We start from the raw sequence: 117813 nt of genomic DNA, 5'->3' as shown, positions 1-117813 counted from the left end.
TTGTACTTTTTTTCTGTCACATAACCAGGACTGCAGATGACATCTGCAAACAATTTTTTGATGTTAGTCTTCCATTTGCTGTAATCTTTTAGTTGCTGTACACAATTGTGTATGTTTACCATCCTTTTGCAGTTAGACAATAATTTTTTTTAAAATTTATGGATCGCTAGAATTTCCATGTTGGTTTGCTTTTTCTGTTAAATGGGAATAATGCTAGTTTAACATATGTCAACTTTCATTGTACTGTGTGGTGCTTTGGCATTTGCTTTGCAAACTTCTGATTTCTATGCTGCCTAAAAATGGGGAAAACAAACAGAAGAGTTTTAGCTATTGTCCTATTGTAGTTTTGGGTATGTGCAGCACTGAATCTACATTGAAAATCTTTAGTATTTTTCATGTTGCCGCATGAAATCTCGGCTGATTGTTTCTAGACTTAGTTATCACCATGGAAAATGCTTTGGGGGTCTAATCTCAGAACTTTAAAAAAAATATGCTCCACTGCTTCATATCTTTTGGTGTTACTGTGTGTGAGAACAAGTGTGGGCATGTTTAGTCCCACATCGGCTGGATAATGACGACCCAGTTAGGTCAGGTCTAAGCAACTCGATTAATGAATCATGAGGCACAGACTAGATTAGGGCTAAGGCCAATTTATAGGGTTCATTAATACTGAGTTTCATGGGCACTTAATAGGACTGGGGTGATCAGTCTGGCAGGCTGCCTGGGCACCAGGGTAGATTAAGGCTCTTTATAGGTGTCAACTTGGATTTGTGGGCCAGGTCGACAGGATCCTATACTAGGATCCATAGGTCTCCTAGAGAGAGAAAGAGGGAGAAGAGAGAAGGAAGGAAACGAGAGAGAAAGAGAACTTTTCTTCTTTTTTAGCAAACAGAGGAACTTTGACTAGTGGCTAACCATGGTGGTCCGATGAGGTGCGGTGGCGGTTGGCCGTCCAAAATCAAACCAAAAGCAGGGCTGGACATAGATGATTTCTTGCCTCAATGTATTCAAATCCTAGCCGCTCGCTTGCGGCTGGGGTCTTGTTCCAACCATGGACCAATATTGGGAAGTGACCGGGGGCTTTGGCGATGAACGCCGACGATAGGCATGGCCGAAAAAAGAAAAAAAAGAGGCAAAATAGGGATCCTTATTCAGTTGATTTCTGGCTGATTTTTTGATCGGCGGCCGTGATTTCGGGTCGCGGGAAGAAGAAGAGTGAAAGGAGAAGAAGATCAGAGCGTTACCTCAGCTCAGGTGGTGTTTGGTGGTCCCGATTTCTGGCAAGCATAATGACGAGCAGCCACGAACTTAATAGAAAAAAAGGAGAAAGAAGGAGAGGGAAAGAGGAGGATTATTTGGAATGGATAGGTATGGAGGGAGAGAGCTCTCCCTTTATAGAGAAGCCCTAGGGTCCCGACGGCTCTAGAACTCTGACTCCTAGCCGAAATCACCAAAGGAGAAGAAGACTTCCTCTGTGAGTTTTCCATTCTTGTCACACGTGTAACATGTGCTTGGCTACTCCAGAGGTCAAACCACAGGTCGGGCCGATCGTGTGGATTGGGCCTAGATCGGGCCTTCACAGTATTAGAGCTGATCCAGCCTATAGTTTATGTGGATTAAATGACACTATTGCACATGCCCATTTAGAATGACTATAAGTTGATCATGATATTTCTGATTGGATTTGTGATGTGCAAGACTCCATCGTGTATTACATTGATTTTATATATTGCCCCGATCACCTTGAAATACATAGTGTGCTGGTCGAACAGGGCTTTTTGTTTGTTCTTCTTCTTATTATTTTTTGGCACCCTAATCTCCTTTTCCAGGGCCCTTCCAATAAACCTGGTCTGTTTTAACTCCTTTCAAATTAAAAAAAGGAAAAAATTGTGGAGACAATTTAGTGATAGCGTTCATTCAGGAGGCCTACCCAACTGGATCAGATACCATGGTGGCTTCCTATTGCCACCAACAATTTTGACTCCGGGGTGAATCAAAAATGACTTCCACAAGTGAAAATTGAAAACTCTTTATATATTGATATTCTTAATCAAATTACGACTTTTTCCATGATCTTTCACTTATCAAATTGTCCTTGGGGTTAATTCTCCATTCTTGATACTAGCTGCAATTGCCACCCGCCAAATATTCTTGGGTCTTATCTTATTCCTTGAGTTGACAAAAGTCTAAATAACAAAATAAACCAAACGACTCCTTTAACTTGCTTTATTAGATTGAGCATCGATGACAGAACCTTCCCACTTTCCTAATATCCTTCGAAAACTAAGATCAGTGAAGAGCCACGTATGCTGCAAAGTGAAGCAAAAATAAATCTCCATAAACGCTTGCTCATCTATTGGGACATTGGTAGTGCAAATGAGTTAGATGCTATCATCCCCCAGTGTTTGATGCATCACCCAATCCAGATCTATTTTGGGTCATTGGGTGCCACCCCTGCTCCTGGACATTTGGGCCATCGTTAGTGGCGATGTTGCTTTCTAGGCCGAGCATGCTTACAGAGAAGTTAATGAGGCCGCGGATTGGACGGCCTCGTATATAGCCGATCACTTAGAAGGCCTTGTGAAAAGGAAGTTGCCTAGGGCACTCTGAGACTTGCTATTTTTTAACTTTTTTTTGGATATATCCATACTAAAGGTAAGTGTTGCACATCAACTCAACAAGGCAATTGTTGTGGGTGTGGTGCCGAATTTAGTCCCATACCGATTAGGCAGCAGAAAAGTCTGTGCCTTATAAGGAGGGAAAACCTCTTTTCTCACCAGGCGCTTTTTGTGGGGCAAAACCGTGCGGGTATCCCTCCGTCAGCGCTGGACGCGCGGGCAGGAAAAAATTCCCCCAGTAGCGCTGGACACGCGGGCCGGAGTCCCAGAGCGGACAATACCTCATGGGGGACGCGTGCCGTTATCTGCCGTCAGTTTGTGGGGACTATGCTGTTGTCGGGTCGGAAGGCCTGCAACAGTAATAATAGCAAATTGGAGAAAGTTAGGCATAAAAGATGCAGCAGGGGGCATGCATGTGATAATTGTGATATAAGGCATGCCCATGCCAATATGTGGACCACAAACTGATTTTTTCTATGGCATGATTTAGTCTATAGATTCGTCGGAACGAGCTACCAGTCCATGGGGACCTATGAACTTTCAGTGCTTGATTGTTTATTTAGCAAACCTCTCCCACACCTAAAGGCAGCTATAATTCTAAAATACAGCAAGAATTTGGTGTCCTCGAGTTAATTAGTCAACTATCTACGTATTGAGAAGCTAAATTGCAGAGAATTCAAGCTCAATTGTGACTTTCTAACAATCACACATTTCTTAAGCGGTCAAAAGGAAGTATAACACGAAATTCCTTTTGCTCGGTCTCGAGCCACGAAAATGAACAATGAAACCTACTGCTGCTGACTCTTTCAAAAACCACAAGAAATTAGTCCTCAAGCATGGTTCATGCAGTCTCAGCCACCCATAGATTCATATAACATAAGGCATTCAGATTGGAAAATTCCATCAACATTGCCAGTTCTCTTCTATCTATAACGATTTAAGCAATTGATGACACTTGGCATATAGACTTTGACGTGGTATTCAGATATTCTGACTTTTTTTTTTGATACAAAATATTATGACTTTTCTTCAGTCGTCTTTCATCTAATGGGATTGAATTACCATGAAAGAGCCAATGGGCTGAAGGGGCTTCCAGGTTGATATCCAGCTCTGTGCATGCAGGGAATTCTGTCGGAACTTGTCCTCAAGCCCCAATTTTATGAACAAGTCTTCTCTACATGAAACCCCCTCGGATATTTCTCCACCTTGAATATCTAAATTTGAATCTAATTTATTTAGTAAACAAGTTTAGATAGGTTGATATGTTTATAATCTGAATCTATTTTATCAAATCCAAACTTAGGATTAATAAATTACCATCATTAAAGAAGAAAAAAAAATACAAGAGTGCACCTCATGGCCAATGATCGCCACGTGGACTACATGGGAGAATCGCAGCTGGCTTGGGAGCGGTCCAGATAAGTCTCATACTTTCAGCGCACCAAACATCACACCCTCTCTGACACCTGGGCCCACATCTTGCATTTAATACACCAATAATGGCGTTGGGTGTCGTGAAAAGTAAGTACGTTAACGAGGAAACTTCCTCGCTGGTCACCAAGATCGGGGTCCTCTCGGAGTCACGGGGGGATTCGATTGCTAACCGCCATCTTCTTCTCCGCCCGAAACGGTACGCTTCTCCTCCTCCCCGACGTAATTGGTACTCCCTCTCCCCCGTTAATCTCTCCGCATAATGTTTCAGTGGGAATCTAGCGTTATTCCATCTCTTTCTTGCTTGATTTGTTCATTTTTATCATTTTCTACTGTTGCTTTTGGTGGAGATCTTATCAATGTAGGAAGCTTTCAATGATTTTCGTTGGATTATAATATTTAATGGGGTTGGTTTAGTGATTTGGTCGTGTGGGTCTTTGGAAAGTTCGATTTTTTGAGAGTATTTTAATTATTCTGTTGGGAAAAGAAAAATTAGGTTTGGCTTTTGTACAAGTATATGTTCTGACTAATCTTCTGATCCGCTTTTCCACAATCTAAATTTGTTTGAGCTTCAAGAATTCTGAGTTGGATGTTTATACCTTCAGTTATTGTTGGTGAGGATTTTGGGTGTTTTCATGCTTGCTTTTCTTGAAATAAAGGAATTTGAATTTTGGTTTGTTATCGCCTAGAATTTGGGTTTGCATCTTCATATATTTCTGCCGGAAATTGAGGTTGATTCATGTTTGGTTTTGGTCTTCAGCAGAGGGTTTATTTGGTGGTTGAGGGCTGTTTTCTTCGGAGAGCTGTGTGTTAAGAAGTTTGCTATAGATTGGAAGTGTGATTATGGGAGGAAAATGGTCGAAATCTAGGAGCCCCCATCGTTATTCACATAATTATGGGACTCCGCCTTCACGAAGCACTTCGAGGTACTCTCCTTACCCAGGGAATAATCTACAGCCTAGAACAGTAGAGAGGGTGCAGAGAAAGTATACAAAAATAGGTGATGATTACCACTCGCTTGACCAGGTATTCCAACCCCCCTACTCTTCATCATATTTTAAATATCTCTTTTTGATGCGTTTATTGTACTTCTATTCTATGAATTTTCAAATTCCAATGGGAAAGAATGATTTAGCTATTATGTGCTCTTCTGTGTCAGAAAGTATAAAACACCATGCTTAAATATGCGGTGTTGAGAAGTTTTTGAAGCTGAAAATGCTGAAAAAATGACTGCTAGATATCAAGTTAACGTAATCAAGGTCTAGGCTTACTCTAGGTTACTCGCAGGATTGGTTAGAAAAATTAATTCTGTCCCTTGTTAATATGAAAGGAATTTTTAGGTTTTCAAGCAGGGAGGTGGCTTTAGTTTCTTGCTGAAGTTCATAGTTGTAGCAAGACTAGAGAAGGCTTGATATGAAGTAATCTATGGCACAGGAATCAATGATGAAATATGATCCATAAAATTAACTGCAAATAGATGGTATGAGGCGTTCCTTCTTTACATCATTAAAGCTAACTAAACTGTCCTGTACAAGGTTGATAGGTAACACCCATGATGGAGCAGGACACGGGATGCAAATTGTTGATGTTTGACAAAATGGGGTTTTGCATGGGATAGGACATACTACCTCCAATGGGGATGTTTCATTTTTAAACAACCAAAATCTTTTTTGATCAAGTAAATGTGCATATATTAAGATCATGATACTGAGGAAGAGTCTGAAAAGGAAAGAAGGAAAAATAAAAGAAGTCTCAGCCACCCAGAAGAACTATATCAAAGATCATACAAGGCTTATTCAGTCTCAACTTTAATATTACAAATAAATTTTCTTATACTGAATGTCAATGGGAAGCATATAATGATGCTTTTTCTCAGGTAGTTTCATTTAATGACTTTCACTTCTGTATTAAAATCATCTGCTTTACTGTATGTTAATGGCGGGGATGTAATGTTACTTATTTAAGGTGGTCTTACTTATCATCTCACTTCTATGTCTCAAATAATCTGTGTTAACTACATTCATTCATCAATCTCCACTAAACATTAGCTATCTATCAATATAAACTGTCATACTTTATTGACCTTATATTGTTTTTAAACCTAGGTAACAGAAGCTCTTTCACAAGCTGGTCTTGAATCTTCAAATCTGATTGTGGGAATTGATTTTACAAAGAGCAACGAATGGACAGGTTTTATTTCATAAACTTGTGATCTACTGCCTTTAAATTTTTTGTTATCAGCTTGTGGTTCTGCACCATGTAATTATTAACAGGCACAGAAAATCAACTTATGAAATGCTTTTACTTCTTTGTGGGCCAAATCTGGGAGATCTCATAAGCGGAAAAGCTCATTATTTTTAATGTAACATCTTGATGCTTAATGCTTAGCTGATATGGAATTTATGCAAAACAGGTGCTGTGATGCTGTGATGGGGGGTGTGTGTGTGTGTGTGTTGTGGGGGGGGGGGGGGGGGGGGGGGATGATGTTTTTCCTTCATGTTTTATTATGTTACAGTTACAATTTTTTTATAACAAGTTTTTGAAGCAACCAACAGATTTTTATATTAGGTCTAGGATCCTACTTTATCTGTGGCATTAGCTGATTTTTTCCACTAGTTAAATATCTATATAATGCTTGTTTGAACTAGTACCTGAATGGACTATTCCTGTTGCATGCTCTAGATTTTTGGATAATATATGGGAGAGAATGTAAAACAGAAAGAGAATTATAAGTAATGCTGATTACTTCCACCTCAGTATTTCTGCTAGGTATTCATATCTTAGAAAAGGTTGTGTAAAGTTTAGCCTTAGAAACTTTTAAAATCCTCATTCATGAATCCTACACTGTTACCAGGCAGAGTTTCTTTCAACCGCCGATGTTTGCATGACATTGGGCATACTCCAAACCCATATGAGCAGGCATTATCAATTATTGGAAGAACTCTATCTGCTTTTGATGAGGATAATCTTATTCCTTGCTTTGGATTCGGAGATGGTTAGTGTCGCTCTAGCTTGTAGAAAAAGGTCTACTTAATTTTGCTACAAATTTCAAGGCTACCTTTATAAAACTGTCTGGGGATTCTTGTTATTGTTTCTATATTGCAGCATCCACACATGATCAGGAGGTATTCAGTTTTTATCCAGAGAACCGACCATGTAATGGCTTTGAGGAAGCACTACAAAGATATAAAGAATTAGTTCCACATCTTCGATTAGCTGGTCTGTACGATGCTCTTACTTACATGCTATATTTTTGTCAACCTCATATAGATCATTGTGAAGTTCCTATTTGGTCATGACTCTGGACCTTCTTGACAGGACCAACATCCTTTGCACCAATAATTGAAACAGCCATCGGCATTGTAGATAATAGTGGTGGCCAATATCATGTTCTTCTTATAATAGCAGATGGACAGGTCAGCTATTCAAGATGCTTCTCTTTTCAATTTTTCGTTGTTATTTTCCCTATTCGTAGATTTTTATATTATGCAATAAAAGAGCACTAATTTGTCTGTTTTCTTTTTCCACATCTCAGTTTATAGTATTTTGTCCTGCTTCCAACATGTCTATTTTCTTGGGGATCTAATACTCCTCATACTAATTTGACCTTAGGTAACACGCAGTGTTGACACAATTCACGGCCAGCTGAGTTCACAAGAGCGAGATACTATGAATGCCATAGTCAAAGCTAGGTGATTGACAACATTTGAGATAGTAAAGCCTTTTTATTTGCTTTTTAATCATATATTTACTGTTAGTTATTCTGACTTGCACCTCTTATGTTGGTACTTGGTAGTGATTACCCGCTGTCAATAGTTCTAGTTGGAGTTGGTGATGGACCATGGGACATGATGAGAGAATTTGATGATAATATACCTTCACGAGCATTTGATAATTTCCAGGTTACAAACTGAACATACATAAGTATGATACTACATATGCATATGAAGAGTGGTCATTTTGTGATTTGGTTTTATGCAGTTTGTGAACTTTACAGAGATCATGTCTAGAAATATTTCCAACAGCAGAAAGGAGACAGAGTTCGCGCTTGCAGCATTGATGGAAATCCCATCACAATATAAAGCAACAATAGACCTTCAACTTTTGGGGTATTAGGATGATGTTTCTGATTCATGATTTTGATTAAACAATGTTTCTGCTGTTCAAGTTATTTCCTTTTTGTTCCCCAGTAAACGAAGAGGAACACCGGAAATGACTTCTCTCCCTCCACCAATTAAAAGTCATGGTTCAGCATATTCAAATCCAAAATACTCGCACTCAAGCAGCTCGGAGCAAGGTGCTGGAGTTCATAAAAGGGCGCCAGCCATTCCATCGGAGAGTTCTCTAGAAGAGAAACAAGTAAATAAATTGATTTACATTTTGGTCCATATGCTGAGTGCTGACCTGTTATTTTATAAGGCTTGTGATGAGCAGATCACTTCAAAACTTCTGAGTTTGCTGTATTGGGTATGGATTTTCATGTGGTTGTAGTTATTGCTATATCTGAGGGAACCGTGTCTTCGGTGTAAAGCATATTGATAATGTCAATGTTAATATAAAGTTTTAATTCACGGATGCCAAAAATATTTCTTTTTCTGTTAACAGATTTGTCCCATTTGCTTGTGGCAAGCTAAGAATCTCGCATTTGGGTGTGGGCATCAGGTATGCAGTAGATTTCCTTCTTTTTTCTTCCAACGATACTTAATCTGCACTGATAATATTTTTTTTATTGCAGACTTGCCATAAGTGTGGAGAAAGCTTGCAGGTCTGCCCAATTTGCCAGAGCCAGATAGCAACTAGAATCAGACTTTACTGATGCTTTGAGACTATCATTCACATTAATGTCCAGAATGATGACTCCATAACAGGTTGTGTTTCATGAAAGTCGGCACACATCTGGGACACAAGTAAAGGTTGAGTACATCATCATCGTCGAACAGTATTCAGTAGTTGCTTTGGTGCAATACTCGTTTGCATACAGCAGTTGGTTCTCAATAGCGGGCAGTTGCAATATAAGCAATGCACCATTGGTGCAAGTTAAAACATGTTTCATTTTGCTGGATTATGCATGTTCCTTTCTCCTGGATTATGTAAATAAATATGTTTTTCCCAAATAAAAGCAATATCAATTTTCCTTTTTTTTTTTGAGGTAAAAGGAGGGTAAAAACCATGTTTTTCCTAGTTTAATTCCTCTTATCAGTTTTTGTTTCCTTCTTCGTATTATATCTATGTTGGACACAAGCACTATTCACTTTTGTCTGGCTTTGTGGATTGGTAACATGGACTTTATTATTTGAGATGTTCATCAAGCATGATATTACTATAAAATAGTTAAAAATAGGGCATCTTTGGAATCTCTCAGATAAATACATATGTATGTACATACTTACTATATATCCATAAATAACTATTTTATCTATTGTGTCCTTTTAACATTGTTAATATGTGCATATGGACCCCTTGATCGGTTGTCACTGTACAAACCCAAGCAGGGAAACAAATTTCTCGAGGCATTCTTTTCACACAAGCTCTTCCCCTTCATGCAGTTACTTCAAGCGTATTGATTCCATTTCATTGCTTCTTTCATGGATAGAATGGTCTCATTTGGATACAATTGCTTGATAGAGAATATCAATCAATGGCGCACAGGTTCTTGGAAAATCTTATAAACTCCGGGTCGTGGGTTGGATTGGCACCAACAGGCTATATATGTCGATATTGATCTTTTTAGGATTCTCTATAAAAATACAGTGGAGACAGGCATAGATGCAAAAATATTTAAGTAATAATATGAAATGTTCCTTTCTACCGGGCTTGTGTCATAGATTCTTGTTTCTTTGTTTTCTTCTTGCCATGGAATCGTGATCTCTCTCTCTCTCTCTCTCGGGCGAGGCTATATCGGAGGCTTAACTCCACCTACCCGCTACACCTCGAGATGGATCTGGACAATCGTAAAGAAGATAAGCTTCTGTCGTGATACTTCTTGCCATAGAATCGTGATCTCTCTCTGGATTTGGACAATCGTAAAGAAGATAAAGCTTTTGTCGAGGCACGTGGATTCGTTGCGAGGGTCGACGTTTTTTTTTTGTTGAATGTATTATTCTCCTGTATAGCACCGAAACCCGCAGCTTTCCACCTTGATAAGGCGGTGCTCTTACCGATTGAACTACAGTGAGTTGATTGACCAAGGCCTTCCCTTACGACGATGAAATTTTATCTTCTACTTTAATGAAAAGCCTAGTCTCTCGACACTAACTAATTTTTTAGTGTAAGTACTGTACGATGAATGCCCCATCCCATTCCTTTTTTCTTATTCTATAACCTTACCAATTAATGGCTTAAGCTGCCGGTTAGCTATGTGATTTTCGAAGAAATCAATATATAGATAATTAATTTTGGGGCATGGCCAAATATATAGTAGGAATTATATGTTAGCATGGTCTCAATGGAGAGCAGGTTTTTTATAATAAAACATTCTTATGGCCTACTTTGATGGGTCTTATAAGCTAGCACTGCCACCATCCGTGCGCTAATGAAAGAGTTCGGGCTGAAGTTGAGAAGTAAGGGAGCCTCCAACGCTTCCCGGCGTCCCCCGCAGAGTCCTGGAAACTCTGTCCAGAATTTGCCTTCCCCGGCTGATCCGGTTTCTCAGATTCAGCCGGAACAGTTCAACGCCCTGGTGCAGCAAGTCCAGGCCTTGGCCGCCGCCGTCCAAGGTCTTTGGCGTGAGGAAGCCTTACCTACGCTCCCCCCACAGGCCCAGATCCCGCCGGAGCTTCCTCCGAACGGCCCGATTCTCCAAGGCCAGAACCTTCATGGCTCTTCTAGGGCTAACAACGAAGAGCGAGTGTCCCCCCAGAGAGAGCTGCCGGGGGGAAGTCTAAACAGAAGACCCCAGCTCTCTGAAGCCGAGTCGGCCCCGGACCGCCGTGAGCCGGAGCAAACTACGGTGACAATTCTCCGGGTTGGGGAGCTCGATAGAAAAGTCGAGAACCTGGAGCGCCAGATTGAAGCGCTCTACAGCAGGAGTGCAAGACACGAGGGGGATTTTGAATTTACCACCAAGTCCCCCTTCTCCCGCCAAATCGAGGACGAGCCGGTCCCTCCGAGGTTCAAGATGCCTCAAGTGGAGCCCTACAGCGAAACTACCGACCCCCTCGACCATTTGGAAAGCTACCGAGCTCTTATGACACTGCAAGGGTCCTCGGAGGCCGTGCTCTGCAAGGCCTTCCCAGCGACCCTCCGAGGGACAGCTCGGCTTTGGTTTTCCGGACTAAAGCCGAGCACGGTATCCTCTTTCGAGCAGCTCGGCAGGCAGTTCACCACCAATTTTGCTGCCAGCCGGCGCCAGCCCCCGCGAAAGGAAGCGCCTGATCGAATTCTTCCGGGCCAACATTGATGTCTTCGCCTGGTCGCCCGCCGACATACCAGGAATCGACCCTGAGGTCATAGTCCACCGACTCCAGGTGAAACCGACCTGCAGGCCTGTAAAACAGAAGAAACGGGGCTCTGCCCCGGAATGGCAACAAGCAGCAGCCAAGGAAGTGGATAAGCTCCTTAAGGCCGGCTTCATCCGGGAGGTCTCCTACCCAGATTGGCTTGCCAATGTGGTCCTCGTAAAGAAGGCCAATGGAAAATGGTGCATGTGCGTGGACTACACCGACCTGAACAAGGCCTGCCCGAAGGATAGTTTCCCCATCCCCATCATCGACCAGCTCGTCGATTCCACCTCGAAACATCAACTGCTGACCTTCATGGACGCCTTCTCAGGATACAATCAGATCCGAATGGCGTCAGAAGATGAGGAGAAGACGGCCTTCATCACCGACAAGGGCACCTATTGTTACAAGGTAATGCCATTCGGGCTGAAGAATGCTGGAGCCACATACCAGAGGCTGGTCAGCCAAATCTTTGAAGATCAGATCGGCCGAAATATGGAAGTCTACGTGGATGACATGCTGGTGAAAAGTCAAGCGGCGGAACACCATGTAGCTGACCTCAATGAAACATTCTCCAAGCTCAGGAAATACCAAATGAAGCTCAACCCTGCGAAGTGCGCGTTCGGAGTCACCTCAGGCAAATTCCTAGGTTTCATAGTAACCCAGCGTGGAGTTGAGGCCAACCCCGAGAAAATCCGAGCGCTGTAAGAGATGATGCCTCCAAGGACAGTTAAGGAAGTGCAGCGGCTCACTGGGCGAGTCGCAGCCTTGGAGAGGTTTGCCTCCAGGTCGGCCGAGCGCTGCCTTCCATTCTTCAAGATCCTAAAGCGGCCAAAGAACTTTCTGTAGTCGGAGGAATGCCAGCAGGCCTTTGAAGAGCTCAGGTGCCTCCTGGCTTCCCCCCCGCTACTCACTAAGCCTCGGCAGGGCAAGGTTCTTTACTTGTATCTGGCCGTCTCCCCGGTCGCAGTGAGCTCAGTCTTGGTCCGGAAAGAGGACAAGCTCCAGAAGCCAATTTACTATACCAGCCGGATCCTCAGGAATCCTGAGACCCGATATTCTAAGCTTGAGAAGACAATTTTTGCCCTGATCATTTCAGCTCGGAGACTCCGACCCTATTTTCAAGCACATACCATAGCCATACTGTCCGACCAGCTTATGAAGCAAATATCGGTCGCGGCTAGAGGAAGGGACCGAGTCGCGGTCATGAAGTTGAGAAGTAAGGGAGCCTCCAACGCTTCCCGGCGTCCCCCGCAGAGTCCTGGAAACTCTGTCCAGAATTTGCCTTCCCCGGCTGATCCGGTTCCTCAGATTCAACCGTAATTGATAAGAGAAGTTTTATCTTCTCTCTTTTCCTCAAAAAAAGAAAAAAGAAAAAAAAATCTTCTCAATGTTTAGCCAACAAGAATTTATTATTTACCTTGAGATTGCCCAATGATATAGCATAAATCTATGGAGGTGATTCATCCAAAAATGTATATGTAAGTTAGCATTGCTGTTTTTCTGTTCATTTTCAAAATCACTCCATGCTTTGACATCAGTCTAAAGCCAAGTGGTCCCTAAGATAAACTTCATTGATGCTTTGAAAATAATAGGCACACTAAAGCCCCAAATGATTCCACGATTATAGGGATGCGTTTGATAAGACTTTATTCGAAGAGCTAATGAAAGTTGATGTCACATCTCGAACAAACTATAGGTTGAAGAGGGCATCTTCATTGACAATTCCTGAAAATTTCCTGTCAAATAGTAGTTGATTATTAATAATTGGCGGTCGCATGATGAACAATGAACAATTAATTTATTTTAGATACAAATATTTCTAGATGATGTAAATATTTCATCTTTTCCAGAGATACACAAGCCGCACTGCTGTTCTCAATCTAATTCTTGATCAGATATTTTGGCCACAGTTTGCAATTTTTGATTTGGAACCACCAACCCATCCAAACACATTCGTCAAGGTCAACCCGATTATAAATGCAGTATAATCAGTGGTTAAGAGAGCAACACAAAAACATTAAAAAGATGAGCGGAGGAAATGGTTTGCCTATATTTATCATGTTTTTCTTCTCCACACTAACTTATCCTCGTTGATTTCTTATTTTCTTTGGATATCATGTCCACTTATCGTAATTTTTTGTCATATTTTTATTTTTATTTTAAGTTATAAATTGAAAGTTAAGCACAAAAGAAATATATATATATATATATATATATATATATGCAGATTGGGTACTGGGTCTCTGGTTTTCCCTGAGAAGCTAATAATTTAATGGGAACCCCCTGTACCTGGATAACTTAATGTACATATTGATGGCTCCATCCCCCATGCCAAGGCTGGCACAAGATTTATCATCAGAGGATCATCAGGGGAGGATCACATATAATTATATATACACCTGCAACCGACAACTGTTCCAATGGTGGAGCTCATGGCTGCTTTGAATGGAATACAGTATGCCGCATTCACTCTCAAAGCCGCCAGATTAGTGCTACGGGGAGATTCAGACACTGTCATACCTGGGATCAAGAAAGCTTCCTCCATTGCTCATCCCCAGCTCAGATACTTGGGACATCATCTCCTCTCTTGAAGCTTTCATAGCCCGTCGACTTCCAGCTAGTCTGGGTGCTTCGAAGATCCACCATGCCTATTGGACATCTCATTTTCCTACACATGTAGTAGTGTACTAAGCAAAGGGGGATTTAGAGGTGTATCACATCCTAGATGGTAGTGGGGTCCTACTCCACTGCCTACAAACAAACAAAAAAGAAGAAGAAGAAGAAGAAGAAGAAAAGAAGAATCGGCTATATTGCTGCACAATCTTCATTTTGAATTCGAAGCTGTCTTGATCATTGTTACCTTTCTGAAAGATTGTATGTGCTGTTGATAACAAAAACAGAATCTTTCAGCTGCATCTCCTTTAACATGACCTCTAAAATTATACACCAAGAAGAATGCTTCTGCATACAAGAACAAATTACAGATGACATCCTAAAAGCTAGTAATTGGACAGAGGAATAGTAATTAAAGTTTGTGATGGTCCAAATATGGTTTTTGGGGGTGGAATCTGTGGCGTCAACCTATAGGGTTTATTGTTTTTCTAATTTCTTCTCTAGCCGAATGTGAGAGATTGCCATTTGATTTACCGGAAGCAGAGGAGGAATTAGTAGCAGGTTATCAAACCGAATATTCAGGTATCAAATTTGGTTTATTTTATATTGCTTCTTACCTAAATCTATTACTTTCTTCATTATTTGTAACAGTTCTTTACTTGGGTGGGTGGAATTTTTCTATTCCGTACATATCTATTCCTGAACTTTTCGGAATAAATAAAATGGAGTATCAAAAGGATAGCTTACAAAGTGTGCGAATCAGTCACTGTATTAAGGCAAGAAAGCTTCTACAAGAAACTCGAGACTGTTCATCTTCGTTTTCACATCCTATGAAGAAGAAGTTTCAGAGGGACAAGGTAACACACTTCAGGAACTAACTATTCAATTAATGTGCCAGGAAATCCAAAATTCAGTCTTTTATCCAGAAAATCATGATCTAAATCCACCAAAGATTTTCCATAAACAGTGCAAGAGCATTAAAAGTTGCTACTTCCAACAGAATAGCAGCTACCATTCAAATTGCAGGAAAGGCTCATTGCTAATAGCTATGTAAATGGCTCCTCCTCTTGCCCAATTGAGTAAAGGATCTTCTGGTGAGTAGCTATGTTATGTTCCTGGCGTATTCTTTAAATCAAGTAAATCACTGACAAATGAACAAAAATACCATCCATTTTCTGCCCTAGAATTTTTTAAATCCTAATTAGTGTTATTCTTAGGGTGCTGACTCAAACCCCGGCGAGTTGGACTTTGCCAACTGAACAGGTTAGCATTCTCAATCCTAATGCTAATCGCATTTGGTATGTTTATGAAAAACAATGCAATAATATATTTATCCCACTGTGTGTTTCACAGCAGTCATCTTAGTAACAGAGACGTACTTTTAGAATCCAGCAGTCGCCCGTTACTTGTTGATACCTGTATCATAGTCCATAGCTCCATTGATGCATTAGGCAATTCAGTTGAAAATATTCAAGTTGGTTTTAACTACATTCATGCTCGCTTTCTTCACCATTAGAGCTACAATGATTTGATTTCAGACCAGGGCCAAGTAAAAGACGTGATACATTCATTATAAAATCACAGGCAGCGGTGAAAAGGGACAATATCTGCCTGCAATAGACAGAACAAGCCATGATCTGCAACATAAACTCTCATGCTAAGTCCACAAGCCTCATTTTATTCCCATCCTCACTAAGCAGCCCACAAAAATTTTTACCAGGTGGAATTAGCTATAAGATACTCTACAGTAGCTTAAGATTTTGCCCTATCTACGTAAACTGCTAGTAAAATAAGTCAGACTGAGAACAAACAGAATGCATTTTTAGCAAGGACAATCCAAAAACTTAACGAACTCGTCAGGCTCCAGTCAAATATGGATACTATATTTTCTCAAACCTACTGAGATAAAAGGGCTTAAGAAAGCTCTCACATGTTTTACAGGCACCTTGGTTCTAGCATTTCTGAAAATCTGGCTGATTTGTCACTGATCTGACCCATGCCCATTTATGATCCTTTGTATCCACAACGTTTTGAGCCACTGCCACCTCCTCCATCGGAATGTAGGCATAATTGCCATTTATGGGACCCGATACAAACCCAGTGTAGCCAACCATGACTCCATGAATTGCAGAATGTGCCAATAAGGTACAATATAAGTTGTCAGTGGCATTTGCTGGAACTGCTCGTATCATGTATGTAGGATCAATATATTTCACCGTGAACAGTTCTCCAGGATGCTCCTGTTCCCACCACTTCTTCAGCTCAGACTTCAACCAAGGTCCCACATCCAAAAACACAGGATTGCCAGACTCATCCTTCTCTTCTTTCTGTTTATCAGTTCTTGGTATCATATCTTGCCCAGCTCCCTCAGCTACCACGATCACAGCATGCCCATTCCGTTTTAGCGTCTGATCGAGGAATTCGAATAGCCCACCTTTACCCTCCAAGTAGAAATCATTCTCAGGAATCAAACAGCAATCCACAACACGGCTGCTTAATGTTGCATAGAGCGCAATGTGCCCTGTGCTCCTGCCCATGAGTTTGACAAGACCAATGCCATTCACAGCACTCTCAGCCTCCACATGAGCAGCATTGATTGCTTCCTGTGCCATCTCCACTGCAGTTTGGAACCCGAATGACCTGTCTATGATGCCAATATCATTGTCAACTGTTTTGGGGATCCCAGTTATGGATATATTTAGTTTGCGGCGTTGGATCTCCCTAAAGATTTTTACAGCACCCCTCATGGTTCCATCACCACCAATGACATATAGCTGCAAATTTGAAGAATTTATATTATGTCTCTGAGATGAAGCTGAAAAATTCGGGAAACTTTAACAATTAGCACCTTGATTCAACAATTTTCCCCTTCATACTTGTTGAGAAATTATGGATATATGCACTAAAAAGCTCAAAATTAATTAAGAATACAATCCTCAAATTCTTAGTTATGTTTATATTGTGCCAGTTCAAAAATGAGATATGCAAATTTAAAGACGAAGAAAGGGAAAACATACATATCAGCAAAGTGTAATTGAAGAGTATGTTTGTGGACACCTGCAATACACATCAGTAAATGGGTAATTTCAAGTTTGAGAGTAAGATAGTCATATTTTATGTTCATGTGATAAATCTAAATGTCCAGAGTCTAGCTAGAGTTGTTAACCATGTTCCTGCTATTGCTGTTGCTGCATGTGAGCAGCACACGCATTTTTGTTTAATTATTCAAATACATTGTTTATCAACAGAAACCAACTTAAAAATCTACCAGAGCTCTGCTGCAGCTCTTTTCAGTTCTCAAGTCATATTTCTGCAGCAATCAAATCATTCAAAGTAACTGGAAATATAATTAATCTTTTGCAGAAAAGCTAACTGGAAATATATCTAGCAGAAATTGGAATTTACTGATGCTTACTATCTAAGGAGGGTGATTCACGCAAATGCAAACACATCAACTGGTCTTCATGCTGTCCTGCTTATGCACCGGCATCAGATCATTAATGAGAACCCTATAGGCCTTAGATGTGGATAAGTACGATAGCCAGATATGATCCTCCTAGAGACTCTGAAGGCATATTTTTTTCTTCCCATCCATTTTTTGTCATTCCAAAGAAGAGCAATGGTTCATCTAAAATAGCATATTTGCTGACAATTATCAAATTGGTAAATTAATTGGGTTTTTGGAGGTAGAAGACTTATACACATCAAGAACAACTATACCAGGAGGAGGGCAAATTATAGCACGAAGGGTTGAGATCATGATAAGAAATGTCACCAAAGTTTGCAAAATTTTTGACTTGCAACAAAGTCTAAAAATTAAATGCTGAGAGGACATAGCTCATAGAGCGCTAGAACCTTAAAGTCACTCAAAAGCGTAGAGTTGTAAGGTTTGGATTGCTGAAAAAAGATTATGCTTGAGAAACATATTTGCAAGTACCATCCATGTTGATTTGCTATACAAATTATAGAAAATCTGAAGTCCAAAGAAAATGAGACACCTAAACTCATATTCTACTTTTTGAAGCTGCAGTAATCTTTTAATCAGAAGGGAAAGCAAACACGAGACAGAATATAGGAATCCAATCCTCAAATTAATAAGAAATCATAAAGCACCGATGCCGAAATAGAATGAATGGCTAGAAGACATGTCCAATTCGTTTTCAAAATTATTGTTATTATTACGGCTGGAAAACCTAACGCCAAAGGAAGCAAAAGATAATAGACACGAGGAAAGCCACCAAGTGCAAATCTTTTAGCAAATTACTTCTTCAAAGTAGCATTATAATTCCTTGGTCTTCATCAGCAATTGCACACTGGTCCCAAAACCTAGTATGAGAATAGATTCTCCTAGCTCCAAAGCAATATCCAGTTAAAAAAAAGAGGATTCTCTCAATGAGCACTGTTGCTGGAAATTGGACCCGGGGGCCGCCGCGAAGCCGGGGAAGGAGGGGCTCCGCCGCAGGGACGGTGGACGACTGTGCGCTGGCTGCTGGCGTCCTCCTGAGGAGTGGAGCTCCGCCGCAGGAGCGGTGGTCGACGGTGCGCCGGCGGGTGGCGTCCTCCTGGGGGGCGCAAGTCCTGCAAGAAAGACCGGTGGCCGGGCTCCCCGGCGCCGGCCCTCCGATGCTTAAGTCAGAGGGGGCAGATATGTGGAGAGAGCAGAGAAGAGAGTATGTGAAGAAGACAGAGTGAATATGTGGATAAGGTGAAGAGGATATATGTCATCAATTGTGTCTGTGCTGTTTATTTCTTTCCCACCCGGTCTAGGAGGGTTTTCTCCCGGGGTTCCAAGTGGGTGTCTGTCTCCTTAGGGTGTGTCTCTCTTTCGGGTCCTCCTCCCCTTTCTCCTAGGTTCCCTTTTATAGAAGGGGATTATGTTACCTGAGAGGTGATAGGGGAATTTGTCCTCTTTTGTCATAATTGGGCACGATTTGGCCCATTAATGGCGTAGTGGAGAATAAGGCCGGATCAAACCGGAGTCAGGGAGTTGTCGCGGTCGATCGGACCCGTTGGAGTGGTTGAACCGTCAGCCGTAGTGGGCCTGGGGTTCGTGGATGGTAAGTGCATTTATTACTGAATGAACCGGCGGTCAGGGAGAGCCATACGCTTTGATGGTTCAGTGATCCGGAGATCGTCTTGAGCCGTGTTCATTAAATGACTGAGTGCATCGGAGACTTGAGGGGGTCTCGTGCATTAATGACAGGTCGTGCCGAATACCTGCGAAGATCTTATGCCTTGATGGCTTGGAGATAGCGGCAGGTTGAACATTTGGTTAAGGCATCGGCTCGGCAGGGGTGCCGATCCGAGCTGGTCGCCCAATGGGGCGCCCTGTGGCGGGGTTGCTTTGAGTACTCCTGGTCGGCGCCCTTTGAGCGAGCACCTTCTAGCCGAGCGCCTCTATTTGGCGCTGTCTCTGGTCAGCGCTTTCTAGTTGAGCGCTTCTCTGGTCAGCGTCCTCTGGTCGGCTCTTTCTAGCCGAGCAGCTTTACTTTGGTTATTTTGGTTGGGCGCCTCTTCTTGGCGCTCTCTCTGGTCGGCGCTCCTTAGTCGAGCGCCTTCCTGGTCGGCACTTTCTAGCCGAGCGTCCTTTGGTCGGTGCCCTTTGGCCGAGCGCCTTTCCGGTCGGCGCTCTTTAGTCGAGCGCCTCCGTGGCGGTATGACTTGGGGTTTTTCCCCCAACAAGCACATTTCTAAACTAGCACAACTTGAAAGGAACTACACTTCTCTCTACATTACCCTAACCAATTAATGATTATGTTAGTCAATTATGAATAACTTGTGTTAGTCATATCATGAATAACTTATGTTAGTCATATTATGAATAACTTTGCTCTGATCAAACCTTTTTTTGGGGTAAAAGCTCTTATTAAACCTTTCAAGAATATAAAATCCTGCTCTTCTTTTAATCAATAAAATGGGCATGAATTAAATAATAATCCCATACAATATCCTAAATCTGAATCTCTTAAAATCTAAAAATCAATATTAGTTGCAATCCTCCTAAAAAATAAAAATAACCTGAGAAACATAAATAAATGAGGGAAAGAAAGAAAATCGAAGAAATCAGCAATCAAGAAGAAGTCACCTGGTTAAACCCACGCTGTTCGATCGCATCCACGATCTTCTCAAGATCAAAGCCACCTCTGGAGGTCGCGATGACCGTCCCGCCCCTCTTGTGCCAGCTGTCCACCATCTTGGGATCCAGCTTCATCGGTTCCATCGAGTAGAAGCCGCGGTAGCCGGACGGCACGCCGAAGATCTGGCGCACCCCGTAGAGATCCCAGAGCCCCACCACCAGCTCCCGCATCACGGTGTTGAGCCCCGGGCAGAGCCCGCCGCATGTGACGATCGCCGCCCGGACGGCGGCTGGGTCGAAGTGGATGGTCGGCCGGGGCCCGGCGCGGTGGTAGGCGAGGAAGCGGCCTCCATCGCCGGCGGCGGCGGAGGAGAGATCGAAGACGATGTGGCGGAGGATGAGATCGGAGGGGGAGAGGTAGAATCCGGGGAAGGGGTGGTAGAAGGAGCTGCGGTCAATGGGGTTGGTGAGGGTGGCGAGGTTTGCGACGTAGTCGGAGAGGTGGGGGAGCTTCTGGATGGTTATCGGGGGAAGGGAGAAGGCGGTGGTGGAGATGGGGTTATCGTCACCGGTGGTGGCGACGAGACCGGAGTTCGAGTCCGGAGGCACAGCGGAGTCCATGGGTACAGTCGCAGCGGAGGAGAGATGGAAGGGCGGCAGGTGGAAAGACGGCGAGAGAGGAGAGATTTCAAGAGAGGGAGAGGACGTCCACGTGGCAGAATTTCAGCTGTCCAAGTTGAGGTACAAAGCTGCGTACGCGCCACGTAGCCTAAAGTTAGAGCGCTCGGGGGCAATGCACCAGCACTTACCGACAATCCGACATAGTTAGATTTTTTTGAAAAAATCAACCTTTCAGTAGGCAGCCCAGGCGTCCATTAAATTCGAAAGTAAGATGTTTCACATTCTAAATACTGCTGGTGGGAGTGCTACTAGTCCACTAGCAATCGAAGTGGTGCTGGGATGACGGCGTATTGGCATGTGAGTCACCACGGGTAGAGAGGGTAAGCGAAAATTTGCGACCTGAATCAAACATGCTCCAGCGGAGAGAGGGTCCAGTGGAGGTTGTTACGTGTGTGAGGTTTTCCACACCTCCTTTTTTTTTTTTCTTTTTTTACCAAAAAAAATGTTATGACTATTGTTATTTGTATAATTTAAATTAACAAATATTAAGTAGCAATTATTATAATATGCTGAAACAAAATAATGAGTTACAAATAAAAAATAAAAACATGTTTTTCAACAATTATTTAATTTTCAATGATTATTTATTTCATAAGAATTAATATTTTCGTATGGTACAATTTTTTTTTCCAAAAGTTAAAGAAATGTTATTTATTAAATAAAATGTGCAAATGTCAAATAATAAATATCTGCCTTAGCAAAAAATAAATAAATAAATAAATATCCACAATGCGGTGTTGTTTTTATGTATAATAGTTGTTATCATTTTTCATTGTTTTTATGATAACAGCGGGGGGCCCAAATTCTTATGACAGACATTAGTTTCAGCTATGTTGTTGATCCAGGGAAAGTTGCTAAAAACACCGTTAGTTTTAACCATGTGTGGCACTTTTTCCTTGTGAATTTGCATGCCGAAATTTGAGCAGGCGTCGAGGTTCATGGTACTTCTTTGGGCTGGAAGTGGGCCGAGTTGGGTCACGCTTGTCCCTACTCAAATCTAGCCCGAATGTATTTTTGAGATTCGGGCTGCACTTAAGTCCAATTTTTTGTTTGGATAGTCCATGCCGACCCAAGCCTAGGCCCAAGCTAGCTCCAAATCTGATTGGGCTGCCCGAATTATGCATTTGGGCTAAAAATAGGTTCGACCGAACCTAATTAAAGTTTAATATTTTCTAATATTACTTCACAAGTAAATGATCCAGTTAAAAATTAGGCTATCCCTTATAACACAAGTAAATGACACATGATATATTATTTTCAGTTATATCTATTTTAATTTATCCATTATTTTCTCTAAATAACAACATATAAAAATAAATTAATTTGGGCTTGAATTTGAGCTCCATTTCAGGGCTTATTCGGGCTCGAGCTCAGGCCGGGCTAATGACACATCTGAGCCTGCTCCGAAAAATAAATGGGCCCTACATTCAAGCCCAAATCTAATCTGAACTCTTTCGGGCGTAGCCCGAAACCTGACCCAACTTGAGCATTCTCCATAGATTCAGGTGTATATAATGGCCTTATCATTTTTATTTCTATGCTATTTTGTTCATAAAACAAATATAAAGCTGATCAGCATTTTGAGGAACAAAAGAACTTGTAATCGAAGTTAGATTTTCGCTCAATTCAATATGATACTGTGGGTTGTGCCAATTTTGTTCTATTTAGTTTTGTTTCTCGGGGTCTTTGACCACCCGGTCCATCAAAAAAAAAAAAAAAAAAGCACATTAATGACCAACAAGATTTTCCGTCCAGTGGTTGGCACCCTTCCCATGAGGGTTTGCTTCTGAGAGAGGTCTATAATTTGGCTCCGATAATTGTTTAATTTAAATAATCTCTTTGTTCTAGCCTTGTGGGTTCACTAGAGTTGTTTTATCTTGATCATAACCTTATCAACTAGAAATCTAGTCAGATTGGTTAGGTATGTTAGGCAGGTATCTTATTTGGTTTAATTTTTCCATGAATTTATCTTTCCCACCTTCATTTAGGTGCTGTCCGGTTTCACAACCACCTTGTCTTAAGAAATAATCTATGATCTTGTTTGATCAGGGAGTTTCCCTAAAATAAGTTTACATAAAACTTAAAAGGAATAAGTTTTACGAAAATGTCGTCTGGTTGCCCTCCACAAATCTGTTATGAAAATTGAAAATAAGTTTTATGAAAAATAAATTCTCTATATTTTTTATAAAATATTATTATAATAATATATTAAAGAAAAAGGCAGGATTGAGAAATTGAGAGCTTGCCGATCATAAAAACCTAAACAACCAGTATAAAGAAATTTCATCTGAAAGCTGATTTCAAGTACTGAAAATTTTTTAGGTGGATACCAACCAAGTTTTCAGAAATTAGATAATTTAATTTTTCTTCTCCTTCAAACTTCTTTCGCTCTCTTAGAAGTGCTATGAGAGAAAATTCAAGGTCCAACACTCACTAAACATATATATATATGTGTGTGTGTGTGTGTGTCTATGTATTGTTGCTGGAATTTGGACCCGGGGGCGGCCGTCGGCTGAGGAGAAAGAGCTCCGGCGAACACTGGTGGGCGGCGATCCGTCGGCGAGCGGCGTCCTCCGTGGGGGGCCTGCAAAAAGCCGGTGGCCGGGGTTTTCAGCGCCGGCCCTCCGATGCTTAAGTCAGAGGAGGCTTAATTTTGGAGAAGGAGAGGGACTGTATTTCCAAGTCCGAAGCCTTTTTTCGGGAGGAACAAGCCCTCTTTTTTATAGGAAGAGTGGTAGGGTTACCTGTAATGTGACTGGACGAATTAATGGGTTACCGTCACGATTGGACGTGGGCGTGTGAAGTAATGAGTTGCCGTGGATGGCCCGTTCCCATCATGGGAGGAGATGGCGTGTAGCCAGAGCTTGCTTGTGGCGCGCAGTGCAGTACATTCTTGGGAATGGTGAGGCGTTGACAGTCGTAGCAGGGTATGATCCCTGATTGATATGTCATGGCGTGGCCGGCAAATAAAGCATGGTGCGGTGAGGCTGCTGCAGGGCATGGCCGCAGCATATAGACGACGAGGTCGGCCTTCTGAGGTCAGCTCGGCCTTCTGTGCTCGGCAGCCTTCTGAGCTCGGCCTGCATGATGAGCTCGGCTCGACCTTCTGAGCTCGGCCTGCATGATGAGCTCTGCTCGATCTTCTGAGCTCGGCAGCATGGATGATGAGCTCGACCCAGTCTTTTGAGCTCGGCTCGGCTTAGTCTTCTGAGCTCGGCTCGGCCTTCTGGGCTCGGCCTGCATGATGAGCTTAGGCTTGCTGTCAGATTTGGGTGCTTTAATTGTACTTGTGGGGTGGTTTATTTTTTCCCCCAACACTACCTCCCGACTTTCGAGTTCGAGCTGCTTTTTGGCTCGGGCGAAGGAAGTAGTCCAGTCGTCGATCATCTTGTAATATAGCCAAATATATATGGAGATGTGTGTGCCAAGTAGGGTGTACCTCTTATGCAGTTGGAGTCAAGTGCTTCAGGTCGACTCAGCAGCCTTCTTTGGCTTGTGGTCGACTCAGCTCTTGAGAACGTCAAGACGGCGCGGCAGATCTTCCGCGTCGCACTTCTCCCAGTTGACAAGGCAAAAATTCAGGCCATGAGCCTTTTTTTACTGTCGGAGTCGAGCGTCTCACGCCGAGGTCGGCAGCTTTGCTCCTCGACTAACTTTTGAGGACGCTCTTTTGTTCGGGGTCCGCTTTCTAGGGACGCCGGCACAATAGGAGAAATAGTTGCCATTGGAGATCTGTGTGGGCGTTGCTTTGTTGTTATCCACGAACATTTTGGAGGCGCTTTGTTGTCAATCACGAACATTTTGGGGGGCCGCGAAGGTGCTACCCCGTCATCCCGAGGTCGAGGGAGCTCGGGCTCACGGTCGACTCGTCGGGGAATCTCGACCTTAGTCGAGGAGGTGCTACGGGAGGCCGCGAAGGTACTACCCTGTTGTTGGTGTTGAGCGCCACGGAGGGCCGCGAAGGTACTACTCCGTCGTTCCGAAGTGTCGAGGGGTCTGGGCACGCACTGTCGACACTCGGGGCATCTCGACCTTAGTCGAGGAGGGGGCTAGGGGGGCCGCGAAGGTACTACCCCGTTGTTGGTGTTGAGCGCCACGGAGGGCCGCGAAGGTACTACCCCGTCTTCCCAAAGTGTCGAGGGGTCTGGGCACGCACTGTCGACACTCGGGGCATCTCGACCTTAGTCGAGGGAGCTCTACGGGGGGCCGCGAAGGTACTACCCCGTTATTGGTGTTGAGCGCCACGGAGGGCCGTGAAGATACTACCCCGTCTTCCCGAAGTATCGAGGGGTCTGGGCAAGCACTGTCGACACTCGGGGCATCTCGACCTTAGTCGAGGAGGCGCTACGGGAGGCCGCGAAGGTACTATCCCGTTGTTGGTATTGAGCGCAACGGAGGGCCGCGAAGGTACTACCCTATCTTTCCGAAGTGTCGAGGGGTCTGGGCACGCACTGTCGACACTCGGGGCATCTCGAACTTAGTCGGGGTATCATTGGAGATACATACAGGAGATGGACTTCGTTGGCGATCGTGCGCCCTTATTCGGAGCGGGGCGACGTTGGAGATAGGGATATCTGTAGGTCGTTTTTTGGATTCTCTGTCCTGAAAATAGATGAAATATTGAAATTATTTGAAGCCAAAGTGGCGTCCTGTACCTTTTGGAGATATTTTGATGACTCTCGAGCTTCGAAGTCCCTCAAGACTTGGCTCAGCACCGGCCTTCTTTGGCTCGATTTTCTGGGAGGTGTTCTGCGCTCGGGCTTCTGAGCTCGGCCTTCTGAGCTCAGCTTGCATGAGCTTGGCCTTCTGAGCTCGGCTTGCATGAGCTCGGCTCGGCCTTCTGAGCTCGGCAGCATGCGGAGCTCGGCCTTCTGTGCTCGGCTTGCATGATGAGCTCGGCCTGCATGATGAGCTCGGCTCGGCCTTCTGAGCTCGGCGGGGGCTTCGGTGATGGCAACGCTCTGAAGGAGAGCAACGTCGCGGGCGCCGTCCTGAGGACTTACGCCCGTGAGGAGGGAGTACATGCTGGTTTCTTGCTGTCGGAAGACAGAAGACTTGGAAGGATAATGGGATTTAATGGGGCTGTACCCTTTGCCACAGAGGCTCACAATCCCATTTTAAAGCTCCATAACTCTCCTTCTCCAGACCTCAGCTTTTATTACTCTTTTCCTCCAACTCGTTGACGTGAGACTTGGGCTACTACTTCTCATTGGTTGCCCCCACATACGTCGTTGCAGCGGGAGCCATGCCTGATTCGAGATGGCTCGGGAGAAAATTTCTTCCTCTGCTTAACATGAACCCGTGGAAGCGGCACAGGAGGGGCCTCCACTTGTTGCAGGCTTTGGGCTGCAATGGCTAGCGCTTGGACTTGCTGCACTAGCACGTCGAAGTGCTCGGGTTGGACTTGTGGAACTTGATCTACCGGAGATCTTGGTGGTAAATTCTGGACTGAGCGTTCGGGACTTGGAGCATGATGCCGAGAGGCGTTAAAGACTCCTCTACTCCTTAGTTTCATGACCGCAACTCGGGCCCTTCCTCTAGCGCCAACTGTTGCTGGAAATTGGACCCGGGGGCGACCATTTAGCTGAGAAGGAGGGGCTCCGGTGAACACTGGCGGGCGGCGATCCGTCGGCGAGCGGCGTCCTCCGTGGGGGGCCTGCAAAAAGCCGGTGGCCGGGGTTTCCGGTGCCGGCCCTCCGATGCTTAAGTCAGAGGGAGGCTTAATTTTGGAGAAGGAGAGGGACTGTATTTCCAAGTCCGAAGCCTTTTTTCGGAAGGAAGAAGCCCTCTTTTTTATAGGGAGAGTGGTAGGGTTACCTGTGATGTGACTGGGCGAATTAATGGGTTACCGTCACGATTGGACGTGGGCGTGTGAAGTAATGAGTTGCCGTGGATGGCCCGTTCCCATCATGGGAGGAGATGGCGCGTAGCCAGAGCTTGCTTGTGGCGCGCAGTGCAGTACATTCTTGGGAATGGTGAGGCGTTGACAATCGTAGCAGGGTATGGTCCCTGATTGATATGTCATAGCGTGGCCGGCAAGTAAAGCATGGTGCGGTGAGGCTGCTGCAGGGCATGGCCGCAGCATATAGACGACGAGGTCGGCCTTCTGTGCTCGGTAGCATAGATGAGCTGGGCAGCCTTCTGAGCTCGGCTTGCATGATGAGCTCGGCCTGTATGATGAGCTCTGCTCGATCTTCTGAGCTCGGCAGCATGGAAGATGAGCTCGACCCAATCTTCTGAGCTCGGCTCGGCCTGCATGATGAGCTCAGGCTTGCTGTCAGATTTGGGTGCTTTAATTGTACTTGTGGGGTGGTCTATTTTTTTCCCCAACATGTATGTATATATGTATACACAAATAGTTCAACACAATCCTGCTAGAATATATATGGACGGCAATCCCCAATGACGACATGATGAATAGTCTGGAGGGTCTGAGATGCATGATTGGTGTGGTGCACTATTATGTGGTCCATACAGTATGGAGTAGAAATTCTCCTTCTTTGAGGTTAATCCGGTGTTTAAAATAGGTTGAATCATTGACCTAAGAGGTGGCACGGTGTTTAAAATAAGTTGACTCATTGACCTAAGAGGTGTATTTGATCCATTTAACTGCGTTCCTCTCTCACTTTCCTAAATTCTCAATCTACTCTAGTGGACAACAAATGTTTTTACTTTCACCAAGAAGTACCGATGCATGGGCTTTATTTCACTTTCTCGATGCACCTCTCATTCCTTTCGGAATTTGGACCATCAAACATCCTTTTCCGGTGCTTTCTTTAAGAGTTGAGCCCACTCTTGCTACCTCTTTAACGTAAAGTAAGTTGTTTAAGAAATAATAAACGCCAGCCAATTGCGTAAAAATATCCGAGTTTTAAACTTTAATTAACAAGAACTTATTTAGTTCTCAAAAAAAAAGAAGCAAGAACGTAGCTAGGTCGCTTCTTGGTCATCATAATTTTTTATTTTTTATCATCAACATAACTCCCAGTGCAAAAAAAAATAAATTAAAACCAAAGACCTATAATAATAATAAGATTACAAATGACAATTGGAGGCTTTTTTTTTTTTTTTTTCAAAGGAGTGAAGAATATTTGAAGGCTGGATGCTGGTTCATATTTGAGAAAACCGTAGGGTTTCAAGGGAACGGCCTTCTCATCAATTATGGCTTATTTTGGTAAAGTAGAATTCCACTTTATAAAAAGGACAGTGGTGTCTCTTCTTCCTTTGGTTAAAAAGAGTTTGAATTCTTTCAAAAGCAAGATTGACCCCAAGTCAATGTTATCCATAAACGGGTCCCATTGCTCCTGTAGTCCTGGCTAAAATGGCCTCAAGTTTATCACCCCGTCCGGATAAGATTTTTTTATTAAAATTATAATTAATATTTTATAATATTTTTTTAAAAATAAATATTCAATTAAATATAAATCATTCTAAAATATAATTTTTTTATTAATTAAAAAATATTTTAGTGAGAAAAAAGATTTCAGCAAACTATAAAGGCCTCAATTCTCCTAGAAGGGCACATCACCGCGTCTAATTGGGTTGATTTGTTTAATAACCGAGAGGGCTGTTGGCTCTAAGTCCAAGCAGTAGTTGAACCATCAAGTGGAGCTAAATTATAAGGCTCGTACTCTATCACGTTCATAGTCAATTTGGTTATTTACAAGTCCATATGAACGCGTCTTGGCTTAGACTCGGCAGGACCAGGTTGAGTGGGTACAAGTGACTCGGAGTCTTATAAAAATCACATACAATTTTGGCAGTTCTTGGTCGCTCCCTTTTTTTTTGAGTTACAAAAATTTAGATTATTTCTCGATTTATGCATGTCATTTTTGCGTAAGGGCATGCTAATCTTTCCTATATCGTTCCAATTTTATTGATGTCTCCGAAGAGATGGTCGTTCCTTTATTCGCTAACATCGTCGATATAGGAGAATATTGGTAAACGATCACCGCATCACCTATGAAGAGTAATGACCATTTTTAAGTGAGATTAATTAGCAATCAATTCTGTTTTCTTCTACAAAAATATTTTTTTTTCTAAAATTCTCATTCACGTGTATTTATATTCATTCATGTTTGAGTCTTCAAGTCAAGTCAACCTAGGTACAAAAATAGCAGGCGAGCTTTTGATTTTGATTTTTTTTTTTTTTGGTAGAATTCATGGGCAAAGCTTTTGACTTGTTCTTATGCCGTGTATACCAATTGTTGGCCCTTGCGGATGAGTTGGTAGCTGAAATATTGTAGCTTTTTTTGAAAAAATGTCTTGGTTCATATCCCCATAAGATGCATCCACTTTAAAAATTAATTTTGGTTTGATTTACATGAATTAGTTTATCTTAGTCCCGGCGTGGCCCATGCTTTGGAGACCATGGTCTTGGGGCAACTACCTATATACGTATATGTGTGTATGTATGTATGTATGTATGTATGCATGTGTGTTTTTGATATATATTGCAAAGGAATCTGGATTAGTCACCAAAATTTTATTAAGAAGAGGTAAAATACATAGAATAGGGATAAGGACTGTAATAAGGAAAAGAAGATTTCAAAGAAGGTAAGAAGAATTTAAAGTAGTAGAAAAATATCGTCTCAGCTGTTTGGCCAAAGAGGAGAGAGATTGGCCGCCAAGGCGGTAGCTCAGTTGGAACGGAGCTCGGCTTCTAACCAAGTGGTTCCAGGTTCGAAACGCGCGGGCGTCGATTAAATGTGGGGACCGGATGCCCCTAGCCTGGACACGGGGTCTAGAAGTGCTACTGGTCGGCTGGTAGCCTTGGTGGTGCCAGGTGTGACGTACTCACACCTGGTTCTCGAGCCGGAGCCCAGAGGGGTAGCCGAGCCGGGGTCACGGGTGGGGAGGGTATGAGTAATATATGGCTGGGGCCTGGTGAGCTGGGCCTATACCAAACGGCCATTCTGCCCGAATCGAACATAGTCCTGGCGGGGGCGGGGCCCGGTTGGGGTTGCTACGCGGGGTGGGCTTGTCCCTCCCCCCTACCCCTTTTTTTCAGCAAAAAAAAAAAAAAAAAAAAAAAAAAAAAAAAAAAGAGGAGAGAGATTGATGGTCTAGACTCAGTTAAAATATCTGCTACAGCATCTCATGTTAAAATATTAAATATATTAGTCAGATTTTGCCTTGAGATTTTTTTTTAAAAGGTTCGAATTGTACCTTTTATTAAAGTGTGCTACTACATCACCATAACTTTAATAAAAGGTTCGAATTGTACCTTTTATGCAAAATAATGATTCACCTGTATCATGACAGCGACCATTAAATGATGCAATGATCACTTCATGCGAAGTGACGTGAAAAAAAAATTGATGTGCTTTAAGATGCAATTTAATAATTAGTATTCTAAAAAATATTTATCATTAAAAAAAAAAATATCTGCAACGATTTTTTCTGTGAACACAAAGGGTTTGGTATAATATGGGTTGAGTTTTGGGCATTTTCAGAAAAAAAATTATATCCTATACGGTCAACATTATATGGCCGTGTAGTCTGCACATGGCGCATGCGGTGGCCGGTGAAGGACATAATTTCTCAGTTTCAGAGAGCCGACAGACGCGTTCATTGTCGTATTGGCAGCAACGAAAGAAATATTGACGCCTGGCATTTTCCTTCAGTACAATTTCTCAATTGGACGGCTACCAAAGCTACCAAAGAGAAGACCTCTAAGGGCTTGAAGCTACCAAAGAGAAGACCTCTAAGGGCTTGTCCTTTCCTCCCCTTCCCCTTTCGCCACAGCAAAAAAAAAAAAAAAAAAAAAAAAAAAAAAAAAAAAAAAAAAAAAAAAAAAGAAAAAGAAAAAGAAGAAGAGAAGACCTCTAAAAAGTCTAGTCAAGCCTTTTTTTTTTTTTTTGTTGGCAAGTCAAGTAGTCTTTTTTTTTTTTTTTTTATGGTAAGTCAAGTTTAATTTTTCTAGTGTACACGTATTCTCCGAGGGCCATAAAAAATAAAATTTAAGATTTTTTGCGTTCAAACGGATCTGATAGTATCTTGCTGGAGTTACGTTGAAAGAAACTTACCGTTTAAAGAGTGGCATCACGTGCGGAGAAATTAGCCCCTCTTCATGATTCAGACATTATTTCTACACCATCCACCGATGACTTTCTTGGCTAGAAATAAATGTATTTTTGAAGTAAGAAATAAAGCGTTAGAATGATTCTTTTTAGAATATCCACTCATCCTCAAGAATTTGGAGGATCCATTGATAATAAGAATAAATTATGGCTCTTGACTCTTCCTTTGTAGATTCTGGTCCTCTTAGCTTATTTATTTTTCTTAGGAGCCACCATCTTTTGCTTCCTTAAAATCAACTTCGACAATAGCCTATATGAGAATAGTATTTTTGATGGAGCAAATTTTATAATCAGAAGTCCTAGTAATATTCTACTAGCTATAGGTGGAGTTCGAGTTTTTAATTCAACAATTCTAAATGGAGTTGTATGCAGCTTAGAAGGGACAGATATCGAAGACTTGCACATATTTTATATATAAGGGATTCTACTCATCTACTGTATTTATCAAATGGTTATTAACTTCACTTTCTCTAGAGGTTAATTCTCATTCTATTCTACAAGATTGTTTGTAAATGACAAGTAATTTGTTTTCTTTTAAGCTGTGTAGGAGATTCAATGACATCTTATGTAGCAAATCATATAGAAACTATTTTATGAAATTCTACGGCTATTTTACCGTCTAAATTTTTGAATATCTTATTTTGTGATTTCCATGGATGTATTTATAGTAAAATAATGTAATTTTCCCCTATTTATCAAAAAAAAAGAAACGAACTTATCATGCGGTGGGGGGACCTCAGCTGCAGTTGTTGCCATATTTGTTTCACGACGACTTGGTCCACAAACCGCGTGGTTCAAATTTGTAGGCAAGGAATTGCTGAAATTTTACGGATTACTGGAGTTGGTGGAAGATTTGAAGATTCTTGGAAGACCTTCCTTCTTGAATGCGCAATAACCATACTACCAAAAAAAAAAAAAAAGAAAAGCCCAACAAGCTCCTATTTAAAGAGACCTCCTCTCATCTCTCTCCCTCTATCAGAGTTAACTTCTCATCTGTTCAGCACCAAGACCGATCCTTCCATACCCTTCGGCAAAGGACTAGAAAAAACATGAAGGTACGTACGGCCAACTCGGCTTTTTCTTTATATATTTATTCTGATGCCACATGAAAACATACTGCTTGTCGAATGGCAGTACTATTTTCTTAGGGTATATGCACTTCTCTTTGTTTGCTATTGGATCAACTCAACACCATGCCACAGTTAATCGCTAAAATTGATTTTAGTTTCGTCAGCTGATAGCAACTCTTACATGGTGATATATACATGCATATATTTTGTGTTTGCAGAAGGAGATGGTGATCAACGTGCAGATGAACTGCGAGAAGTGCCGGAGCAAGGCCATGCAGTTGGCTGCATCAGCAGGTGGTAGATTACCAGATTCTTGAGGCTCATCTTTGCTGAATATATAATTAGAAATCAGATAAAAATATATATAATTATTACTATGATGTCACAAATATATGGACTCCCAAGATGCCGAGCTCCAACTGATACAATTTTTTTCTTTTTAATACGACAGGCGTTGATTCTGTTAAGGTAGATGGGGAGAAGAGCCAGTTGGTTGTTGTCGGAGAAGTCGATCCTGTTATCTTGACAGACAATTTGAGGAAGAAGATAGGCCATTCTGAAATAGTTAAAGTGGCGGACGTGAAGAAAGATGATGAAACGAAATCAGAAGAACCTAAGGTCGAGCCTAACTTTGCATGGTATGGTTACACGCGCGCCCCGCCCGTGGTAGCGTACGAGGATCCCAATAATTATTCGAACCCCAACGTTTGTTCCATCCTGTAAACTATGGATCATTGGGATCATCCCTTTGCTTGCTAGTTTTTATTATGAGGACTTCAAATATTTGTGTAGAATGTTGTGTTTGCTTGTTATTATGACCGACAATGGAGTAGGTTGGTGTTGCAATCACTCAACTACCCGTATAACCCTTTGCATAGGTACGGGGATGGACATCCGCTGCTAACCCTTTGCATAGGTACGGGGATGGACATCCGCTGCTCTATGATATTCGCGGGTTAGTAAGAAATTGTGACTTCTTTCAGCCCGCTCATGTGTGCCGGAAGGCAAACGAGACTGCGAACTAGATTGCCTCCTTTGCTGCTCAGTACTCAAAAGAGCTTCTTTGAAAGGGTTATGTATTTGCTCCTTCTCTTCACTAATTTTTTTTTCTCATGACTGTGCTGGCTGTACTAATGCAAGTCTGTGTAAACGGCCGTTTAAAAAAAAAAAATACATGCTACCTTCGAGTATTTTAAGGGATCGAATACGAGGAATGCCCGAGTAGGTGGAACAGTCACCAGCAGGACTTTGAACGGCGCATGCGCTTCGTATATCCATCCAAGAAAATGACTTTGTTGGACGACAGCGGCTGCAGACGGAGACTTGTCTGCGCTGGCGAGAGCTCGGCCGAGACAATGAGTTGACGAGAAGACCATCATATCAGTGACCAAATGGAGACTTGTATGTCCTCTAATTCCCACGATGTTCATGTACTCATGATGCTTGCATAAAAAATTATGCTAGTGGGCTAACTAAGTCAAACACTCCGTCTTGGTGCTTAGAGGACCACTAGTTGTTGTTAGATAAACCATTATTAATTTTTTGGAAAAAAGATGTGTATAATGAAATGCAAGAAATGCAAATTAGAAATTTTTATTGATAATGAATTTTGCAAACTAGGTCATTAAATAAAAAGATGATGAGCTACCAATCTCATACTTGGTTATGTCGGCTGAATCCTGCATGATGGGCTTGAACTAAAGCCTTAAATCTTTGCCTCGGTGGGTCAGTGCTCAAGTATTCTAAATATTGATCATTAGTTAAATTCAATGTAAAAAAAGGTTATGGTCTCGTATTATACTGCTCTGCTGTATGAGATGAGGATCTCTAGATGAATTTAAATATCACCATGAATCAGCCTTGGGGACCCAAAATTTATTTAAATGCTAAGGAAATGACATGATACCGCTCCTACTTCCAAACGTTGAAATCGGAGATTTTATTTGCCTGCTAATGAAATAAAAAATAGAAAGATAATAACATTAAGAACCTAAGTAATTCTCCAAATAGTTAGCATCTTTGTGTACACAATTAAGATGTCCCTACACAAAGTTAACATCTCTGTGCATACAATCCAGATGTCCCCCTCCTCATGCTACTATCCAGATTCTCCACATAATCGAAGCTAAAAGAATAATAGTCAATAGCATCTGATTACATTTTTTATCTATTGCATTGGCTTTATATTAGGTATCATGTTAAAGCAAAAAAAAGAAAACATAATGAAGAAGACACAAAAGAGGTTGAAGAAGACACAGAAGAGGAAGAGAAAAATTAAGTGAAAAAGGATACATTAATTGGTTTTTTTAGAGCTTTGAGTGCCATACATAACATATCGCTATTGATAGTCATTCATCACTTGATGACGGCCATCAAGCGTTGTATAGCATTCTGCGATGCATACAGTATAGCATCGAGGATTCTGGATCTTCTTTCTACCTTTGTATGGCAGAGAGAAAAGAAAGCACCGATAATTGGATGGCCCTCATCCACATGCACTCTATCCATTAAACAAAAGTTTTCCAAAATTTAGAAGTTCCACGCTACAAGAGCAAGCCATTTCCAAAGTCCTACGTTCTTCCCGCCGCCATGGATACCCTTATCCGTAGGGAAGCCCGTACGTAGTTTCATGCAAAGCTGGTTGGCTGGAACTAGTCAATGTTCCACCCAGAAGAAAATTAGGAGATCAATCCTTTCAGAGGTCATGAATGAGAACGAGACCATGCACTAAAGTCTTGCACTGGACGAAACACGTACGCTTGTAACCTTCCGCGCATCTCACTACCAGAAAACACGCGTATAGTGACGGAAAATTAGTGACGGACCGTTATCAGTTACTATTTGTGACGGATTAGTGACCGACAGAAATTTGGTCACCGTGGTGTAAACTTAGTGACCGTTTAGTGACAGACCGGTCACAGAATGCGCGGGTAGGATGGGCGCCAAACCTTAGTGACCATCATAGTGACGGGGTATCTGTCAGCAATATGATAACCAAAATTGCAACCAGACAGTGACAAATGCAGCCGTCACAAATATAGTAACCCTAGTATTTATAAATTTTTAGAAGATTATTTTTGGCAGTAACAGATTATTGACAAAAATTTCTGTCACCAAATTTAATTTTTAATTCCAAAAATATTAAAAATATTATTTTTGAGTAAACCTAAATTAAAAGAAAAAATAAAAGGAGGAATATCCAAAATGAAACTAAGTGTGCCCGCCGTTCCGTCCAAATTTCTTCGATAATCCAAATTCCAATCGCTCTCTATAAAACTCAAATTTCTTTTTCTCATTTTAAAATCTCATGGTGTCGGCCATGACCCATTTGCACCCCTATTGCAAGTTTCCTGCTTTATAGAATTTTTTTACCATACTTTATAGTTCAAAAATATTTTTGCCTTGCAAGTCCCATCCAATCAGCCTTATAAATAAAAAAAAAATTTGATATGAAATTTGGCTTGCAAACCGATTTAGCCCAAATCACGATTTAGCCCAAATCAGCCTATATACAATTTGGCTTGCAAACCGACTTAAATACCAAAACCCTAACCTTTCCCTTCCCTTCCCTTCCCGTCCCTCGCTGAGAGCAGCCGCCCCCCCCCCACTCCCTCGCCCCCCCTCCCTCGCTGAGAGCCGTCGCCGCCCTCCCTCGCTGAGAGCCGTCGCCGCACCCCCTCGCTGAGAGCCGCCGCCGCACCCCCCCTCCCTCGCTGAGAGCCGCCGCTGCCTCCCCTCCCTCGCTGAGAGCCGCCGCCGCCGGCCCCCCTCCCTCGCTGAGAGCCGTCGCCGCCCTCCCTCGCTGAGAGCCGCCGCCGCACCCCCTCGCTGAGAGCCGCCGCCGCACCCCCCCTCCCTCGCTGAGAGCCGCCGCTGCCTCCCCTCCCTCGCTGAGAGCCGCCGTCGCCGGCCCCCCTCCCTCGTTGAGAGCCGCCGCCGCCGCCGCCCCCGCCCCCCCTTTTCCCTCGCTGAGAGCCTGATAGCCGCCTCCTCTCGGTGTCGTCGCCTCTTCAACGACCGGCCGGTGGCTCTTCGCGTCCTTCTCCCCCGGACGGCAACCTCCGCGGCTCCGGTCACCGACTCACAGTCACCGGTAAGAGTTTTCTCCTCCTCCTCCTCCTCTTCAAGCTCGATCCCGGTAGATTTTGCCCAAGCCCGGAGAGAGAAAGAGAGAGAGAGAGAGAGGTGGTGGGGCAGCGAGACAGCTCGGAACAGTGGGAGAGTGGGGAGTGGGGACAGTGGTTTTGTTTTGGGTGGAGACGGGAGACAGAGAAAGAGAGGAGGGATTTTTTTTTTTTTTGCTAAAATAGACGAAAGAAAATTTGATATATCTGAGTAGCTGCTTTTATTATGATACTTGGACACATCACTTGGTTGGGTAAATCATGATACGGGCACTGTGTTGAATTTACTGTTGCTAAAATAGACAAAAATAATGTTGTACTTGAGGAGCTCCTTAATATTATGCATTTTTATTCTGACACATTTGTTAGTCCTACCAATGGTTTGCATATATTTAGACTGCTTCACTGATTATTGTTGTAATTTTGAGGGTTGATGGGTTGGGATTATGTAAAGTTCATGGATTTTAATTTTTTCGTCATGTTATTCATATGTGAGCTGTAAAATTAATTTTTTGTCTTGTAGGTATTTTGATGATTATATCCGGCAATCTTGTCCAAATATAAGCCAAATTGATTTGGAAAGACGACGCGAAATGGAGTTTCCGGCTTGGTTTAGATCATATGTGAGCTGTAAATTCATAAATATAATAATAAATTAGACTTTCACTTGATTTATTCTTACGATATTATTTTTATTATGCAGTTATGGCCAAGAAAAAAGGGAAAGCAATAGGTAATGGAAAAGCAGCTTTAATACTGGCTGCTACTCAAGTTCCTCCTCAACCTCCTAGGTTGCCTGAGCGTGTCGAGGAATGTCATGATGATGATGATTACATTCCTGATGGGGACATGATTGAAGAGTTGGATGCAAATGAAGAAATAAATGATGAAGAAATGAATGGTGCAGTGCAAAATCATGAGGATACAATGAATGAGGATCAGATGAATGATGAACTTGGAATTGATCCAAGACAGAGCAATGGCCCAGAACCAACCCTTAAAGCCCCTGTTGATGCAAATGGAAAAGTGATTGTCAGGTGCAAAAGAGGAATGTATGAAAATATCACTTTCTTATATCACTAATTTGAATTTATGTGTTTGTTGCATTTAAAGTATTTAATTTATTTTCTAATGAATATTTTTTAAATTGCAGGTTTCTTGATTATGAGGTCAGTCACAAAGCTGTTGCTATCATGCGCCAATTTTTTAATGGTCCGTGATTGTCATGGAGGGAGGTCCCTACACATGCTAAAGTTGGAATGTGGAACAAATTTGAGGTGATGTAATTAATTTATATTTCTTATCATTAACTTTTGCCCTTAACAAATAGTAAGTCTGATTACTTGCGATCTATATATTGTTAGGAGATACACACAATTCTTCCAGGACAATTGCATCATGTGCATGAAGTTTGGAACAAGCATTGTCAGCGACGATTGACAACCTCATTAGGGAAGGTCAGAAGCCAAAAGCTTCTGGAAGCAAAAGGAGATTTAAACAAAGCCCGTGATAAACCCCCTAATTGGATCTCTAGAGAAAATTGGAATAAGCTAATTGATATTTGGATCTCCCCAAAATGGAAGAAGAAATCAGAAGCCAACAAAAATAATAGAAACACCATGAAGAACGGTAGCATCTCTAAACACTGTGGAGGATCAATCACATTTGTCAATCATGACGAACGATTGGTACATATCTTTATTCAATTAGATTTCTATAATAATTTTTATATTATTGTTCAGTCATCTTAAATTAGCCCATTATATGTTAATGAATTTTTTCTTTTCTCTTTTGTAGAAATTAAAGTTAGGCAGGGAGCCAACAATAGTTGAATCTTTTAATCGGACGCATAAGACAAAGCAAGGCATGGGAGGATATGTAGATAAGAGAAGTGAAGCTGTCATGGTAAGTATAATTTTTTTATGATTCATAAATATTATTGAGCTTGCTCATGTTTATCTCTTGTTTGATCCACCATAATGTTTTTCTCTTCTTTTAAATCAACTGGCAGGCAAAGTATTCAGCTGAATACTCCAAAAAATATGGTGATGCCTCCACCTCAGATGCTCCTCCACGTGATTATGACTTGTGGTTTGAGGCAACTGGTGTCCCAACCATGGCCATGTCTATGGCTTTAGTCCCCTAGAGGATCTCACTGGAATTATTGGGCAATCATCATCTGCTTCCACCTCTACAAGTCAAGCTCCAGAGCTGTACACTCATGAAGACCTTCTACATATTCTTGAGCAGGAAAAGAAAAAATGGCAAGAGGAGGTTCTTCAAAAGATGAGAGAAGAGATTGGCTTTGGACCAAGGCATGCAGATCGGGGGAGTAATGGTGATTCTGGTTCTGCTGATCATGCTTCATTATAATTGTTTTTGCCTTAGATGATAGGTCTTTGCATTCCTAGGAGGAATGAAATCTCTGTTGATCTTTATGACATATTTTTAGACTTTGATTTTGATGGATTCAGGACATGTTGATGCCAATTTTGAATGACATTTAAAATAATTTTTGCGTAATGTTGAATGCCTTTGCTATTAATGATATTATTGTTATTATTATTATGTGCCAATCAATGTACCAAATGTACCAGGTTATTAGATTGTGATCGGTGACCAAATTTTGGTTACTAAATTGTTTACCAACTATTGTGACGAGCAGTCATAAACTTAGTGACAGGATTTTGGTCAATAAAAATTGATTTTGCTCAGCGCGTTTGTAACCAATTAGTGACCGTAAACTTATCACTAGGTCAGTGACGGGATTAATGACAAATGTAGTGACAAAATGTGTGACCATGTCTGTGACGACTAAATCTGTCACTAAAGGTCGTGACAGATTAGTGACCAAACTTGTGACCGCATTCTGTGACAAAATCAGTGACCAAGTTGCCTTCGTCACTAACTCCGCAACTGGATAGTGACGGGAAATACATAATTTCTTAAATATTTAATTCTTGAATTTGTAACGGCTTAGTGACGGCGGTTCTGTCACGGAGGTTAGTGACGGGAATCGCCGCCGTCACGGAGAATTTAGCGACGCGTGTTTTTGTAACGAAGTCAGTGACGGGAGCTCCGGTCACAAATTCCATATTAGTAACCGGAAACACGGTATAGTGACGGGAATCTCCGTCACTATACGCGTGTTTTCTGGTAGTGTCTTCGTCTCTGTGGAATCTCCACATAGGTTCCCTCGTAAAACTAAAAAAAAAAATATATTTTAATCTTAACCAAACATGACTTCTGCAATTTGTTTAATAAACGAATTGGATCAGATTTGAGTAAAATAGAACATTTAATCTAGTTATTTTCTTAAAAACATAATTGAGTAATTGAAAGAAAAATTTGAGTAACGAGACAACATAAAATTTTATCTTAAGTGACGAAAATGTTATCTTTGTTAAAATCAAATTCAGTTGGAGCAAAAGGGAATTTGTCACGGAAAAAAAGAAAAGTAAAATTTGATATCATTGATGTAACTAATTCATCTACAAAAATCCATAAGTAATCAGTAATAGAATAATACAAGAAAGCACGGCGAAACCTAATCAGTGCAAATAACCTATATTTCGCAACAAAATCTTTTATATCTCTAACAAATAAATATTTAGTCAAAAATATTATCATCATCAAAAAATTTAAAATATTTTACAATAAATTAAATTAATTAATCGCTCTTCATTAAAATAAATTATAAATAATTAGTAGTAAAAACTGTTTTATCATAAAAGTTATAAAATGAAATATAGATGACAAAAGTTAGTTGACCGCCAAGTATTTAGTATTCTTCAATAAAACTTGATATGTTGCCAGTAAACATTTATCTAACAATGATATATTATTATTACTAAAAATTATATAAATAATTAGCAATGAGAAACTATTTTATCATAAATTTACACAATGAAGAAGTGGTAACAAAACATTCTTTATCATTAAATAGTCTATGTTTGGTGACAAGAATAGTAAAAGTTATCAACAAATAAACATTTAGCAATAAAATAGAATCCTGCTAGAAGGGCCTCAAGTTTATCGCTGTGTGTATCTCGATAAGATTTTTTAATTAAAAATATAATTATTATTTTATAATATATTTTTTAAAAAATAAATATTCAATCAAATATAAGTTACTTTGAATATATTATTTTTTTATCATTACTTAAAAAAATATTTTGGTGAGAAATTTTTTTTTCTAAAAACTTGAAAAAATTCTCAAAGAAAAAGATGAGGTGACCCTTTCTCTTCGTTCATTTGGTACGAATAGAGTTGATTCTTTCAAAAACGGGATTGACGCCAAGTCAACATTACCCATCAACGTGTTCAGCACGGGTTGATGTAGACTCCCATCGCTCCTTGAATCCTGACTAGAAAGGCCTCAATTCTCCTAGAAGGGCACATCACCGCGTCTAATTGGGTTGGTTTGTTTAATAACCGAGAGGGCCGTTGGCTCTAATTTACCCCAATTCCAAGCCGTAGTTGGACCATCTAGTGGAGCTAAATTATAAGGCTCGTACTCTATTTACAAGTCCATATGAACGCGTCTTGGCTTAGACTCGCGTATGAGTGACTCGAAGTCTTATATTGCATCAGTACTACGAAAAATCACACACAATTTTGGCAGTTCTTGATTGCTCCCTTGTTCGCCAACATTGTGAAACCATCACCGCATCACCTATGAAGAATAATGACTATTTTTAAGTGAGATTACTGAGGAGAGGAGAGAGATTGATGGTCTGGACTTAGTTGAAATTTCTGTTAAAGCATCTCATGTTAAAATATTAATTATACTAGTCTGCTTTTGCCTCGAGATATTTTTCTAGATTGTAATAAAGTGTGCTGCCACATCACCACTCATTCACTAAAGAGTTCGGATTGTATCGCAAAATAATGATTCACCTGCATCATAACATCAACCATTATATGATACAAACTTCAAGATTCTTGCGGGCTGATGAAAGAAAAATTGGAGGTGCCTTGATATCTATTTGAGATGTGATTCAGTAATTGGCGTTGTAAAAAAAAAAAAAAAAATCAATTTTTTTTTGCTGCAAAAGGTACAATTCAAATTATTTCCTAACTATTATTTTTTTTTTGTTTCGTGCGAAAGATATATCCGCAATGGCTTCCCGAAAAATAAATAGGCTCTAAGCACAAATCCGGTTTGCTCTCTTTCGGGCGTAGCCTGAAACCCGACCCAACTTGAGTGTTCTCCATATAATGGCCTTGTCATTTTTATTTCTATGCCATTTTGTTTATAAAACAAATATCAAGCTGATCAGCATTGTGAGGAACAAAAGAACTTGTAATCGTAGTTAGATTTTCGCTCAATTCAATATGATACTGTGGGTTGTGCCAGTTTTGTTCTATTTAGTTTTGTTTCTCGGGGTCTTTGACCACCCGGTCCATCAAAGAAAAAAAAAAAGCACATTAATGACCAACAAGATTTTCCGTCCAGTGGTTGGCACCCTTCTCATGAGGGTTTGCTTCTGAGAGAGGTCTATAATTTGGCTCCGATAATTGTTTAATTTAAATAATCTCTTTGTTCTAGCCTTGTGGGTTCACTAGAGTTGTTTTATCTTGATCATAACCTTATCAACTAGAAATATAGTCAGATTGGTTAGGTATGTTAGGCAGGTATCTTGTTTGGTTTAATTTTTCCATGAATTTATCTTTCCCACCTTCATTTAGGTGTTGTCCGGTTTCACAACCACCTTGTCTTAAGAAATAATCTATGATCTTGTTTGATCAGGGAGTTTCCCTAAAATAAATTTACATAAAACTTAAAAGGAATAAGTTTTACGAAAATGTTGTCTGGTTGCCCTCCACAAATCTGTTATGAAAATTGAAAATAAGTTTTATGAAAAATAAACTCTCTATATTTTTTATAAAATATTATTATAATAATATAGAAAAAAAGCAGGATTGAGAAATTGAGAGCTTGCCGATCATAGAAACCTAAACAACTGGTTTAAAGAAATTTCATCTGAAAGCTGATTTCAAGTACTGAAAATTTTTTAGGTTGATACCAACCAAGTTTTCAGAAGTTAGATAATTTAATTTTTCTTCCTCTTCAAACTTCTTTCGCTCTCTTGGAAGTAGAGATGGGCGGCCCGGCCCGGCCCGGCACGAAGCGGGCCGTGCTAAATGAATTTCTGGTCCGCGGGCCGAGCCCGGCCCGGCCCATAAGGGCCTGGGCTGGCACGATTCGTGGGCCAAGCACGGCACGGCCCGCGGGCCAGCCTGGAACGGCCCATAAGGGCCTGAACCGGGCCTGGGCCGGCTCGTCCCCCTTAAAATAAATGAAAATAAATTTTTTTTAATAAATTAATAAATATTGGAAACTAAGGATTTATTAATATAAAGCCACCTTAATGGTGGGGGGTTTGGCATAGACCCCTACCAGTTTATTAATTTAAATCAAAATGGTACATGAAGGGAGGTTTGGAACTTGGTCTGACCTCCAGAATACAATAAGAAAGGAAAAAAATAGAGATGACTCACTTTAACAATTAAAAAAATAAAAATGTACAATTATAAAAAATTAAGAAATAAAAATAAATAATCAAAATCTTACTAAACATCAGTATTCACTATTCAGTAGTGTTTGTATCATCATCATCAGAGGATGTTGTATCATGTCCACCTTTATCTTGAAATCTCGCCTAAGCATCCAACCAATCTTTGAAGCAGAGAAGCATCTCAACCGTTTCGCCAGTCATCCTACTTCTCTTTTCGTCAAGAACACGCCGACCTGCACTAAAAGCGGATTCCGATGCTACTGTGGACATCGGCACAGCTAAAATATCGCGTGCAATTGCAGACATAACATGATATTGATTTTTTACACTCTTCCACCAAGATAATACATCTAGACTCTCTATTTGATTTTCATCATATGCAGACTGAAGATCATTTCGTAAATAAAATTCTAGTTCACTACTTAAAGATGAAGAAGATGAAGATGAACTTGAAGCATGTGTGTGTTTTCTCTATGCAATGAATGAAAAAATAGATGACGAACGAGAACTACTAGAAAAAGAAATAGAGCTTTGTACAGAAAATCTAGATCCACGAATTTTTTCATCATATATAGCATAAATATCATAAAGAAGTTGTTTTACCTCAATTTTAGCAGGTTCAGGATCTTGAATCGTATTTTCACAATATGCATCAAGTAAAATTAGTACGCCATTCAATTTAACTCCTGGATCAAATACAGCAGCTAAGTTATGCATAGGACAGATCTTGTCCCAATACTCATTCCATTTAGATTCCATTTGTTCAATAATAGGCATTAAAACATCATTATATCTATGTTCTGTAAATTTTTGACTAATCATATATGCTTGTTGTAAAAAGGAACATGAAGTTGGATAATAAATACTAGAAAGAACATTAGTAGCATTATAAAAACTAAGCAAAAAATCTTCCAAAATTTTTTCTTTATTCCAATCAATTTCAGTCAATGTAAAGCCTAATCCACGATCATTAATATATGAACTTAATAAGTTTTTATATGGGTATGCATCATGTATCATGCTATATGTTGAGTTCCAACGAGTAATTACATCAAGTTTAAATTTTTTAAAACGTTTACCATGATTTATACATAGTTCCTTAAATTCTTAAAGTCTTGATCTTGAAGCATGAATAAAAGAAACTGCATTTCTAAATTTTGAAATGACATCTTGAATCATGCCCATGCCATCTTGAACAGAAAGATTTAAGATATGACATGCACATCTAATATGCAATAAATTTCTATTTAACATGGGATACAATGAGTTTTTTAATAATGTAACAACAAAATTATTATTAGATGCATTATCAAAAGTAATAGACATAATTTTATCATTAATATTATATGAACATGCAGTTTGATAAATGGCATTTGAAATTTGTTGCCCAGAATATGAAAAATCAAAAGCACGAAAAGCAAGAATACGTTTATTTAATTGCCAATCATTATCAATATAATGAGCAGTAATAGCAATAAAACAATTACTACCTACAGATGCTGACTAAATATCAGAAGTTAATGAAACTTTTACATTTAAAGTAGAGAGTGTTTCAATTAAATTTTGTCTCATTGCTAAAAAGTTAGTTATAGCTACTCTTCTAAATGTATGCCTACTTGTTCTTTTGTAAGCAGGTTGTAGGTTTAATTGAACATATTCTTCAAAATTAAAAGATTCACATAAACTAAAAGGTAATTCATCCTTAACTATCTATTTTACAAGTGTTTTTCTTTGATTTTCATGATTATATGCAAAATTACCTAAAAGTGATCATCCTTGTATATTAAGGGTACTTTGAAGACGAGAATCATGCATCCTATGACTCTCTTGATATCTTTTTAAATGGCCTGTTCCCCCACTACTACTACAACTATAAAGTTTGGCATATTTTTTACATTTTGCTTTCCAGACTCCATTAACCATAATTCTATCAAATTCATTCCATACAGAACTAGTCCTCTTACGAGAAGAGGTTTGATCTTCACTCGGTTCACTAGTTCTAGGGGAACTAGGAACAGAGGTTGGGGATTAGTTTCTTCTCCCTCAAAAACAGGAGGAATGCCAAAATGACTTTCCTCAAAAGATGACATATCTAAATTGATGAATGCAAAAAATAAAAACTAACCACAAGGAGGAATTGAGTAGAGGACCAGAGATAGAGCCGAGATTTGTGAGCTTGCTCTTGTGCTCTCAACAAGAACCTCCTCTTGTGTAGCACTTGAACACTTGCTAAATGCAAACTAAAAATTAAATTGCTAGAAGAGCACTTGCTAAATATTGCTAGAAGAGAGAAATAGTAGTAGTAGAGAAGGAGAGAAGAGTTGGTTTGGTGTGGTGAGAATGAGGGAGGAAAGGGGTATTTATAGGACTCCAAATATTTTTTTCCCAAAATATCCCTCAAATTAGCCATTTTATGATTGTTGGGAGGGGTATTTTGGGTAAAAACCAAAAATTAGCCGTTATGGAACCGTTCTTTTTTTTGGCCAGACGGGCCGTGCCAGGCACGGCCCGTAACGGCTATTTTTTTTTTGCCATAAGGGCCGTGCCAGGCACGGCCCGTCTCGTGCTAGGAGCCGGCACGGCCCGCCACCCTACGGGCCTAGGGCTGGGCCGGGCTCAGCTTTTAGGCTAAGCGGGCCGTGCTTGGCACGGCCCATTTAGTAACAGGCCGGGCTAGGCACGACCCGTTTATTCTGTGGCCCGGTGGGCCTGGGCCGGGCCGGCCCGGCACGGCCCGATGCCCATGTCTACTTGGAAGTGCTATGAGAGAAAATTCAAGGTCCAACACTCACTAAACCCAAGTAATCCACATGTGTGTGTATATATATATATGTGTATGTATATGTATGTATGTATGTATATGCGTATACACGAATAGTTCAACACAATCCTGCTAGAATATATATGGACGGCAATCCCCATTGATGACATGATGAATAGTCTGCAGGGTCTGAGATGCATGATTGGTGTGGTGCACTATTATGTGGTCCATATAGTATTAGAGTAGAATTTCTCCTTCTTTGAGGTTAATCCGGTGTTTAAAATAGGTTGAATCATTGACCTAAGAGGTGGCACGGTGTTTAAAATAAGTTGACTCATTGACCTAAAGGGTGTATTTGATCCATTTAACTGCGTTCCTCTCTCACTTTCCTAAATTCTCAATCTACACTAGTGGACAACAAATGTTTTTACTTTCACCAAGAAGTACCGATGCATGGGCTTTATTTCACTTTCTCGATGCACCTCTCATTCCTTTCGGAATTTGACCTTCAAACATGTTTTTCCGGTGCTTTCTTTAAGAGTTGAGCCCACTCTTGCTACCTCTTTAACGTAAAGTAAGTTGTTTAAGAAATAATAAACGCCAGCCAATTGCGTAAAAATATTCGAGTTTTAAACTTTAATTAACAAGAACTTATTTAGTTCTCAAAAAGAAAAAAAAAAGCAAGAACGTAGTTAGGTCGCTTCCTAGTCATCATAATTTTTTATTTTTTATCATCAACATAACTCCCGGTGCAAAAAAAAATTAAATTAAAACCAAAGACCTATAATAATAAGATTACAAATGACAATTGGAGGCTGATTTTTTTTTTTTTTCAAAGGAGTGAAGAATATTTGAAGGCTGGATGCTGGTTCATATTTGAGAAAACCGTAGGGTTTCAAGGGAACGGCCTTCTCATCAATTATGGCTTACTTTGGTAAAGTAGAATTCCACTTTATAAAAAGGACAGTGATGTCTCTTCTTCCTTTGGTTAAAAAGAGTTTGAATTCTCTCAAAAGCAAGATTGACCCCAAGTCAATGTTATCCATAAACGGGTCCCATTGCTCGGCTAAAATGGCCCCAAGTTTATCACCCCGTTCGGATAAAATTTTTTATTAAAATTAAAATTAATATTTTATAATATTTTTTTAAAATAAATATTCAATTAAATATAAATCATTCTAAAATATAATTTTTTTATTAATTAAAAAATATTTTAGTGAGAAAAAAGATTTCAGCAAACTATAAAGGCCTCAATTCTCCTAGAAGGGCACATCACCGCGTCTAATTGGGTTGGTTTGTTTAATAACCGAGAGGGCTGTTGGCTCTAAGTCCAAGCAGTAGTTGAACCATCAAGTGGAGCTAAATTATAAGGCTCGTACTCTATCACGTTCATAGTCAATTTGGTTATTTACAAGTCCATATGAACGCGTCTTGGCTTAGACTCGGCAGGACCAGGTTGAGTGGGTACAAGTGACTTGGAGTCTTATAAAAATCACATACAATTTTGGCAGTTCTTGGTCGCTCCTTTTTTTTTTTGGTTTAAAAAAATTTAGATTATTTCTCGATTTATGCGTGTCATTTTTGCGTAAGGGCTTGCTAATCTTTTCTGTATCGTTCCAATTTTATTGATGTCTCCGAAGAGATGGTCGTTCCTTTGTTCGCTAACATCGTCGATATAGGAGAATATTGGTAAACGATCACCGCATCTATGAAGAGTAATGACCATTTTTAAGTGAGATTAATTAGTAATCAATTCTGTTTTCTTCTACAAAAATATTTTTTTTCCTAAAATTCTCATTCACGTGTATTTATATTCATCCATGTTTGAGTCTTCAAGTCATGTCAACCTAGGTACAAAAATAGCAGGCGAGCTTTTGACTTTGATTTTTTTTTTTTTTTTGGTAGAATTCATGGGCAAAGCTTTTGACTTGTTCTTATGCCGTGTATACCAATTGTTGGCCCTTGCGGATGAGTTGGTAGCTGAAATATTGTAGCTTTTTTTGAAAAAAAGTCTTGGTTCATATCCCCATAAGATGCATCCACTTTAAAAATTAATTTTGGTTTGATTTACATGAATTAGCTTATCTTAGTCCCGGCGTGGCCCATGCTTTGGAGACCATGGTCTTGGGGCAACTACCTATATACGTATGTGTGTATATGTATGTATGTATACATGTGTGTTTTGATATATATGGTAATGAAAATGGAGGCTAAGGAGCTAGGAACCTGGATTAGTCACCAAAATTTTATTAAGAAGGGGTAAAATACATAGAATAGGGATAAGGAATGCAATAAGGAAAAGAAGATTTCAAAGAAGGTAAGAAGAATTTAAAGTAGTAGATAAGTATCGTCTCAGCTGTTTGGCCAAAGAGGAGAGAGATTGATGGTCTAGACTCAGTTAAAATATCTGCTACAGCATCCCATGTTAAAATATTAAATATATTAGTCAGATTTTGCCTTGAGATATTTTTTTTAAAAGGTTCGAATTGTACCTTTTATTAAAGTGTGCTACTACATCACCCTAACTTTAATAAAAGGTTCCAATTGTACCTTTTATGCAAAATAATGATTCACCTGCATCATGACATGGACCATTAAATGATGCAATGATCACTTCATGCGAAGTGACGTGAAAAAAATTGATGTGATGCAATTAATAATTAGTATTCTAAAAAATAATTTTTTATTTAAAAAAAGTACAATTCAAATTTTTTTTCTAACCGTTGTTGTTATTATTATTATTATTATTATTATTATTATTATTATTATTATTATTATTATTATTATTATTATGCAAAAGATATACCCGCAACGCTTTTTTAAGATGAACACAAAGCTCGTTCATTGCCGTATTGGCCTCAATGAACGAAGTACTGACGCCTTGCATTTTCCTTTCGTACAATTTTTTAATTGGACGGCTACCAAAGGGAACCTCTAAAAAGCCTAGTTAAGCCTTGAAATTAGCCTCTTTTCATGGTTCAGACATTATTTCTGCACTATCCACTGATGATTTTCTTGGCCAAGAATAAATGTATTTTTGAAGTACGAAATAGAGTGCTGGAACGATTCTTTTTAGATATTCGCTCATGCTCAAAAATTTGGAGGATCCTCTGATGGTAGGAATAAACTGTGGGTCTTCCTTTGTAGATTCTAGTCATCTTAGGTTATTTATTTTTCTTATGAGCCACCACTTTTTTTTCTTTCAAAATCAACTTTGGCAATAGCCTATATGAGAGAGGTGTTTTTGGTGGAACAAATTTTATAATCAGAAATCTTAATAGTGTTCTACTAGCTACAGGTGGAGTTCGAGTTTTTCATTTAACAGTTCTAAGTGGAACTGTATGTAGCTTAGAAGAGATTGACGTATGCTACACAGATATTGAGAACCTCATATAGTTATATATAAGGAAATTCTACTCATTTACTGCAATTATCAAATGGTTCTTAGCTTCACCTTCTCTAGAGGCTAATTCTCATTCTATTCTACAAGATTGTTGGTAGATGACAAGCAATTTGTTTTCTTTTGAAGCATCTCATATTTGCAGAGAAGCTAATTCGATGACATCTTATATAGCAAACCATACAGAAAACTATTTTATAAAATTCTACGGCTACTTTACCATCCAATTTTTTGAATATCTTATTTTATGATTTCCATGGATGTATTTATAGTAAAATAATGTTATTTTTTTCCCTATTTACTAAAAAAGAAGAAATGAACTTACCATGCGGTGGGGGGGACCTCAGCTGCAGCGGATTACTGGAGTTGGTGGAAGATTTGAAGATTCTTGGAAGACCTTTCCTTCTTGAATGCGCAATAACCGTGCTACCAAAAAAAAAAAAAAAAGCCCAACAAGCTCCTATTTAAAGAGACCTCCTGTCATCTCTCTCCCTCTATCAGAGTTAACTTCTCATCTGTTCAGCATCAAGACCGATCCTTCCATACCCTTCGACAAAGAACTAGAAAAAACATGAAGGTACGTACGGCCAACTCGCCTTTTTTCTTTATATTTTTATTCTGATGCCACATGTATGAAAACATACTGCTTGTCGAATGGCAGTACTATTTTCTTAGGGTATATGCACTTCTCTTTGTTTGCTATTGGATCAACTCAACACCATGCCACAGTTAATCGCTAAAATTGAATTTAGTTTCGTCAGCTGATAGCAATTCTTACATGGTGATATATATATACATGCATATATTTTGTGTTTGCAGAAGGAGATGGTGATCAACGTGCAGATGCACAGCGAGAAGTCCCGGAGCAAGGCCATGCAGTTGGCTGCATCAGCAGGTGGTAGATTACCAGATTCTTGAGGCTCATCTTTGCTGAATATATAAATCAGAAATCAAATAAAAACATATATAATTATTACTATCATGTCGCAAATATATGGACTCTCAAGATGCCGAGCTGCAACTGATACAATTTTTTTCTTTTTAATACGACAGGCGTTGATTCTGTTAAGGTAGATGGGGAGAAGAACCAGTTGGTTGTTGTTGGAGAAGTCGATCCTGTTATCTTGACAGCCATTTTGAGGAAGAAGATAGGCCATTCTGACATAGTTAAAGTGGCGGACGTGAAGAAAGATGATGAAGCGAAATCAAAAGAAACTAAGGTCGAGCCTAACTTTGCATGGTATCGTTACACGCCCGCTCCGCCCGTGGTAGTGTACGAGGATCCCTGTAATTATTCGAACCCCAACGTTTGTTCCATCCTGTAAACTATGGATCATTGGGATCATCCCTTTGCTTGCTAGTTTTTATTATGAGGACTTCAAATATTTGTGTAGAATGGTGTGTTTGCTTTTTATTATGACCGACAATGGAGTAGGTTGGTGTTGCAACCACTCAACTACCTATTTTGTTGATCTTGCCTTGACGACGTACAAGATGTTAGCATGTCTCTTGATTTTAGGAGACTGGCTCACCTGATCAAGTTTACCCACATCAGAATAAACACAACCTCGTTTAAATGGTGATTTAATCCAATCTGATTAGAGATTATTCAGAGTTTATCTTATCATGTAGTTCCTGTGATGGATGGAAACTAATTAGAGATAAACCTTAAAGATAAAGATCCGGATCCCTAACATAGTATTATAAATAGTCTGTGAATCTATCACCTAAGGTACTCAAGTCTTACATAAGTTGGAAGCTCCGAATCTCCCCTCCTCTTCCTCTCTCCTGTAGGTCTCTTCTTCTTTTCTGTCTGTCGTTGGTGCATGTGCTTGATTATGCTTAATTTAATAATGACCGAAGGTTAGTAAAAAATATTTATGCTATATCAGAGCCGCCCTCCGGCTCATAAACAAACTAAACCCATCCCTTCAACCCGCTGCCATGCTTAGAAAACAAGAGGAGGCAGCCATGGCCGCCGCCTCCATGGCCTCCCCGGCAGCGGCTGCGACCCGCCGTGGCTGCCATGGCCACCGCGGGCGAAGGAAAGAAAAAAAAAGGAGGGATGAAGATGAAGGACGGCAACGTTCAGGCTTCCGCCGCCGTCCCTTCCTCTCATGTGGTGGCCCGAGAAGACACCGGAGGCTGCAAGGGCCACGCCGCCGTGAAAGAAGAAAGTGGCGCGGGGGGGGGGGGGGGGGGGGGGAGGGGGAGGGGTCTTCTCCTTCTCGTCAGTTCTCCTCCCGCTCGGAGGGAGCGGCGCGGTTTGGGGAGGAGGCGGCCATCGCCGCCACCATTTGGGCGAGAAGGGGCCACCGGTTTTGCCCCCTTCTCCTCTTTTTGGGTCGGTGGCTTGGGGAAAAAGATGAAGGTTGGATTCGGGTTTTGGGCTATGGAATCCGACCCAAAATTTGAATCGAGGGTTAATTCTTTCTTTCTTTCTTTCTTTTGGCTAGGACAGGTAGTTCATACAATACGTGTATGAATGCACCTAATAAAATCAGAAAATAGAATGTCGCGGAGCTCTCGAGGCAGCTCCCATCCCCAGTCGACAAGGTGCTAACAGCATAGCTGGCCACATTGGCAACCATCCAATCCGTTGGCTTCTCTAAATACATACTTAGCCTGGACAACCTCTGCATCCCGCATCATCATCCAGATGTCTTGAAGCAAGGGATGGTCGCAGTCGGCAGCCCTCGGACCCCTTTGGATCCTACTGATGACTGTGGCCGAGTCACCCTCCATGATGACTGAACTAGCTAGTAGCACTCGCCGAGCATGTCGAAGGCTCACCCAGGCAGCCCTCAACTCCACACCGAATATCGTGATGTCGAATAACTGACAGTTGCTCGCTGCCACTACCCTAGAATTTGGGTCCCTGATGACGAAAACCGCACCTCTCCTCGTGCCTCCATCCAAAACAGACACATCGAAGTTGACCTTGAGGAAGCTTCGGTGGGGGCTTCCAGATAAAAACACTATACAAAGTGCTGCCTGGGCAGAATGGGAACTCCGGATATCTCGAGCTGTCAATGGCGCTTCTGAGAAGGAAACATGACTAATCTCCACCGCCTGCGCCCAAGCGCTCTCCGCTACGAGCCTCGGCGACATGTTGTGCTCACCAAAAGTTTGAACATTCCTTACCAGCCAGATCTACTATGTTGTGCAAGTCGCTCTAACAACCTCCTAGCGTGTCAGTGGGCAGCTCGACCACCGACGGATAGTCCGTAAGAACTGTTTCCTCTAACTCCAAGCCACCCATAGAATTTCTGCCAACTGCCAAGTCACCCTCGTCTATGTGCACTAAACAGCGCATGGTCCACCGTCTCGTCAACACCGCACACCTCGCACTCTGAAGAAATTCTCAAACCTCGTCCGCCGAGTACAGCTCTCGTTGGATGCCGATCCCAGACCACCTTCTATAAGAATAGTGCTACCCTCGGGTGAAGGCCCAAGCACTGGATCCAAGCACACTCCGGCCCTGGCTCATGCTCCCACTGGAACACGCGGGAGAGATCCACCACCCTGATGCCGGTTCTACATGATGTGCTCCAAATCCGGATATCTGGTCCTGCACACCCTAGTACCGGAAGAGACCAGACCCTCTCAGCAAGATGTACTCCAAAAACTTGACCCAACCTGGCATCGTCCCACGTTGCCCCCCTAGGGTCGAGGAGGTCGCATACCCATAGTCCCTTCACTGCCTCTACATTAACCGTAGTCGGCTAGAGCCTTAAAGGGAGGGCATCCACCCACGGGTCGTCGGCCATCTCGATGCTTTGCCCATCACCTATAAGTCATCTAGTATTTGCCGAAACAATTGGCAGTGCCTCTCGCCACATGAAGGAACATTTGCGCCCATTCTGGGCCACCCCCTTAGGGCTTGCCCGACCATATTTAGCTGTCATAATCTGACCCTAGAATCCCTGTGTCTCCAGCATTAAATTGAACTGCATGTCGAGCAATGAGCACCTCACGCCTCTCTAGGAGAGAAAACACCCCAAGGCCGCCCTCACTCAAGGGTAGGCAAACACTCTCCTATGCCACTAAATGCATCCAATGTCCCCCTCCATACGACCCCCACAAGAAGCTCCGAATTAGTTGCTCGATCCTTATCAGCACTGTTGCCCAGAGATGGTCACCCAAGAGGGGGGTGAATTGGATGTTTTAAAACTTTTTGACTATTTAAAAAATAAAACACGCAGATGTATGAACTAAAGTAAAGATGGAGGGATGAGAACAGTCAATCGCAAACACGAGGTTTTATAGTGGTTCGGAGCTTCCACTGCTCCTACATCCACTCCCCAAAGCACCTTTGGAAATTTCCACTATAATCCAAGATTACAGTCCGGTAGTTTTGCGAGTGCACTACCCAACTCGTTGTTTTACACCGGGCTAACAACGAACCCTATAACCCCCAATTTAACCTAGGCTTGGGACGCATTTTCCTTGTTCCAAGTCCCTTGACTGGAACAAGCACAATATTGAAAAAGTTTTACAAGGATTTAAAAGCTCTAAATAAGCAAATATAACAATGATAAGCAATAGAACCCGGAAGAACCCTTTTAGCTGTTGGAAGCGTGGGAGATGATGGTTCTTCCGATGTGGATCGCGTTGGCTTGAGTGTGAGCTTTGAATCCCGAGCGGAAGAGAGTAGTTGAGCTTGAAATCAGTTGGGAAGCTTGAAGGCACTTGATTTCTTCACTTGAATGCACTAACTCCCTTGAACCTCTCTCTCTTGCTTCTCTCTTGAATGATCTTGTGTTGGGTTGGTGAGAAGTTGTTGAGAAGCACTTAAGAGGTCCCTTTTATAGCCCAAAAAGCAAATATAGCCGTTAGAGATAAAGTTAAAGAGATTTGAAATTCAAAACATCCTGCAAAAAGGTGTCAGTCGCGTCCCAGGCGCTCCGGAGACGTCTCCGCTTCAACGCGAGACGTCTCGGCTGTAAGATTTTACTTTTGACGTTGTTTGGGGTCGACTCGGCGCTTTATGGGGACGTCTCGGCTTGTTTGCGCTTTTTGCATGGGGACGACTCCGCTGCTTCGGGGTCGACTCCGCTGTTATATCTCCGAAAAACATGTCTTCTGGAATTCTCTGAGAGAGTCGACTCCGCTCTTTCAGGGGACGTCTCCGCTGCCTTAACACCGAAAAAGACATCCTCTGGAAAACCCTGAGAGAGCCGACTCCGCTACCTCGGGGACGACTCGGGAGGTTTACTTTTTACTTGCGGGGACGACTCCGCTTACTGTGGAGACGACTCGCGCATATCACTTGAAATCGGCCTTTCTGCCGCCTCTGAGAGAGTCGACTCCGCTACTGAGAGAGTCGACTCCGCTACTGAGAGAGTCGACTCCGCTATCGCGGGGACGACTCGGCAGGTGCCGGGGACGTCTCCAGTCGTGCCAGTTCTTCCTGTTTGTGCCAGAGACGTCTCTGAGACAACCCGGAGACGTCTCGGCTGTCCCTGATCTGTTTTCTTCAGCTCAAAAATTCTTCAATAAATTCATAAAATTATGGAAACTTGCCTAGACATTTTTTAACAATATTCTTAATTAAACACATGAAATCCTCAAGTAAATTGTTAAGATAAATGGAATTATACTCTAGTGTTTTGTATTCATCAAAATCCATTAGGGGGTCAACAAGCACTGTCTTTGGTACCACCATGTTTGCCATGAGGTAGACGAGCATGGAGCCTAGCACCAATCTAATCAGCGTTAATCTGCCCATTATAGAGAGAGACGACGTCCTCCATCCCTCCAATCTGCTCTGTACATGCGGCACCAGATCAGAGCACTCAACCATCCTCAACCTCCTACCTGTGATGGGTACACTTAGGTAGCTCCAAGTCTCGTCGTGCTCTGGCATCTCCAGAATCCTCTGAATCTCTCGTCTAACCCTGCGCTCCGTGCTAGGGCTGAAGGAGATGGTTGACTTCTGGAGGTTTATTCTCGGCCTTGATGCTGCACAATAATCCGCTAACACGCCCCTAAGGACCTGAGCATCCGTTACCCCTGTCCTGGCCAAAAAAAGATAATCATCAGCAAAGAGTAAATGAGAGATGGGCCAGACCTCTGAGGCTAGAACGTAAGCCTCCAGCTCCTGATTCGTACACACGGCCGCAGTGCCTAAGACAAGACATCAGGGCAAATAATGAACAAATACGGGGATAAAGGACATTCCTGTCTAAGCCCCATGGTGGACTTTGTTGCCCAGATATGCAGCCCAAGAGGGGGTGAATTGGTTTTTAAAATTTTTTAATTAAATACAGCAGATAAACTATAATTTTAATTTGAAAGATATAAGTGCTCGCCGGCAGAGGCCGCGGCCCGCCGCCCCGGCGAGTTGCAGCGGCTGCGACCCGCCGTGGCTGCCATGGCCACCGCGGGCGAAGGAAAGAAAAAAAAAAAGGAGGGATGAAGATGAAGGACGGCAACGTTCAGGCTTCCGCTGCCGTCCCTTCCTCTCATGTGGTGGCCCGAGAAGACACCGGAGGCCGCAAGGGCCACGCCGCCGTGAAAGAAGAAAGTGGCGCGGGGGGTGGGGAGGGGTCTTCTCCTTCTCGTCGGTTCTCCTCCCGCCCGGAGGGAGCGGCGCGGTTTGGGGAGGAGGCGGCCGTCGCCGCCACCGTTTGGGCGAGAAGGGGCCACCGGTTTTGCCCCCTTCTCCTCTTTTTGGGTCGGTGGCTTGGGGAAAAAGATGAAGGTTGGATTCGGGTTTTGGGCTATGGAATCCGACCCAAAATTTGAATCGAGGGTTAATTCTTTCTTTCTTTCTTTCTTTTGGCTAGGACAGGTAGTTCATACAATACGTGTATGAATGCACCTAATAAAATCAGAAAATAGAATGTCGCGGAGCTCTCGAGGCAGCTCCCATCCCCAGTCGACAAGGTGCTAACAGCATAGCTGGCCACATTGGCAACCATCCAATCCGTTGGCTTCTCTAAATACATACTTAGCCTGGACAACCTCTCTATCCCGCATCATCATCCAGATGTCTTGAAGCAAGGGATGGTCGCAGTCGGCAGCCCTCGAACCCCTTTGGATCCTACTGATGACTGTGGCTGAGTCACCCTCCAGGATGACTGAACTAGCTAGTAGCACTCGCCGAGCATGTCGACGGCTCACCCATGCAGCCCTCAACTCCACACCGAATATCGTGATGTCGAATAACTGACAGTCGCCCGCTGCCACTACCCTAGAATTTGGGTCACTGATGACGAAAACCGCACCTCTCCTCGTGCCTCCATCTAAAACAGACACATCGAAGTTGACCTTGAGGAAGCTTGGGTGGGAGCTTCTAGATAAAAATACTATACAAAGTGCTGCCTGGGCAGAATGGGAACTCCAGATATCTCGAGCTGTCAATGGCGTTTCTGAGAAGGAAACATGACTAATCTCCACCGCCTGCGCCCAAGCGCTCTCCGCTACGAGCCTTGGCGACATGTTGTGCTCACCAAAAGTTTGAACATTCCTTACCAGCCAGATCTACTATGTTGTGCAAGTCGCTCTAACAACCTCCTAGCGTGTCAGTGGGCAGCTCGACCACCGACGGATGGTCCGTAAGAACTGGTCCCTCTAACTCCAAGCCACCCATAGAATTTCTGCCAACTGCCAAGTCACCCTCGTCTATGTGCACTAAACAACGCATGGTCCACCATCTCGTCAACACCGCACACCCCGCACTCTGAAGAAATTCTCAAACCTCGTCCGCTGAGTACAGCTCTCGTTGGATGCCGATCCCAGACCACCATCCATAAGAATAGTGCTACCCTCGGGTGAAGGCCCAAGCACCAGATCCAAGCACACTCCGGCCCTGGCTCATGCTCCCACTGGAACACGCGGGAGAGATCCACCACCCTGATGCCGGTTCTACATGATGTGCTCCAAATCCGGATATCTGGTCCTGCACACCCCAGTACCGAAAGAGACCAGACCCTCTCAGCAAGATGTACTCCAAAAACTTGACCCAACCTGGCATCGTCCCACGTTGCCCCCCTTGGGTCGAGGAGGTCGCATACCCATAGTCCCTTCACTGCCTCTACATTAACCGTAGTTGGCTAGAGCCTTAAAGGGAGGGCATCCACCCACGGATCGTCGGCCATCTCGATGCTTTTCCCATCACCTATCAGTCATCTAGTATTTGCCGAAACAATTGGCAGGTGCCTCTCGCCACATGAAGGAACATTTGCGCCCACTCTGGGCCACCCCCTTAGGGCTTGCCCGGCCATATTTAGCTGTCATAATCTGACCCTAGAATCCCTGTGTCTCCAGCATTAAATTGAACTGCATGTCGAGCAATGAGCACCTCACGCCTCTCTAGGAGAGAAAACACCCCAAGGCCGCCCTCACTCAAGGGTAGGCAAACACTCTCCTATGCCACTAAATGCATCCAATGTCCCCCTCCATATGACCCCCACAAGAAGATCCGAATTAGTTGCTCGATCCTTATCAGCACTGTCTTTGGTACCACCATGTTTGCCATGAGGTAGACGAGCATGGAGCCTAGCACCAATCTAATCAGTGTTAATCTGCCCATTATAGAAAGAGACGACGTCCTCCATCCCTCCAGTCTGCTCTGCACACGCGGCACCAGACCAGAGCACTCAACCATCCTCAACCTCCTACCTGTGATGGGTACACTTAGGTAGCTCCAAGTCTCGTCCTGCTCTGGCATCTCCAGAATCCTCTGAATCTCTCGTCTAACCCTGTGCTCCGTGCTAGGGCTGAAGGAGATGGTTGACTTCTGGAGGTTTATTCTCGGCCCTGATGCTGCACAATAATCCGCTAGCACGCCCCTAAGGACCTGAGCATCCGTTACCCCTGCCCTGGCCAACAAAAGACAATCATCGGCAAAGAGTAAATGAGAGATGGGCCAGACCTCTAAGGCTAGAACGTAAGCCTCCAACTCTCGATTCGTACACGCGCCCCGCAGTGCCTGAGACAAGAAAATTTATAGTGGTTTGGTGTAACCCACACCTACATCCACTCTTCAAGACTCTTGAAAATTTTACTATAACTACTCTGATTACACTATGGTTGTTTTTCGAGCTCATAACCCAACTCGCTGTTTTTTTGGAATCACAACGAATCCAATCAGTTTTTTCAAGATCACCAACCACAACCTTAACCCGTTTGTTTTCTGGGCTGACAAATAATCCAGCTGGTTTTCATAGGCTCACCAACCAAAATGTTTACACATTTGTTTTTTCGGGCTCACAAACAATCTAGCTGGTTTTCACAGGCTCACCAATCAAAACCTTAAACCTTGTTGAATCTCCTGATTCAACAACTTCCAATTAAGATTTGGAAGAACCATTATCAATTTTAGAGCAAATAAAACCGTTACAACAGAGTTTAAAAATATGTAATAAATACTGCAACTATGTAAACGAAGCTTTAAAGTAAATGAAATAATAAATATAGATCAGAAGCTTTGAAGATGGTTGTTGGCTGTAGTCGAAGATCTTGATGGCACAACAGCAACTCCTCTGTTGAATATTTCAACTAATTTCCTCACAATATGATTTTTTCTTAAAAACTCCTGAGCCAACCTACGAGTGTCGCGGATAAGAGGATAGCCATCACCATATCTGTCAGTCCTCGCACCCAGTCAATCACCACAGAGGAGTCCCCCTCAAGACATAGACGCTCAGCACCCAATATCTGCCTAGCAAAGGATATTCCTTCCCAAGCTGCCCGCAGCTCCATCCCAACAGCAGTATGTCCCGGCGTACGACGACCACCAGCTGCTATCATCCTTCCGAGATGATCTCTGATCACAAAGCCAACGCCTCTGAACACTCCGTCCGCCGACATACTACCATCGAAGTTCACCTTGAGATAACCGGAGGGTGGGGGTACCCAAGAAACAAGGGCGAACCTGGGCGCTGTAACAGCGAAAGGAGTACCCGAGATGTCCCCGGCCATCCCAGAAGAGAACCTCGCCGCAACTGTGGTGATCTCCCTCGCATAACGTATCGCTCTATCCACCACCATCCTCGGTGGCAACTTCCTACCCTCAAACAAGCCAGCATTCCTATCCAACCAAATATAACAAGCCAAATATGCCCAGCGAATCCCTGCATCAGCAGTACTAGGCCTTCGCATGGAGACCCTCAACCAATGAATCAAATCCTGTACCGACTCGACTGAGTGGGGCAATAGGTCCGGTGATCTCCTCCAAATCTCCCTGGCTCTGGGACTCTGCAGTAGAACATGATCAATAGTCTCCTCAGTATCTATGCACACCTCGCAACCCTGAGTGATCCTCATCCCACGCCGTGCTAACAAGCTCCTGATCGGTAAGCAACCCCATGCCACCTTCCAAATGAAGAGCGCCACACGCGGATGAATCTGCATCCTCTAAATCCATCCCCCCTCTATCTGCCGGCCTGGCTCTCGGCTCATCAACTGATGAATATCCCTAGCGCGCACCTGCGACCTCCCTGTAGGCACCCAGACTAGTCTGTCTGGCCTCTCTCGGGCAAGAACAGGTAGAGCCAGTACCATCTCTGCCAGCTGCACCCCAAACACCTTCTGAATCAGCTCCTCTCTCCATCGTCCTCCCTCCGGCTCCATCAGATCTCTGACCCTGAGGCCAGCTATCCTCGCCGTGTCCACCGTCACCGGCAATCTACTAAGAGTTGACAAGAAACGTAGTTAGGTCACTCTTGCTACCTCTTTATTAACGTAAAGTAATTGTTTAAGAAATAATAAACGCCAGCCAATTGCGTAAAAATATTCGAGTTTTAAACTTTAATTAACAAGAACTTATTTAGTTCTCAAAAAAAAAAAAAAAAAGAAGCAAGAACGTAGTTAGGTCGCTTTCTGGTCATCATATTTTCGTATTTTTTATCATCAACATAACTCCCGATGCAAAAAAAAATAAACTAAAACCAAGGACCTATAATAATAAGATTACAAATGACAATTGGAGGCTGATTTTTTTTTTTTAAAGGCGTGAAGAATATTTGAAGGCCGGATACTTGCACTACAAGAAAAACTATCTTTCCTGACTTTTGTCTGCTGACGCTAAGTAGAAGCATCGGTAATTTTTTAGGAAGTCTGGCTTCCGCCGACGCTTATAAGCGTCGTTGAAACCCGTAGCTTGGGCCGACGCTTTTAAGCGTCGGCGGAAGCAAAAATTCTTTTTTTTTTTATTTTTTTCCTCCCAACGATGCTTTAGAAAGCGTCGTCGGAGGCCATTATCCCCCCTTGCCCTCCTCCCTGCAAATTCCTCCCGATCCCTAACCAATCCAGCCGCCCCCCTCTCCTTCTCTCTCCGCCGCTCGCCCCCTCCCCCCTCCTCTCTACAAATCCCCTCCCCTCTCCCGATCCCTCAAACCCCCTCCCTTACAAATCTCTAACCCCCTCCCGATTCTTGATTAGATTCCTTCCAAGAAGCATGAGAGAGAGAGAGAGAGCGGCCACCCAGGCCCCCGATCCCTCTTCTCCGGCGTCGATGGAGTTCGATGGAGCTTCCTCCCTCTTCTCCGGCGTCGGCTTCATGCCTTCTCAGGCCACCCAAGCCCCCGATCCCTCCTCCTATTGTAAATTAGAGCAGCGCACAAAAGAGATGAAGGGAATCAACAACGCCAAGCTCATCCTCCTGCAGTCCTCCAAGCAGGCAGGTGGCGGAGGCGGCGCCGGCGCCGGCGGTGGATCCACGGCGGCGCCCATGTTGTATCTCCTGGGGTCTCATCACCGTCTCTGGCTCATCGCCTTCGCCTCCTTCTTCACCTTCACCGCCCTCCTCGCCTTCGTCACCACTACCACCACCCCTCGAGACCCCGGCCTCTCCTCCTCTAACCAATTTGCCCGTGCCCCTTCTTCCTTCCGACACAACTCCCGTCTCCCCGACCCCGTCTTTGACGCCCTCGTCAACTACGCCGCCGCCTCAAATTCCAGCGGCAAGATGGGAGACGCCGACCTCCGCACCATCGCCGCCGTGCTCCGCCGCCGCGCTCCCTGCAAATTCCTCGTCTTTGGCCTCGGCCACGAGACCCCTCTCTGGCGCGCCCTCAACCACGGCGGCACCGTCTTTCTCGACGAGAACGAGTACTACATCGCGCACCTCGAGGGCCGCCTCCCGGGCCTCGAGGCCTACGACATCGCCTACACCACCAAGGCCCGAGAGATGCCCGACCTCATCGCCGCCGCTCGCCGCGGCCGCCGGGGGGACTGCCGCCCCGTCCAGAACCTCCTCTTCTCCGACTGCCGCCTCGCCCTCAACGACCTCCCCAACGCCCTCTACGACATCCCCTGGGACGTCATCCTCATGGACGGGCCCCGCGGCTACGCCTCCACCTCCCCCGGGAGGATGTCCGCCATCTTCACGGCAGCGGTGATGGCCCGCTCCGCCGGCCCGGGGCCCACCGACGTGCTGGTCCACGACTACGAGCGCGAGGTGGAGCGGGTGTGCAGCGAGGAGTTCCTCTGCAACGAGAATCTCGTCGCCAACACCGGCCAGCTGGCCCACTTCCTCATCCCTGGCGGCAACGGCGCCACCCGCGACGACTTCTGTGCCAACAGCACCATCGCTGAGGCCGCCTAGTAATTTTTTTTTCTTTTTAATTTACAGGGGACAGCAAGGTTTTCTTGGGTATTTTTATATTTTTTTTCATAAAAAAATTTATGACGACGCTTTAAAGCGTCGCTAATTGAACTGGTTGAGGAATTTTAGCGACGCTTAAAAGCGTCGCTAAAAATAACCTTTAGCGACGCTTTTCAAACGCGTCAGCAATTTTTTTTCCACTCCGACATAGCCGACGCTTTGGTGACGCTTTGAAAAGCGTCGGAAAGAAAATTACCGACGCTTATAAGCGTCGGTAAAAGCCTCAAAAAGCGTCGCCAAAGCTCCTTTTTCTTGTAGTGTTGGTTCATTAGTTCATATTTTAAAAGACCGTAGGTTTCGAGGAAAAGTCTTTCTAATCAATTATGGCTTTGGTAAAGTAGAATTCCACTTTTACAAAAGGACAGTGATGTCTCTTCCTCCTTTGGTTAAAAAGAGTTTGATTCTTTCAAAAGCAAGATTGACCGCAAGTCAATGTTGTCCATAAACGGGTCCCATTGCTCCTGTAGTCCTGGCTAAAATGGCCTCAAGTTTATCACCCCATCCAGCCGGATAAGATTTTTTTTATTAAAATTAAAATTAATATTTTATACTATTTTTTAAAAAATAAATATTCAATTAAATATAAACATTCTAAAATATACTATTTTTTATTAATTAAAAAATAATTTAGTGAGAAAAAAATTTTCAGCAAACTAGAAAGGCCTCAGGTCTTCAGAAAGGGCACATCACCGTGTTTAATTGGGTTGCTTTGTTTAATAACCGACAGGGCTATTGGCTCCAATTGACCCCAATTCCAAGCAGTAGTTGAACCATCTATTGGAGCTAAATTATAAGTCTCGTACTCTATCACGTTCATAGTCAATTTGGTTATTTACAAGTCCATATGAACGCGTCTGGGCTTAGACTCGGCAGGACCAGGTTGAGTGGGTATGAGTGACTCGGAGTCTTATAAAAATCACATACAATTTTGGCAGTTCTTGGTCGCTCCTTTTTTTATTTTTTTGGTTTAAAAAATTTAGATTTATTTCTCAATTTATGCGTGTCATCTTTGCGTAAGGGCATGCTAATCTTCCCTGTATCATTCCAATTTTATCAATGTCTTCGAAGATCCGGTCGTTCCTTTGTTCGCTACCATCGTCAATATAGGAAAATATTGGTAAACAATCACCGCATCACCTATGAAAAGTAATAATACAAAAATATTAAAAAACTTCTAAAATTCTCATTCACGTTTGAGTCTTTAAGTCAAGTAAACCTAGGTACAAAAATAGCGGGCGAGCTTTTGACTTTGATGTTATTGTTTTTGGTAGAATTCATGGGCAAAGCTACCAAAGAGAAGACCTCTAAGGGCTTGTCCTTTCCTCCCCCTTGCCCTTTCGCCACAGAAAAAAAAAAAAAAAAAAAAAAGAGAGAGGAGAAGACCTCTAAAAAGTCTAGTCAAGCCTTTTTCTTTTTTTTTTTGTTGGTAGGTCAAGTTGCCTTTTTTTTTTTTATGGTAAGTCAAGTTTAATTTTTCTAATGTATACGTATTCTCCAAGGGCCATAAAAAATGAAACTTAAGGTTTTTTGTGTTCAAACGGGTCTGATGGTACCTTGCTGGAGTTACGTTGAAAGAAACTTACCGTTTAAAGAGTGGCATCACGTGCGTAGAAATTGGCCCCCCTTCATGATTCAGACATTATTTCTACACCATCCACCGACGACTTCCTTGGCTAGAAATAAATGTATTTTTGAAGTAAGAAATAGAGTGTTAGAATGATTCTTTTTAGAATATCCACTCATCCTCAAGAATTTGGAGGATCCATTGATAGTAAGAATAAGTTATGGCTCTTGACCCTTCCTTTGTAGATTATGGTCCTCTTAGCTTATTTATTTTTCTTAGGAACCACCATCTCTTGCTTTCTTAAAATTAACTTCGACAATAGCCTATACGAGAGAGGTGTTTTTGGTGGAGCAAAGTTTATAATCAGAAGTCCTAGTAGTATTCTACTTGCTATAGGTGGAGTTCGAGTTTTTAATTCAACAATTCTAAGTGGAGCTATATGCAGCTTAGAAGGGACAGATATCGAGGACTTCACATATTTTATATATAAGAGATTCTACTCATCTACTGCAATTATCAAATGGTTATTAACTTCACTTACTCTAGAACCTAATTCTCATTCTATTCTACAATATTGTTTGTAAATGACAAGTAATTTGTTTTCTTTTGTGCTGTGTAGGAGATTCAATGGCATCTTATGTAGCAAACCATATAGAAACTATTTTATAAAATTCTACAGCTATTTTATTGTTTAAATTTTTGAATATCTTATTTTGTGATTTCCATGGATGTATATATTTACAGTAAAATAAAGTAATTTTTCCCCTATTTATCAAAAAAAAAAAAAGAAACGAACTTACCATGCGGTGGGGGGACCTCAGCTGCAGTTGATGCCATTGATTCACCACGACTTGGTCCAGAAACCGCGGCCTTCAAATTTGTAGGAAACGAATTGCTGAAATTTTACGGCTTTCTAGAGTTGGTGGAAGATTTGAAGATTCTTGGAAGACCTTTCCTTCTTAAATGCACAATAACCATATTACCAAAAAAAAAAAAAAAAAAAGCCCAACAAGCTCCTATTTAAAGAGACCTCCTCTCATCTCTCTCCCTCTATCAGAGTTAACTTCTCATCTGTTCAGCACCAAGACCGATCCTTCCATACCCTTCGACAAAGAACTAGAAAAAACATGAAGGTACGTACGGCCAACTCGCCTTTTTTCTTTATATTTTTATTCTGATGCCACATATATGAAAACATACTGCTTGTCGAATGGCAGTACTATTTTCTTAGGGTATATGCACTTCTCTTTGTTTGCTATTGGATCAACTCAACACCATGCCACAGTTAATCGCTAAAATTGAATTTAGTTTCGTCAGCTGATAGCAATTCTTACATGGTGATATATACATGCATATATTTTGTGTTTGCAGAAGGAGATGGTGATCAACGTGCAGATGAACTGCGAGAAGTGCCGGAGCAAGGCCATGCAGTTGGCTGCATCAGCAGGTGGTAGATTACCAGATTCTTGAGGCTCATCTTTGCTGAATATATAAATTAGAAATCAGATAAAATATATATAATTATGACTATCATGCCCCAAATATATGGACTCCCAAGATGCCGAGCTCCAACTGATACAATTTTTTTCTTTTTAATACGACAGGCGTTGATTCTGTTAAGGTGGACGGGGAGAAGAACCAGTTGGTTGTTGTCGGAGAAGCCGATCCTGTTATCTTGACAGGCATTTTGAGGAAGAAGATAGGCCATTCTGTCATAGTTAAAGTGGCGGAAGTGAAGAAAGATGATGAAGAATCAAAAGAACCAAAGGTTGAGCCTAACTTTGCATGGTATGGTTACCCGCCAGCTCCGCCCGTGGTAGTGTACGAGGATCCCAATATTTATTCGAACCCCAACGTTTGTTCCATCCTGTAAACTACGGATCATTGGGATCGATCATCCCTTTGCTTGCTAGTTTTTATTATGAGGACTTCAAATATTTGTGTAGAATGTGGTGTTTGCTTATTATTATGACCGACAATGGAGTAGGTTGGTGTTGCAATCACTCAACTACCTATTTTGTTGATCTTGCCTTGACGATGTACGAGAGACTTAATTAATATGGTCTGTGGTCTGAGCACCAAACTTCTTGAATTAAGCTTATAGGCTTAAGGGAAAAGTTTGAATATGTGAGTTCTCACGAAAAATCTGACGTATTAAAATGGTTACTATTTTTGCTGAAAACATCTTGGAAAAACATGTAATTGGTCTATTGAGGCTGAGTTGAGAGCTGCATATGAGGATGATGAGAGCACAAAAGTGCAATCGTCGTACCATCTTAATTAGTATTATAGCTAATCATTAATGATAAAATTAACTAATTAACGTTGTATTTGTGTTTGAGTGCAAGTAATCCAAGAGACCCAATAACATTGGGTTTAAGATCAGCTCATCCCAGCATGCCAGCCAGCTTTCCAGCATGTCTCCACGTCCAGCCCGCGTCCCCACCGAGCCAGCTCTCCCGCGCCGTGCAAGCAACCAGCCGGCACGTCTCAGCCAGCCTTCCGCATCAGGCGTTCGTCCGCGTCGCTGCCAGCGCCATCCCTGTGCGCGTCCCAACCGCGTCCCTACCACGTCCATGCCACGTCCCCGATCGCCTTCCATTCCGGTGCCCGTTTCGAACGCAATCCAGCCATCTTCTTCTTCCTCCCGCAGTGCATCACGGCCGTCCATCTTCCAAATCAGATCCAGCTTCATCCCGTGCGGAAACAGGGGGGGAAGAAAGGATCCCGCGCCCGTCTTCTCCTTCCTTCCGATTTCAAGCTGTGATCCCATCATCCGTTTCTTCTCCCAGCTTCTTCCTCCCGTCGATCACGCTCCCGGCTCCTCAGTAATCCCGCGGCCAGCCCCTCCTCCCAGCTCCATTCCGTCGATCCCGCGACCAGCTCCTCTTCTCCTGTCCGTATTCACTTCCACGGATCAAGCTTCCACGAGTAATGCATCCAAGGATTCTCGCTTCCAATCCGGCACCCAAAGAAGGAAATCCCAGCATCCGTTTCTCCTTCCGTCGATCCCACAGCACCCGTTCCACAACGCATCTCAACCTCCCATCTCATCTTCTTCCGTTCGCACGTCAACCTCCCGGAATCCCAGCAGCCAGCTCCCTTGATCCGGCCATCTGCAATCAATCCGGTGCTCCACGGATCACGCCTTCCTCCCATGATCCAGCCGTTTCCGCATCCAAGCAATCCCGCGGCCAGCTCATCCCGCGGTCGCTCTGTGTCCCGGCAAAAACTCCCAAGACCCGCGTCCGTTACCCCTCCATCAGGGGATCCATCGCCGGCTTCAAGGGGTGGGGGCGATCTATAAAAGAGGAGGAAGAGAGGAGAGGAGAAGGGAGGCTCTCGGCTGGTCGGAGGTGGAGGTCGATTGGGCCAAGAAACAGGGGAAGAGGGTTCGGTTTGGGAGAGAAGAGAGGAAAAAAAAAAAGAAATGCTCTGTTTTGGTTTGAAAAGAAAGAATAAAAAATAGGGGAGAAGAAGAAAGATAAGTTTTGTGTTTTTTTTCTTTTTTGTTTTTATGTTTTATTTTATAGAAGAGCAATGTGTTGTTTTTAGTTTGAATTTTAATTGAGAGCAATGTGTTTTGTTTTAAGTTTTAACTTTAGAGAGTTTTATTTTGGCAGAGAGTTTTACTTTTAAGATTTTATTTATGCTGCAATTTTAATTTCTTTTATGCAATACATTAAATCTTCTTTTATGCAATTTATGTTCGCTTCAATCTTCTTAGTTTCATCCATTTTAATTTATGCCAAAGCTCTTCTTTGATTAATTAAATATATAAATGCTTTTCGAATCTAAGTACTTGTCTTTTAGTTAGTTTCAATTAGAAAACATTCTCTGGTAGACCAGAGAATCATTCAACATTCCCCACATAATGTTTTTTTCTTTTGTTATTCAAAAATCGATTTTGAATCCGAGTGAATGTTTTAATTTTTATGCAACTCCAATTGCCTCCCTGTGGATTGACCTCTTACGACCACTATTCTTCAAGTAGAAAAGGTAAGAGTAAAATTAAATTAAACTTTGTTTGTCGGTTCTAACAACGATCTGTTTAGCGTATTTTGAGGTAAACAGGAATTGGACAATAAAATTTTAGCGCCGTTGCCGGAAAGGCAAATCGAAAAGTAAGAACGATCACGAAGATCAAATCGAATTTTAGATGCCCGGAGTGAACACACTCCGGTAGTAAGTTTTTTTTATTTCTATTAATTTCTCTTATTTTGATTATTTTTAGTTAATAATTTCGTAGTTATTAAATTCTGAAATTTAAAATTTAAAATTCAAAAATAAAATTCAAAAAAAATTAAAAATTCAAAAAAATTCCAAAATTCTAAAATTTAAAAATTTAAATTCAAAATTTGAATTCTAAAATTCAAAATTTGAAATTTAAAAAAAAAATGCTAGTAATCGATAGGGTGCAATCCCCCGAGGTTATCATACCTCTATTGGGGCTCCTCACGGAGTAATCTCCAGAGCTTATTCAACGGGCATTCGGAGATTGACTGATGCATAAGGATTAGTTTTTAGTTTAATTCAAGTTATTCCTATATAAATTTCTTTTAAAAAATATAAAATTAAAAAAATATATAATTTTTTTTTGCTTGCTCATTTAATCAGTACAACCTAATGACATTCCATAAACTTTAAAAAATCATTGAATATTTGCTGCATTTAGTATTAAGTATTTGCATAAAATAATTTAAGGGCAAAATTCATTAAAAAGATAAGGTCGGAAAGTCATTACCTGTCCTTAGCCCAAAAATCACCACCTTGCATACATATTCTAAGCCAAATTAAATTAAAATCAATTAGACGTTGGCCTTAGGGTTTTCGAGCTCAATTAGGCTCTTAGAAAGAAGCGGCTGAAAGCCACTCTAGTGAGAATTTAGTAATTGATGATGTATAGAAAAGTTTTACAACAGTAAGAACTGTTACGGGTATTGTAGTATCGGTGTATCCCTTCTGGCACCACCACACACCCCGGGACTTTTCTGGTCACTGGTTACTGGATCGCTTAACTGGTAAGCTCAAGCTTAATCTGAAAAGGAGATTAGGAGCTGTCTAATCTAGGAGAGAATTTCAGAAACTTTTTAACCTGATTAATCTCTGTGCAACTAGATTAAAAGCTACTAAACCTTCTTTAATCTCAAGATTAAAGAGCCAATCCGTTGTGTGGTGTTGATTGTGGTCATCTTGGTCTAGCCCTTCTTCTTTTCTCTTAGGATTTCGTTCATTTTAGGAGTCAAATCTAATGAATTGTTGATAATGTATGCATGGTAGAAGGTCATTAAGGGATAAGTTAACCCCATTTGATCCTGAGATTGACAGAACTTTTCATCACAACCTGCGAACTGTAAACCAACCATCAATCTCTACAATGGGTGAACATATTAGAACTTTGAATGAGTTGTTCGCACCCGCATCTGCTAGTCCCCCTACTTGCATAGTATTACCAATTAATAATGCAGCCCAATTCGAGATTCGGGCTGCAACAATAAACATGTTACCCAAATTTCATGGGTTTGAGAGGGAACAACCGTATATTCATCTAAACAAATTTTTGACAATCTGTCAAACGTTTAGAAATCAAAACTTAGATGAAGAGGGTATTAAATTAAGGTTGTTTCCCATGACTTTAGAGGATCGTGCCGCTGCATGGTTGTATTCTCTTGCTTCTAATTCCATCACATCATGGGAACAACTGTCTAGGAAGTTCATGGTTAAATTCTATCCCATGGTAAAGACTGAAAAAATTAAGGATGTCATCAGAACTTTTAGAGAAAAATCTGAGGAAGAATTTTCCAACTTTGGGAAAGATTTCACGATCTTTTGGTCAAGTGCCCGCACCATGGGCTTGACAAAACTGATCTAGTACATTTTTTTTACAAAGGATTACCTCCAGTACATAGGAACATGATCAAGTCCATGCACAAGTGATAAGTGCTAAATAATACATAAATTAATATCTTACTTATAGCACTTATCATTATTTTTACGCATATATTTTAAATTTAAACATAAGAAAATTCAATCTCCTATATCATTGCATTTTAATAAATTATTAGAAATAATTCGAGTTTGCTTGATTTTACTGGTCTAGTCTAATGTGTGCAGGTCGCGTTTACAGCTGAACCCGTGTCCACGACACTCCCCCTCCCATGTCCAAAGAACAGAGCAAGCACCACGCCCCCTCGCGGACTTAAACCAACTCACGGCATCCCCAGCATCCGCAATTCATCTTCATCCCATGATCAAATCCAAGTCCCAGGCGCCCATTCCCTTCGTCACACAACATCTTCCCACACCCAAACACAACCCCTGTTCCGCATCCAAGCACCCTACAAAGACTTCCACAAAATCCCAGCAACTTCATCTTCTTTCGGATTCGTTTCATCCATATCCCGCTGCCAGCCAGGATAGCATCCCGTGTCCCACAAAACCAAGTCAGCTTCTCCCGCGATGCATGCCAAGCAAATCATCCCTCCCACGTTTTCTTACCAAACAAAGCCCATCTGCATCCTCATCCCAACTCCATCATCCCGGATTCCTCCCAGCATATCAGGGTATTCCTTATCCGAATTCCCTTCATCCCGTTCGCGTTCGGATATGCCTGATTCAACCATCCACATGAGAAATCTCACACGGTATCTCCCCTGTTCTTGCAATCAACCTTATCCCAACGTCCCAGCAGCCATCCTCACATCCTCTTCAATGTCCCAGCTCATCTTCCCACGCGTCCGGTTCAGCATCCGAAACCTCATCATCTCCCAGCCATTTCCTTCTTTCCATGAGCCAATATCACTCCGGATAACATCCTATCATCTCCCAACCAACTTCAATTCTTATCCACCGTTCACAGCCTCCTCTGTTTCCTTCCCATCCGCAAATATCTCCCTAGCTTCCACGTCTCCGTATTCATCTTCATCCTCCCGAATCATCTGCGGAACAACTTCTTCCCAGCCAGTGAGCATCTCTTCCTTAACCGAACTCAAAGATTACCGCCCCATCGTTCCAGATTTCTTCTCACAAATCATCTCCCTTGCTCCACATTCGCATGGGATCCCCTGTGTCCAAAAACAGAGCAAAGTCTCAGCGACCATGGTCCACTCCATCCTCCCACGGATAAACCCAGCATCCCAACCGTCTTCCTTTCCTCCCGTATCCCATGAACGAAACCAATCTCCCCAGCATCCACATCATCTTCCTAGATCTTATCCCATTTGGAACGGAATTCCATCACCCGTGGATCAAGCCAGTGAACCTTCCCAGATTTCCCTCGTGCCCGTGTTCACCTTCCACGGCCATGAACCAAGCCAACAGCCGCTTGTATTCAGCCTCATCCACGTATTCACCCCAGATCCTAGCTCCGAACCAGTCAGTGTTCCGGATTGAGCTTATCCACAACCGCAAATCAAAGATTCATCCTCCTCCCCTGTTTCGGAACAGAGCCTTAGAGTGCCAGCCTATCCACCCAACCTTGATGAATCCAACGACTCCCAACTTCTTCCCATCATTTTAGACTGATTATCTCCTGACTCTCCTCTTCTCCCGGATTGACCCAGCCAACCATGGGTGATCTCCTGCGTCCAACGAACAGGGCCTTGTTAAGAAACAAAGCCAAATCCTTTGCATAATCCACGGGATCCCATCCTCTTCCGGCTTGATTCCATGTAATCTCCCAACGTCCACATGATCCTCTGCATCCTTATCCTTGATTCAAAAGAGGGGAGGAGAGAGACGTGGGCAGGCTATAAAAAGGGAGTCGATTCATTCCTCCTTCCCCATCGGGGGGGCATCCCTCTTCCCCCACCGGGGGCTGTTCCCAACTCCTCTTCGGCAAGCTCTTCGGAGGCCAAAATCCCGCAGAAGACAGAGGAGGGAGAAGAGTTTCTGGGCATTTTGGGAATGATTTCCCAAAGAAAGGAATCGATCTCAGGGGAATCACAAGAGGAAGAGAAGAAAGTGACGGGAGCCCGCTGCTGTGCTGCTGCTGCCATCCTCCACTGCATGGAAGCTTAAATTCCTCACTAGGGCCGGATGTAGCCCTAGCAAAGGGCCAAGGGTTTTATATTTTGATTTCTATTCTTGGAGTTGTATAAACCTTATTTTGCTTCTAATGAATATTTTATTTCATCTCATATTTAATTTCTGTGATTTTAAATATGATGTTTATACAACTGTTCTTCATGATCACTAAGTAAATATAAGATAGTCCATGCTTAGGGAAGATGCGATGTGCTGCCACCTTAGATTAGGGTAGATATTTCATGCCAACTGAAGATGGATTATGCCCAAATTACTTTTGTGAATTTTTATTTAAATGTTTATTAGGCTTGTAGCCAATTTGCATGTTAATCCAAGAACGAAATAAAATATAAATAACCCTTGTTCCGATGTTAGTGGTGAATTCCTTGCCCTAGATTCTCTAAACTGATATCCTTTTAATTGCATTTTCTTTTATTAAATTTCTTAGCTTAATTTTCTTCACAAACTCTTCCTTTTAAATATTTTTATTTTTAAGAAAAATAACTGTACCCCAATCCCTGTGGATCGATACCCGTAATCACTATCCTACTAGATACGTGCTATTGCGTGGTCTTTAAAGTTGACTATCAACAAGGGTAGGTTCATGAACCAAACCCCGGATCAAGCCTATGAATTTCTTGTTGACTTAGCCAAGAACGCCCAAAATAGCTATGGTGAGGAAGTAAACAGAGATGAGTTCGGGTCTAGAAAACCAGATAATTATGAAATAAAAACAGACCCAGACCTCAAAAATGTCATATTCAATCTGGATACTGGAGTGAACAATTTAAGTAAAAAATTTGATGTTTTCACTGTTTCCACTAGTTCGAGTTTATATAAAGAGCTAAATCTCATCATGAAAGTGGATCACGAGTCACATAGTTTATGTGTCTTGTGTAACAGTCCGGAACATCTAGTGGAGTGCTGCCCTAATCTGCCCACCATAAAGGCCGAGCAAGCAAATGCTCTAAATTCATATAGTGCCTTCAAGAAGCCCACTCCCAACTCGTTCAACCCAGTTTACCACCCTGATAATAGGTTCCACCCAAATTTCTCATATAAGCAAAATGAACCTATTCAACATCAAGGTGGTCTACCAGATTTTCAGAACAACTTCCGCAGGATAGGTCCATCACAAATGAACCAACCTTTGGTTCCATCTGTACCTTCTTATAATGCCCCTATCCTACAGCAACCTTCACCATTAGAAACCATGATGGTTAATATGATGAAACAACAACAAGATTTTATCGAGTAACAACAACAGACCAATATAGCCCAAGCCCAGACTAACCAATTCTATACGCAAGCAATTGCAAAACTTGAAGTTAGTCTAAGCCAAATAGCAAACTCTCTAGGGGATAGGAAGAAAGGTGAACTACCTAGTCAACCAGTGTCTAACCCTAGTAGACAACAAAATCAAGGTCAGAGAGGTCAGTGGAAATTAATTCGACCCATGAAGTCCAGGCAATTATTACTTTAAGGTCTGACAAGCAAGTGAATAAGAAAGTCCAACTTTCTGAACACGTAAAAGAAAATAAGAATGAATCAAATAAGAACCCTATTCAAAAAGGGGTCAAGAACAGAAAAAAAAAAGGAAGAACCCATAGAAACATACAAACCTAAGGTTCCCTTTCCCGGTAGACTTTAGGACTCTAAGAAACAATCTAACTTTGATGAAATAATGGAAGTCTTTAAAACTGTTCAAATAAATATACCTTTTCTCGATGCCATAAGACAAATTTCCTCCTATACAAAATTCTTGAAATACCTCACCAAGGTCAAAAGAAAAACCAGCATTCCTAGGCAAGCTGTTATGGCTGCACAAGCCTCATCTCTCATTCAACAACAGATTGCCCCAAAATTCAAAGACCTTGGTTGCCCCACCATTGAAATAAAAATAGGAGAGACGATCATCCAGAGAGCCCTATTAGATTTAGGAGCCAGTGTGAACCTACTTCCCTACTATGTGTACCAAAAGTTAGGTTTGGAAAAATTAAAGCCCACAAATATTATCCTTTCCTTAGCAGATAGGACGGTGAAGTATCCCAAGAGGATTGTGAAGGATGTAATAGTGAAGGTAAACGAGTTTCACTATCCTGTGGACTTCGTTATCCTTGAGACCAAACCTATAATACATCCAGACAGTCACACACCTATAATTTTAGGTAGACATTTTTTAGCCACAGCAGATGCTGTGATAAATTGTCGAAATGGCATGCTGAAGTTATCTTTTGGCAACATGAAAGTCGAGCTTAATATCTTCAACATAAATAAACAACCACCAGACGATGAAGAAATCAATGAAGTTGACATGATTGAAAGTCTGGTTCAGGAGACTTTCTTATAAACTTATAGTAAGGACCCTTTAGAGGCTTACCTTGCCCATTTCGAGGAAGGGGTCGAGCATGCGCTCCCTAATTCTGTTTCCCTTATGAGCATAAATCGTTATCAGCCGACTATTTTTCCTCGGACTCTTCCAAAACCATTCTTAGATAATGGTTGAAAAATAAATGAATTTACATTTTGTCTGGCTGAAAATATAAAACTTAGCGCTCTTGGGAGGCAACCCAACATATAAATATTATAAAAAAATAAAAAAATAAAAAAATATAATAATAATAAAAAATTCAATAAATTACTAACATGCAGGTTTGAGGGTTTTTGCCCCAATTGCCAATTTACCTACCCATATCAGGTAACTTCTTCTCTGTTCTATTACTGCTTTAAATTTTTTTTAAGATTGAGGACAATGTTAGATTTAGGTTTGGGGGTGTTTTTAAACATTTAAAATAAAAAAATCCAAAATAAAAAAAATATTATTTCTGTACAACACACAAGGTATATAAAATCTAAGAGCCCAATGACTAGTCGAAAGTAGTGCAAAGTAAGTTCTTTTTATTAAGTTTCTTTTAGTGAGCTGTAAGCTAATTAGTGTTTTGAATTTCACAACACATCTGACCTGCATTTCTAAGGTATAGGTTCGACATTGTGTTGAGAATATGGTAGCAACCTCGAATCCTGATGAACCATCTTTTTCTGATTCACAAAAAAATAATAATAATAATAATAAATAATAAATAAAAAATAAAATGGTGGATTTAGTCAGGTACATCGAAAAGGGCTACCTATTGTCAAAGGTCAGCGGGCTTGTGATGAGGAACCCGAGCATAGATTTGTAGGGGAGTCTTGATGCCCGACACCTCATGCCAACTGGTGTGAAAATTGTCGACTAATTGCTCGCTACATGGAGGAATCATCACAGGAGTAAAAGTGCACAATATATACATTATCATGTTTCTTGAAAGAAAAAAAAATTATGTATATTGACCTTAAGAAAGACAATAGTGTGAAAGCCATCGTTGCAAAAATTCGAGTAAACTAGAATATTACAAATAAAGCCCATGAGGTATTAAAGTAAACATCCACAGCTCTCGAAATCCTGCAGATAAGATGATTTTGAATCAGCAAATAGGTCTTGTCCAACCAATTCTTAAAAACTACTAGCATTAGCGATATTTTGGAGATCCAAAACCTTAACTTGTGGATGGTCCAGACTTCTCTGAGCACTCAAGTATAAATAAGTCTTACAACTCCCTAATGGAAAACTTAATGACTTCAACTTAAATTGCATATTAATCTAGAATTTGGGCTACTTAGTAATTAAAACTTTGTGTATTTTTGAAATTCTTATCATTTATGTACTTGAAATTAGACTTTCATTTCATAAAACAAATTTTATTTTGGGATTGAAGTTTGTGGGTAACTTCACTGCAAACCCTCACGAGACAACACTCGTCCACTAGGGTAACCTATGGTTTTAAAGGCTTGTTGCACGTGCTAAGTGCAATCGTAATGCTCTACGAAAGTGAGTATTTATTTTAGTTCATATATATCTATATAATAATTAATACTAAAAATAAAAATAAAACTTTTGCACTCTCATTTTATCATTTTCGCACTAAATTACTAGAGACTAGCAATAAGCTAGTTGGGGGGTATGATGAGAGCACAAAAGTGCAATCATCGTACCATCTGAATTAGTATTATAGCTAATCATTAATGATAAAATTAACTAATTAACGTTATATTTGTGTTTGAATGCAAGTAATCCAAGAGACCCAATAACATTGGGTTTGAGCTCAACTCATCCCAGCATGCCAGCCAGCTTTCCAGCACGTCTCCACGTCCAGCCTGCATCCCCACCGAGCCAGCTCTCCCGTGCCATGCAAGCAACCAGCCGGCACATCTCAGCCAGCCTTCCACATCAGGCGTTCGTCCGCGTCGCTGCCAACGCCGTCCCCACGTCTTCAGCGCGTCCCAACGGATCGACCTCTTACGACCACTATTCTTCGAGTAGAAAAGGTAAGAGTAAAATTAAATTAAACTTTGTTTGTCAGTTCTAACAACGATCTATTTAGCGTATTTTTAGATAAACAAAAATTGGACAACAGAGGATATCATAAATGCAGGACGTATTTTGAGTGCGGATAGCATTTGCCTTAAAGGATACTCTGTATTGGTGATCGAGTGGATATGGAACAAGCATAGGTATAGAGATGGACATTTGTTGCTCTATAATATTCGCAAGCTAGTGAGAAATTGTGGCTCCTTTCAGGCCGCTCATGTGTATAGGAAGGCAAACAAAACCGCAAACTAGATTACCTCCTTTGTTGCTCGGCACTCAAAAGAGATCCTATGGAAAAGTTATGTAGTTGCTCATTCTCTCTGCTATTTTTTTTTTTCTCATGACTGTTGGCTGTATTAATGCAAGAACTGTGTGAGCAAATGTTTTTAAAATAAAATACACGCTACCTACGAGCATTTTAAGAGATCCAAAAACGATGAAGAAAATCGGGTTCATTCCTATTTCATGTCTGGTTTAGACGGTCGATGCGAATGTAATACGAGGATTGCCCGAGTAGGTTGTACAGTCACCAACATGGCTTTGAACGTCGCATGCGCGTGGTATTTCCATCCAAGAAAATGACTTTGTTCCTTTGTTCCAAATCAAAAAAAAAAAATGACTTTGTTGGACGACAGCGGCTGACTACGGAGACTTGTCTGCGCTGGCGAGAGCTCGGCCGAGACATTGGGTTGACGAGAAGACCATCATATCAGTGACCAAATGGAGACTTCTATGTCCTCTAATTCCCACGATGTTCATGTACTCATGATGCTTGCATAAAAAATTATGCTAGTGGGCTAACTAAGTGAAACACTCCGTCTTGGTGCTTAGAGGACCACTAGTTGTTGTTAAATCAATCAGTCTTTGAACAGAGATAAATTTTTGCCTGCTAGGCAAGAGGATAGCAAGTTACAAATTCTGTCTCGGTAGGACATGTATTTCTATTACTATTAAATTAATAAATGAAAATGAAGTAGTTAATGGTGGGGTTACCATTATCCTTTTTCTTGTATGTGTTCCTAAGAAAAGGAATTTGTCCATTTCATTATTTTTCGAGGTCTCAAAAAAAGGGCGTGGAAACACATAGGAACTCTTGAATGGAAATTGAAAAGAAATGTAGCTCCAATTCCTTCGGAAATGTAAGATCTTTGGCGCAAGAAGAAGGGGTGATCCTAAACCATTATTCATTTATTGGAAAAAAGATGGGTATAATGAAATGCAAGAAATGCAAATTAGAAATTTTTATTGATAATGAATTTTGCAAACTAAGTTATTAAATAAAAAGATGATGAGCTACCAATCTCATACTTGGTTATGTCGGCTGAATCCTGCATGATGGGCTTGAACTAAAGCCTTAAATCTTTGCCTCGGTGGGTCAGTGCTCAAGTATTCTAAATATTGATCATTTAGTTAAATTCAATGTAAAAAAAGGTTATGGTCTCGTATTATACCGCTCCGCTGTATGAGATGAGGATCTCTAAACGAATTTAAATATCACCATGAATCAGCCTTGGGCACCCAAAATTTATTTAAATGCTAAGAAAATGAGATGATACCGCTCCTACTTCCAAACGTTGAAATCGGAGATTTTATTTGCCTGCTAATGAAATAAAAAATAGAAAGATAATAACATTAAGAACCTAAGTAATTCTCCAAATGGTTAACATCTTTGTGCACGCAATTAAGATGTCCCTACACAAAGTTAACATCTCTGTGCATACAATCCAGATGTCCCCCTCCATATGCTACTATCCAGATTCTCCACATAATCGAAGCTAAAAGAATAATAATCAATAGCATCTGATACATTTTTTATCTATTGCATTGGCTTTATATTAGGCATCATGTTAAAGCAAAAAAAAAGAAAAAAAAAATGAAGAAGACACAAAAGAGGTTGAAGAAGACACAGAAGAGGAAGAGAAAAATTAAGTGAAAAGGGTATATTGGTTTTTTTAGAGCTTTGAGTGGCATACATAACATATCGCTGTTGATATTCATCACTTGATGACGGCCATCAGGCGTTGTATAGCATTCTGGTATGCAGACAGTATAGCATAGAGAGATTGTGGATCTTCTTTCTACCTTTGTATGGCAGAGAGAAGAGAAAGCACCGGTAATTGGATGGCCCTCATCCGCATGCACTCTATCCATTAAACAAAAGTTTTCCAAAATTTAGAAGTTCCACGCTACAAGAACAAGCTATTTCCAAAGTGCAGCGTTCTTCCCGTGGGCCCCATCCAAATTTAGGCTACTTGTCATGTAGTGGAGCCCGTAGTTTCATGCAAAGCTGGTTGGCTGGAACTAGTCAATGTTCCACCCAGAAGAAAATTAGGAGATCAATCCTTTCAGAGGCCATGAATGAGAACGAGACCACTAAAGTCTTGCACTGGACGAAACACGTACGCTTGTAACCTTCCGCACATCTTCGTCTCTGTGGAATCTCCACATAGGTTCCCTCCTAAAACTAAAAAAAAAAAAAAAAATTAATCTTAACCAAACATGACTTCTGCAACTTGTTTAATAAACGAATTGGATCAGATTTGAGTAAAATAGGACATTTAATCTAGTTATTTTTTTAAAAACATAATTGAGTAATTGAAAGAAAAATTTGAGTAACGAGACAGCATAAAATTTTATCTTAAGTGATGAAAATGTTATCTTTGTTAAAATCAAATTCAGTTGGAGCGAAAAGGAATTTGTCGCAGAAAAAAAGAAAAGTAAAATTTGATATCATTGATGTAACTAACTCATCTAAAAAAATCCATAAGTAATCAGTAATAGAATAATACAAGAAAGCATGGCGAAACCTAATCAGTGCAAATAGCCTATATTTCGCAACAAAATCTTTTATATCTCTAACAAATAAATATTTAGTCAAAAATATTATCATCATCAAAAAATTTAAAATATTTTTCAAAAAATTAAATTAATTTATCGCTCTTCATAAAAATAAATTATAAATAATTAGTAGTAAAAACTGTTTTATCATAAAAGTTATAAAATGAAATATAGGTGACAAAAGTTAGTTGACTGCCAAGTATTTAGTATTCTCCAATAAAATTAAATATGCTGCCGGTAAACATTTATCTAACAATGATATATCATTATCACTAAAAATTATATAAATAATTAGCAATGAGAAACTATTTTATCATAAATTTACACAATGAAGTATTGGTAACAAAACACACTTTATCATTAAATAGTCTATGTTTGGTGACAAGAATAGTAAAAGTTATCAACAAATAAACATTTAGCAATAAAATATTATCCTTGTCAAAAAATCAAAATCTATTTATGATGAAAACTATTTGACACTAAATATAAAAGCATTAGCAACAATACTTTTATCACCTAAAAGCAAAAAAATATAGTTACTTTTTTTACTTTTTATATCTACAAATATATATTTGGAAATGATTCTAATAACGTTATTAAATTAATAACTTATTAGTGACTAGAATATATCATCGTGGTATTTACAACAATGGTATCTTGTTGCAAAAAGTATTAAATTGTCACACCTGATTACAAAAACTAGCAACGAGACTATATTTCGCCACAAAAAATATTATTCAAGAGATATTTCACAACAAACTTTTCATTTCATTGCGTTATGGTACTTACTATCAATAAATTATGATTTGCAGAAAAATATTTTGTTGCTAATTGACTATTTTGTAACAGTAGAGTTGCCATCTATACTACCACTTTTTTCACTATCTTTACTATAACTACTACTTTCTTTATCGACATCCATATTCATTTTTTTAAAGTAAAAATAACTATACCAAATATATTTGTATTCAAAAAAAATTAGTAAACTATAAATATAAATATCTTTATCGCTGTCCGCGTTCGTATCCAAGTTTAGTATCTGATTTCTTCTAGTGCGTTGGACTTCAATGCATTTCTTGATGGGAAGACCGGGATTGGGTCTTGAAAAGATTCTGACTTTGAGATCAAACCACAGGCGTGGGGACAGGATCGTGTCAAGATGAACACCGTGGTGTCGAACTAACGAGGGAAGTTCGTTGGGGCTGGTCTGATGCACAGAGGCGGAACGAGTACCAGGTGCTTGACGGAATGCGCAATTGGTGGGAGAGAAGAATGAAGTCAAAGAGCTGTCAGGACAGTGAAGGAAATTGAAGTATGCTTGTTGGAGTAGGGAAAAGTTGAGAATATGACGGAGAACGGAGTTATTACTCCTTTGATGGGAGATGTTGGACGGGCATCAAGTTAGGCAATACGGCCTACATGAAGAGCATGTTCTATCTTTTCTGGTTTTCGTTTGTCATTTTCCAATTTCAATGTACCTCACGAGGTAAATCCTTTGTTCTTCTAAATTGTTATTTCCCATGTAGTTCTTGTTTGACATGCAGAGTCCATGATAATTTTTTGGATAAACTGGACTACGAGGGGACTTGACAAACCTGCACAATTGACAAAAGGAAAGTAGATCAAACCCTCTAATAAGTAATTTTCATCCTGTTATGTCTAAAAAGGAATTAGAAGTAAGAAATGAGAAATCATTAACCTATAACAGACAATATCGTAAGTAAGAAAATGCATAAAAATTCATATTATATATATAATATAGTGTTTTAGAAAACATGAAATCAGGAAGAAACACTTTTAAGTCTTTGGAAGAAACTACAACTAAGAACGAAGCAATGAACTTATGCTACCATGGTTGAACTACCACTTTCCCATTTAACAAACAAAAGCTGAAAAATCTTCATAAAAATCAAACTAACAAGTTTTGAATGCTAGGAGGTGCCAAGGTGCATAAATTCTGAATGGTCTTTTTCTCCAATCTTTCATATTGAGATTTTTCTCTAAAAGCCCTAGAATGCTTTTCTTATCCAATAACTATTTGGCACTTGGATTCTTAATGAGCTCTAATTCTTCTCATGCCACTTTTTCTTCTTATAGCTCTTGATTGCCTCAATTTGAATTTCATAGATGATTATTCTTACCTAAATAGGCTCTTAATCACCTCCAGACCTTGAATGTCCAACGGTATAACCATCTCCAAAGCATCATGGCAGTCATGTGCTCCTGTCTCCAACCTCTATATACATTGCAGAAGGAACTGAGAATATCAGCTTCCTTGCAAATGTCAATTTGCTCAAAAGGCTAAGCAGTTACTCCAGGATTGCTACAGTGTTATATCTGACTATTCACAATATTCCAGTGATAAATCCATAGCATGCCTTGTCCTAACAAATGGAGTAGCTAGCACTTCATCAGTGCCATGTCAAGCGGGAGGCAAAATTGTTTCTATATTGACCCCTTGAGCTTATTCTGTATATTTATAGCTTGTCTTTCATGTTTTTGTATTGCTTTCTTAAATTTAGGAAAGTAACTCTTTCCCATTCTTCATTAGTATGATCCGTACTTGTAGTTATATTATTTAGGGACACTTGCAAAGGAGATGTCAAAAACACATGTTGTAGATTTCATTGATGATGGAGAAAGTACTAAGACAGACTTATCACAAAAGTAATATGGCTGAAATGATAATAATGGAAAGAACAGAAAAATCGATAAAAAAATTAGTCTCCACCTCAAAGACATTTAGACCCAAACATATGATTTCCTTGGTCTCCATTGCACATAGACCCAATAATCTACTTGGAATCTAAAGACTTCCAGACCCAAAAAGAAGTCAAATAAGGTGGAAGAAAAGATTATCACTTTGGCATGTTCAGCAAATATGTTGCAGTTATCCCAACATTTCTGTCATTTGATATGTATTTGCATCAGCCAGAGTTTGACTCCTAGTCCAGTCGACATGCGCATTGCATGTATATTAAGTCAAAAAGGAGAAGAAAAGGTAAAATTATTAATAAGAGGCAAAAATTATGGTTTTCTTTTAAAGTGAAATAACTGCAGAAATGGGTGTAGGGCGGAGAAAAATAGGAGTCATGACAAGATCAAGAGAATCTGACTTGGGTTAGACCTCAGAAATAGATAACACCAGTAAAAGATAAACAGACAAGAGATTGTTAGCTGGACATCATTTGTTTTTAATATATATAATAATTTATATTAGAATCAATGATTTAAAAACCACTAGATTGGAATGGTACAAGCAGTACCATACTGTTCCAGCAGAAAACTAGACCAGTGCAATGTATGTCGGTATGAGACTACATCCTGTACCATGTGTTGGTACCTGCACCGTTCCAATTTTTAAAAAAACTGCTACACCCTCCAATATCGATTTTTAAAACGCTGGTTGGGATTAATTTATGAATGAAATTTCACTTAAAACAAACTAATGGTAGTTTTATTAGAAATGACTCCTAGATACACAGGCCAACTTGCTCTTTTTAATATGTTATGGATATGAAGTCATATCACCTCTATGTTAGTTCATTGCATGCCTTATTTTTCTATGGAATCATGGAGACTGATTTGATTCATACGCAAAGAATAAAAATTATGTTTTGTGAAGGCAAGTTCTGTGCTTTAATTTCATGAATAATGCGATATTGTCCTGTTAGACAAAGCCATGCTTCAATTTGAAGTTTTAAATATGCATTTCACTTATAAAACTTGCTATGGTAAGAGCTTGGTTGTTTACTGGAACTTTTGTCAACTAATGGCATTAAAGGTTTAACTCCTTGATGCTAGAAAGTTTAGTTAGAACAAACAAACAACTGTAGATATGCTTGGTAAATGCAGTCATGTCAGCTTCAAGATACTATTTCCAGTATTCCTTGAAATGCGCATAACAGACTTTGACTTTTTGTAATTTCAGCAAAGAACAATTTAGAATTAAAACTGTTCAAAACACGCATACAAAAGAAAAACTCTAGAAATACTTAGTCAATGCAGACATGCCACATTGTCAGCATATCTGACATACATATAACAGACTTTCTGTATTAACAGAGAACAACTTAGGATTTAAACTCTTCTACATCAACTCCAAGAGTGCAGAAAATTTTCTGGACAGTCATAACAACACATCTGGGGGTGGAAAAGAACACTTAAAAGATGCCAGAACATTTTTGAAACACATCTTCAATATGATGTGTCTTTAATTGGCTGAAGCTTGTAATTGGATGTCTGAAAGGAATATATTATCTGAGCTTCTGCTGCAACCTGGACAACAATTTGAGGCAAAGGCTAAAGGGCACCCAAGGAAGATCTAGAAATTTGTTAGATGCATTTCATATAGAGAAAAAAAAATTTAGGAAGCATTAGTGAATATTTGAACCAAGATATGCCGTACTGGTACTGATAGGCGTACTGGTCGCCTACCGGACTGGTACAGTACCGGTTCGAACTAGTTTGTACCGGTATTGAACCGGCCAACGGCGCAACCACAGTGCGCGCTGCGCGCACCGTGGCACAGCCACAATGCCAAACGCCACTATGTGGCATTTCTGTAAACGCCACTCTGTGGCTGTGGCATTTGCTGGTTGGCACTGGCCAAACCGGGCAGAACCGGTCCGGTTCGCTCTTGTACCCGCCGGTTCAGGCCGATATGGGCCCTATACTGCTCGGTTCCTACCCCAATGGGGCCGGAACCGTTTTTCACTGCGGAACCAAACCGGTCAAAGACCGCACCGGTCCGGTACGGCCTGAACTGGCCGGTATGGGCCAAATTTTAGCAAATCAAATTTTTCTTGTTATTTGTCTATGAAAACTTTCAGTTTAATTTGCAAACTTATTCCATGCCGATGAAATGAAACTTAACTGATACCAATATAATTTGAGTTTTGGAGAACATTAAAGCACTTAAGCTGATATTTTTTTCAGCTTTCTAGATATTTATGTAAACAGTATAATTCTAGAAAAAAAGTCAAATAAAATTATCTGCAGCCTAAGCTATAAAACATGGTCTATCGTACCGCCTGGTACGGAGCGTACCGTATCGTACCGAAAGAAAATCGGTACAAAACATCCCTTCAAGTTGGTACAAGCCGCGTACCACCTCTACCGAGACATACCGACCCGTACCTAGACGCACTGAGGTGCGTACCAGTCCGTACCTAGGTGCATATCGGTCTATACCGAGATGTACTGAGATAAAAATTGAGAAAAATGGTTAGACAGCTATTTCGGTACAGAAGTATACCGTATCGTACCGAGACAGTACCTGTTACTGTGATTGCGGACCTTGCTATATAGTATTTGTAGAATTATTCACCCATGTTGATCTATGTTTCTTTCCTTCTTTTATGAAGTAAAATGTATGACTGTTTTGTGGCAGGTATCAAAATGAATTGCAGTTCATTATGGTTAAAAGTGAAATTAGAGTTGGGTACACATTTAAGGAAGTTGAAGTAGTAGATGCAACATGTTTCATTAAAAACAAGTTAAAAGGACTGGAGTTTAAACCCATAGCCAAATTCAAAGACAGAGTTGCAAAATGAAAATCTAAACCTTTGGATGTGATATACAATACTTAAATGCCCATAAGCAAGATTTCATATCTGTTGGAGACCCCTCAGTCCCTTACCATGTGTCAAGTCATCCCAAGTCAAGAGTTCTAATGGTAAAATTCAATGTTTTAGTTTTGGGATGACTTGATGCATAGGCATGATATATACATTGACTTTTTGTTTTAGGCATTCTGGAGCTTGTTGATCACATTCATTGCTTTGGATTTTCATTTTGCAACCCCTGTCCCTATATTCATAAGTCTGTAAAGTTCTCATGCCGCCCTTGGTATATTACAACTCTACTTACACACAACCACCTTAATGTTGATGGAAATGAGACCATGGTGTTGATGGAAAATTAAGAAAAATAAATAAATATGAAGTATTCACCAGATAAATATTTCGACCTTTAACTTCTAACTTCTATAAGTGAATGGATTGCTAACTTTGAGTCTATCTCATTAATTGTGATATTGAACTGGATATAGCTTCTAAATAATCTATAGATGTAACCTATTTAAAAAACAACCTTCGCCTACCTGAGCCTCCCCATGAGCAGCGATAAATGTTCTCTTTTTGGAAAAGTGGGTTAAGTGGAAAATGCCCCTTTTTGTATAAAAAAAAAACTTTATGAAAACCAAGTTTGATATTTTCCAGAAGCTTCCCCCCACAGTGATAATTCATTTTGGACTTGGTAGCCACACAATGCATGTAGAGTTTAATCTTTACAAAGATACAAGAACAAATGACAACAGGTGATACACAAAAAGGAAGGTATTGGCACTCACCAGAATCACTAGTTGGAACTCCTCAATTCTGTCAGCAGTTAATAAGTTGTTAAAGTTCTTCGTACACCCGATCTTCATGATCATATGATCTCACTATTGGAATGTGGTTCACTTTCGGTCTATCTGCCCCTTCATGTCTCCGTAAATTTTGCACAAACACTTCAGGCATATCAAATAAGTGGAGCTCTTTGAGGTTTACTAGTTGCTCAATGCCGAGAGGCACCGCCTTCAACTGCACACACTGCCTAATGTACATCTTTTGAAGATTTGGCATCGCTCCATCTAGCATTACATAATTCAAATTATCCAACTGTTCTAAATCCAAAATTTTCAGCTTTTGAAATCCTCCTTTTTGATAATATAATTGAACACCATCATATGCACGAATAAGTGTGAGTTCTACCAGATTTGGAAGAACTTGAAGAACTCTGAGTGAATCCTCTTTCAATTTAGACCATCTTAGGCGCATTCTAACAAGGTTTTGAAGAGTGGAAATCCAATTTGGTAAAGTCTCCAAGGGTCCTCTCAAATATAGACGTTGTAGATCTGAAGGGGGAGATTTTAAATATTGCAGGTCAAGAACCTCATCCATTCCAATTGATGTCACTGAGATAGAGCGAAGGTTGTTCATCCTCTCAATGGAAGCACAAAGGTTTACCCCATCTTCTTTTCTCAATTTTACTATGCCCAACCTCCTCAGTTGAGTTAGGTATCCGAGTTCTCTAACTATGCCACTGTCCTGATTTGCCTCTATGTATGTGAGCTTCTGCAAATCTCTTAATCTGCCTATCCCCTGAGGTACCTTCACACCATTTGTATGATAGAAAGGTGGGTGGCGACCAGTGTAATAGTGATATGCAAGAAGATGGCGTAAACTTTGGAGTTTGAGGATCTTTGTCGGCAATTCAGAAACATAGGTGCCCTTCAGATCTAAGGTTTCTAGGTTCTCGAGCTTTCCCAAGGATTTTGAGAGTTTGTTGATCCTTGTATTTCGCAAACTCAAGTACCTTAAGTGGAGGAGCTTCCCAAATTCTATTGGAAACCTCTCAATTGGTGCACCTTCCAAATCCAAGACCTTCAATAATCTAAAGCTGTAAAATAGATTGCCCATAGAAGAGGCTGAGAGGGCATTAACACCAAACATGAACAGAGCACGAAGGTGAGACAAGCTTGTATTTTGTAGAACATCCTCACCAGCGTTATGTATTGACAGGCGTCGAATCCTTCCGTGCATATGTGTTTTCTTTCTGACAAGAGACATGCTGAAATTCTCCTCCTTTGATTTCAAGAGAATAGTCTCATAGATAAGATCATGTACACGACAACTTCGTACTCTTCCGTAATCATAATGCTCTGCCACTTGAACCATGTTTCGATCAATGAGGTCATTGAGGTAGTCCACTGCAACCTGCTCCATTGTCTCACCCTTCTCACTTTCTATAAACCCTTCAGCAATCCACAGTCGAATCAAAGTGATGCGCTTGACTGGATAATCCTTGGGGAAAATGCTAAAATACAAGAAACAAGATTTAAGGAAGTGAGGCAAATCATTGTAGCTTAATAATAATATTCTCTTGATAGGCTCAAGTTTAGGATTGTTGGCTAACTCTGCATGAAGATTATCTAGCAATGTCCTCCATTCTAAAACACTGCTCTCTTTTTTGGACAGGAGACCAGCTATTGCCACGATTGCAAGAGGCAATCCATCACATATGCTGACAATATCATGAGAAATATCTTCGAGCTCTGGAGGGCAGGTCCCCCCCGGGATGGATCGAAAAGCCTTTTTACAAAACAGAGACCAAGCCTTTGCTGGAGGTAGTGGTTGAAGATTGCAGACGTGACCGCATGTTTCAAGGCATGAGAGACCCACATCCCTAATTCGTGTTGTAACTAAAACTCTACTACCACAATTATTAACAGGTAATGCATATTTTAAATAATCCCATTCTTGTATGTGCCAGAGATCATCTAAAACAACCACGTACCTTCTATCCCGTAGGAAATGGCGAAGTGTCTCTATCAGCTGAATGCCTTCCATTGCATCAATTCTTCCAGGAAATATTTCATTTCTTTCCCTGTAGAATTGATTTAGGATGCTTCTCAGGAGTTCGTCAATTGTGAACAATTGTGTCACAGTAATCCAAGCATGACAGCTGAACCATCCCTTCACTCTTTCATGGTCATAGACTTTCCTGACAAGAGTAGTTTTGCCCAAACCACCCATGCCGACTACTGAAATCACCTTCAGCTGTGATTCTCCTTTTACTAACCACCCAATCAGTTCTTCTTTGGGCTTTTCAATGCCCACTAGTTCAGCTTCCTCAATAAAAAGAGCAGCCATGTGACGATCATGCAATCTATCTGTAGTAGCATTAGAAGTTCCATTGTCAATAAACTTGATAGTATACATATCTTTTCTCTGTGAGATGTTATGGACCTGTTTTTTGATTTCTTGTATTGCAGAAGCTATCCGATGGTGAGTACCCAGATGCTTGATGTAGTGAATACCTCTATGAAGGAAGCCAGAAAATCCATGCCCATGAGGCCGGTTAAAGTGGAGCACAAACTCATCAAGAACATCCTCAATGTCATACGCTATCTCTCGTACTTGATTCACCCATGTTCTCATGCCATCTCTATCTTCTCTAGCATCTGCTTCTCTCAAAAATGATTTTATGCACTCAAGCTCATCTCTGATATCTTTGACTCCTGTGTCTACCCCTCTCAACAATTGTTGTTCGTTCACCAGCAAAGAATCCAACTTCTGGAGTGCAAACTGTAGAGCACTGCCTGCCATTATTGTGCTCTCTCTCTCTCTCTCTCTCTCTCTCTCTCTGTGTGTGTGTGGCTCTCTCAGTTGTATGTTGGACCAACCATTTTTCGAAAACCTCTTTTTACAAATCCTCTGACATTGGTGTCTGCATGTCTCTCACCATGATATGTAGGTAGGCAGCATCCTCGGTTGTTATATTATTGAATAAATTATTCTTAAAAAAGTTATGAAATATACTTTTTCCTCCCATATTTGTTGGAATCGGGAAATTAACTTGCTTTTGAGTTTCTTGTCCTCAAGTATTTCACTGTCTTTCTCATGCACTAACAAAATATCATGTGTGATATAATAAACTTGTCCTTGTGGGGAGGCTGACTCCTCAAACAATTGCTTTTGTTAATCAGATGAAATAGCTCCACAGCATAGAGATCAAAATACATGACCTTTGGAAACTGAAGTCTAGGAAAACCTTTTGGTTGTCATATTATACTAGATTTGCTCCTTGATGTAGGAAATTTGGACAGGGAGATACCATCCTGAGAAGCTAGGTAGGGTGAGTTTGGTGCAAAGCAAACCAGTATTTCACCATGTTGCTTTTCTTGCTTTCCTCCAACCTGGGTTTCTGCTACTCTTGCCAGCTCAGGCTTATATCAGCTTAATGATGTCGATGTTGGGATGATACAAATTTAAGGAGACTTCCTTGAAAAATTAATTTTGTCTTTTTCTTTGGAGAGTTCAAACTTGGCTGCTAATGCGAATTAACAAATCTATACATTGCTTGCATAATTTTTTATTTAGGCAGGATCAGTTTTTTAACCCTAAGTAGTCTCTTTGCTTCTCAAAAGTTTCTGGTTCATGAATCAGCTCTGAGTATTTAATGTGACAATCAAGCAGGTAATATCAAGCCACTTCATACTTTGTTTTTGCATAATCACTCCTACAACTGGGTATATATTAATATAAGGCATTCTGGCCGCAACGCTCACTGCTAATCATTATCTGCTCTTGGTGGTCCATTATTCCTATGACTTCGATGATTGACAGCAATTTAAATGTTGTTCAGAGATGAAATTTCCTGGTTACTATGAATCCTAGGGCCTTGTCATGGTTGGATATAACTTGTAATCTTTCCCTTCAAATTCTATGCTATCTTCACTTGCAGATGACCCCTTGGTCTTCTTTTTTCTTCTCTTCTCTTTCTTTCTTTCTTTTCTCTCTCTCTTTTCCTCTGAATTAACCTTGTTGCAGTACGCAAGTTATACCTGCTCAATCTTGCTTATCAGATGGTGACCGATGGGCAAATGCAAAGAAAGTCGATATGCTCTATTGTTTATTCCATATATGAAAACATTGAGTCGTGCTTTCATTTGACTTGTTAAACTTTTTCATTGTAAGCAATTCTACTTGAGTTTCCTAAATCTTATATGGTCAAGAACTTTGTAACATCAATCCGTGAACCATTCAATGCTTACGAGGGAATATTTATATTTTTATGAATGTACACATATACAAATGCATCATAAGCTACTACATATATCAGAGTATACAGACTTTGAAGTTTCTTACCAAACCTCTGCTGAAGTTGGTGCTTGAAAATCCGGAATTGCGAACTGTGGACCTTAGAAGCAAATCAATGCGTACTCTAATTTGCAAATCGTCACTCCTTTAACAAAGAACTTAGGGATCAGGCAAGTATTTGCTAGTAATTATATGGCCTTGTTTGTCCTGGCACTTACCAATATTGCAAAATGATTGCAACTTATTTCTCGTAGAGGGAAGAGAGGAGAGAAGGAATCGAGAAGGGAGAGGAATCTGATGCTAAAATATATATTCCATAGCTCAAACTGTGATGCCTTTATGTGTCATTTCATTTATGCAAGTCTACTCTTATTCTTCGTCAAGGAATCAGAAAGGTTCTAGAAAAAAGAAATGAAACAACCCAATACGCTATCTAGAGTCCGAGGTCCGACATCAGCAAAATAAATAAAAGGATTGATTTTAGAGTATTTGTATATTATTTTGCATATTGAATTCTGGGATGCAGTTAATACACCAGACAATTGAATAAACACCTCTTCTGGTTTTAATTTCATGGAAATAAGGAAGTATATTTGGATCACTTCACCATTATGTGCAAATCTTTTTTTTATTACACTATATACTCGCCCAAAATGAAATGAAGCATGCAAGTTGCCACCAATCCTAGTGCTAGAGTTGGGCACTGGGCCGGGCCGTGGCGGCACGAAGAGGGCCATGCCTGGCACGGCCCGATAGCTACAGTGCCAGGCCGTGCCTGGCACGGCCCATTTAAAGGGGCCGTGCCTGGCACGGCCCATTTAAAGGGGCCGTGCCGGGTCACAGGTTACTGGCCCGCGGGCCGACCCAGGCACGGCCCGCTTCGGGCCTGGGCCGGCACGGCCCGCTCTAGGCCCGCGGGCCAAGCACGGCACGGCCCGCGGGCCAGCCCAGCACGGCCCATCAGGGCCTGGGCCGGGCTGGCCCGCGGGCCTGGCACGGTCCGGGCCTGGGCCCGGCCCGGCCCGATAAAAATTAATGCTTCATAAATTTTTTTAATAAATTAATAAATATTGAAAATTAAGGATTTATGAATATAAAGCCACCTTAATGGTGGGGGGTTTGGCATAGACCCCTACCAGTTTATTAATTTAAATCAAAATGGTACATGAAGGGAGGTTTGGACCTTGGTCTGACCTTCAGAATACAATAAGAAAGGGGCCAAAGGGCCGAGGTTTGGACCTCGGTCTGACCTCCAGAATACAATAAAAATGTACAATTATAAAAAATTAAGAAATCTTACTAATCATCAGTGATTCAGTGAATCAGTATTCACTCTTCAGTCTTCAGTAGTGTTTGTATCATCATCATCAGAGGATGTTGTATTATGTCCACCTTTATCTTGAAGTCTTGCCTCAGCATCCAACCAATCTTTGAAGCAGAGAAGCATCTCCACCGTTTCGCCCGTCATCCTACTTCTCTTTTCGTCAAGAACACGCCGACCTGCACTAAAAGCGGATTCCGATGCTACCGTGGACATCGGCACAGCTAAAATATCGCGTGCAATTGCAGACATAACAGGATATTGATTTCTAACACTCTTCCACCAAGATAATACATCTAGATTCTCTATTTGATTTTCATCATATGCAGACTGAAGATCATTTCGTAAATAAAATTCTAGTTCACTACTTAAAGATGAAGACTGTTTTACCTCATTTTTAGCAGGTTCAGGATCTTTAATCATATTTTCACAGTATGCATCAAGTAAAATTAGCACGCCATTTAATTTAACTCTAGGATCAAATACAGCAGCTAAGTTATGCATAGGACATATCTTGTCCCAATACTCATTCCATTTAGATTCCATTAGGTCAATAATAGGCATTAAAACATCATCATATCTATGTTCTGCAAATTTTTGACTAATTATATATGCTTGTGTAAAAATGAACATGAAGTTGGATAATAAATACCAGAAAGAACATTGGTAGCATTATAAAAACTAAGCAAAAAATCTTCCAAAATTTTTTCTTTATTCCAATCAGTTTCAGTCAATGTAAAGCCTAATCCACGATCATTAATATATGCACTTAATAAGTTTCTATATGGGTATGCATCATGTATCATGCTATATGTTGAGTTCCAACGAGTAATTACATCAAGTTTAAATTTTTTAAAACGTTTACCATGATTTATACATAGTTCCTTAAATTCTTGAAGTCTTGATCTTGAAGCATGAATAAAAGAAACTGCATTTCTAATTTTACCAATCACATCTTGAATCATACCCATGCCAGCCTGAACAGAAAGATTTAAGATATGACATGCACATCTAATATGCAATAAATTTCCATCTAACATGGGATGCAATAAGTCTTTTAATAATGCAACAGCAGAATTATTATTAGATGCATTATCAAAAGTAATAGACATAATTTTATCATTAATATTATATGAACATGCAGTTTGATAAATGATATTTGAAATTTGTTGCCCAGAATGTGGAAAATCAAACGCACGAAAAGCAAGAATACGTTTATTTAATTGCCAATCATTATCAATATAATGAGCAGTAATGGCAATAAAACAATTACTACCTACAGATGCTGACCAAATATCAGAAGTTAATGAAATTTTTACATTTAAAGTAGAAAGTGATTCAATTAAACTTTGTTTCATTGCTAAAAAGTTAGTCATAGCTACTCTTCTAAATGTACGCCTACTAGTTCTTTTGTAAGCAGGTTGTAGGTTTAATTGAACATATTCTTCAAAATTAAAAGATTCACATAAACTAAAAGGTAATTCATCCTTAACTATCCATTTTACAAGTGCTTTTCTTTGATTTTCATGATTATATGCAAAATTACCTACAAGTAATCCTCCTTGTATATTAAGGGTACTTTGAGTTTGAGCATGAGAATCATGCATCCTATGACTCTCTTGATGTCTTTTTAAATGCCCTGTTCCCCCACTACTACTACAACTATAAAGTTTGGCACATTTTTTACATTTAGCTTTCCAGACTCCATCAACCATAACTCTATCAAATTCAGTCCATACAGCACTAGTCCTCTTACGAGAAGAGGTTTGATCTTCACTCGATTCACTAGTTCTAGAGGAACTAGGAACATGGGGTTGGGGATTAGTTTCTTCTCCCTCAGAAACAGGAGAAATGCCAAACTGACTTTCCTCAAAAGATGACATATCTAAATTGATGAATTAAAAAAATAAAAACTAACCACAATGAGGATTGGAGGAATTGAGTAGAGGGTCGGAGGGCAGAGGCAGAGCCGCAGAGCCGAGATTCTGAGCTTCCTCTTATGCTCTCAACAGGAGTGACATTCTCTTCTCAACAGGAACCTCCTCTTGTGTAGCACTTGAACACTTGCTAAATGCAAACTAAAAATTAAATTGCTAGAAGAGCACTTTAGAAGAGAGAAATAATAGTATTAGAGAAGGAGAGAATAGTTGGTTTGGTGTGGTGAGAATGAGGGAGGAAAGGGCTATTTATAGAAGCCCAAAAATTTTTTTTCCAAAATACCCCTCAATTCAGCCGTTATTGGACTGTTGGGAGGGGTAAAACCGACTTTTTCCCAAAATAGCCGTTGGAAACGGCTATTTTCCTCACCCCTCACCGTTACGGGCCGTGCCTGGCACGGCCCGTGGCGTGCCGTGCCCGGCCCGGCCCGCCAATAGACGGGCCGGGGGCCGGGCCGGGCTTCCTTTTGCGCCCGCGACGGGCCGTGCCGGCACGGCCCGCTTCATAAGCGGGCCGGGCCAGGCACGGCCCGTTTAGACCTTGGGCCCGGTGGGCCTGGGCCGGGCCGGCCCGGCACGGCCCAATGCCCAACACTACCTAGTGCTATCAAAATGCATAAATATATTGGAGCTCACCGATATCCCCCCTCCCTCAACTAGTTATGATGGAAGCCAAGATTAGGCCAGACTTGCTCTGGTAGCTCTCGATCATGCAGGATCTTTTCAGATCATACAGTTGTTAATTAAGGCCTCTGCAGACTGCTTCTTTCGGTTATCTTTATAAAAGTTGATGTCTTGAAGACAGGGTAAAATATCCCTTTCTCTGAGTGATGATATTTGAGTTTTTGGCAATAATACCAGGAAAGTTTTCTGAAGCATTATACTGCTTACCAATACAGTAGATCAATTGCTTCCAATGTGTAAAAGCTGAAAACATCAGTTTGTACATGCTTTTTTGTTGTTTAAGATTGAGAATGCAGCAGATGATAACACTATTTTCTTATTCGTAGTATAGTGATTGAATAGAGTGCGCAGGAACAGATGTATTGGGCACCAAGCAATCAGTGTTGAACTCACAAAAACAATATCCAGAATGTTACTAATGTCGATTTATTCTGAAGCATTTTATAGGATGAATGGTGTCTCGGTTTGGTCCCAAGGTGTCATGACCAAGAGGTTGGTGGGTCACAAGCTAATGGTGAGTTGCGAGTTTGGCAGGATGTTGTTGAGTTGAAAGGTGCTGGTCGTTGGAAGGAGTAGAACCGATTGCGAATTCTTTTTTATTTCTTTAGCAGAAGCAAAAGTTCATCTACCTCATAAACATAGGCTGGAATTTTTCCCTCTGGTTCATAAACAAATCAGCCAGTTCATGGACATTTGTCCAAGGTTTCAACTTGGTGGTGTGGCTGATCAATAGTTTGATGTGGCTTCAGTGCAAGATACCGGAGTTTGCTGCAATCCGAACACTGTGATAATTTTTCACTAAGTGTAATAACCCAGAAAAAAATTTGGGGGCTCGTGGGCCAGCCCGAAGAGGCCAGACCCAGCCCAACTCGGATGAGCCCCGCCTATGGGCTTGTTGGCCGGCCCGAATGGGCCAAGCCCAAAGCCGACCCGTGCTTGGCACGCGGTCGATCAGGGAGCTGGGGTCTTCTTCCTCACCGATTCCCGCAAAATGGAGGACTCTCCGAAGGCAGTCTGAGTTCGAATAGAACTTGAGGATCTTGCCTATATAATTCGCCTCCCCCTCCTCCAATTTCCTCCACCTAAATTGCCGAGAATTGCCGCCAATTCCAAGTATGCCACTCCGAGTCTTCTCCTTGAATCTTCGCCGAAAACGTCGCCGGACTGAGGTAAGACCCGAGCCACCCTCGTCTCTTCTTCTCCCGGTCATTCAACCATCAATTTTTTCTCTGAATTAAGCCAGCAAATCACTGGGCCTTCATCCAAAAATAGAGTGCTCTGTTCCGTCCCCTTTTTTGTTCATCGTCATCGGCCGACGGAAAAAGGCCGAGTTATGCCACTCTTGGGGACCCTTGTACTCATGTAACTGTGGTTCGGGAGATAGCCACAGTAAAGAAGTGCTCGATGATGGGTGGTGCAGATTGATTTCCTTCCTTCCTTCTCGTCGGCCGGCCACCGTCGCTGGTGACGCTAAGGCCGAAGGACCGCCGTGGGACGCTGCCATCGGAGCAGGCTACCTTGACCTCCACCTTGATCTAAGAAGAAGAGAGTGAAAGAGCGGCTCTCCTCTATTTTGGAAGAAGAAAAGAGCTCTCTCTTTCTCTCTCCTCTCTCCTCTCTCCTCCCTCTTTCTCTCTCCTCTCTCTTCTTTTATTTTCTCTCTTATTTCTCAATTTCTCTCTCTACTGGACTTTCTCTCTCTATCTAGACCTCGCTCTTTACTTGGACTTATTTCTCTCTTGTTTCTCTCTTTGCATAGATCTATGGACCCAATGGAAGGATTTCAGATATTTTTATTGTGGATTCGGGTTGACCCCAGTAGAGGGTTCTGGACCAGTGTCGTCCCAACCATCTGTCGTGCTAGTCTTACCCCGACTATCACCGAGTATTATTAGACTCTATTATCATGAATCTCTATAGTGTCACCTGTGACCATGCTCTGATTCTTGTTTCATAATTTGACTAGTTGGACTGATCGGAGCAAACCGACCAGGATTGTTGGATGTCGTTGCCTAGTCAACCCTGTTCGTCCTACACCAGACTGTGGCCAGCCACCATTGGATCTATAATTGATAACCCCTGATCTATTGCCTTGATTTGATATATGATCCTTGATCAGATGAATTAGCTTGCATTATGCTGACCAATTCAAACAATTAGGCATTGTCCTCTAACCGGTCTCGTATATCTTCCTATATGAATCTATTTCCATAGTCAGCCCTAGTGTTGGATGGGGTTACAGTCATTCGGACAAGAAAAGTCCAACGAGATCTTATACTCTAGTTTCTCTCTCTTCCTATTGGTACTTTCTCTCTCTAGCTCAATTCGGAGAGATCGTTGGTTGTGCGGACTGTTGGATAGTTCTGGGTTGCAATGTGTTGGTGGACCCTTTAGTGGGTCAGTAGAGAGTTCTGATTTGTCGGATACCTTGGATAATTTTTGATGTTGATTTGGTTTTGTAGGAGAACAATCTTTTGGGCAAAAGAACGTTGAGCAGGGTTCTACGCACCCCGGTTTGTAGATCAAAGAGTAGGTAGGTGATTCGTCTGTCTGGGTTGTCCTTAAAGAGGTAAAAATTCTTATACGTCGACTTGCGTGATATTATTTTTTTACCTATATATATATAATATGCTATGATCCAGATAAGTAAAAAGCAAAAATAATTTTATGATAGTTTTGGTATTAAATCATATTTTGATCATGTTGGCTTGTGATTAATGGTATGATGGATGCTTATATGAGCATAACCTATACTAGCATAATCAGACTAATGGATGTGGTGCTCTAGACTAACTATGTTATATTGGTTGTCGTCACGGGCTAAAAATGTGACTGTGGTTAGTCTAAAGCTGGAAATAAAAAAAAAAGGTGTGTGGATGTGAATTTGATTAAATGAACAAGGACCCTGGGCTTATCTCGTTATTATCAATTGCTCCGTGACAGGCTGAAAATGTGATATTATCGATTGCCCCGTGACAGGCTGAAAATGTGATACTATCGATTGCCCCGTCACAGGCTGAAAATGTGATACTATCGATTACCTCGTCATAGACTGGAAATGTGATACTATCGATTGTCCCGTAGACTAGAAATGTGATACTATCGATTGCCTCATCACGGACTGAAAATGTGATCGAGATTTAGCCTAAAGTCAAAAAGATAATTGATTCGGATCAAGTTAAAAAGAAATGGAAAGAAAAATATTGAAAATATTAATGAAGATTTATGAAAAATCATATGCTATATCACTTTTGAGAGGATAATTTTTTATTGATATTTGATGTTCATGTGTATACTGATTATTCAAGCATTATTGATAGTCGGTTTGTGATTTCATGATGTGCAACATTTTCTTGCAGTTTTCAAACTTATATTATTATTGTGTTGGTATGGATGTGTGAAGATTCTTACTCAGCTGTAAAGCTCACAACTCCTTTCTCTTTCTCTTTTAGTGTTGCAGGTTGCATAGTATATGGCTATGGTTGAGATCATAGTTGGAGGGGATGATTAGATAGAGCATCACTAATCCTGGTTGGATGATTAAATTTTGTAATTGGATCAACTTTGATCTCTGGCATGAATTGATATTATTATTGATTACGGATATTGAGGTTGTAATATATTTTTTAGGCCTTGCATATTCTCTAGGGCTCTACTCTAGGGAGTGTGCGGCCGTGTTGCGTGTCAGACCCGAGTGCTAGGTTCGGGTGTGACAAAGTGGTATCAGAGCTTAGGTTAAGATCATTGGGGATTATAACTGAAAAACTATCAGAACTTAGGTTTAAGATCATTGGGGATTGTGATAAGAAAGCTATCAGAGTTTAGGCTTAAGATCATTGGGGCTTACGACAAGAAAACTATGAGAACTTAGGTTTAAGATTACTTGGGATTGTCACAGAAATGATATTGGAGCTTAAGGTTTAAGGCCACTAGAGAATGTGGCATAAATGACATCAAAGTTTAAGATCATTAGGGATTGTAGCAAAATTAGAATCATAGCATAGATTTAAGATCATATCCGCGTGGTTTCTACCTCCCTTACCATCAAAAAAAAAAAAAAAAAAAACCAAAATGGTTTCAAAAGTTCACAGAAGTTTTCACAAGCAGCAACCCGACCATCATGGGCTTCACCTTTTTGCCTTCTAAATACTACAAAAAGCCACGAGCCAGACAAGCCGCAACGAAGCTATCAGCTAGTCACTTTGAGATTGGTCAAGATGGATGAATGTTGGAGTTTAGCACTTTAAGATCTATGCGGTAGGTGATCCCACAAAGCAAGGTGATTTTTTTCTTTCGCACGAAAGAAACAACTCGATCCACGTCGAACATCGCTTGCATGGCGAACACAACGGCCAAATGCAATGAGCAACGTGATGGCCGACAACCATCTATCTTCGAGATAGATGACCTGCCGGTCATCCAACCATGCATAGCGCTCTGCAATACAAAATATGCATGGTAAAGGATCTCGACTCTACAAACACCGAGAAAACCCTCTAGGCAGTGTTTGAAGGGTTCGGATCCTGGTGCATAAAAGCACTGCAAATGGCAGTATATTGGTGGATGCATAACACTTCATTAATTTACTCTAAAACTGAGTAACCAGGAGTAACGAGATGAGGAGCATTTATGAACTAGAACTGAACAACTTCTGTTTTTCCCGAAGAAAATGGTGATGCCCGGATCTTCGTATCCCAAGGAAATTAATGGTGATCACCATTCTCTCTTCCCTCTTCCCGTCCCATGCTCGAATCCTTGCATTCTGGAAGGTTGTCTCTGCCATGGGCTTCCACCAATATCCTCGGCTATCTTCGAGCTTCTATCTAAAATATATCTTCTCCTCCGTCCCTGATAAAGGGTACATAAGCAAGTAGTATAAATGAATAAATATGCAATGCACAAAAAGGGAGCTTCCCTCTTAAAATAATTTGTGGTTGGAGTGGTTTCACTGCGTGTTGCTGAGGCTGCTATAAGCTGTTATTGGTCCATGGCATGGAGTCGCAGATGGAACCAATTTTTTTTGTAATCTTTTGTTTATTGGAGTCTGGAGACGAGTTATATTCTGGCTGACCAGTCGGTGGCATATCTAAATGCATGATCTGCAATCGATCGACTCTCTCTGCTTTCTGTTTACAGAAGAATCATAACTTCAACATCTTCTAAGGATTTGGATTCTGATGGTTGTGCGAATGATAAGCTGATAGATTATATTGGGCAATAGTGTTTTAAGTCATATGATGTAATTGTCTCAAAAGTCAAAAACAACATGATACGCCAAAGTTTGAATCTCTCTGCTCAAAGGTTGCTTACTTCTCCAAACCACTGTACTCATGGATGCATGTTAGAAGCTTATAAATTCTTTGATGTTGATACACCAATAACATCTTTTTTTTTATCGACTATTTTTTGCTTCCGTAGCTATCTTTAATTTTGAGAAGAGTTGTTAATATGAGACTAAATACATGTCAATATGGACGTCCTTACATCCTTTTTTTCATTTAAGCTTTGGTATCTTTGCTAAGCTAAGGGTTCAAATCTATTCAAATCTAATCATAAGCACCACGATCGGCTTCTGATCAATCCTCAGAACTCGTGTTGCAGTATCTCCTAATCTACATAAGCCATGGGTCAGTTTCGCTCTGATACCATCTATCACAACCCAGAATATCATTCAAAAAAACTAGTTGGAAGATATTATTTAGGTTCCTTGGCCTTGCATAATTACTCAAAATTTAACCAGTGCATAACTAATATGGGATTAAATATACGCCCGCATGGGTCTCACAATAGCCATGCAAGGAGAACGTAGTTGAATTTCTCGTTCATAAAACGAATTCTGATCCACTAGGCTCATGTCCATGTTTGTTCCAAGTTCCATCATGGTACAAAGTTCGCAGGGTTAAGACGGTTGTTATGCTGAAAATATTGTTTGTTTGAAAGGATTTAAGTGGTTCCTTCTTATTATGCTTTATGGTAGATCATGTTCAGCAGACTTAGCATTTAGTCCTTGTAAGAACTCAACATGTTGATACTCCCTCCAAACATGATAAGGTGTTAAAAAATCAGATAGGTCTGGCAAAACTAGAACCAAAAAAAAAAATTCAGTGTATGATGTGCTAAGAACTAGGATCATATACTTTACAACCAAAAACCAACTAGTTCTTATAATTGGCTAACCGCAATGTGAACTTGAACTTCTAAGTATTCAAGGCAATAGGTAGAAATGCGAAGATCAGATGCACTGCATGTATTAAAGCCCATAGCATGCGATAAAACCAACAGTGGGAGCCACATGAAATGTGGAAGGGTTAGCGATCAGGAGAGGAGAATTCTTATCTTCATAGGCCAGATATTTGTGTTTTCTAGAAGTGGGGCTAACTTATTTTGATGTTTTAAGGGGAGAAAACTACGATGAATAAAAGATGAACAAGATTTGTAAAACGCGAATGCAAGGAAAAAGAAAGGGTTTTCTTTGGCAACTTTTCTGAAATTTTTTTTGCCATAGTCTATCTTCCTTTCATGATCTTGTAGGGCGTCTGTGTTAGGATCCCGCGCACGCCGCAGAAAAAAACAGAATGTAGCAGAAGAGGCATGCGTGATCCGCGTTCATCGCATGAACGTATTTTAAAACCGACGTACGTAGATAGATTAGGATTAAAATTTTTTGGGATTAAGGAAGATCATATCTTCATCTTGTGCGGGTAGATATTCACCACAATCTGATGATCGTGGATTTGTTGGAAAGTTCGCTTGAAGCCGCACACGCGTTCGGCCTCTATAGGTATGCACACGAGGCAGAGGACTAATCCAAATGCCTGAATCTCTCCGGGGTGCTAACTCCCTTGCAGAGATTTGTTTTGATGGCTGAAATCCTCTCTTGATTTATCAACTCTTTGATAGATCTCAAGAGGAAGGAGAAGGACTTGAAAGGGAGGAAGAACAGCCACCATTTTCAGCCTTTTCTTTTGATGCGGTGGAAGAAGGAATGAGAAGAGCCACACGCCACCCTTTTTATTTTCCTTGTTGCTTGCAGCTCCAAAGTGGGAAGAGGAGAGGAGGGTCATGACTGAAAGATAGAGGAAAAACTAAGGATTCTGCCCCCTTATTTTTCCTTCCTATCTAGACGTGTGGAGCTCCTAAATTAGCCTTTTCTTTTGATGCGGTGGAAGAAAGAATGAGAAGAGCCACACGCCACCCTTTTTATTTTCCTTGTTGCTTGCAGCTCCAAAGTGGGAAGAGGAGAGGAGGGTCACGACTGGAAGATAGAGGAAAAACTAAGGATTCTGCCCCTTTATTTTCCTTCCTATCTAGACGTGTGGAGCTTCTAAAATTTAGGAGCTCCATGTCTATCTCTAAGCCAAGAGGAGGCCGTACGCCCCTCCTTTCTTTCATCACATATTGCCAAGGGGAGGGGCGTATGCCCCTCCTACGCCCCTCCCTCTTTTCCCCCCTTTCACGCATGCCCCCCACTTAATCAAATTAAGCGCCCCTCCCTCTTTTCCTCCCTTTCACGCATGCCCCCCACTTAATCAAATTAAGCGCCCCATGGGGCCTCTTTCGTGGGTGTCTAATAAACTTCTAAAGAGGATTAGGTGGTCTTCAAGACTTATCCATAAGAGTCCTAATCCAATTAGGACCCAATTGGATCATGACTTAATTGAACTCTTCAATCCTAATCTAAGTAGGAGTCTTCTTGATCTATTAGATCAAAATTAATTAGAAATTTAGAAATTCTAATCTAATTAGGACTCATATAATTTTAGTCCTAATCCAACTAGGACTTTAGAAATCCTACTCCAAGTAGGACTCTAATTTAATAAGATCAAGCCCAATTAATTAAGTCCAATTGATTCAATTAAATTGCAATCCAATTACAATTAATCCTCCTTCAACTCACTAACTCTTAGTGAGTTAAACCAATTATCAATCAAATTAATAATTATGAACTATTGTGATTCAAAATCATAATTCAACCATCGGATTGGTCAATACCTCTAATATGTGTGGCCCCATAGGTTCTGTTCTGTCTGGTAGTGAGATATATTGCGATCTCTATCACAGTATCATTGAAAACACTTTTCAATATGTTGGAACAATTCCAACTCATCTCACCAGGGATCATCGAATATCAAGATAATCCATGTGAGTCTCACCATCCACCAATAACACCTAGCAGCATGTAGTGGCAACCCAGAAGAATGGAATAATGAACCTCTAGGTGCAGTTATCATAGGATAGAGTCCTTCTATCGTGGATCCCTATAAGACGGAGTCATGGATGACTCGTTAAACCCCATCGTTCGTCATATGTCAAGATTTATTCAACTTAAGTTCAAGAGTGAAAAACTTCTTTTCCACTGTACATACTATTCCGGCCAAGGTTTTACAAACTTAGTCTAATAAATCACATAGGACTACTCCTTATCTACCAAGGTCGATAGATTCCATATAGGTGCATACCTTACTCCTACAGTAAACCTACTGCAGCCAATCTACACCACAAGGACCCATATGGCTAGAGACCATGTATACGTATAGTCAAACTACAGCAATCTTACTGTGAATAGCCGAAGCACCGCAAGTCAAAGGACCAGTCACACTACTACAACATCAAGTAAGTCACTGACAAGTGAATAGATATCCAAGTAACTTCTTGCTTTGGTCATGCTCGATACCCTTGTTTTCTAACAAGCACTTGCACTGTCACTCCAGTGTTCCTACACTGTAGACTCTAGACTCGTCCATTCATAAGAAAAGTGATATGTACACTAATCTCATCGGATCAATCACCGTCCTCATGATGATCCATCGATCAGGAGCATTTAGGAATTAATCACCAATGACACATGGCTTAAATTCTTAACTCTTGAGAATATGCATCATAATCTTATTAATTTCTTGGACGATTCATAGATAAATACACAATATGAATAAAAAAGATGTTCATTTATTATTCAATAATAATAAAATCAAGTACAAAATTATGTCCCAGAATAAATTATGCGTCAGCCAGATTGGCTTATAGGGCATACATCTAACAGTCTGAATGCTTGACTCCCCTCCTCCTTAATTTTCATTTCTTTTCTTTTTCTTTTTTTTTTTGAAAGGCTGCTTTACAAAGTCAGTGTATGCAACCACTAGCATCAATCATAACCATATCCTGAAGGGGTTCAGGCTATAACTTCGGCACGAAAGAAGGATTCATCTTTTTTTTTATGCAAATCCAACATTAGATCGTGCAATAGCCAATTCAAGATCTATACAAATAGATGAATGGAGTTCAAAGTGCTTTGAGATCTATATAATTAATGCACCAACTAATAATTGGCATGGTGACGGAAGAACAATTATTTTTTTTGCACAAAGGATACAACCCAAGCCTATCCTGGAGTAGTTGGATTAAAACCGAAAAAAGCTTTCCATAATATGGTGCCATTGTGGTCGGCCACATAAGATGCTACCATCATTTGATCCTTTTGAGTGAAATGGTTGGTGGTCTTTCAATTGCTTCTGTAAACAAAAGAGGGAGAAAAAAAGCTTTCCATAAACAAATGTTTTGATGGCCCAAATTGTTGAAAAAGGGCGACATTGTTCATCCATACCACCACTTTCCCTTGGAAGCTATCGGCCAAAGGATTAGAATGGGCTGGAACTGGAACTTAAGCACGAGTGTCCATGAAAGCGCTCGGCTGCCAGAAAGATGTACCCGGATTCGCGGTGTACGAACTGGCCAAGAGGAAACCGACACGGTGGCAGTCTGGCGAGCCAGGCGTTAGATCCAGCAGCGGAAGTGTCCATTCCTCGGTGTCGCAACGTTGTCTGAGCCGTTAAACCCCATGTTTCGCTGCAAGTCTTATGCATCTATCGTTTAGATCATTCTCTTTTGCTTGGTTTTCACCTTATACCTTTGTTTTTGTACTGTTGTCCTTTCACTGCTTCCTATTTGGAAAAAAAATCCCCTTCTCATCCATCAATAAAATAAGAGAAAGCCTTAATCCTTAAAAATCAATGGAGCTTTTATATATATATATATATATATATATATATATATATATATATATATATATATATATATATATATATATATATATATATATATTATGGCGTTGAATTTAGGATACATTTCATTCATGATCAAAACCGGATTCGAAATTCTCCAATATATACTTGATTCATTATCAGAATTAGAATCGGAATCAGAATAAAATTTAAATATTAGAAAAAAGTAGCGACAGCTGTAATCGTCTGGTTCTCATTCTAATTGCAGAGTCCAATTCTCCTCAACTAGGCATGCTTTTGGCCATTTACACCTGTTTTTGATACATTTTAAATGGGATGCTTTGTATTGTGTAGGAAAGAGTGAGAAAGTAACATTTTTCTAAACTTGACCAGGAATTTTGTGGCTTATTTAGGATTGACCACAACAGGCAAATGCTAAAAGACATAAAAAAGACACGGCATAAAAGATAAAATTTTGGTTATTCTAATTTTTGAGATTCCTCCACGTTCTTAGCTAGAAGTCCATCTGTACCACGTGGGCAGTTCGTTGGCAGCAAGCGAGGCCATGTGAAAGTCTCGCTGGAAAGATGAGTTTTTTATTGTCCTCGGACGCTATTGTCGGAGTTAAAATAGACGATTTAGCAACCCAAACACCCCAATCATTGCACCAACTTCCGCACACACAAACTCTCCTTGCTTTCTTCTCCCAATGCATCATTCCCTTGTCCATTTTTAACTCCAAAGCAAATGATAAAGAAACCTAATGTTGTGGAATTACCACAATCATTTAAAAGTATTTGCTTTTATTAGCAGAGTTGATGTACTAACCATGTAATACTCCAAGAATTCATCCAGTACAGTTACATTATCCAACAGATTACTTTGATTTACACGTTTCTAATGCAAGCAAACCCTGTAAAACCATAGGTCATCACCAAAATGTTCGCCTTTCTAACAAACTATCAATCCTACTTCAGTTGGAGTAGTAGGACATGGCTAATGAGCAATCCGACGAGCCTGGCAAGGCCAGGCTCCGGTCTGAAGAAGCGGCAGCGGTCATTGTGGCCTCCTTAGGCTCGTCGACCATCGGCCTTCTGATCTCCTTAAGCAATGCAGCAACATCCTTCATGGTAGGCCGGTCATCGGCACGATGACTGACGCACAGGACTGAGATGGCGAGTGCTTGAAGCATTTCTTGTATATGATGGTCCAGACTGCCTCCGAGTCTTGAGTCGAGAAGATCTCTTGGGTTGTGCTTGCTGTGCAAGTGGTCACGGACCCATTGAACCAAGTGAGCTCCCCCAGGGAGCGTGGGGTCCAAAGCATGTCTTCCCGTGAGGACCTCAAGCAGGACAACACCATAGCTATAGACATCACTCTTCTCTGTGATTCGTTGCATCGAAGCATACTCTGATCATAGAAAAACCAAATTTTTAATGATGGTGGAATATATAACAGTATAACCCTATAGATCCCAAAAGTAATCTAAGCATATTATTCACCTTTTAAACCTAATCTCTATATATAAACCAGGCTTGTCTCTTCTAATAGAGTCTACAAATTATAAGAGCTTTCCTACAAGGAACTGAATTAATACTTAAAAGTCATAAATTAAAAGTTAAAATATTTCAATGGTAATGAAACTGAAATAATAAAATGAATAATAATTACCTGGTGCTATGTATCCGTAAGACCCAGCAATGCGAGGAGGAGCCTTTGAATCCAACTTGCTAGCACAAGCACCATCATTGACCCCGGTCAAGACTCTAGCCAGCCCAAAGTCGGCCAAATATGGCTCAAATCTCGGCCCCAGCAGAACGTTCATGGCCTTCACATCCCCATGCAAGATGGCGGGCACGCAGTCATGGTGCAGGTAGGCGATGGCGTGCGCCACCCCAACCGCAATCTCGTATCTCACCTCCCACTCCGCCACCCCCTTCCCGCTCCGGTGAAGGAACCCGCTCAGGCTCCCATTCGGCAGATAGGCATAGAACAGCAGCTTCGTGCTCCGGTTCGCTCCCCATCCCAGCAGCCGGACGATGTTCCGGTGCCTTATCGATCCCAGTGCGGCGATCTCATTGCTAAATGCCCCGGAATCGTCCGACGACCACATCTTCTTGACGGCGAGCGTGTCGCCGCTCGGAATTCTGACCTTGTAGACCACCCCCGAGCTTCCGGTCCCGATCACATTCGCCGACGTTAGTCCCCGGACTACTTCCTCCACCGAGAAATCGAGCTTCTGATACAGCGTGACCTCCCATGCTCCATCTTCATCCCCACGCAGGCTAGTGCGAGTGCGAACCAGCGCGTAGGCGGCCATCAGCAGCAGCACGGCGCTGACGCTGATGAGGACTGACATGGCGAGCTTCAGCGCAGAGATGGTGGTCCTTCTCGATGAGTCCTCGTGGGTCATCGAACCGCCGGAGATGAACAACCCGTGGTTTCCGGCGAGATCGGAGAGTGGGAGCTTGCGGAAGAACGGGGTGTCTGGCAGCTCACCGGAGAAGGCGTTGAAGGAGATGTTTAGAGCTACAAGGTTCTGGAGCGAGGTTAGCGCGCCAAGGTCCCCGGTGAGCTCGTTGTGGGAGATGTCGAGGCAGCTGAGCTTCCCTAGGCCCGAGAATTCGCTTGGAATCTCACCGGTGAAATGGTTGCAGCTGAGGTTGAGCGAGATTTCGAGCGCTGGAAGCTGGCCTAATTCTGGAGGTATCTCACCGGAGAAAGCATTGTCGCCGAGATCCAGCAGTTGTAGCTTGCTGCAGGATCTAATCTCCACCGGAATCCTGCCGTAGAGCAGATTCCTCCCGGCAACAAGCTTGGTCAGCTCCGGCAACGACCCGATGCCGGGACTCAGCGGACCGGTGATCCTGTTATCCGAGACGTCAATGAGTTGTAGGTTCTTTGGGAATGAATCGGGCAAGGCTCCATTGAGAGCATTCGAATGAAGATCGAGGAATTCGAGATCCTCGCATCCTGATACCGCCGGTGGGATCTGACCTACCAGCCGGTTGTTGCTCAAGTCGAGGAAGTTGAGGTTCTTTAGATTACCAATCTCGGCGGGGATGGCCCCCGCAAGCCGGTTACCGTTCAGCCGGAGCCGGAAGAGGCGAGTACAGCTCCCGATATCCGGTGGTATGAATCCTGACAGTTCATTGGACAGGAGGAGCAATTTGGTAAGATTCTGCAGCCCGTAGAGCTCTCTCGGTATCGGCCCGGTCAGATTGTTGTAAGAGAGATCGAGAGACTGAAGGTTGCGGCATCGGGCCAAGCTCACCGGAATATTCCCCGTCAGCCTGTTCTGCCAGGCATAGAACAGGGTGAGTTTTTTCAACTTCTCGAAATCTATTTGGATCTCGCCGGAGAGCCAGTTGTTGTCCACCTCGAAATCGGTCAGAGAAGTACAGCTGGAGATTTCAGGTGGTACGAGACCTGTCAGCTGATTGGTACTCAACTGAAGCTGTTGAAGTTTTGTGAGGTTCCCGATGCTCCTAGGTATGCTTCCAGTCAGAAGATTCAGGGAGAAGTCCACAAGGACGAGCTCTTTGCATCGCCCGAGCTCCGGAGGGATTGCGCCCACCAAGTTGTTCTGCCATAAGAGCAGAGTCTGAAGCTTTTGGAGCTCGCCAAGCTGTGCTGGAATGGAACCTGAAAGAGAATTCTGATACAGATACAGGCTCGTCAGTTCAGTACAATTGCCGACCTCTTCCGGGATTGGACCTGAGAGGAAGGCAGTGTAGATGGCAATGGTCTGGATCCTCTTCAGCAATCCAATGGTGGAAGGAAGGTTTCCCGATATACCGGTCTCAGCGAGGCCCAGCATGGCAAGGTTGCTGCAGTTTCCAATCTCTGGAGGCAATATGCCTTTGAGATCTTGGTTCCCCCCGGCACGGAAAACTTCCAGCTTCTGTAGTTTTCCAATGGCGGACGGGATCTCACCACTGAGATTATTGTCATAGACGGTTAGATAAGTAAGGCTCGAGAGGTTGCCAATGTCGGAGGGAATGGCTCCTTGCAGAGAATTGGAATTCAGAGCGAGAGACACGAGCTTGCTCAGCTTGCACATCTCTGCCGGGATCTCGCCGAAGACCTGGTTTCTGCTGATGTCTATGAAGGCCAGCTCCTGGTATTCTCCAAATTCTCTCGGGATTGGGCCGGTGAGGTTGGTGGCAGAGAGAGTGAGTGTCTTCAGGGACTTGAGAGATTGGAAATTTGATGGCAATGGGCCTTGAAGACTCACTGACATCAAGCTTAGGCCGATGACTTCGGATTTCGAGTTGCAGGTGATGCCGAACCATTTGCATGGATCGGGGTCCGAAGGCTTCCATGACCTGAGTGCATCTGTAGAGCTGTTGAGAGTTTGCTTCCATGATAAGAGAGCCAGGCCTTGGTCGTCAATAGAGAGGCAGCACAAGAAGGAAGAGATTGCGATGAGCAGGAGAATTGGGGAGGTGAAGGTGTTGAAACTAGAGGACAGGGATTGCAGGTTTGAAGGCATTGGTGATGGGAGGAGGGGAGAGGAGATGATCTGTGTTGGGATTGTAGAGGGGGGAACCCCATGTTTTGTTTATAGTAGAAAAGCACGAGATCTGGATCCAAAGAACAGGTTTGCTTTATAATTTTAATATGTTTGCTGTTGTTTTGATTGTCGGATGGATGCAGATGGGCTTTGGTTTAGTTTATGCAATTGGGTCTGGGTTATGCAATAGATTGGTAGAAATTTGGCTGGTTGGGGATGGCATGAAGGGCAGGATAATTTAATCATGAAGAGCAACAGAGAGGAAGGTGGGTTTTAGGATAACATTGGTTGTTGTGGTTACTGTCATTACACATTTTATATTAGTTGATGCTTTTTTTCTTTTGTGTGTGTATGTTTCTTTGTTACATATAACGTTAGGAAAATGGTTTGACTATCTATTCTTTTGTTTCAGGAGATAACAGAGAAGTATATCTCCTTTTTTTCAACTGAGATGACAGGGAGTGGTGTTTACTTTGTATAAGTTCGGAGAATATAAGTTTTACTTCTAAAAGAAAATTTCTTGCATTGTTGAAATATATTCTATTTTCCTCTGTATATTTGGCTCATCAAGTGGGTACGGTAATACTTGCAACACACTTGAGGTTAGGAGTCATAGTACATATACAAGCATAGGGATAAAATTGTTTGAATTATCAAAAAGTGCATGACCCTGCACTTCACTTATTCATGATAAATTCATTGGCTATTAATTTTCGAATAATACGCTGATCGAATTATCAAGACCTTATTCTCTGACAAAATCATGAAATTATGTAACTGTTAATTATGTTATTTCTGGATATTATATCAGTTGTTTAAACCATTGTTTTCATTGTTGTTTCCTTTTCTATGCTTACTCTTTCTGCATGCCCTAGCATATAGGCGTAATAATTTACTTTCGTATATATAGTTTATTTTTATTATTATTATTTTTGGCTTGAAACCTTCCAGTCTATTCTTGTATTTGTTCTGTCAATTTTTTTTTCTTCTAAATCTTTAGTAGATCATTTGAGACTCCTTGATTTATTCTTTTCACTTGATTGTAGTGTCATGGTTCTTCTAATGAGCTTTTCATGTAGGTCAGCTACCATAAAGAGGAAGAGAACTAACATTAAAATCAAACTGTTCTTTTCTGCTTTTCTTTTTTCCTGAAATTCTGAAAGCCTGACTATGATTTAAAGGATGGAAATAATTTTGTCAATTGATTTCCTTTCATTTGCAACTATAATAAAAGGAGAGAAGAGTTTATGCTCTATGGCTGATTTGTTCAGGTTTCATTCATGTTATTTGAGAAAAGTTGAAATAACTTCTTGTAAGTGCGCATTAAAATTTCTTTCTAGTATTCTTTCTCCAATTCAAGACATTTGTGGAGTTTTCTTAGTAATAAAAAAGAAATGCTTGGTAGAGGAGCAAGCGAGGAATCTTGAGGTGCACATGCTTGTAAAGTAGGGGTAGGTTAATTTTAATCCTAAAAATTTGCAGCTAAGCTCATGTGATTGGGCGGCAATCGCTGAAAAGTATTAAGAAGAATACCAAGAACATCTACATGTCTTTGAGTGGAAGGGACAGCAAGGGCAACATGGAGCTTCTCTCCTATTTTAATCTTTGCAGTTGTCAAAACTCCATGAAATTGTTCATAACCCAATAGTTCTCCTCAGCATCAGGGGACAGGTAGACCCTCATGGGGTTCGGCCTTCATTCACCATAAATAAACAAAGACTGCTAAAGGCCGGCTCGAAAAGAACAAAGCCTACCCTCATCGATGACTTTCCTAAATAAATTTGTCGATGATGGATTTTACTATACATTTGGTTTGCTGAATCTGAAGTTCAAATCATGGCTTACTTCAATGAGATCTAACACAATAATGTCTAGCTTGTTCTAGCATCAACCACTTCGATGGTGAGTACCAACCACTTCGATGATGACTTGCTGCTATGATTCAAGTGCTCCCTTGTTTAGGATTTAGACAAATCAACAAAAGTGAGAAGGAAAATGTCTTAACATGGTGGTTCTTTTTGATGAAGACCGCTCGTCGATTACTATTGTTATCGATAATCCAATGATGAAATTAGCTCCTTTCCTTCTTTTGGATTTAAGCACTACTTACAGTGAATCAAGTGATGTAAAATCATATCAAGCCCTCATCATATCAAACATGAATCAACCAAAATTTCCAGTTGTGGGTTCAAATCAACTGTAAGTGTGAGAATGCAAAGGCCTTCACATGGTGATGGTGGACAGATTAAGTGGCACACATGGGGTTCAAGGTTTGTGTAACGGGGATGGAAGCATCATGGGACAAAGAGGATCTAGATCCAATCAAGAGAGAAAGAGAGAGAGAGAGAGAGAGGAAATAGTGTAACGGGGATGGAAGCATTATGGGAATAAAGAGGATCTGGATCCAATCAATAGCAAGAGCGAGCGAGAGAGAGAGAGAGAGAGATGTGGTTGTGGTGGGGAAGTTATTGCCCGATTTTGTTAACATAGTTTGGACCTTAATCAAGATGTCATGCATGTTCTTCCATTACTTTTCTGACAGCAAGTTATTTTAGAACCACTCGGAGCCAAATTCTACACATGACCATCTTTTGCAGTGGCAGTTATGATGGTTACAAACAACAAAGGACTGTTCATGGCTTAATTACAGAGAAACAGTTTGCACTCCATTTGACAGTCTCCATTTGCCTCCTTTGGTTTATTAATTTTGTCTTTCCTTGGCATTTTACCATTTTTTCAAATCAAAAGAAACAGTTTCCCTTTCAACAATCCGCATTCCATCTAATTACTTGGTTAAAAGAGATAAAAATATAATCATTTTGTGAAAAGTGAAAGGGAAGCTTTAATACCACTGCAAAGTCGCATTCGTTTTGAGCTCTTATTTTGGAAAGACAGAGTTGTTCTCTTTTCTTTTAAGGCTGCAGCTATGCTTTTCAGGGGTTCTTCTTAGCATCAGTCCAACAAAATCTATTTCACAATTGCGATCTCTGTCTCTCTCTCGTCACAAGGTGTACAATCTTAAGTTTCATGTCACTCTTCGAGCTTCCAAACAAGATAATTAGTACAAGCATCAGCCTTAAATAGTTCACCTTCTACTCTGAATTGTTTCTTGGTAGCATTTCTCAAGCAGGCAAGTGTGTTGCATAGTCCTTTTCTTGTTCGCTCGGCGATTAGTAGGAATGTCAATGCAACATAAAGGAAGAGAAGGAATAAAGGCATTAGGCTGGACTGAGGATTAAAGAGGTTAAAAGGCAAAGTTTAAACCTCCAACGATTTAATTAGAAGGGAAAGCACATGGAAGGAGGAGGAAGATGTGGTGTTTCTCGTTTGTCATTAGTCAGCTGTTCACGTGCCATACCCTTTAAGAATAAAGCCAGCCGGAAATGGATGAACGAAGAACCAGTCCAATAGTCTAATCCCCAAAGATCCTGAGTTCCAATTCATGAGATGCTGCATCTTTGATGGGTCTCTTAAACAATTGCATCAATACTTGACCTGGATCAAATGATCAGTGGACTTCTTCCATACTCCATGAGAATATGGTGAGATTATGTTGGTCCAAGGGCTGGAGTCACTTGTGATGGCAGTCATGCACCTAACTAGTGAAAAAACAAGTGACACAGTCACCAACCAAAGCCAATTAAAAGCAAAATAATGCTCTAAGGTCCATGGCATGTTATAACTGGTTGTCTAAGAACAACATTGTTAACCAACCTTGTTTAACTTAACACAATAATGCAAAGAGGCCCTCAGGTTAGTAACACTGGTAAAATTATCCAACATAGCTTCGCAATTTTTTTTTCTACATGAATTTAGTTGAGATTCTAGCTACTTGACATTATTTTTTGAGGCAAAGAGCTGGGCTACTTGGAATTTGAGGTATGACCATCAATACTTTTGTCATTTTAATAGCCGTGATAGCGAAAGCCACAGTCTACATGAAAAGAATTTGACCATCAATACTTTTGTCATTTGGATAGCCGTGATAGCGAAAGCCATAGTCTACATGAAAAGAATTGCATCAAATATATTAGTGGAGAAGGTGCAACATGTTACTCTAATTTGATTTCTATATAATTTTTTTTTGTTTTTAAGTGTATTTTCAAATTTTAAAACATAAGAGATGTCGCCAGGAAGAAGCCTAACTTTCTAATTTTCATTTTATTAATTGAATATAATTTCGAAGAAATTAGATTCAGGCATGACGCACCAAGATAGTCATGTTTTACTTTAAGAGAGACGTCCCCGTAAAGAGACTAGAGATTTTGGCCTCTCTCTCAGCATTAAAGACAACTTGTCTAGCACTTTGATTGTGCAGGGTCCCATCAATATCTCTGTCATTCCTTTTTCTAGTGACATTTTCTGCTCCATTTATGTCCAAATCTGCCTTTCCTTAGTGATGTTGTATTAAAATGGTATGAAGTTGCTGGGGCTAACTCCATTGATGTCAATTCATTGTCTCCTAAGCACCAAGCCAATGGTGGAGATAATCTTTTTCCCTGATTTCAGGATTATGTTGTCTTAACACCCTCCTCACTAGCCTTTCCTTTTTGTCTTTAGGCATTTAGAATGACAGAATGGATAGGAGAGTGGGGTACCAATACTCATTACACCTTTATAATTTTATTCGAGACGAGACTTCTAGATTGCTCTCCTTTGCTCGGCCAAAGATTTGGAAGATGCACCTGCTAATAGGAATCTGATATATAACAACGACCCCCCACACAAAAAAATGATAACGAGCACGTCATACACTGGCTGCACGTTGATGGCTCAATCTTGGACCTATGGAACTTCGACTTTAGCCGGCCGATTGAGATCAACAATTTTGGCACTATGAAGATTCATGCAGGCGTGTGTTTAGTTCCATATCGATTATTTGCTGGATAGATATAGAATACTTATATAGGATCAAAGAACTCAAATAATATTTTCCAGCTAGCTATTTTAGATAAGATCCTGAGTTGTTATAAATGGTATTAGAGCGGCCTCGACTCATAACCTATGTGGACAAGGAGACACTGCAACACAGATCTATTAGGGCTGACCATGGGTCGATCATGGTGTTTGTGATTAGATTTGATTTGTTAGGTAGATCTTGAATACTTACATAGAATCAAGGAACCCAAATAATATCTTTCGACTAACTATTTTAGATAAGACCCTGAGTTGTTATAGGCACTGTTGCTGGAAATTGGACCCGGGGGCAATCTTCGGTCGAGGAGAGGGAGCGGCGAGTTCTCACGGCGGGGCGGCGGTCCGTCGGCGGGCGGCGTCCTCCGTCTGGGGCGGTCGGAGAGAAGGGACGGCTGGCCCACGCGGCGAGGCGGCGATCCGTCAGCTGGCGGCGTCCTCCGTCTGGGTGCCTGCACACGAGCCGGTGGCCGGGTTTTCCGGCGCCGGCCCTCCGACGCTCAAGTCAGGGAGGGGGCAAATAGTGTAGAAAGGAGATAAACAGTGTCTGTAGAGTGCATCAATCTTTCAACCCTCTCCTGAGAGGCCAAGGCTCCCTTTTATAGGCGGGGGTCGGTTTACCTGCGATGTAACAGGGCGAAGCCGTAGTACGGCTCGGCATGTCATTCGGGTCGGCGCACGGTCAGGCGAATTATTGCACTGATGTCGGCGGTGAGAGCGTCGTACAGCCCGAACTAGCACGCTATCAGGCGAATTATTGCATTGGTGTCGGAGGTATGGCCGAGATCGGAGACTTATCATAATTGACTAGACTCTGCTGGGCTGATTTGCCGTGGAGAGCTGAGAGTCCGTAGATGACAGGAGCCATGCGCATTTATTGTGGAGTAAGCCGGAGATCCGCATTTATTGTGGAGTAAGCCGGAGATCCGCATTTATTGTGGAGTAAGCCGGAGAGTTACAGCGACCATGCGCAACAAATGCCAGAGGGGCGTCAGGGTATGGTCCTCGGCCAGACCTCAGAGGCGCACGGCCGTAGTAGGTGGCTGACAAGAGTAGACCTCGAACATCGGGGTTTTTCTTAGGTCGGAGGTCTCGAGGTCGGGCGTTCCGAAGTCGGACGCCGACTTCGGCCGTCCGGGGTCGGAAGTTGTACGGCTTCTTAGGGGCATTTATGTCATTTGGGAAAAAATCTTATTCCCCCCAACACTACCCCCGACTTCCGAGTTCGAGCGACTTGTGGGCTCGGACGTGGGAAGTAAAGTCTGTCACTAAGGTTGGGGGGCGAGTCTCGTCCGCCCCCTTGCGCTTCTCGGAGCTTTCATGGTGAAACCTGCGCCCTTTGGCGTCTCGAGGCTGCTTTATTCAGTGAGCTTATGATGAAGCTCGTATCATTACGCTTCTTGAAGCGGAGGTGGCGTCTCTTGAATCGCCAGGATCGCTTTACGGCGGATTAACGATGGGGGTCCTCGAGCTCGTCGAGGCGGTGCCTCGATCCCGTAATCGAGGCTTCTCGCTCATTAATGAGTGTGCCGTTACGGGGTTTAAAACGGACACGCGGCGTGACCCAAGGTCGGACGCTTCCGATTTCGTGTTACTGGATCATAATTCCGGAGAGGTGGAGGCCACATCGAGGCTCCACGTGTCCCAGATCTTATTAAATGAGGGGAGCGGGGCAGCGTCCACTCGTTCCTCAAGACGATTTGATTTTGCGGACCCATGATGAGGCCCCGAGATCCGATGGGACAACGCTTCAATTTCGTACCTGATTTATTAATCCAGAGTGAATACGGTGCCTCGGCTTCCGAGGTCGACACGTGGCGCAACCCGATCGGGGGATGGGAACCGACCCCATCGATCTGGGCCGTCAGGGGGGTCTATATAAACCCCTCGAGGTTGCCCTAAAGGTCTTGTTTGGCTGCTTCTTATTTTCGTTGCCTTTCTCCCTTGCTTCCTTTCTCAACCGAACCTTGCCGTCGGTGCCCGGAGCGATTTCCGGCGATGTCCAGTAGGTTCCTACCCCGTGATTGCTAGAGTTCCTCTCTTCTTCTCCTCCCCAGTTTCCATTCGCTATTTTTAACTTTTATTTCGTTCTTCTGTGGGAATGGGTTTGGGTCCTGAGGAAGTGGGATCGAGCCTGTCGGGGGAGGAGTTGGAGCTGATCCGCTCCCGGTTCTTCTTCCAGCCCGGGTTTCGTCTTGAAACTGCGGGACCGGAGGACAGAGTGACGCAGCCGCCCCCAGGTCGGATCGCGGTCTACCGCGAGACACTTTGGGCTGGCCTGCGTTTTTCCGCCCACGAGTTCGTGAGCCAGCTGCTGGCCGAGTACCAGCTCGTCCCGGCGCAGTTGGCTCCGAACTCGTGGAGGACCATAATCGGATTCTTGTCCCTGTGCCTCGGGCACGGGATCCCGATCTCGGTAGGCCTCTTCCGCCGGTGTTTTCTGTTAAAGAAGAACCCGGCGGACGCAGGGTGGCTATACTTCGCCTTTCGGGGCGGTATGTCACTCTTCCAGGGTGCCCCTTCCTCGATTCATGAGTGGAAGGGGAAGTTTTTCTTCCTGACGTCCGAGGCGCCTTGGGGGTTCGACCCGAGGTGGGGGGACCCTCGGTTGAAGACCCTCAATAAGCTCTCCGAGCCCTCGAGGAGGGAGCTGAGGACCCTGGACTCCGTGTGAGCCCTCGGGAGGGGCAACGACCTGACCGAGCTCCTGCGGGAGGATGCCCTGGCGAGCGTAGGTCTGAGCTCGGCGCGCCCCGAGGGTAAGGGTGGTTACATTATTTTATTTTTTCTTCGTTCTTTGCTTTTACTGTTACTGGTCTGACACTTAACGAAATTTTGATTTCATATATTCTCCGCCTGCCGACCAGCAACACATCACTTTTTTCTCGCCTGAGAAGGCGAGAAGCCGAGGCCGGGGGAGCCGCGCCCCAGCCTCGGAAGAGGGCGAGGACGGACGGCGCTTCTACGTCGGCCGGGAGGAGTGGCCCCGAGGCGGGGGCCTCTGCAGCCGAGCCGAGGCGGGCGCGGGTCGCCAGCGATGCGGGCCCATCGGCCCTTCCTTGCCCTGCCCCCCTTGCCCAGCGGGGGGAGTCGTCCATGGCCCGGCCGCAGCAGCCAGAACCTGGGCCTGCCCGAGGCCCCGAAGCGAGCGGCTCCGGGACCTCGGGCTCGATCGTGCCGAGCTCTTCCCGGGCTTTCCGAGAAGAGTCAGTCGAGCCGGACTCCCCTATTCCCGAGGGGAGTTCGGCCTTTCGTAATGCCGAGGTCGCACGCTCCGTGTTGCGGCGTGCGATGCTCCCAGCGGACCGGGCCGAGTTCTGGAACATTCCACTGGAGGAGGTCGTCAACGGCGCCTACTGCAACACTGCCCGAGTAAGTTTCTTTCCTTGATTGCCTTGAGTCATTGGCGAGTTCATATGCTTTCCGACTCACGATATCTTCGTTCCTTTCTTTTCAGCATGTCCACGAGCTCGACGCCTTGGTGTTTATCGCCCAAGGCTGTCAAGAGGAGGCCTGGCGGCTCGGCCAACAGCTGGAGCCGGCCAAGAAGAAAGTCGCCGAGCTGGAGGCGGCATTGGCCGATGCCGAGGCTCGGAGGGCGGCCACCGAGGCCGAGCGCCTTGCTATGGCGGGGGCGCTTGAAGAGGAGAGGGCGGCCCACGCCCTGACCAGGTCGGCCATGCGCGGTACGGAGGCGCGCTTGGGGGAGGTCCAGGCCGAGGTCGCGGCCCTCAAGTATGAGGACGGGGTCTCCCGCCTCCGGATCGAGCAACTTGAGGCCCGGGAGAGGAGGGCACTCGACCGAGCCGAACATGCTGTGGAACTCTTCAAAGAGTCGCAAGAGTTCCGCGACATGTTGGAGGAGGAGACAGTGGACGGTTTCCTCCGGGGCTTCGAGAACTTCCGGGTGCAGATGCGTCGGTACTGCCCTCAGTACGACCTTTCGACGGTCCGTCCGAGGGAGGACCTGGGCTGGGGGTCCGACGTGGAAGCCCTTCCTGCCATCCTGACATCCGAGGCGGGAATATATGAACAAGACCCCGCCGAGCCTTCGACGGGGGTGGCCGAGGCGGACGGTGTCATGGAGGCGGCTCCGGCGGCCGAGGTGGACGCCGTCCTGGGGGCGGTGCCCGAAGCTCCTTTTCCCGACCCCGAGCCTGTTCCGGATGAAGATCATGAGGTCATCAATGTGCCGGACGACCCCCCGGATGTTGCTCTCGCCGCTTAGGACTTAGCGTATTTTTCTTTTCTTTTTCGTTGTATCCGGGGTCGGCCCTTGAGTGGCCGACTTGCAATTTTGTAATTGGCCTTCCGGCCCTTTGTTAATGAAAAAATATTTTTGTCATTCCGTGTTCATCTTTCCCTCTGTTGTTGTGGATGAGGCTAGAGCCTTAGCTAACTGCCTCGAAGACCTCTAACTTTGTATTTTAATTTCCGGGCTGCTTAACGAAGTTGTCCCCTTTTCCCAGGCTATGTCTTAGCCTTCTCGGGTTCCAGTCATTCCGACCAAAAGGAGCTCCGAGTCTTAGGTTTTTTAGAAAATTCCTCTAAGTCCCATAGCTCGGATCTAAGAATCGTGGAAGTCATCACGTTTAGCCTTTAGGGAAATCCCAAGGCATCGAGGTCGGGCCTTAGCCCTTCAAGTAAGACCGGACTAGGTCTATGCCTGCTGCTATTCGGAGATTTTAGTCGGGTTTCCGAACTTAACTCCGAACCCCTCGTAGGGAGCGCGGGCTAATAAGTAAGTCATTGTCGAAGGTTTTCGTAGTTATCGTTCTCGGACTCTGCCGAGATCTCGGTGAGCAAGGCTGGGATTTCCAAAAATTGCCTTGGTATCCATGTTTGGCTGATACACTCGTGGTCGGGACCACTTTCTCAGCTAGATGTCGGAGTTTACGTAGAAGAGCCGAGTTGGGCCCTAATTTATGAAGCCTTCGTACAGATTGCGGAGACTTGACGAACGGAGCCTGCATAATGTAGTTAGGGGGTCGATCTTAAGCCGACCCATTGGAGAAGCCCGGCTTTGGGGCGTGATAAGACTCCAACGTTGAGATTCCGCTCAGCAGTATGTAGATAAAATTTGACAAGGAGGGCGTCTAGTTAGACGTACCTCTTGCATTCTCGGAGTTATGCTTCGCATGGTGGAGTAGGTTGCCTCCTTTCCTCGTCGACCTCCGGAGTCATTTTGACTTAAAGGGGGGCTCGGGTTTCTCACGGACCCAACAGCGCCCACCGAGGTTGAGAGGATTTGGCGAGGCTTTATTGAATTGTAGCTCTCTGCGAGGTCGAGGGAGTTTCAGACCTCATGGTAGGACCTCGGGCGCCTCAACCTTGGTCGAGGGATCTTGCGTCAGGTCGGCGAGTCCGTGGACGCTTTGCTGACCTGTGGTGCCTCCCGAGGTCGAGGGAGTTTGGGACTCTACGGTCGACCCTCGGGGCATCCCGACCTTAGTCGAGGGATCGTTCGTCAGGTCGGCTGGTCTGGGCACGCTCTACCGACCTGCGACGCTTTCCGAGGTCGAGGGAG

General features: G+C 41.9%; 9 protein-coding genes, 2 long non-coding RNA genes and 3 other non-coding genes across 21 annotated transcripts; 7 read left to right on the top strand and 7 right to left on the bottom strand.

Annotated features, from left to right (window-relative positions):
* Positions 1-3837: 3837 nt before the first annotated feature.
* On the top strand, positions 3838-9204 carry LOC103698408 (E3 ubiquitin-protein ligase RGLG2-like). 8 transcript variants are annotated; one of them, XM_026801573.2, is made up of 12 exons: positions 3841-4248; positions 4813-5075; positions 6155-6239; positions 6904-7044; positions 7155-7268; positions 7368-7465; positions 7662-7741; positions 7846-7951; positions 8031-8158; positions 8240-8516; positions 8655-8711; positions 8785-9204. In XM_026801573.2, the coding sequence occupies exons 2-12, from the start codon at positions 4893-4895 to the stop codon at positions 8863-8865; spliced, it is 1350 nt and encodes a 449-aa protein (XP_026657374.2). In that variant the 5' UTR covers positions 3841-4248; positions 4813-4892; the 3' UTR covers positions 8866-9204. The 8 variants fall into 8 exon arrangements, with proteins under 8 accessions (XP_038985652.1, XP_026657375.2, XP_026657374.2 ...); XM_026801570.2 differs by having other exon boundaries at positions 4810-5075; XM_039129723.1 differs by having other exon boundaries at positions 3841-4278.
* Positions 9205-12877: 3673 nt separating this feature from the next.
* Positions 12878-14835, bottom strand: LOC120111827. Its single transcript, XR_005513217.1, has 3 exons — positions 14352-14835; positions 14012-14242; positions 12878-13227 (listed from the first exon to the last, which is right to left on the bottom strand). It is a non-coding gene; the product is annotated as an uncharacterized LOC120111827 (long non-coding RNA).
* An 811-nt stretch (positions 14836-15646) lies between these two features.
* On the bottom strand, positions 15647-20921 carry LOC103698925 (ATP-dependent 6-phosphofructokinase 2-like). The gene is made up of 2 exons (XM_008780974.4): positions 20190-20921; positions 15647-16878 (listed from the first exon to the last, which is right to left on the bottom strand). Exons 1-2 carry the CDS (start codon positions 20799-20801, stop codon positions 16057-16059), a joined length of 1434 nt encoding a protein of 477 aa, XP_008779196.2. The 5' UTR covers positions 20802-20921; the 3' UTR covers positions 15647-16056.
* Positions 20922-28655: 7734 nt separating this feature from the next.
* Positions 28656-28756, bottom strand: LOC113461929. The gene has a single exon (XR_003384188.2). It is a non-coding gene; the product is annotated as a U6 spliceosomal RNA (small nuclear RNA).
* A 3138-nt stretch (positions 28757-31894) lies between these two features.
* On the top strand, positions 31895-33607 carry LOC103721258 (heavy metal-associated isoprenylated plant protein 39-like). The gene is made up of 3 exons (XM_008811389.3): positions 31895-31998; positions 32232-32307; positions 32465-33607. The coding sequence occupies exons 1-3, from the start codon at positions 31993-31995 to the stop codon at positions 32734-32736; spliced, it is 354 nt and encodes a 117-aa protein (XP_008809611.2). The 5' UTR covers positions 31895-31992; the 3' UTR covers positions 32737-33607.
* Positions 33608-36842: 3235 nt separating this feature from the next.
* LOC120112023 lies at positions 36843-37825 on the top strand. Its single transcript, XM_039130606.1, has 3 exons — positions 36843-37189; positions 37291-37414; positions 37502-37825. Exons 1-2 carry the CDS (start codon positions 36843-36845, stop codon positions 37355-37357), a joined length of 414 nt encoding a protein of 137 aa, XP_038986534.1. The 3' UTR covers positions 37358-37414; positions 37502-37825.
* Positions 37826-46962: 9137 nt separating this feature from the next.
* LOC120112079 lies at positions 46963-47063 on the bottom strand. Its single transcript, XR_005513576.1, has one exon. It is a non-coding gene; the product is annotated as a U6 spliceosomal RNA (small nuclear RNA).
* A 2243-nt stretch (positions 47064-49306) lies between these two features.
* Positions 49307-50412, top strand: LOC103721256 (heavy metal-associated isoprenylated plant protein 12-like). The gene is made up of 3 exons (XM_008811386.4): positions 49307-49396; positions 49639-49714; positions 49873-50412. The coding sequence occupies exons 1-3, from the start codon at positions 49391-49393 to the stop codon at positions 50142-50144; spliced, it is 354 nt and encodes a 117-aa protein (XP_008809608.2). The 5' UTR covers positions 49307-49390; the 3' UTR covers positions 50145-50412.
* Positions 50413-60220: 9808 nt separating this feature from the next.
* LOC120111826 (protein IRX15-LIKE-like) lies at positions 60221-61378 on the top strand. Its single transcript, XM_039129721.1, has one exon. It carries the CDS (start codon positions 60227-60229, stop codon positions 61373-61375), a length of 1149 nt encoding a protein of 382 aa, XP_038985649.1. The 5' UTR covers positions 60221-60226; the 3' UTR covers positions 61376-61378.
* A 1028-nt stretch (positions 61379-62406) lies between these two features.
* Positions 62407-62504, bottom strand: LOC113463658. The gene has a single exon (XR_005513575.1). It is a non-coding gene; the product is annotated as a U6 spliceosomal RNA (small nuclear RNA).
* Positions 62505-64057: 1553 nt separating this feature from the next.
* LOC103721257 (heavy metal-associated isoprenylated plant protein 47-like) lies at positions 64058-65067 on the top strand. Its single transcript, XM_008811388.4, has 3 exons — positions 64058-64132; positions 64371-64446; positions 64604-65067. Exons 1-3 carry the CDS (start codon positions 64127-64129, stop codon positions 64870-64872), a joined length of 351 nt encoding a protein of 116 aa, XP_008809610.2. The 5' UTR covers positions 64058-64126; the 3' UTR covers positions 64873-65067.
* A 14214-nt stretch (positions 65068-79281) lies between these two features.
* On the top strand, positions 79282-87354 carry LOC113463657. The gene is made up of 3 exons (XR_003388334.2): positions 79282-79756; positions 86292-86545; positions 87089-87354. It is a non-coding gene; the product is annotated as an uncharacterized LOC113463657 (long non-coding RNA).
* Positions 81296-89168, bottom strand: LOC103721264 (disease resistance protein RPM1-like). Its single transcript, XM_026810087.2, has 2 exons — positions 84623-89168; positions 81296-82548 (listed from the first exon to the last, which is right to left on the bottom strand). Exon 1 carries the CDS (start codon positions 87420-87422, stop codon positions 84672-84674), a length of 2751 nt encoding a protein of 916 aa, XP_026665888.2. The 5' UTR covers positions 87423-89168; the 3' UTR covers positions 81296-82548; positions 84623-84671.
* A 14439-nt stretch (positions 89169-103607) lies between these two features.
* Positions 103608-107662, bottom strand: LOC103721265 (LRR receptor-like serine/threonine-protein kinase). Its single transcript, XM_008811403.4, has 2 exons — positions 104528-107662; positions 103608-104266 (listed from the first exon to the last, which is right to left on the bottom strand). Exons 1-2 carry the CDS (start codon positions 107349-107351, stop codon positions 103830-103832), a joined length of 3261 nt encoding a protein of 1086 aa, XP_008809625.2. The 5' UTR covers positions 107352-107662; the 3' UTR covers positions 103608-103829.
* Positions 107663-117813: the final 10151 nt, after the last annotated feature.

The sequence above is a fragment of the Phoenix dactylifera genome, chromosome 9 (genome assembly GCF_009389715.1).
Source record: "Phoenix dactylifera cultivar Barhee BC4 chromosome 9, palm_55x_up_171113_PBpolish2nd_filt_p, whole genome shotgun sequence".
Classification (NCBI taxonomy): Eukaryota; Viridiplantae; Streptophyta; class Magnoliopsida; order Arecales; family Arecaceae; genus Phoenix; species Phoenix dactylifera.
Note: the sequence above shows the minus strand (reverse complement) of the source record. Positions and strands in the feature narration are given on the sequence as shown.

Excerpts from the sequence above, each read along its gene's own strand:
- LOC103721257 (XM_008811388.4), top strand. Across the intron at positions 64,447-64,603 it reads GCAGTTGGCTGCATCAGCAG|GCGTTGATTCTGTTAAGGTG; the intron begins GTGGTAGATTAC and ends TTAATACGACAG.
- LOC103698925 (XM_008780974.4), bottom strand. The coding sequence starts at position 20,801 with ATGGACTCCGCTGTGCCTCCGGACTCGAACTCCGGTCTCGTCGCCACC. Across the intron at positions 16,879-20,189 it reads AACAGCGTGGGTTTAACCAG|CTATATGTCATTGGTGGTGA; the intron begins GTGACTTCTTCT and ends TCAAATTTGCAG.
- LOC103721256 (XM_008811386.4), top strand. Across the intron at positions 49,715-49,872 it reads GCAGTTGGCTGCATCAGCAG|GCGTTGATTCTGTTAAGGTA; the intron begins GTGGTAGATTAC and ends TTAATACGACAG.
- LOC103721264 (XM_026810087.2), bottom strand. The coding sequence starts at position 87,422 with ATGGCAGGCAGTGCTCTACAGTTTGCACTCCAGAAGTTGGATTCTTTG.
- LOC103721265 (XM_008811403.4), bottom strand. The coding sequence starts at position 107,351 with ATGCCTTCAAACCTGCAATCCCTGTCCTCTAGTTTCAACACCTTCACC. Across the intron at positions 104,267-104,527 it reads TTACGGATACATAGCACCAG|AGTATGCTTCGATGCAACGA; the intron begins GTAATTATTATT and ends TTCTATGATCAG.
- LOC103721258 (XM_008811389.3), top strand. Across the intron at positions 32,308-32,464 it reads GCAGTTGGCTGCATCAGCAG|GCGTTGATTCTGTTAAGGTA; the intron begins GTGGTAGATTAC and ends TTAATACGACAG.
- LOC120111826 (XM_039129721.1), top strand. The coding sequence starts at position 60,227 with ATGAGAGAGAGAGAGAGAGCGGCCACCCAGGCCCCCGATCCCTCTTCT.
- LOC120112023 (XM_039130606.1), top strand. The coding sequence starts at position 36,843 with ATGGCCAAGAAAAAAGGGAAAGCAATAGGTAATGGAAAAGCAGCTTTA. Across the intron at positions 37,190-37,290 it reads GTCAGGTGCAAAAGAGGAAT|GTTTCTTGATTATGAGGTCA; the intron begins GTATGAAAATAT and ends TTTAAATTGCAG.
- LOC103698408 (XM_026801573.2), top strand. The coding sequence starts at position 4,893 with ATGGGAGGAAAATGGTCGAAATCTAGGAGCCCCCATCGTTATTCACAT. Across the intron at positions 7,952-8,030 it reads GAGCATTTGATAATTTCCAG|TTTGTGAACTTTACAGAGAT; the intron begins GTTACAAACTGA and ends GGTTTTATGCAG. Across the intron at positions 8,517-8,654 it reads TTCTGAGTTTGCTGTATTGG|ATTTGTCCCATTTGCTTGTG; the intron begins GTATGGATTTTC and ends TTCTGTTAACAG.